The 121,896-nt window shown below is 36.6% G+C and overlaps 10 protein-coding genes across 13 annotated transcripts; 5 read left to right on the top strand and 5 right to left on the bottom strand.

The window, feature by feature from the left end:
- Positions 1-232: 232 nt before the first annotated feature.
- gipc2 (GIPC PDZ domain containing family, member 2) lies at positions 233-13,855 on the top strand. Its single transcript, XM_058755607.1, has 6 exons — positions 233-749; positions 9,183-9,368; positions 10,287-10,467; positions 11,228-11,352; positions 11,724-11,805; positions 13,519-13,855. The coding sequence occupies exons 1-6, from the start codon at positions 483-485 to the stop codon at positions 13,668-13,670; spliced, it is 993 nt and encodes a 330-aa protein (XP_058611590.1). The 5' UTR covers positions 233-482; the 3' UTR covers positions 13,671-13,855.
- A 1,700-nt stretch (positions 13,856-15,555) lies between these two features.
- Positions 15,556-20,451, bottom strand: txndc12 (thioredoxin domain containing 12 (endoplasmic reticulum)). The gene is made up of 7 exons (XM_058755618.1): positions 20,257-20,451; positions 19,682-19,742; positions 18,792-18,844; positions 18,420-18,493; positions 18,100-18,169; positions 17,626-17,709; positions 15,556-16,232 (listed from the first exon to the last, which is right to left on the bottom strand). The coding sequence occupies exons 1-7, from the start codon at positions 20,357-20,359 to the stop codon at positions 16,153-16,155; spliced, it is 525 nt and encodes a 174-aa protein (XP_058611601.1). The 5' UTR covers positions 20,360-20,451; the 3' UTR covers positions 15,556-16,152.
- Positions 20,452-23,493: 3,042 nt separating this feature from the next.
- zmp:0000001127 (uncharacterized) lies at positions 23,494-25,756 on the bottom strand. The gene is made up of 7 exons (XM_058746419.1): positions 25,735-25,756; positions 25,424-25,566; positions 25,236-25,322; positions 24,236-24,277; positions 24,003-24,119; positions 23,867-23,908; positions 23,494-23,759 (listed from the first exon to the last, which is right to left on the bottom strand). Exons 1-7 carry the CDS (start codon positions 25,754-25,756, stop codon positions 23,640-23,642), a joined length of 573 nt encoding a protein of 190 aa, XP_058602402.1. The 3' UTR covers positions 23,494-23,639.
- A 2,528-nt stretch (positions 25,757-28,284) lies between these two features.
- On the bottom strand, positions 28,285-36,833 carry zgc:153615 (uncharacterized protein LOC777747 homolog). Its single transcript, XM_058796665.1, has 7 exons — positions 36,701-36,833; positions 35,091-35,209; positions 32,482-32,599; positions 32,179-32,379; positions 31,907-32,030; positions 29,429-29,522; positions 28,285-29,336 (listed from the first exon to the last, which is right to left on the bottom strand). Exons 1-7 carry the CDS (start codon positions 36,728-36,730, stop codon positions 29,246-29,248), a joined length of 777 nt encoding a protein of 258 aa, XP_058652648.1. The 5' UTR covers positions 36,731-36,833; the 3' UTR covers positions 28,285-29,245.
- Positions 36,834-37,083: 250 nt separating this feature from the next.
- On the bottom strand, positions 37,084-39,442 carry wu:fi34b01 (uncharacterized). The gene is made up of 4 exons (XM_058763004.1): positions 39,184-39,442; positions 38,955-39,101; positions 38,687-38,802; positions 37,084-38,612 (listed from the first exon to the last, which is right to left on the bottom strand). The coding sequence occupies exons 1-4, from the start codon at positions 39,401-39,403 to the stop codon at positions 37,263-37,265; spliced, it is 1,833 nt and encodes a 610-aa protein (XP_058618987.1). The 5' UTR covers positions 39,404-39,442; the 3' UTR covers positions 37,084-37,262.
- A 131-nt stretch (positions 39,443-39,573) lies between these two features.
- LOC131521557 (glutamate-rich protein 6) lies at positions 39,574-59,205 on the top strand. Its single transcript, XM_058746404.1, has 14 exons — positions 39,574-39,679; positions 40,226-40,615; positions 40,897-40,955; positions 41,362-41,475; positions 43,057-43,149; positions 43,244-43,401; positions 43,916-43,989; positions 45,638-45,680; positions 45,967-46,040; positions 48,465-48,631; positions 48,709-48,791; positions 49,410-49,565; positions 54,154-54,376; positions 54,511-59,205. The coding sequence occupies exons 2-14, from the start codon at positions 40,585-40,587 to the stop codon at positions 54,769-54,771; spliced, it is 1,536 nt and encodes a 511-aa protein (XP_058602387.1). The 5' UTR covers positions 39,574-39,679; positions 40,226-40,584; the 3' UTR covers positions 54,772-59,205.
- Positions 59,206-60,247: 1,042 nt separating this feature from the next.
- selenot1a (selenoprotein T, 1a) lies at positions 60,248-64,419 on the bottom strand. The gene is made up of 6 exons (XM_058798533.1): positions 64,247-64,419; positions 63,625-63,735; positions 62,884-63,010; positions 62,367-62,454; positions 61,713-61,879; positions 60,248-60,905 (listed from the first exon to the last, which is right to left on the bottom strand). The coding sequence occupies exons 1-5, from the start codon at positions 64,375-64,377 to the stop codon at positions 61,755-61,757; spliced, it is 582 nt and encodes a 193-aa protein (XP_058654516.1). The 5' UTR covers positions 64,378-64,419; the 3' UTR covers positions 60,248-60,905; positions 61,713-61,754.
- Positions 64,420-65,960: 1,541 nt separating this feature from the next.
- zgc:92744 (uncharacterized protein LOC436846 homolog) lies at positions 65,961-68,393 on the top strand. Of its 2 annotated transcripts, none has more exons than XM_058798549.1 (4): positions 65,961-66,022; positions 66,338-66,453; positions 66,698-66,773; positions 67,678-68,393. In XM_058798549.1, the coding sequence occupies exons 2-4, from the start codon at positions 66,370-66,372 to the stop codon at positions 67,716-67,718; spliced, it is 201 nt and encodes a 66-aa protein (XP_058654532.1). In that variant the 5' UTR covers positions 65,961-66,022; positions 66,338-66,369; the 3' UTR covers positions 67,719-68,393. The 2 variants fall into 2 exon arrangements, with proteins under 2 accessions (XP_058654532.1, XP_058654527.1); XM_058798544.1 differs by lacking the exon at positions 65,961-66,022 and adding an exon at positions 66,148-66,260.
- Positions 68,394-68,638: 245 nt separating this feature from the next.
- gpt (glutamic--pyruvic transaminase) lies at positions 68,639-101,787 on the top strand. Its single transcript, XM_058798502.1, is given in 16 exon segments — positions 68,639-68,759; positions 69,346-69,469; positions 72,519-72,555; positions 82,670-82,846; positions 82,848-82,864; positions 83,341-83,530; positions 93,362-93,451; positions 93,675-93,783; positions 94,682-94,815; positions 96,596-96,839; positions 97,987-98,066; positions 98,207-98,343; positions 98,538-98,712; positions 100,090-100,245; positions 100,329-100,441; positions 101,151-101,787. Coding segments are annotated over 16 exon segments (1,965 nt in total). The 5' UTR covers positions 68,639-68,668; the 3' UTR covers positions 101,242-101,787.
- On the top strand, positions 69,357-73,553 carry fuz (fuzzy planar cell polarity protein). Of its 3 annotated transcripts, none has more exons than XM_058798511.1 (2): positions 69,357-69,469; positions 70,900-73,493. In XM_058798511.1, exon 2 carries the CDS (start codon positions 70,967-70,969, stop codon positions 72,245-72,247), a length of 1,281 nt encoding a protein of 426 aa, XP_058654494.1. In that variant the 5' UTR covers positions 69,357-69,469; positions 70,900-70,966; the 3' UTR covers positions 72,248-73,493. The 3 variants fall into 3 exon arrangements, with proteins under 3 accessions (XP_058654494.1, XP_058654498.1, XP_058654505.1); XM_058798515.1 differs by lacking the exon at positions 69,357-69,469 and adding an exon at positions 69,476-69,754 and having other exon boundaries at positions 70,900-73,553; XM_058798522.1 differs by lacking the exon at positions 69,357-69,469 and adding an exon at positions 69,511-69,618 and having other exon boundaries at positions 70,900-73,553.
- Positions 101,788-121,896: the final 20,109 nt, after the last annotated feature.

Raw genomic sequence — 121,896 nt, 5'->3', positions numbered from 1 at the left:
TGGGCGAAATAGACTTTTACAAATTCAAAATGAGTAGGCTATTATTGGTTATCTATAGTTTCTACACTCCCGTAACTGTTACGTAATATGACTTTTGAGATGAAAGTGTACCTATTTATGGTATAATAATCATTATTGGTAGGCGTATGTTTACCATCATCTGCTTTCACCGGTTGGCGTTAAAAAAAATAAATAATGTAATTGACACCTGAGCCAGGTAAATGAGTTTCTGGATGACGTCACGGCGTCCTGTAGCGCGCGTGCGTTCGGCCATAGAGTTCATTGTCCTGCGCCTCAACGACAAGAGAGTTTACAGTAGACCCGCATACCGTCTATTTCTCATCTGCTACCGATCTGCTATCTGTTTCGAAGAGTGGGAACAAAAAGGACACATTCAACAGGTTGATTTCCGTCCTTCAATGCTGTAGCTGTCCGGTTCCCGTGTATTTCATTCCCCCTACGGATTTACAGGAGGAGCGAACATGCCTTTGGGACTCAGGAAAAAGAAAAACAAGTCGAAGGAAAACTCGAACTTAGTGGAAAACGAGGAGGTCAGCGGACACGCAGGTGTCGGGAAGTCCGCGGTGAACGGTGGCGGACTGCCTGCTCCACCTGCCAACATGCGACCGAAACTGGTGTTTCACACGCAGCTCGCGCACGGGAGTCCCACGGGCCGGATCGAGGGCTTCACGAACGTCAAAGAGCTGTACGGAAAAATAGCAGAAGCGTTTAATTTAAATCAAGATGAGGTAAATGTCAACTATTTCAAAATCTCAGCGTGAACTCGAGTCAGTAAGGCAGGCAGTGAGTCAGAAATGAATTACACAAACGAAGTGCAAATCAATAACCTCCCCGTGAACTGCCTGGTGGTGTTTGCATAAGGTGCGTCTTTCTGGGTACAGGGAACTGAAAATCGCGGGACGTCGTTGACATTTTTGTCTGATGATAACAAGCTTTGCTTTTCAGAAATAAGTTCTGGTTGTACTCTGAAAGTGGAACTTTTTGTAAAATAAAAAAAAATTGGTCAATGGCAAATAGGGGTATTTGATATGATAAAATGGAAAATCTTTTAAAAATTTAGTTTAAAACACGTGCCAAGTGCTTAGATTTTTATTTATTTTTTTATCTGCATAAATCCCTTTTTTTGGGGGGGGGCGTGGTGGTGGCAATCACCAAGTAGAATATGGTAAAATATTTTACCCGAACCTTCATTTCACCCAAACGCCATACAATAAACAAAATTTTCATAAACAGTTTTTTAACAAGCGAAATATTTTTTGCAAACATCTTGAATACAAAAGTCATAAATATCAAGAAGTTTTCTTATTATTAATCCATTTGACCTTAACAAAACCTTATAACATAACATAAAAAGGTTAGTAGCCTACTTAATGACAGTCATCAGGGTCTAAAGGGGTCCTCTCTGTTTTATGATGTTCTTGTTATACCATAGATTTACTTTATGATGGTTACAACACACTGATGGCTCTTTTTTATCCTTAGAATAAAAGCAACAACATTGTTTTTTTATTTTTATTCAAGAATTTGTTTCTTCAAAAAAAAAAACGTTTCTAGCTTAATCATTGGCATAGTTCCTGTGTTTTGTCGTTTAGTGCAACATAGGTGTTTTAAAGTTAATATTTGTGTTATTTGCATTGCTTCTTAATATAATTTTATATAAAAAAATAAGTGGTATAACATTGACCCATATACATGATTTTAAAAGCACCACATAATTCACTTTTAGCTTATATTTGTAATAAAAATCTTTAAGGTGAAATGCCAACACTCGCATTGCAATTTATAAATGTTTTACATTTTGGTGAAGTGGTGGCTTAAAATTCACATCTTATTTGTATGTTTTTGTACAAATTTCGTACAAGTTCAAATGAAATAGTTATGTTTTCTCAGGATTGGGTTGGAAATGTTTGTAATTATTCTCACTGGATGAATTTTTTCTTTTTTTCTATTCCAAGGATGTATCCAAGTTCTTGAATTAGGTGTTTGGAGACGGTTCTAAAAATTGGAGTTTGGTTATTATTGGAGATTAAAAATAGTTGTTGATATTATAGGCTTTTGAGTTCAGTGTATTTGATTCTGGGTGCTTTAAAGCAGTGCACTTTCTAAATCGATAGAAAACTAAAAAGTATTGAGTAAGAAAAGACTCTCCTAAGGAATCAGGTGTTAAAAATCCTGTTGGTTGTAATTGAAACTTTTATTCTCCAGAGTGTCAGTGAATAGTGTTGTCTGGCCTCTCATGTATCAGTTGGTCCTCTTTTGAAAAAGTTTCCTAGAATAGTTGCTCTACTGAAAGCACTTAAGGGGGTTCATCCTAAAAACCGGTCAGACTAGTAACCGGGACTGTTTGGACAGACCTATCGGGTGTGTGGTGTTTAAAGGTCAGCTAACAGATGGATTTGATAGTAATCTGAATATAAATCACTCGGCAGCCGTGTGAATTTTAACCATTGCTGATACCTCAATCCAGTACAATTTCTTTAGAAATGTACTATTAATTATTTGCATGTTGAAATGGTGGGTTTATTGCAGGTCCTCAGAGGAAGTCCCTCACATCCTGTTACAGTGGGCACAACCCTAGCACACGATGATAAATCGCTCCGGCCTCCCCGGGGATGGAGGGAGCGGAGTAGTGCATACTGTGCAGCATTTCATTACTCTTTTGCATGTGTTATCTATTGATTCTTAGTGCTGTCTTTACCAGGATGTTTGGGTGATTTTTTTTTTTTTTTTTTTAGCCAATGAAGTGGGTACTGTTTGGAAAGCTGTGTCATATGTTATTGATTGTTTGGTATGCTTAAATTACTCCCAATATCATATCACCCAAGGCATTCAAACCTTCCCCTTGTCAGCTTCGTGAAAATAAGTATACCTGGTTATAAGCGCAGTGCCGATTAGGTTAGACTGCCCTCTGTTAACATGTTAACGCGTGTACAACATTCATTACCTTCCTATGCAAAATTAATGTGACAAAGAGACTCCTTTTGTCAAGTGACTGGCAGATTGAAGCCAGACTCACTGTTGGTGGTTTAATACGAGTAAAAAGACATTCATCTGTAATTTTACAGAACTTCACTGGTCAAAGTCTGTTTATTACTATGGCAGTTGAACTCTGTTGCACATGCTGGACTGCGTGACTACACAAGTGTTCAGCTAACATGTCATTTGTTTAGCATTTGCATGCAGGTGCTGCTGTCTGGACACTGCGTTGTCTGCTCAGCAGTCGGTTTTGCTTTCTATGTTTTGCAGGGTTAATCGGTTAGGAGTATTGGTTGATTGCTGTGTTGTCTTTGAATTATCAGGCCTCACTAGACTAGAATAAACATTTGCTTTAGGCCTTCAAACTGCTGCATGTTTTGACTAGTTAATTTTACTTTATCTACTCACCAGTTTGTGTTCTGAGCAAGTGTAGTCTGCATTGATCTTCTCTTTGAAGTTCTTATTAAAAACTAAAAATGAACTAGAAAGTTTCCTTCTATTTGAGTGAAAGGTATAACAGAGTTATAATAGGTGCCAGACAAGTTGCAATTTTCCATTGCTCACTGTTATCACTGTGTTATTGTAAATAGACCTGTGCTTTTGAAAAGCTGGACAGACATCAATGTTAATTAGCATCAATGTTATTTGGTGTGGCAGGTACACACAGTATATCTCTTTGTGACATCTGCATACTCTTTCATGTAAACTGTAGTTGTAACAATGGCCTCCAGTGAGGGTATGTACAATCTAGATTCCTATAATGCTTCATAGACAGTATCATCCGTTGTAGATACAAGACCAGGTCTCTTTAACCATTTGAAATCTATCTAGACACTTAATTCCAGTTATGACAGTATTGGATTATTCAGTGATATGGTAAGGTGAATTTTGTAAAGCCCAGCAGGAATATTAAAATTAGAAGTAAGCAAAGCATTTTATATTTTGCATACAAAAAAATTCAACCTATTTTAATGTCTGTTAAAGACTTACAGCTGGAGTTTGTGGCACTGAAAGTAGCTAATATAGAAAAAATGTCTATTTATTCTGGGAAAATCACCAAACATATTTCATTACTCATGACTAGACAAACATTTGTGTAGTGCAGAATATCTTAGAAATATCCCACCCACCAACACCAGCAGCTACTAGCATTATGGTTTATGACTAAGACATAACAAAAGCATATTGGCGATAGATAGATAGATAGATAGATACATACATGCATACATACATGCGTATATACATACATAGATAGATACATGCATAAATCGGTCACAATATTTCAGTGTCCGAATTCCTGTTTCCAATGCAAACTTCCTGTTTCAGTATGTCAACAATTGGAAAAATATACTATGGGGGTATTAAGAATTCGTATTACCATATTTCAAATAATTGATTTATTGTTTGAGCAGTATTTATGCATAAAGTTAGTATTTGCTGCACTGCCTTTATGCTGGTTTAATAAAATTGTGTCCTGACACGGTGATTCTCATTACTATATTACATTATTGTGTCATAATTGAAAATTACCAGTGGTGGACAGTAATTTTAATCAGTGAATATATTTAATTAAATACTACCACATTTTTTCCGCAGTGTTTTTATATTTTCAACCTAGCACACAAGTACACATTTTGTTTTTCTTCATTTTTAAATACAATATGGTACACTTTTTTGCACTCTTGAATGATCAGTAACTTAAATTGATACTTTAGTATATTTAAGTTTAATGTTTTGAGAATGAATCAAGTACTTTTGAAAACGATCACTTATATTTTCAGTGGAATAATATTTTGTTAGAGTATGACGAATACAAAGCTCAAAAGTAAAAGATGCATTACTGTAATGAGAATTTTAAAAAATGCCTTACGTAAACTCTTTAGGGATATATTGACTTATATTGTCCCTACAAAGCATTGATTCATAAATCATTTAACATGTTTTTCCTCGTGCATATCTTCTGCCATTTTCGTCTCATTTTCATTTAGAAGTCATTTACCAGCTTGTCATATGTTGCAGTACTTGTCACCCTGAAAGCAGAGTCTGATCCCGCTCAGGGTCATTATAAGGAATATGATTTATCAGTGTTGTAACATGTCCTTCAAGTATGTACTTGCTGTTGTCAGCTGAATGGAATGTATTCAAACACAACACAATTTCAGTCGCGCCTCTATTGAAACCCGTTTAGATGGTTATGTTGTAACTTCAGACGTCATTCTGTGTATTTTGAATAAATATGTTTTATCATATGGATGTTAGATGGGATTTTTACCTCTACTTTATGATAAAAATAGCAGAAACATGCCATTTATTTGGCTACCACAGTAGGATAGTTCTGCCAAAAATGTTGTTAATGACTTTCCAAACCTGAATGACTTCTGTGGAACACAAGAGTAGTTATTTAAAAAAAAAAATCTCACTTTTTTTTTTTTTTTGTATACAATGAAAGTAAACAGGGTCCACATTGACCATCATTGTATGGACAAAAACATCTGAAACTGAAAATTTTATAAATAAATAAATAAGGTCATACAGGTTTGAAATGAGAGTGAGTAAACAATGACAGAAATATGTTTTTAAGGAAACTTTCTCTTTAACAGGTGTCATGTTAAGTGTGTTAAAAACAAAGTTGACCCAATTGAGAATTTCACTAGCGCGATCGACACTCTTCATTCACTGGGCGTAAACAGTGAAGTTTTGAAAGCTTCCTTTACTTCAGCAGTGTTAATGGTTACCTATAGAAAAATGTTGATGAGTCTTATTTTGCTGTTGTGAATGGATTTATGCAGTAATCTTTAAACTAGCTGGTTAGTCAGTCGTTGTAATGAATGATTTGATGATTCTCATCACCTCGTCAACAAACATGTTCATGTGGTGTGAAACCTTGCTGCTTCAGCATTTTGACCTGTTAAACTGTGTTAATCTTTTAAAGCCCAAACCCACACGTTTGTTCTTTTTTTGGACTCATATTAATGCCTGCTTAATCTTTAGGCACCGCTCCTTCATTCATTCATTCATTGTAATTAAAGCAGATTGCCCTGCCAAGACCTCAAAATAGCACCTGGTTGCCAAAGAAACAGGCCTCTCCATCTCTTTATCCAACCAAAAATGGAGATTTGTCCCACAATCCACTTTGTTTCCTCAGAAGTGTTGTAGTAATTACTATAATCCTGTATATTGGCTGACAAGATTGTTTTGATCAGCTCAGTTGACTTCCTGCTTGTCTTGAGAATGCGATTCTGCAAAGGTCGGCCTGTCACAATCCTGTCTGTGGGTGTGCCTCATATCGAAGGTGAAACATTTGCCAGTTGAAGGAGGTTTTTTTTCTCATTCGATGTGGGAGGGTACGTCACGGCGTAGCTGCTGAGGACGTCCTGTGTCTCTAAAAACGTGCGATGTGTAAGAGGAAGCATGATGTCAGTCGCAGCCTTGGTAACGCAGTGTAGGTGTCTGTGAATCCGCCCACAGATATGGCAAAGATCCGCCTCCCAGGCTGCCAGGGCGAAGCAAAGCTGGCCGACTAGTAGCCAACAGCCCTCTCCTTCCACCCCCTCGTGTCCCTACGAAAGCTCCCTCTTAATCCCGGGCCTTTTGATAGGCTCCGGTAACCAGGGCAACAGTCTTGTATGCATGTCAGCTGATGTGTGTCCAAAGTGCCCGCAATGCACAAAAGGGGGAGAAAACAAGTCGTCTTTGTTGGAGTGGCTGCTCCACCAAAGGTCGTTATAAAGAGCTGATATGGACTGATCTTTTCTCTTCCGTCTCTCATCAAATTGTGTCCAAAGGTTGTACTTGCCTAGAAAATGTGCGTGTTTGTACATGTTTACAATCAAGTTATCATGAAACAAATTGAATATTTTAGTCTTTCTTGACTTGTTATATAATACTACTAGTTTTCACCAAGTGTTGACTGGCCCGACTCATCAGCTGTGAACCTTAAATCTGGGGTCTCAGGTTGCCAGGTCTCATGTTTCCTTGCTGCTGCCAGGAGGTCACAGTGAAAGACATGATGCCAGATTTCTAGATGACTGACACCAGGGTGACTCCATCTGTCTGTGTGGATCTCTGCATTTGGAGGTCAACAAAACACTGTTATTGGATTGGCAGCATCATGGAAAGGCCTGGGCGGCAGAGCAAATAGCCTAACAATAGCATAGCATAAGTTCTTCTTGCATTTTTGTATTAGTATTATATTGTGTATGTGCCAATATTTTTTTTTAAAGTATTTTTTAATGATACAAGACTGGACAGGAAACTTATTTTATTTTATTTTATTTTTGCATAACAGATGTTAAAAATATTATTTTAAATGCATATTTTCCTTTAATCTGCACTTCTTTCACATTTTCTGCATTGATTAAGGGGGAAATTCTGTGAAATGAGAATGTTGTGAAATGTGTTAAGTGAGAAACTTGTTGCTGAAAAATTAACACATTTTTTTAAATCAGATTTTTTGATAAACAAACTGTAATACCTAGTGAAATTTATATATATGAAGGTGTACAGGATTCAAATTTTATCGTAATTTGGAAACAATCCAAAGCAATCATTGTTGGATCATATTCGAATCGAATTAAAATAAAAAAAAGTATCCTACTGGATTAATTGAAACTCTTACAGGATTATTATTATTATTAAAATTCATGTTTAATTCTTTGTGTCCTTATATATTATCTTTAAGAGAAACACTACTTGTGTTGTACTGGAATAATGTTTTTCAACTGGACGGTTGTAGGACATCATTTTGGGAGCTGAAGAAGCTGTACAGTACTGATAGATTTTCTTTTGATTAAATGCAGGGAAACTTTATTTTGTAGTAATATTTTTCTTTTTGCACTCTGTGTTCTGAACGGTAATATTTATGTTGGGCACAGGCCTTAAAGGGACATGAGCAAAAAAAAAAAAGAGAGATGGGAGAAAAATACATTTTTGCGAATGATTTAATATGTCCCCATGAGAAACGTTGTCTTTTCTCGCAGAAGTTTTCTATTCTCTCTTAAAAATACTTTTGAAGTGGGAGGAAAAATTAATAGAAAAGTTGATGTATTTGAAAAGTTACTTATAGTCAGTAGAGTATGTGTTTGGGACCATCACAATAAAGTGTTAGCAGATATTAAGCAGACAGTCCAGTAATACTCTAAAGAGTGACAGTTGATGTAGTTGCTTATATTTAGTAAAATGTATGTCAAAATAAAGTGTTACCCCAAGGTTTTTCTGGGGTATGCAAAGTTGCAAGCAAAAATAATAATTAAAAAAATAAAATAATATTTCAATGCTGTCACATTCTCAAGCAAAATGTTTGCATTCCCTGAGCATTGTGTTCACTCATAAACATTTTATGATGGAAGTTATATGAGGTAGGAGGAAAGAAAACTATATTTCAGTGCCTTTGCAAGTGAACACAAAGCTTTAATACTTCAGTGCAGATTTCCATTTCTGATTTATCTTTTAAAAATGTTATAGTATATTCGGTGAAGTTACAGGGGTCATGAAATGCATTTTTGAAATTATTTTATAATGTTTCCTGAGGTGCGCTTACAATGGTTTGTTCTCATTAAAAACAAACAAAAAAATGTACATGAGCATACAATCACAGGTTATGATGTAATGGTCATGAAATGCGGTTTCAAATTTTTATATTATATAAATTAAAATTCTTTGCACCAAAAAAGGTCTTTCTTTACCTAACAGCAATATTGCTCTTGTGATTAATGGACAGATATGAGTTGTTCAAAACACACCTCTATGATTACATATGTCAATGACACCGTTTAATGGGCATGTTGAGAAAGATTGTGAGTTGTTTTCGCTGATCCGTGGGAACTAGGACCGTTTTGTCAATGTTGTCATCTGTACACAAAACTTTTTTTTTTTTCAACCGTTTTTACTACGTTGCTGTCGTGTAAGCATACCTTTAAACTGGGAAGTTACTTTTGAGTTTTGAAACTTACAGTATGCTTTTATTCTAGAGTAACATTTTATGTGTAAATATCAGGAACATTTTGATTCTTCCTTTCATGATCCCTTTAAACAACAAATGAACATTTTCTATTTCTGGCTGTGAGATCAGCTATTAAACTAAATTTAGTACATTTGCATAAATCCTCAATGTTCTCATTGTTCTCTGACTTTAAAACTTGCCATCTCATTATAGTTGAAACTCTCCTCTCGATGTATTACAACAGATCCTATTTTGCACACTCAACACCCACAAAATTGATATGGAAAAGCTGCTGGGAGGGCAGATAGGACTGGAGGACTTCATCTTCGCTCACATAAAAGGGCTCAAAAAGGAGGTGGAGGTGTACAAAGCTGAGGAGGCACTTGGGCTCACCATCACAGACAATGGAGCTGGATATGCCTTCATAAAGGTAGACTCACAATGACGCTTTCGTTAGATCAGGCTGTTATTTTGGGATGCCGCCCCTTTAGCAGTGTAATTAGTTTTCCAAGTGCAGTGCTTATAGCTTGTAGTACTAGCACTGCCCATGTACAGATAATGATTTGCATATTTTTGAAAGTAAACAAATTAAGTGCTTGAAGAGTATTTTTTGATTTTCTGTAAATTGTAAGTTATCTCTGTGCACAAGTAAAAATGATATTTAATCTCTTGTCTGCTTTTAGTTTAGCCAGGCTTTGATTGAGAAAAGTTAATCATTTAATTTAGAAGAATGCCACACTGTGTTTGTAAGATCTCATGCTGTAGTACTCTGAATGCTGGATTTGAATCTTCAAAGCAAAGTGCTAGTTGTGTTTTAGACCCATTTTTTAAATTCTTTATACGTATTATTTTAAGTAATGATTAGGTAATGGGGCAGTCGTGGCCTAATGGTTAGAGAGACGGACTTGTAACCCGAAGGTTGCGGGTTTGAGTCTCAGGTCCGGGAGGGATTGTCAGTGGGGGGGAGTGAATGTCCACCGCTCTCTCCACCCTCAATACCACGACTGAGGTGCCCTTGAGCAAGAACCCCCAACTGCTCCCTGGGCGCTGCAGCATTGGCTGCCCACTGCTCCTCATGATGTGTGTGTGTGTGTGTGTGTGTGTGTGTGTGTGTTTGTTCACTTCTCACTGCTGTGTGTGTGTGTGCACTTGGATGGGTTAAATGCAGAGCACAAATTCCAAGTATGGGACACCATACTTGGCCACAAGTCACATCCTTTCCTTTCCTTCCCTTCCTTTAAAAAAAAAAGTAAAAGTACACCAACAATTCATTTGCTCAATTGCTATTTTAACATGTTAACAAAAGTTATTATTAAATATGAAGCGTGTCTGTTTTTCCGTTTGGCAGCGTATCAAAGAGGGCAGTGTGATGGATGGGGTAAAGGTGATCTGTGTGGGAGATCATATTGAATGCATTAACGGAAAGAACATTGTTGGAATGCGGCATTTTGAGGTGGCACGAATGCTGAAGGAGCTGCCTAAGGATCAGTCCTTCACCATCAAACTCATGGAGCCCATGAAAGCCTTCGGTTTGTCATTCATTCTTGTTGAAGTACTCATTTTGTCTGGATATTGTATATTGTATGGGACTGGTGTATGCAAAAAAATAAAAATAAAATCTAGACAGTAGAGTGCAACAGTAGTTTCTGAACTAAAAATCCCACTTATATTCTCAATACAGAAGTGTATTCTTAACAATAAAGTATACATCTTATACGACAGACTGCTCTTAAGCTCTAAGGTTGATAAGTGATGGTATTTGCTGCTGAAGAAGCCAAAAGTCAATGATTTTAATTTCATTTTTAGAGAAAAATGTTTAATTGCTGAATTCCCAATGGAGAACTACACTACCCATAATCCTCAAGAGAGATCCACCAATCAAAGAAGTCATGGCAATGTGTACTGCAGCAAGAAAGCTTGGAAAAAACTTGCTATTGACATAATCGAGACTTAAACTACTTTTATGTATTTGACGTTTTATACTTAAATTTTCTTTACATAATTCGCCATACTTGATTAGAAGTTAACTGCCTAATGAATAAATACACTGTCTTTTTTGCCTCATATCCAAGTTTTTAATGTTGTGATTGATATCCAAGCTTCTTATTTGATTCAAGACTTAGAACTTTTTATTGAATAATTTTTTGAAGTCCAGATGGAAAAAAAAAATGTATTAATAAATTCTAGAACTGTTATTGTTATCCCTATTTCTGTGCATTATGTGATCTATTAAATGTTACTGTGTTGGTAAATGTAGATTTAATGTAAAAATGTTCTTTCACTTGGCAGAGATGCTTGAACCAAGGTCAAGAGGAGGCGGAGGCGGAGGCAAATCATCAGGAGATGGCAAGATAGGCACAGGCAGAGAAACCCTCAGATTACGCTCCAAAGGTCCCGCAACAGTCGAGGAGATGGTAACTGAGTTTTCTCAATGTTGCGATTCTGAGTTTATATTTTACAATTCTGGCTTTTGTCTTGCGATTCTGACAAATTTTTCACAATTGTAATAAGGAAAGTTAGAATTTCAAGATTGCAAGAAAAAGCATTGCAAGAAAAAAAGTTGAGAATTGTGAGATGGAAATTAAGAATTAAGAAAATTAAGTCAGAATTGTGCAACAAAAACTCAATTCAGAATTTTGAGATAAAATTGACCTTTAATTTCATATTTCATGGTGGAAACAGTCTTACATATGTAATAATAACATAACAATGTCACTGATAGTATTAAGAGTCATGATGACTTTCAATTGAGGAGTATATCTAAAGCTTTTCTCTTACTCTTCAGCCCTCAGAGTTTGAAGAGAAGGCAGTGAAGAAAGTGGATGACCTTCTTGAGAGCTACATGGGCATTCGAGACACTGAATTAGGTGAGATTTCTGTAGTTTCACATCATAGAGTATAGCCTACATCTTCATTTAAGGATTATATTTTAACATGAACATTTCACCTTGTGAACTTCTTAAAGTTGTTTTTAGTATTGTTTCTATTGATATTGTGTGAAATTGTATTGTCAATGTTTCTTTTCATGCCTGCATTATATGTTGTGAAGCACTTTGAGCTGCATTATCTTGTATGATAAGTGCTATACAAATCTATGTTTATTATTATTTTTGAAAGACAATACACTACCATTGAAAGATTTGGGGTCAGTAAGATTTGTAACGTTTTGAAAAAAGTCTCTTATGCTCACCAAGGCTGCATGTTATTGATCAACATGGTTTTGAATAGAGAATGTTCAAAAGAACAGCATTTAATTGAGATGGAAATCTTGTTAAACATTGTAAGTGTCTGTACTGAAACTTTTGATCAATTTAATGCTAGGGCTGTCGCGGTTAAGGAATTTCCCTTGCGGTAATTTTGAGTGGCTCAATAGCGCGGTATGCGGTATTACCGCATATATATATATATATATATATATATATATATATATATATATATATATATATATATATATATATAATCTGTGTGTGTATGTGTCACGATGTAAGGAGGTCATATTCAGAAACCAATAAAACCGAAACTAAATCGCGTTGAAACAGGAAGTGAAGTAAACAGAAGAGAGTGACAAAATAACGGTCCACATAAAACTTACCCGACAATAAGATCATTAGTATGTTGTTAGCCTAAAATATATATATATATATATATATATATATATATATATATAACAATTAGTTCTGATCCTCGAATCTGACTGACGATACTTTTTCTGTTGATATTTCACCTGCGTGTTCTAGACGGCTGTCAGTGCAGTTTCATTGTTTCGCCTCAAGGTGGCGGCAAGAGACTGTCTTTGAGTGAGTCTTCATTCAACTACACGTTCAAAAGCTCTGATTCATTCAGAGATTTGTAATGAAACACGCTGTTTAAATCATTTTAACTTTGAGCGCCACTTTTAAAGGCTCAGCTGACCAGCAGAGCGTCGATGTTAAGACAGATTTCGCTTTCCTTGGACATGACAACCTGTTTTCACAAATGTACATGACTCCGCCTGAAGGACAGACGCAGGTAATCGCACGCGATCAGTCGATCTCTCTCTCATTCACTGTCTGTTTAGGCTTGTTAAGTGCAAATTTACTGAGCCTCTGTGCAAATCAGCATGATACACATAGTTATCATTACTAATATTCAGTACACATGCACGAAGTGTAAAACAAGAAGGGCGTAACCTTACGAAAAAGAAAACACTGAAATATCGCGGTTGCTGCATTCCTCTGCGGTTATGCTCATCAATAGCGCGGTATTGCGATATTGCGGTTATCGCGACAGCCCTATTTAATGCATCCTTACTGAATAAACATAAATTTCTTTAAAAAAAAAATTTAAAAAAAAGGAAGAAAAACTTTTGAATGGTAGAGTGCATTTACACTTTTAACATCTTCATTGCTTATGTATGTAAAAAAAAAAAATTAATATATATAATAATTTTGGTACTGTGTTGGGTAACCACACAGTCCAAAATCTGGGTGCCGAAGTGACTTTTGCAATGGTTTGTTGCATTACCTAATATTATTAAAAAGTGTCAGGCTCTAAGTATTGCAAAACGAGATGACTGTATCCTCCTCCTCACTTCTGTACAGCCGCCACGATGGTCGAGGTGGGCAGAGATAAGAAGAACCCTGATGAGTTTGCCATGGCTCTGGACGAGGCTCTTGGTGACTTTGCCTTCCCAGATGAGTTTGTGTTCGACGTTTGGGGAGCCATCGGTGACGCTAAACAGGGACGGTTTTAAGTGCTGCTAAACACATACGCAATACGCACACCACACATTAAAAAAAACTGTGCTGAAATCAAGAGCATCCTGTTCAGAGTCATGCAGTTTATAGCTAGCATGCTGAACATTTGAATTTATGTGATTGACAAAAACATTTTTATAAATACAAATAAATAATAAACAAAAAATAATAGTAAATATCACCACTGTATTTTTCTTGACATAATACATTCTAAAGCCTTTCAAAGACCTTCAACAGCAGTTAGGCACCAGGATGATGACGAGAATCTAGAGAATTTATTTCTGTGTTTTAGAATTTGTAGGTGAAGCTGGGAGTTTGATATTTAAAAAAAAAAAAAAGCCAAGGGAAAGGGTGATGTTTGAAACACTCCTTGGCATAGAGAGAATTTTGTATAGAATTATGGATATACATCAGTTGTCTTTTTAGAGCTATTTTAGACTTTAATTTATTTAATAAAGTGATGAAACTCTTGAGAAATTGCAGCTTCAGTAGCTGATGGTCATATTTTAGTCAATTAAAAATATACACATTAAAACATGGTCGTATGCTGTCATGTACCCTTAAAAATAGTGCCAACCAGTTAATTTAAAAAATCTCACAAATGAATTGGTCACATTGTTGATTTTATTGTTATTAGTTTATTGTAAAATATAATACATAAAGGGATCACTTTGTATGATAGATGTATGTTTTTGTCTGCCTTCACTTTTGTGTTGTCAATGTAATTTTGTATGAACAATTCCTACTGTGCTCAAATCGCAGGTTTTGTCTTTTCACATTTATTAAAGGTGAAAAAAGATGCATTAAATTGCATTGTGAATTTGATCATTTTTTAGCTTATCAACGGCAGGTAAGATTGCTGCTTATAATTCAAACCACAGCATGTCATTTAATTCTTATTTACAGCATTGAATTATGCTCAGAATGTTGTTAATGTTTTTGCACTGGGGTTTGACTTGCTGCAAACACCACCAATAGCAAAGTAGTTTCCATTTTCCATTTCACAGTGGACTATCTGGATAATGACTGCCCCCTGCTGTAGCACCAATCATGAGGTTGTGGTTTGTGTAAGAACCCTATCAGGCAAAACAGCTCCATAATGTGGAAGTAGGATATGAATATAAAAATGTTGTTACAAGTTATCCTTTAATTAATACCAATGAAACAAAGATAGTTTGGACATGCATTTACACTACAAAAAAAAAATAATAATAATAAAAAAAGGGGGGGCCTGTGAGATATTTTAGTTTTTTTGTAAAAAACCTCACCAAGGCTGCATGTATTAAGAAATAGGTTCAAATGAACAGCATTTGTTTGAAATAGAAATCTTGCAACATTATACGTGTCTTTACTGTCACTTTTGGGAAACTTAATGCATCCTTGATGAATAAAAAATTGACCCAAGTCCTTTGAACAGTAGTTTAGGGATCCTTTTATATGAAACACTTTTTTCTTCTTTTGTTTGGTTTCCAAATGGGTTATCAACTTTTTATTGACAATTTTATTGTTCTATTGTGCTCAAATCCACCATGCAGCAAATAATTATTTAGTTTTGCACTAATTAGACCATTTCGATAGTTACATAAAGTACCTTTTGGAAACTTATTGCTAAAAAATAATAGATTTAAGTATTGGTCACTCTACTCTGTAAGTTAACACTGAAATAACTATATTCCAATATTTTATATCAACTTTATTTGTAGCCTCATTTTACATATTGGTAAAAAATAGACAATTCCCTCTCAATCCCAAAACAGAGAGAGAGAGAGAGAAAAAAAAAAGAAAGAAAAAAGTACCAGTTCACATTACAGGCATTAATTCACAGGTATTGTCAATAGTAAAAATCTTTCTTTAAAATGAAAGGTGACTCCATATATTGAGGACTAAAACTTGGCAAGTTTAAGAGACACTGTTCGCATTTCTAATAACTTTTAACATAATAGAACTGGTACGCTCATGAAAACACACATAATAGTTTTTAGTTGGGTACAGTTTGGGGATTATAAAGCTCTTCATAAAAGTGACTGGGTAACTGGATCAGTTTTACCACAGCGCGCAAGATATGGCTTGGAAGCACATGAGAACTGCATTACTGACATGTTTCTTAAAAAACAGAGTGCCTTAAGAATGCAGTCAAGAGGGGCGATTGTTTTCAACATGAATAATCAATATGGACACGCTAGCTTTGAATTTCTGAAATGCGACGAAAAAAAAAACATTTTAGCACCCTTTATGTGACATGGACAGTAAGTATGCTTTGGTTCACAAAGTAATAAGCCAATCTACCGCAAGCTGCGATACTTTTAAATGTAATCCATTATAAATTCCTTCGTTTTTGAAGCTTGTCTTGTGCTATAGCATTTCAAATGAAATGACGGGAGGAGGAGTTGAGGTTGGAGATGGATGGATGGATCTAATGTGGCCAGCAAGGTGATGCAGTATTCTGGCTGAGATCTTTCCTTGCAGCTTCTGCCCTTCTTAGAGTTCATCCCCGATGTGAGCGGTCCTGAAGGCATCTCCAGTCAGCTTGTCTTCAGCTTCCTTCATGCTAGCCACAACTGCACACAGAAGAGAAATGTGGTCAAGGAACATCTCGCTCGTTTTGTTCACATTGCACCTAAAATCTCATTTGTTTTTCAAATTCATCATTAGAATAGACTGCACACACAGTCAGTCCTGTTTTGCATTGCCATTGGAAAGTTTGCTATTTGAAGCAAAGCAAGCAAAAACTATTCATTTCAAACACAGATCAAGTTTATGATCATGTAAATAATGCACTATATTATGCACGATGACAACAACATTTTTCAAAATACTGTAAAATATATTTTAGCAAAATGTTGCGTCATAACTATTGCGTTCCTACAGAGTGCAACAGTCAGATTCCAGAAGTAAAAATGCCATTTGATTTCTCCATAGGGAAATTCATTTTTAAACATTAACTTGGAAACCTTTAAAGACAGGCCTACTGTAAGCTCAGAGGTTGTTAATCAAAGGTATATGCTTTTGTTGATGCCTTTTGTTTAACTTGATCATGTCTTTAGCTATGTTTTCATCCAAAGATTTTTCAATTAAACTGCACAAACCTGGAATATCGCATAAAACATTTGCGAATAAAGCACCGTTTCCATCCAATGAGTCAAAGAGAACAAAATCGTCACTTCCTGATAAACTGGCACTAAATATCACTAAGAAAGCTAGGAGGAGCCACTGAATATAATAATTCTCATATATGATAAATTAGGCTACTTGCGCCTCAGAGCGAGCAGACGAAACACAATAAATGCAGTCATTGCTTTCGGAGGCGGATGCTGCTGTTTGGTAAAGACAGTTATATAGACATACTTTGACGACAGACTTTGCTCAGGGATTTCAGAATGACTATAACAACATTTCAGAAGCTGTGCAACGAGATCGGTCCGCTGGTTAGTCAAGTTACATGTCACATGACTTTTTCGATGCTCATGGAGGAATTTATTCGTTATATGTGTTTCGATCATAGTTTATGCACATTTTTTCTTATCGGACAAAAAGTTTATCCTACTCAATTGTGCGCATTAGTTTTTTATGCGCATTTTTAGAATTTATGCGCTTCTTGGCGTTACCATCCACATTTCAAAATGCGCATAAAAATAGGTGGATGGATACATAGCTATTCACAATGGTTCATGGGATTGTAGTTCTTTCCTTCAATAAAGCGTTATGTACACAGTCTTGTACTTTTGTCTTTTTGTCAGATTTTGAAATACTTTAAATAAAAGTTAGTAAAGTTGTGTTTCACTTGCAGCTGGTTGGTTTAGTTAACGCTGTAACAAAGACTTTTTAAAATCCCTATGAGAAAAATGAAAGGTAAAAATATATCCAAAAACAGCACTGCTAAAAAAAAGTGGGCGATAATAAATGAATAAAATGTGTGTGTGTGTGTCTGTGTGTCTTTTTACATTTTCTTACCTTGATCTGCATTGCTGTAGAAGTACTTGTAGTTGGGGTTCCCATTCTTGTTCGTGATCTCAGAATGAACTTTACCAGTGGGATCTACCAAGGAAGAAAAAATATTTTTCCATCAATGTTGTGATAGATGTCACCTTGATCATTTACTGACACCTTGGGGTGTGGATGTAGTATCGCACGAGTAAAATGTTATGTTACTGACGGTATTGTAGAATCACACTATTTAAACGTAATGTGTTTCTGCAATTCTGCAACTGTCCTGTAACAGGATGGTCACCGGGATAAAAGGAGTCATATTCCGCTGGTTATGTGGTAAAAACTTTTCCACACCCAAAAGATGACTGACTCTTACCTCCACAAAAACTGATTTTTACTAGGCCACTAATATCTGAAGGAAGAGCCTGCCTTTAAACAATGGTTGACGTTCTAAACGAGTGCATTTGCTTAGCAGGTTTGTTTATGTATATGACCTACCAAGGAAAAGTATTCTTGGAATGTAACCACCATCTGGGCTGAAGGCCTCATCTTTTGGCTCCTCTTCATCCTATAGCCACATAGGACATGCATGTAATGAGAATGTGAAATATAATAACACACTTACTTGACAATATGTGTATTACTACATGTGTTTCAGCCAAAAATGAAAAATACAAGAGAATATTACAGGGAAAAAGTACACAGGAAAAAAAGAAAAAAAACATTATAACCATTTACCATCTAACCCTCTCTGACGGAATTAAAATATGCATTTTGTGAAAAGCATAAACTAAATAATGAGAAGAGGAGCTCCTTACCTCCAAGTTAACCATGACAAAGTTGTGAGCCAACTCAGAGATGTCCTTTGATTCAGCAAACTTGGGCTTTAATGCTAAAGTTATTTTTAAAACATGATTTATGATCTGTACACTTTGAGGTAACAGAGTAAGCCATTCATACATCACAAAATACAACCGTTCAAAAGTTTTTTTGATGAAAAAAAATGATATACAAGTTATTTTAAATTGTAGTAATTTAAATAACAGTATCACTGTTCGTATTTATTTAACAATACATAAAAAATTAAAATTACTAAACCCAAACTTTTGAATGGTAGTGTATTTCAGTTCTTATGACAGATATTCATATATATCTCATTAAGCTGTACACTGTCTCAACCAGCATCATACCTTTACAGGCTCCACACCAAGTCTTGTGAATAATGACCATCAGAGGCAGTCCACTGGAACAAGATCAGAATTACATTTGTTAAATCACGTTTAAAACAATTCATTCAAAAGCAAACGTTTCAAGATAACAACAAGATAGCTCACAGTGCCTCACTGAACAATGGCTAATGTAACATAATTCCATTCTGCTAGGGATCCTGGTAATTTTCTTGCAGTTGTATGAATAATCAAAAATAATAGATAATAACCCTGTAAACATGCCAAATATTCATCAAGTCATCATTTTTTTTAATTTGTTGAGTATCACATTTGATACACCGGGCTCTTATGGCTTGCACATTATAAAGGAGAATATAGAGTTCATATTCGAGGAAATAAAAAAAAATTGGTGCAAATATAGATATACACAAGGTAGAAAAAGTAAGATGAAATTCTAATAGACTGCAATGTGAATTAGTGAGATATATAGCTAACTGAATAAAATGCATAATACTCTATTGTCACCCTATGTCTACCAATAATATGTTAGTAACTCGGTAATGACTTCACAGCAAAACAATTTAAAAATATCACCTGTCAAATGCCTTTTAAAATGTAACATGCAGAATGCCTTTTATTTGTTTTAAAAAAGCAGCTATAAACTACCAATCACATGACAGAAAACATGTAGTAGATTGTGTACAACTGGGGTTTTTTTTGTTTTTTTTTGATCATGCTGATAAACCCTTTAAAATGTGTTTTTCAAATATGATACAGCAGGCTTTATAGGGTTAAGTGCCTGAACTTGACCAGATTATTTTTGGAAGTCTGGCATAAACCTACCTTTTATAAAAACATCTAAACTACAATGTTACAAAGTACATTGAAGGACAAGATTACACCATATGCACCTTGCTTCTGCCTCCTTCTTCCCATCTTCAAGGCTCCGCCAGTTAATATGGTCCCCAAATCCTTGAATACACACATACAAGTCACATACATTATAGAAATTTAACATGATACATCCGGTTAGGAACAAGTGTACCTGTTGGAACAAGCCACGACTACAACCACAGAACAAAGAGATCTGCAACAATGCACCTGAGATCAGAGATCTCATCATAGTCTTTCGTCCAATACACAATGCAATGACAGCTGCACTTAGTCACAAAGTGCATAATTTTACATCTAAATACATCTGATCATTTATGATCATTATTCTTAATTGCGGCTGCAAAATCCCATCAATTGAGGTTTATAATGAGCTCACCATTTAATAAAACATACTCTTTCACTTATATGGGAATAGATAGAATACCGTGTTTTAGCAGTAGACATTTAACCTTACTGAGACAGTTCAGAGATTTATTTCAGTCAATCGGGAGTTACGTTAGATCCGCGTTCCGGGTCAGAAGCCGGTGGACTAGCACGGCTAGCGTTGATAGGGATTATTTGCTCAGATGCCTAAATTTATAGACATTTTTACCTCGTCCTTGTCCATCGGCTAACACCTCTCCGAAATGTGACGCAATAAAAACCAGTATAAAAGAAACCAGGGCAATGTTGAATAAAGACGACGGCATTTTCATTCCGACGGTCGTTAGCCTCGAGCTGCCGGGATGTGACGGACAGAAACCACCGGGTCCTAAATTCTGCCGGTGTGGTGACAAATCGAGTCCCCCCTCGAAATCGGGTCCCATTAGGACCCCAAGCGATCCCATTGGCTCAAATTACTTTTAATAGGTATTCTCTTTAGTGCCTGATTACAATTCCTACAAAATTATGTTGTGATAAATGCTGTTTAAACTACTTTACAATGATAATTAATGTCTGTATTCGTTAGCTTATGTACTAGCATAGCATACAGATCAGAGCTGACAGGAAGCGAAGTGGGAGAGAGATAGGGGGGCAGGATTGATTGGGAAGGGTCCTCTCTAGTCAAGATTCGAACTCGGGACGCCAGTGGCGCAACAACGCTGTATAGGTCATGGTCCAGTTATGACATTTTGATTAGGGCTGCATGATAAATTGCATGCAACTGTCATGCGTATCTCATCAGCAAAGCCAGTTCTGTGATTAATAGTAAATCTCCATCACATGCTTTCAGATGGAGCAGCATTTAATACACAGAGCCATAGATTGCTGACAAGCTACGCAATATCGCGTTCATAATCGCAGATGAATCTTAGATGCTTAGCTTGTCAACGATCTATAGCTCTGCGTAGTTAATAGAGTGGGGGAACTATGATGTCACTTTGTAGGCGAAAAGCCGGAAGCGAGTTAGCATTTTAGCACTTCCGGTTCCAACGTCCCAGAGTCAATGGGTTTTTTGAATGGGATTTTGGTTAAATCCCTAAAATAAGGTGCGTGGTTCACACGGGCTCAAGATACTTTCACGTTTTATTCTACGACATAAAACACACCAGTTACACCCCACTCGTGATTTTTTTAAGCTGTTATGTTTCTTAAAAAAGACGGTTGCTAACAAGTTGCTAAATGGGACTACAGGCGCTGTCGGAGACATTAAACGTCATCACGCCAAACAGTTTGTCAATATACAGTATTTTCCAGTTGTAGTATAATTTGTAATTCAATTAATTTTAGGATAACCAATGAATAGTTTACAGCATTTTATATTGTTGTTCGATGTTGGTTTTTTTTGCTTTGCCCCGAAATGCGACACGTTTTCAGAGGGAAGATGCCGCTAAAGCGCGTGATGGAGATTTACTATTAATCACAGATTATAAATCGCAGATATATAAAAATATAAAAATAAATAAAAAATAAAAAAAATGAAACATTGTCTACACACAGATTAATTGTTTACAGTAACATCTACCCTATAACAGTAGAAAATAGGAAATTTAGAAAAAAAATTGTAATTCAGTGCTAGGCAATACAAGTATAGTGTTATAAATAATTATTTAATGAAAAAAAGATTTGGTAATTCTTGAGTCATTACTAGTGGGTTACCATGATCTTCATTTTAGAATTAATTATTCATTATGCATAATTCACATTAATTATGAGCCTGTATAAAGTAGTTCTTAGGAGTTCTCAGGATATATGAAAAAAAAAGTAGTTATTGGTTAGCTAATAGTAAACTACCAGTTTCAACTTAACGCTATTACTTAATAAATCGTTAATCAGAGTTTCTTGTTAGTTAATAGTAGTTACTACAATGTTAATAGTGCATTTGCCATTTGTTCCCGTGTAGTTATTCATTAACGACGGAACAGTATTCTAAAGTGTTACCCACTGAGTGATAATATTTCAAAGTGATTTCCATCATTTTGGCAAATAGCAAATATTGTATTTACCTTTTTAGTAACATTCCTAATTTTGCTTTTAATCACTCCTGATTAAAAGCAAAATTACATTTTAAAGCATCCTTGTGAAGATAAACCTGGAAAGGGCATGAGTATTTGAGAGAAAATTACTTCAATTATTTATTCATGGGATATACTGTAAATTAAATCAGGGGAGCAGACCACAAACGCACAGTATATGTTGTCTTTTTTCATATTGTTACAGTGCAAAAGAAAGGGGAAAACAATTAGGTAAAAGAAAGCTCTTTGTGGATATTCTTGTAATGCTCATTAAAATACCAGGCATTACGTTATTCTCCTGACATCTGAGTATGAATCATGAAGGAAAGTGTACATCTCGTTCCGTCAAATTGACAGATACAGATTATTTGTAATGCAGCCTTATTATTTGAAATGGTTGTTTTGGTCTTTTTGAGTGGAATTTCCCCAAACCAGAGGTGCCTCCCATAATTTAAGGCTCAGTACACATATTTTTGTATGTTGTTTAAAGTTTCAGACAGTCTCGCTGTATAAACCCTAACAATTTGTTTGTTTGTTTGTAGAATGAAGTTATGCGTTCTGGTTTGATGTTATTTCAGCTGAGGTGAACACTGAGACCTGTTAGTTTCAAACATTGCAACTTCTTTAACAAATTCAGAAATACAGTTGGGACATAAGAACCATTTATTTGGAAGAATGAGAGGGAGCAGTCCAAATTCCAATTGCAGATGATTTTGTTCATATTCATTTTCACTAAATCCCCTTTTTAGTACATTTTTTTTGGCACCTTAGTAAAAACTGTTTTTTGATCACTTTATTTCTCTCTCTCTCTCTCCCACTCTCTCTCTTATGGCTAGAATAAAATAAGAATATTCTAAAATTTGGTTATATTACTGAAAATGTTTCTTGGAATTACAACGTAGTAATCCAGTGGTTGGATACTTCTTCTTATGTGATGACAGCAATTGTTTTGTGGTCTTAAAGCATTGGCATATATGAAACCAAAAGAAAAATACAATTTCTCAATATTTGGTCACTGATGATGAAACTGCAAAAGGTATAGGGAAGTGGAGAGGATGTTAGTACTATGCTAGTTGTATTGGTAATAGTACACCTGTTAAGCAATTACCAGACTATAATATACACTGTAATGCTTTGGTAATATAACCATACATATGTTTGAATATGGCAGTGATATTCTAAAATAGAAAGAAAGGATAACCTGAATGATCACTTTCCTTATTGGTCATCTCGATTATTTAGGTAAACATTTCTATGCACAAAACTGATACACAAATTATATATTGTATTATTAACTAATTACATCTTATTAGGCTACTGTATAAAACAAAGCATGACTAGTACAACAAGGCTTTTCTGAAGTGCATGGTCACCTTTAATAAATCAACAAGAAACAAATCAAGTTCACAGAAAATAAATAGCATACATTATTGCATTAATAAATAATGTTTAAATACAATAAATAACTTACTAATAAATAATCATTGCTTTTTATAACAGTAAACGAAAAGGTGCTTGGCCCGTATCAACTGCTAGTTTTCTATTTTGACAAAATGTGGTTGAAAACACGATTTATTGTTATTGTTCGAATGTTGAAACCCTTTAGGACTTTGCACAGCTGCAGTCGTTCTTGAAAAGATTTTTGTTGACCCATGGACACCTGAAAGAAATACATAATCATACTTCAACATGATAGCATCACAGAGGCCAAAAGAATGCACTCGAAACGTTACATGCCTATTATCAATAAATGATAACCTGCTTTACCTTGGCCGGAGAGTTGTCCATGGCAGAGACAGAGAAGCAGTTCTGTTACGACATAAAAAAAGAAAGTGAAAAAGAGCCTTGAAATCAACAGTAATTAAAGAGAGCTGTTTGTGTTTGCTTGATCGGCTTATTTTACCTGCATGAGTTCATCAATGCTCCTAACTACAGATTTGGTGAGCTCTGAGTTGGAGAAGGCTCTAAATGTCTCCAGATAGTAATGGAGATCTTCTAGAATTCTCTGAAGGCACTCATTCTACAAAGATATATGTCAATGTAGGTTAAGTCAGCATAACAGACAAAAGACACGAATCGACAGAAGAATAAACAGCCAACAAACAGAAGAATTGGGAAAATGGATTATACTGTTACCTCATCAATATTTAGAACAGCACTGTGAGCGCAGTTGGAGTTCTGTTGGGTGGAAAACATAATACAATATGTGACGTGTTTTGATTATGTTGAAATTCAGCAATCAAGAATGTTCTATGATGAGGAAAGGAGAAATATACATAATGATTTTTTTTTTTTTTTAATACAATGGCTATTTCTATTCATCAGCAAACTTACTGATCTTTACTAATAAAGGAAATTGAGGTAACTGTTTTCACTGGCTTCTACTGACAATAATTAAGCACTATAATTTTAAACAAACCCATTTTATTTTCACAAACAAGAGTCTATCATTTCAACAAGCTGAACTTTTAAGTCATATTTTATAGTCATATTTTATAGTTATTTTAAACAGCAACAACAATTTCATTTTTTTATTATTATGATTGGTAGTATTTACAGTTACACTTTATTTTAAGGTGTTACAGTGTAATTATACATTTAAGTACTAATATTAACTACATGCCCTTAGGGTCAGGGTTTGGGTGAGGAGAATCACTTGCATGTAATTATGCATCATTTAAAATAAAGTGTTACCGCATTTACTTTTATTGTTATTTTGTTATTATTTTTAGTAGTAGTAGTAACAATAACAATAATAATATATATTTTTTGTTTTATGACTATTCAATATTTGTAATTTTTAATAACTATTTGTCACATCTCAGGACCATTTGACTAATGAAGGCAAAATATCCTTAAAATAAATAAAAAAAATTATAAAAAAAAGTGATGAATATTACACCTACTTATACATTGGCTTATATATAAATTGAACCTAAAATCTTGATGCTTCTTTTTTTTTGTAATGGACATGCCATTCTACTGTAACGCCTTGTTCACTTATATGCTATGACTATTTGCGCTATAAATATTTATGATAGTTGCAATATAATGTTAATAATAATTTCATTGTATGCTTAAACTCCATTAGGATAGCATCATCATATAATTTGTTAATGTGGCTCTCTTCTCTTACCTGTGGTGTGCAAGCAGACACCGTTTGCGTCCTGATGTGCACCTCTGCGTTCTGCTGTGTGCAGTCAAACCCGCTGAACAAGTGGTCCTGTAAGCGGATAATAAATAGGCTGTTAGACTTCAGACCACTTGTGTGTGTGTGTGTGTGCGTATTAGCTATTATGTGTTGGTTTACTGAATGACACTCACCATCTCCAGCACCGCTGACACGTTCAAGAGCAGAGCGCGCGCGAGTGCGTTGCACGTTCCGGTGAGGCGCAACGGTGATTGACGCGCTCCGAGCGGAACGGCGGTGCTACATTGCCACAGCAAAGCAAAGCTGACGGCCAAATCTGTAAAAAAAAAAAATATATATATATATATATATATATTAAAAAAAGTCACATTTCACTACTTATTATGTAAATAGGATGTACCTTTTATTTATTAGAAATATTAAAATGAATAGTATAGAGCACCGAAATAATTTGTAGATTAAAATCATAAATACAAATACTTACAAGTACAGACCCTGGGGAGCATTGTTATGTTCAATTTTTGCGTATTCTAATGCTCTGGATCAGGATTTGCGCTTTATATATGATTTGGAGATGAGGGAGTTTCCTTTTCAAAACTTGTTGCTGTTAACTAAAATGAAAATAACCGGCTACCCATGTGTTTTGTAATTTCCGTGGTATTACAGATGTTGGGCTCTGGAGTTTAGGACACACTGCACCTGGGAATTAACGCACGTTTCGATTTACTTCACAAGGACAGTGTGTGTATGTGTGTGTGTGTGTGTGTGTGTGTGTGTGTGTGCAGGATAAGAATCTAGAACCTTTCTATTTAGTAAGACCCCTTTCATCACTATCAGTTTCATGCATTTTTTTTTTTTTTTTTATTAGTTGTATTCTCGTTTACAGTCATAAACATTTTGCAGAAACATGGGGTTTAAGAGATGTGGTCCTATAGGAATTTTGTGGAATGTTATCATAGCATAGTATAAAATGTAAAACGTCAAAAATATTCAAGGTTGAGCCCAGTCTGATAGAATTTGTGTTAGGCTATAATGTTGATTACAAACAAAATTAATCTCTGCTATTTATTATTCATTCATTCATTCCCTTGAAGAAAAGGACACTTAAAATGGAGGTGAATGGAGCCAATCTGTAAATGTTAAAATAGATGTGTTAAAACCATAAAATAACTGTGATAACAATGTTTCAAACAGATTTACTCAAATAAACATGTTTTAGCAGAATAACTTTCCTTACATCAAAACTTTGCCCCCTGATTTCTTCTTCTTCCTCTTCTTCTTCTACTTCTTCTTCTTCTTCTTCTTAAGAAAACAAGGAACAATAATTTTTATGTTAATTTTTAATCAACATTTTGTCCCATATACATTTTATTGCATTTAACTTGCATTAAACTGGAATATTCCTTTAATTTGACAATAAGAATGTCAAATTATTTTGTGAATTGTCACATTTCCTCTCTTTAGAAATGTGACCAATGATTTAAGCATGAAACAATAAGCATTCCCAGTGTCACGTTTTTCAAACATTTTCATCAAAAAAAAAAAAAAAGTGTTAACAGAGACTGACATCAAAAACTCACATGGCTTGCCCTTTGTTTTTGCACGTAACACATCGCTGTTCCTGGAAATACCTCATATACAGAGTTTACACTGCATATTGTACATTGCATTTGTAGAAACTAGAAAGGCTCTTACATTCATAGTTTATTTGTTACATTCATTTTATGTATTTTAAGTGTTACGTATTTATTTATTCTTTCATTTTATTACATTTCATATACATTCACTTATTACTGGTTTTGTAGGCCACAATGTTGAACAAGAGTGGAATATCCACTAAAAACAACTTAACTGTTTTATTTTCCCTATTATTTGTGATCATTTGATGGAGCGGACACATCATATCTCCTAAAAATGATGTAATACTGTGGCTATGGGCTCAAGGGGAGAGAGCAGGAGTGCTGTGTTTTGCGTAATCTGGCCACAAAAGGGAAGTAGACACAACTACTTGACTCTCAGTTCAGATACCATATGCTGATACTTCATGACAAAGTGCTATTTTCACTGCTTTTTTCCACTTCTGTGGAGATCTTGGGTACAAAAATTAGACAAGGGTACTCAATAAAGAAAGGTACTTTTTTTTTTTTACACAGTTATTTTTATTTATTGCATTTTTAATTGTAACAGGTTTCGTTTTTGGGACTGACCTAATACAAACCACAATAACACTTGGTGTTGAGTGCTTCATCCCTTGTGACAATGTTAAACAGTTAGAACTTAAAGGGATAGTTCACCAAAAAATGGTAATTACCCCATGATTTACTCACCCTCAAGCCATCCTATCTTCTTTAAAAAATGTCCTGACTCTTCCAAGCTTTATAATGGCAGTGAATGGGTGCTGAGATTTCAATAAAGTCCAATAAAGTGCATCCATCCATCATAAAAATGCTCCACGCAGTTCCAGGGGGTTAATAAAGGCATCCTGAAGCGAATCGGTGCATTTTTGTAAGAAACATAGCCATATTTGTAACTTTATAAACAACATTTTTCTTTACAAATCCTCATTTTGTACTTCAAATTCATGACCGGTCTTTTGTTTTATTTTTCAAAGCCGTGTTTGTCACTTCTCACCGGAGCAGACGCTACACCTAAAGCTAGTGGAAGCTAGAGATTAAGGTTTATAAAATTTTAAATATAAATTTTTTTTTTTTTTTTTTTTACAAATACGCTTCAATTTGCTTCAGCCTTTATTAACCCCCCAGAGCTGTGTAGAGTACTTTATTTGATGGATGGATGCACTTTATTGGACTATTGAATATACAACGGCCTTTAACTGCCATTGTATGTATATATATATATATATATATATATATATATTTTTTTTTTTTTTTTTTTTTTTTTTTTTTAAATATAACTCCGATTGTGTTCATCTGAAAGAAAGACATATATACATAGGATGGCTTGAGGGTGAGTAATTCATGGTGTAATTTTCATTTTTGGATGAACTATCCCTTTAAGAAGAACACAATAGTAATTCCATTTCATACTGGCCCACATTAAGTCATTTATTTGTTCATAATTTCCTTTTACATTTCTGTGCACGAAGATATACAGCATTTCAACCATGTTGTGTCACCTACATCTGTGAAACAGGAAATGCCACATTTGGATGAAAAAGTAAGTAAAATAGACATTCTTAAAAGACTGACATTAATAGTTCATTGTGAACACAAGAATTAATTACCACCACATCAGGCAGCCTCAAACAAATAACATCATCCCAATATTCACTTTTGATTATATTTTAGGTAGGAGAGCTCCATACACCGCACATCAGCCAGTGCAAACATTGCGTCAGAGTAAAACTAGAGAGTAGAGTAAACGTATTCATCCCTAAGGAGGGATACTGCAGAAGGTTAATAAGCGAATCCAGCAATAATCTGCACAGAGAAGCAGTTTACTAGCTGATAGATAGTTCACCTAAAAACGAATGCGTGGATGACTCTCTTTCCTCTGTGGAAAATGAAATATTTCGAAAATGAAAGTTGCTGTAATGTTGTTTTGGATCCCATTGAGTTTCACTGTATGGGCATACCACTGTATGGGATTGACGTGAGGGTGAGTAAATAATAACACAATCATCATTTTTGGGTGAACTAGCCTTCTGCTCTAGAGTTGTTTAGGTCCATTCCCATTCGGTCTCATGAAACCAGCAGATATTTTGTACAGGAAAAGATCCAGCCTGTCAGTGATTGATGATTCTTTCTGTATTTATACATTATGAAGGATCAACAAAGTGAGTGTGTAACCCTCAGCTAAGGTGCGGGCATGCATGAACACTTACAGCATGTATAATTAACATACATCCACACAAAGCTTGAAACATAGGCAAAAACACACACATCTAGTTAAAAAAAAAGAAAAAAGGATCTATAGTGAGTACACTGCTTCGTCATATAGTGAAACACAAGAGGTTGGACCCTGTGCTGTTCGCCTCAAAATGGAGAATCACAGCGACCGTGGCAAGCTGCTTTACCCTTGGTCACAGATTTCTCCATCATGTGCCTCTGCTGGCTGTGCGCATGCCTGTTCAAAAACATGAAAGAAAAGATGTGTGCTCATCCCAACCTTAATGTAAGCTCTAATTTAGCTGCGTTTTAAATGGGTCACGGCCTAACCTGGTTAGATCCTCCACATCTACCAGCATGGCATCCTGTTCCATGTGTAGTTCATCTCTCATGAGCAACAGCTGAACCAGCTCCTCATTCAGACCTGCAACGCAATGACAAGTCAAATCAACCACTTTATTGCCATTACTACAAAGAATGACTTGTCTTTCTAGGCTGTGTGTGTAAAACATATACAACACTTGTTCAGAAGTTATAGGATCAGTAAGATTTTTTTGCTCACCAAGACTGTATTTATTTTAATAAAAAAATACAGTTAATATTATGAACAATTTAAAATATCTGCTTCTATATAAATATAGCCTATTTGAAAAATGTTCCTATAATGGCAAAGCTGAATTTTCAGCATTCGTTTCTCCAGTCTTCAGTAACATGATTATTCAGAAATCGTTCTTTCAAGAAACATTTCTTATTATTATGTTGAAAATATTAATTGCTTAATGTTTTTGTGGAAACCAAGATATAATATTTTCTAGAATTACATTGTAAATGCAAATTGCATATATATATATATATATATATATATATATATATATATAAATTAAATAGTTATAATATTTAAAGTTTAATGATAATATTTACTTCACTATGCTCATGTGTTTGTGTTACATTTATTTTATTATTATTTATATTTATAGATTTATATTACATTTGTATTTTTAGAATTACATTATAGAAATATTTTGAAACATTATGACTGCCTGATCAATTTAACATGATCAATTTAATAATTTTATATACAGTGGGGCAAAAAGGTATTTAGTCAGCCACCAATTGTGCAAGTTCTCCCACTTAAAAAGATGAGAGAGGCCTGTAATTTTCATCATAGGTATACCTCAACTATGAGAGACAAAATGAGAAAAAAAAATCCAGAAAATCACATTGTAGGATTTTTTAAGAATTTATTTGCAAATTATGGTGGAAAATAAGTATTTGGTCAATAACAAAATTTAATCTCAATACTTTGTTATATACCCTTTGTTGGCAATGACAGAGGTCAAACGTTTTCTGTAAGTCTTCACAAGGTTTTCACACACTGTTGCTGGTATTTTGGCCCGTTCCTCCATGCAGATCTCCTCTAGAGCAGTAATGTTTTGGGGCTGTCGCTGGGCAACACGGACTTTCAACTCCCTCCAAAGATTTTCGATGGGGTTGAGATCTGGAGACTGGCTAGGCCACTCCAGGACCTTGAAATGCTTCTTACGAAGCCACTCCTTCATTGCCCGGGCGGTGTATTTGGGATCATTGTCATGCTGAAAGACCCAGCCACGTTTCATCTTCAATACCCTTGCTGATGGAAGGAGGTTTTCACTCAGAATCTCACGATACATGGCCCCATTCATTCTTTCGCTTACACGGATCAGTCGTCCTGGTCCCTTTGCAGAAAAACAGCCCCAAAGCATGATGTTTCCACCCCCATGCTTCACAGTAGGTATGGTGTTCTTTGGATGCAACTCAGCATTCTTTCTCCTCCAAACACGACAAGTTGAGTTTTTACCAAAAAGTTCTATTTTGGTTTCATCTGACCATATGATCATCCAAATGCTCTCTAGCAAACTTCAGACGGGCCCGGACATGTACTGGCTTAAGCAGGGGACACGCCTGGCACTGCAGGATTTGAGGCCTTTGTTACTTTGGTCCCAGCTCTCTGCAGGTCATTCACTAGGTCCCCCGTGTGGTTCTGGGATTTTTGCTCACAGTTCTTGTGATCATTTTGACCCCACGGGGTGAGATCTTGCGTGGAGCCCCAGATCGAGGGAGATTATCAGTGGTCTTGAATGTCTTCCATTTTCTAATAATTGCTCCCACAGTTGATTTTTTCACACCAAGCTGCTTACCTATTGCAGATTCAGTCTTCAAAGCCTGGTGCAGGTCTACAATTTTGTTTCTGGTGTCCTTTGACAGCTCTTTGGTCTTGGCCATGGTGGAGTTTGGAGTTGGACTGTTTGAGGTTGTGGACAGGTGTCTTTTATACTGATAACGAGTTCAAACAGATGCCATTAATACAGGTAACGAGTGGAGGACAGAGGAGCCTCTTAAAGAAGAAGTTACAGGTCTGTGAGAGCCAGAAATCTTGCTTGTTTGTAGGTGACCAAATACTTATTTTACCGAGGAATTCAAATCCTACAATGTGATTTTCTGGATTTTTTTTTCTCATTTTGTCTCTCATAGTTGAGGTATACCTATGATGAAAATTACAGGCCTCTCTCATCTTTTTAAGTGGGAGAACTTGCACAATTGGTGGCTGACTAAATACTTTTTTGCCCCACTGTATGCGCACACACACACACACACACACACACAAGATTTGTTTCTTTAACTATTTATATTTATTATTTATATATTATACATTAAGTACACACACAGACATAAAAACAATAAAGAAAAAAAAACAAGAATATCTCATGAAATAATAATGAAATTACAAACTAGGTGCTTATTTTGAATATTTCTGTCTGCTTTCTATACCTTGAATCTGAGAGTGCAGGTCATTGGTAATGACCTGTAACTGACCGAGACTCATGTCCCTCAGGTCCACAGGCCTCAGATTCCTCTTCATTAGACTCTCACTGATGTGTGGCAGATGTGGTAACTATAACACAAGAACAAATTTAAGTGAAGTTGTATGTATTGTGTTTTTTCTTATTAGCAAGCACTCTGAGGTGAAGCGAAGGCCCTTGTGAAAACTACGGCGAGGATAACCCAGCGCGGCACTATTCTTGGACACTTGTGTGACTGACCAGGTCTGCCACGGGGGACCTGCGGTGAAGCTGAATCTGTCTCTCCACCTCCACCTGCATGCGGGCCATGGGACGGGCCAACGCCAGAGCCACACGGGCCTCCTCCTGCAGCCGCCGCTGTAACCGCCAGAATTCGGAATCCTCTGAGTCCAGGTCTTCCTCTCCTGTATCCCGGTCAGACAGAGAGGAACTCTGTTTGCTCTGTAGTGAGACAGAAACAAAAACCTCACACCATTTTTTATCACAGTTCCAAAATGTAGAAGAACTTTGTTTAATGTATTATTAAGAGTCTAGGGGTTATACCATAGGTGACAATGGGGTGTCCAAGCTGGTCTCTGTTCTGCTGTCCTCTGCATCACTGTCCCGGTCACTGCTGCTGTCATTCACAAAGCACATCTGTAGATTCACCCCATTCTGAAGCCTATAGTGAGAATGCAGTGAAAAAATTATTATTATTTATTTATTTATTTTTTTAAATTGTCAATTTATTGTTGACCTTTTTTATTTCACTGCTTTTCATTAGAATGCGTTTTTGATTTAGAATACATTTTGATTGGTAATCTATCTGTTATTTCAGGTGGGGGAAAAAAAAGACTTCTTTCAGTCATATAGCAGGAACAATTTTGTAGTAAACTGTTAAGTATAACTCTAAAATTAGATAGTATTTACTGAAAAGAGAAAGAAAGAGTGAAAGGTCTATTTTTAGAGTTTGTGAACCACAGTGATGCACTTCCCACAGAAAGTGGTGCATTAGACTTTTCTCTACAGTTCCAGTAAAATTTTGTGGTTATAGTATACTACGAAAACACCCTAATAGTATTCTACGAAAACACTGGCTATAAGCTTCAAGTGAAGCCTGTACATAGAAATGTCTTCAGTGTCAAGAGTTCACTTCTGTAGACTGGTATAAACCTGGTTCTGTGGTATCTCATGTACAGATAAGGGTATATGCTGCGTAAAATTATTTTGTGAAATATACGCTGTGGAGCGGAGTGTGGGAAAATACTGTATGCACCTAAATTTTAATGCTCATTGGACTTTCCTTTAGCTTTAGGAACCTTGTTGAAACGTACTTGCAATACAAGAAAAGACACAGAAAAGCAGCAACTACAACATGGTCAGGCCATCGATTTGTAATGCAATAAAATGTCATAATATAAAATAAGTGATAAATGGTAAGAGGTTTCTGTCTTTATTAAGAGAAAGCACTAAAAATAATAACTATATACAGTAACTATGCTAATAAATGTTTAGGAAAGATTAAATATAAAGAAATAAAATTAGGCATATTTATTTGTCATGTAGGCCTATTTGCTTTTCATTCTCTGAGGCAGCATTTCAGACTCTGTTTAAATGTCATATTCTCTCATTTGTTCTTTACAGTGTCTTATACATTCAGTTTAAAGGTAGAACAAAGATGAATAAAAATAATTCTGAAATATATATATATAGCTATAGCATTCACCTTTTGCTTGGACCACACATAAGTACACTGTAAGTTAAGTAATATTTATTAAGAAGTACTTATTTAAACAGATTTTTTACCTGTATTTTGAATTTTGCACTTCATTGCATTGTGTTTTAGGATTAATGGAAATGTTTATAAAACTAAGGGATAATATAAATAACAATTGCATAAATGACAACTACAAACACTGATCTCTTAAGGAATAGATTCTTGCAGACACATTATTTTGCAGATTAATTGCTGATATTTTCACTCTCTACAACATCTTTGCCTCTCTACATCAGCACTGTCTAAATTTCCTCCTCATGTTATTCTTGAGTCGACAGACACTCTTTCTTCCTTCCCAAAGTGCTCCAAATATTAAAAAATAAACACAGCAGACTAAAATAGCCACAAAGTAAGATTTTTTTCTTTCTTTTTTTTTTCTTTCTGTCAAACATTTGTTTGATCAAACAGTGGAAACGAAGTAGAGTTAGATGTCAAGTGAGAAATGGGGTTGACTACTCAAGTTAACATGAATTATATGCTGAAAACAAATGATATATTTGGTATGCAATGATTAAAATGAGACGATTACGAGCCCTCAATATGCCTCGTGGCAAAAGGGACAACACACACAAAAATTATCAGCAGAACCCTAAAATAAAATAATATATTTCACATTTTTATTTGGCATAATTAAGACTTTTAGTGTTGTTGAAAAACAACTGCATTTCTTTAATCAAAAATACTGTAAAAATAGTGATATTGTGAAAAAATGTTAAAAATATTTTTTTTAATTAATATTTTCAAATTTAATTTATTTCCATGATGACAAAGCTGAATTTTCAGTTTTTGGTGCTTAATATTTTTGTGGAAACCGTTATGCACTTACAATTCAAAAACCATAAAAAAATTAATTGTTGAAAAGGCAATAAAGACAATTATAATGTTGCTATTTTAACAATTTTAACAAATGCTATGCTTTTGAATTTTCTATATTCATCATAAAGTCCTGGATTACATTTTATCATGACTTCCAAAAAACAATAATATAACAATGCCATTATTAATAACTGAGTATTAATAAGAATTGAGCACCAAATCAGCATATTAGAATGATTAGAAGGATCATATGACACTGAAAACTGGAGTAATGGCTGATGAGAATTCAGCTTTTCCTCCACAGGAATACATTAGGCTATATATAAAAATAAAATAGAAAACAATTCTAAATTACAATAATATTTCTCAATAGTCCAGCTTTTATTGTGTTTTTAATTTTTTAATTAAGTAAATGTAGCCTTGGTGAACATGATACTTTCAAAAAAATAAATAAATTTGCAGTTATTCTAAACCTTTGACCAGTAAATACAGTGACATTCCAGTCGATCACTAAAAAAACCAAACAATCAACATTACATAAGACACACCACCAACCCACTGAACACAAGCGCACACTGACCGTGAGGGCAGGCAGTTTTTGCTGCTCTTGCTGCAGCCAGTAAAGGTAACTGGTCCGTCGTCATAGAAACTGCCAAGGGCCAGCTTCTGCCTAATGGACTCCCTCTCATTCCTCTGGGCCTGACGAAAACACAGTCGACTTCAATAAATGAAGAGAACGCTCAGCATGTAGTAGGTCACAGAAGACCTTGCAACCAGGAACATTTGATGTGGCATTTTAAAATAGATGTCGTCCACTTTCATACAGCTACGGCTATGCTCATGACAGTTTAAATAACATGCTGGATTTCAAGGGCATGAAGGTATCGCTGTGGGAAAAGAGAGTGGATTGGAATTGGAATGTATGATATAAATTCTGATTTTGTGCTTGTGGCAAAATCACTGCTGCCTCAATAAAGGGCAAATTACAGAGACGAAGAGAAAAAATGCAGAGGGACCCGAGGCAGTACACGTGAAGGAAGAGCTCAGGCGCTCGACAAACATATCCACAAAAATACAAAAATAGAGTTTTGATAACATTCCAGTTAAGCTATAAAAACATAATTTCTAAATGTTCTCCAAACACTGAAAATGTCCATTTTTTTAAGCGTTTTAAATATATTTTTTTCTTAGTCATGCCATTTTAGCATTTTCCAAACATTATGGGAATGTTACTTTTGATATGTCTTCTGAACATTCTGAGACTAGAAAAAAATATTTTTAAATGTTACACAAACATTCAACTAAAACATTTCTGGAAAAAGTTCCATAATCTATGTATAAATGTTTTTGCGCTAACATTAAAGCCAGATAACTTTGAACAAACATTCTATTCATTTCCAGTTTGACCAGAACACTAGCCAAAGTTCAGAGAATGTTCTCTGTTAGATGAGTAAATACAGAACTGAGTGACTATTCCCGATGATGCTATCTTGGCAAAAATAACATGTTCTCTCAGATCTTCATATTACACTCAGTTCATTGCCATGGCAACACAGTTGCCTTCTGGTGCTCAGGATGACTAATATATACACACATATATATAAATTCCTTGCACCCAACACTGGAATAAGGCCTACTATTGTGAAAGTCAATAATAAAGTCGATCCCTTCCTATATCCATGCACTTATTTTTCTCAGGCTGCAGTTCCACTGAGATGAACATTTAGATAAAGGGATGCACAGGGTAGAAGAGAGGCTGATTCATGATACACTCAAAAATTACAGAAGCAAATGAAAATCAATAGCTCTGCTTGTGGTGTAATTCGCAATCTATAAACCAGGTTTCCGGTACAACCTGAAAAACAGTAACAGCTAGATTTGATTGCGTTCATTAGTGGGAGATGTTGCCACTTAAAGTAAACGCAGCCATCTATAAAAACAAAAAATATGACCTTGTGTGGTATAGGCTACATTAGTTCTAGTTCAAGCAGCACCTTTTTTTCAGTTATCACTGAACTAAATCTACAAGCATCACTCAAAGCACAATTTCTTCATATCAAAAACTGAAATACAAATCTGAAAGCCACCTAACACGCACACAACTACTTTGTAAATATACACAATATATTTTCACACGGCACACTGGTGCCACAACACTGATATTACAGAAGATATATTGACCCATCTTACCTGGTAAACACATTTCTCCTGGTGCACCATCTTTCAGCGCATTGTATAGTGCAGCAGCCAAGCCCTACCTTCTACTGCAGTGTCTGAGCTACACCCTTGAGACCAGCATCACACACATGAAAGGAGGGGGGAGGAGGGAGTGCATGAGCGAGCATGCTAAGGAGGAGCACAAGCATCTCGCAGTGAAACGTATGCACTTAAAAGAAAAGGAAGCAGTGAACTAGATCAGTGTTTTGGCAATGTCATACTAGATGTCCCAATCTCACGTCATACCATGTGTTTTCTACCCCCAGGCACCTTACAGTTTTAGATTTAAATACAAATGCCTAAATCACCTTAAAGGGGGAAAGAAATAAAAATGAAATACAGACAGGGGCATTGGATCATATTTGATTTATTGAATGGTTTGAGAAGACAAAAAGCAGTTCAGGAGCAGGAATCAGTTCAATCACTCCATACATTATAACTAGCATTAAGTCAGGAGGCAATCCTTTTCAAAACAACATGCAGCACATTACCAGCCTAATTCTACACATCTGGCCTCAGTCCTCATAACAAAACTTCATGGGAAAGAGTCAGGATTCAAAAAGTCCACAAATTGAAGCGCAACAGGGTCTTTTTCATAAGATACAGAACTGGGAGGTATGTGTCGCTGGGGTGGAACATTGGGAGGCTGGTTGGCAGAGGGTCTGCATTCAGCAGCTGCAGTTGTAGTACAGGGTTGAGGAGTGGTGGTTATAGGCGGTGCAGTAGGAGTTTTGGGAGGCTGAACTGGGTGTCGTGGATAAAACTCTTGCAGATAGAGAGGATAATCAGGGTAAGTGTTATACTGAGGGAATAGACTTCCAGGGTATACTGGGGGCTGCAGCATCTGGGTTGTTGCTGGCAAGCCTGGTGGGGGAGCAGTGGGGATGGCTGGAGCTGGCTTTGGCCTGAGAGGGTCATGAGGGTAGTAATCTGGCCAAAACATCTGGTGGTACTGTGGAGGTTGAGGCCTTTCAGTTGGTGCTTGGGCATCTGATTCAGTGTTCGAGCCAGAGGTTGGAAACGGTTTCTCAGCAGGCATTGGTTTGCCATGATGGAGGTAACCAGGGTGGTAATAGTTTGGCCAAAACATCTGGTGGTACTGTGGAGGTTGAGGCTTTTCAGTTGGTGCTTGGGCATCTGATTCAGTGTTCGAGCCAGAGGTTGGAAACGGTTTCTCAGCAGGCATTGGTTTGCCATGATGGAGGTAACCAGGGTGGTAATAGTTTGGCCAAAACATCTGGTGGTACTGTGGAGGTTGAGGCTTTTCAGTTGGTGCTTGGACATCTGATTCAGTGTTCGAGCCAGAGGTTGGAAACGGTTTCTCAGCAGGCATTGGTTTGCCATGATGGAGGTAACCAGGGTGGTAATAGTTTGGCCAAAACATCTGGTGGTACTGTGGAGGTTGAGGCTTTTTGGTTGGTGCTTGGGCATCTGATTCAGTGTTCGAGCCAGAGGTTGGAAAAGGTTCCTCAGCAGGCATTGGTTTGCCATGATGAAGGTAACCAGGGTGGTAATAGTTTGGCCAAAACATCTGGTGGTACTGTGGAGGTTGATGCTCTTCAATTGGTGCTTGGGCAGTTGTAACCGGTTTCTCGGTTTGCTTAGCTATGGGATAAACCCTTCCAGGATAAAGATAATGGGGGAAAGGCCAAAACCCTTGTGGGTACCCAGGAGGTGGTGGTTTCAGTGTAGTAGTATCAGATGCTTGTGGCATTGCAAGTGCTTCTGGACTTTGTGTACCAGGAGAAAAGGGAGGCAGCAGAATGTGCAGATACTCAGGAGGATGAGGTCCCTGGAAGGTTTCTTTTGCAGTGGTAGAGGTCATAGGACAAGAAATGACTGCGGAGTTTCCCTGCCACTGTATTTGCATCACATAACTCCCTCCCTGAAAGACAATGAACACCCAGGTTGGTCTACATTACTCTGTGCTCATGCTAAATGGAACAGAGAAAGCAATACCTGTTGCGCAACACCACATCCATCATAGGGAGTAGCATAGACAAGACCTCCATATGTGGGTGTGGTGTGTCCACAGTGAGGTGGCAACTGAGTGAGAGGAACAGGCACCCCATTACCTGTGATATAAATAAAAGGTATAAGGACTACAAGAAAACCATATGGAGTTCTATTTTGTATTGATGCATGTAAAGTCTAGGTGGGACAAGCAAGTAGTACAACGAAAACATGATTTTGATATCAAAAGCTTAGTAATGAGTTCACAGGTTACCTCGACAAAGCTCAACGTTTGCTACTTCTGGACCACTGAGTTGTAACTTCATGAGATCGTCGCCACACCGCAGCTTTGGAGACATGGCACCCCAGGCTGCTTCAGAAGAACTGAGTAATTGCCCTTTAATTGATCTCTTCTGCAGACCTGAAATTTATAATCCTCTTACACTCAAATAGACAAAACTTCCGTATTTATAAACTGAAATTAAGCCAAGCATTAATTATACCTGAAACTCTGGCGTCTTCACCGAGATAGTCAAAATCAGCTAAGGGCACAAAATATCCCTCGTAGTCTGACATAAATTGTTTTGAATTAATTTGGCCACCTTCATCGTTTGTTTTTTCCGTTCCAGAAAATTGTAGCAGACTTCTGCAGTGTATTACAGTAATGCAGGTGAAAGAACTTAGTATAATTAACAGCCTTCCCCGTATTTTCCAAAACGCCATTATAGCACATGCTTGTGAAATATGTGATGCGTTTATTAAATACCGTGCGGTGCTGCTTTAAGTAGCTACTCGCACGTTCCATAAATTAACGCGTAATTTAAAGGCAAATCACCTGTTCCGTTTAATGATTACGCGAGATTCTTTGGCCGTTTCTTAAACGAGCCTGGTTTATTTCAGTTAACTGAGCATTCGCGAGTCAGACAATTTATGCTTAACTAAGAATAATGCTTGGCCTGCGTCCCAATGTACATCCTAAATTCTATGTGATAATTTTATGTGAGTAATTTTCAATACTATTTATTTAGGGTAGATACTATTTCACAGCATCTCAAATTATGTGTTGAACCTGTTAAAATCTTGTGGTGGACATTTAATTTAGGCATTTTAGCAATACCCTGCTAAAAAAAATAAAAAAATAAAACAATAGAAGCCCAATAAAAACCATCACAGAAATTCCAGTGGTTTCCATTAAAATACCATTATGAACCATTAGCTTTTTCCAGTAAAACATTAAAAAATTCCTTTTGGTAGTGTGTTTTGGGCATTTTTCCAATAGGATTTAACATCCCACCAATAGAATCCATCACATACCAGTAGACACCATTATAGTTTCCATTAAAACCAATACAATTCCCATTATAACCATTAAATCCATTACATTTTCTATTGTGTTTTGGGCAGGGTATACATACAACCCAATCAAATACAGTACAAACATATAGTGAGAGAAAACAAAATATATGATGAATTATTCACAAGCATACTAAAGATTTATACTAAGACAGAAGTGCAACAGTGTGCTTCTGGTGTTTTGACACTCAGGTCTGCCTGAACGCTATACAGTCTCCCACAGCGTTTGATATTACAGGCTGGACAACTCCCCTAAGAGCTCTCAAATATCCATGGATACCATCAACACTGCACTGGGTGCATACCTTCAATGCACCGCTGTGGAACAATCCAGCTGAGTCTAAACATTCCTGACCTCAGGTTCGATCATTATTCAGAAGATAAAGTGTGACAGAGGAATAAAAATATCTCATATTTCATATACAAATATATTTTCTCTATTCAAGGAGAAAAAAAAAAAGTCTGATATATAAGAAACTGCAGGTAAAATATAATCCGGACCATTGGAATAATGAACATGGTATACCTATACCCAGGAATACCTATGTGATATGGAAAATCAAAAGAGAACTTTTCAGCAAGGTGAGCATATCAATTCATCATCTTTTGCAGAATTTGTTTAGAATTTAGAGTGTAAGTTGTTTGGCAGAAACATTAAGATTTTGTGGATTTTTTAAGTTCTTAAACCTTTTTAGTAACTCATCAATGTGATAAGATTGATATATTTAATGATATTCTGATTTTAGGGGCATCTAACTAAAATGAAAATAATACTACCTGATGTATATCACAGAAAATACTAAAGCAGTTATTAGAATTACCTCTATAAATGTGAATAATAAAGTTGTTTTTGACTTTGTCAGATGCTGATTCGGCATTGATGGATTCAGAGATGGGAACACTCCTAAATTATATTGATTGTGTAAGAAGCATTTCTTATGATATTTCCAGACATTGAAAGCTTTTTACATTGTGGAAACTTGTACTTTTTTAGCCTTTTCACACAGAGATCACTTAAAATGAATAAATAAATAAATAAATAATGGTGCAGAGTGTGAAACAGTTTTCACAAAGAAATTGCTAGTAAATTTTATAATTACAAAAAAACATCATACAACATTGAATTAAACCTGAAATTTTGAAGTATAAACATTGAAATAGTACTTTTTTTTTTTTTATACAGTGTGCATAACTCTCTTAAAAATATGTGCCAAATATAAGTACAACAAGAAAATAGGTTCTGCTTTTAGTGTTTAAAAAAATGAATGCTTTTTCTCTTAAGCTGTTCACCCTTATGGTCTGGCCACACTGTTTTCTGTACTGTCCAGCAGATGGAGCAGGAGTATTTCCAGACATTGGAATCCTCACCAGATCTCTGTCGTGGGCTTCCAGGACTTTTAAGATACAAAAGAGAGTCCCAGGAAAGGATGTACAGTCCTCAGGTAGCCATTCATTTGATCACTGCCATGGTAAAAGTGTAACATTTTATAACATTTTAAATTTGAATAAAATTAATACTAAAATACTTTCAAATCACATGAGCCAATATTTTATTCACAATAGAACATAGATAACATAACAAATGTTTAAACTGAGAAATGTGTACAATTTTATGTACAAAATGAGCTAATTTCAAATTTGATGCCTGCTACAGGCCTCAAAATAGTTGGGACGGGGGCATGTTTACCATGGTGTAGCATCTCCTCTTCTTTTCAAAAAGGTTTGAAGACGTCTGGGCATCGAGGTTATGAGTTTCTGGAGTTTTGGTTTTGGAATTTGGTCCCATTCTTGCTTGATATAGGTTTCCAGCTGCTGAAGAGTTCATGGTCATCTTTGACATATTTTTCGTTTAATGATGTGCCAAATGTTCTCTATAGGTGAAAGATCTGGACTGCAGGCAGGCCAATTCAGCACCCGGACTCTTCTACTACAAAGCCATGCTGTTGTAATAGCTGCAGTATGTGGTTTTGCATTATCCTGCTGAAATACACGTCATCTGGAGGGAGCATATGTTGCTCTAAAACCTTATATACCTTTCAGCATTCATAGTGCCTTCCAAAACATGCAAGCTGTCCATACCGTATGCACTTATGCACCCCCATACCATCAGAGATGCTGGATTTTGAACTGAACGCTGAAAACACGCAGGAAGGTCTCCCTCCTCTTTAGCCCGGAGGACACAGCGTCCGTGATTTCCAACAAGAATGTCAAATTTGGACAAAAATAGAACACTTTTGCACTTTGAAACAGTCCATTTTAAATGAGCCTTGGCCCACAGGACACGACGGGGCTTCTGGACCATGTTCACATATGGCTTGCTTTTTGCATGATAGAGCTTTAGTTGGCATCTGCAGATGGCACGGTGGATTGCGTTTACCGACAGTGGTTTCTGGAAGTATTCCTGGGCCCATTTAGTAATATCAATGACAGAATCATGCCGATGAGTGATGCAGTGTCGTCTGAGGGACCCTAATACCACGGGCATCCAACAAAGGTCTTCGGCCTTGTCCCTTATGCACAGAGATTCCTGCAGTTTCTCTGATGTTATGCACTGTAGATGATGAGATTTGCAAAGCCTTTGCAATTTGATGTTGAGGAACATTGTTTTTAAAGTATTCCACAATCTTTTTACGCACTCTTTCTAAGACATCCCTTTTATAGCTAATCATGTTACAGACCTGATGTCAGTTAACTTAAATAGTTGCTAGATGTTCTCCCAGCTGAATCTTTTCGAAATTTCTTGCTTTTTCAGCCCTTTGTTGCCCCGTGCCAACTTTTTTGAGACCTGTAGCAGGCATCAAATTTGAAATGAGCTCATTTAGTGGATAAAAGTGTAAAATTTCTCTGTTTAAACATTTGTTATGTTCTCTATGTTCTATTGTGAATACAATATTGGCTCATGTGATTTGAAAGTCTTTTAGTTTTCATTTTATTCAAATTTAAAAAATGTCCCAACATTTCTGGAATTCGGTTTGTATAAAATTGTTGATTTTTATTTTTTATAAATAACTTATTTTACCCAGCCTCAACAGCAACTGGACTCTCCAATATGCTGTCAGTTCTGTGGTTTGAGAGCTTGGCCGCCTCTGGATCCGGTTTATGCAGAGACACGAGAGGTTTGTCTCTTGAGAAAGGATGCAGCTGACACTGACACTTACTGCTTCAGAACTTTTTTCCCCTTAAGTTTATGATCTTCTAATTGTACTTCAGGACTTCTGCTGTGAGAACTACAGAGAGTTGTTTGAGATTGTGGTCCATGAAAAGCATCTAGCTATGAAACGTTCTGATGCAAGGCCTAGTGGACCTGCTCAACTAGATGACCCCTTCATCACTGAGGACGAAGAACTACAAGAAAGAGGAAAACACAGGTTTGTCTTGTACAATACACTTGTGTTCAGACATCAGTTTTTTTTTTTTTTTAATAAACTAATAATTTTATTCAACAAGGATGCAGTGAATTGACAGTGACAGTAAAGATGGTAAACTGACAGGAAATACATTTATAAACTTACAAAAGATTTCTATTTTAAATAAATTCTGTTCTTCGTTTCCTTAAAAACTTGTCTCAAGGCCACTGAAAATCCAGCTTTGCCATCACAGGTATATATATATATATATATATATATATATATATATATATATATATATATATAGAAAGCTGTTATTTTAAAATTTGAATAATATTTTATCATATTACTATTTTTATATGTTTTATAATTGGTGAACATAATAGACCTCTTTGAAAAACATTAAAAAAAAATCTTACATACCGACATGGCATATAGGCTACTATGTTGTAACTTAATCATAGTATGAAAATGTAAAATATGCTTTCACAGAATTAAATGATTTGTTTACTTGTTATTCCCACCTTTGGCTTAGTTTCAGACAGCAGCAGAGAGAGATGCAGAGATATGACAGAGATGCTCACTCCAGTTTATTGGCATCAAACAACAGTGAGTATCCACATAATGTGTTGGACAGGATGCCCATGGATGAACCATTAACAAAAAATGATAAATTCTGTCATTATTTACTACCCGTTATCCAATAAAACATCACAATAAAAGCATCACAAAAGTGGATCAAATGACTATATTCTATAAATCTTATGAAGTCGTACAGTAAATTTGTGTGGTAAATAATACGAAATATATTTTATTTCATGATGATTTTATTTCATTATTTCTGGATGTTAACCTCTCACCCCCTCATTTGTTTCTCCACTAGACGTATGTATTATATGCAAAATACCATCCAGATAATTTGTCATTTAGGTTGTGCTCAATGAATGTATCTTTTTATCAACAGGTACTTCAAGAGCTAATTGGTGATATTAGCAACGTTTTGTTCACTGATAAAATTTTGACTGTTTCTGATATCAAAGATGAGGGGCAGTCAGGGCCTAATGGTTAGAGGGTCGGACTTGAAGGTCATGGGTTCGAGTCTTGGTACCGGCAGGGATTGTTGGTGGGAGGAGTGAATGACCAGCACTCTCTTCCACCTGTAGTAACCACGACTGAGGTGCCCTTGAGCAAGGCTATCAAAGCACTATTCTGGGGTGTGTTTCCCAAAAACAACTATGGTTGCAAGTTCCGTCGTTACCAATAGAGTTCAATGGAACTAACGACCATAGTTAGCTAACGATGCTTTTGGGAAACGCACCCCTGTACTGCTGTATGTGTGCACTTGGATGGCTTAAATGCAGAACAGAAATTCTGAGTACGGATTACGTGTCACGATAATGGCAGAACACTCATAACTTCTTCGTTACTCTTCCTAAATGAAGATTCTGGTACCTGGGCAAACAATGCAAGAAAGAGGTGTTGCCAAAGAGCTGTATCTAAGAGTACAGCAGACTCCTCTCAAATCTGAAGAAAATGCAGTTAATTATGCAGATTGTCAGAGAGCAACAGAATCTGTTTCCAGTTTCTGCAGCTGAAGCATGTGTCAGATTATCAACACGATCTAGATCAGATCGCAGTTTTTCAAAGATCGGTTCTCATCAGCAGCGTTGTAATTTAACTTTGTAATTAATTAAGATTTTATTTTTGCCGTTTTATGCCTTTACTTTGATAGGACAGTAAGTGGACAGAAAGCGAAGGGGACGAGATTGGGAAAGGTCCGTTAGCCGGGACTCGAACTCGGGACATCTGAAGCCCAACGGCACCCACAAGACTATCGGCACAAATTTAACATTTTAAGACTAGCAACACTGTTCTGTGTTCTCGATTTTAACCTAATTCACAGTTCACTAATGGTTTTGTAGGCTATAATTAATAATTACATGCTTTTATGATCATTAAGACTTTTAAGATCATTCAACTTTGTTGAGCGAAATTTGTTTTGTTTTAATTTGGAGAGTTGACCGGGTGGGTGAGAGCAGAGGATTTTCCAAGAAGTCCAAAAATAAGGGCCACCCTAGTGTACATGTATTCAATGTGTAAGGAAAATGTTTTTTTTTTTTAATAAACTAATAATTTTATTCAACAAGGATGCAGTGAATTGACAGTGACAGTAAAGATGGTAAACTGACAGGAAATACATTTATAAACTTACAAAAGATTTCTATTTTAAATAAATTCTGTTCTTCGTTTCCTTAAAAACTTGTCTCAAGGCCACTGAAAATCCAGCTTTGCCATCACAGGTATATATATATATATATATATATATATATATATATATATATATATATATTAAAATAGAAAGCTGTTATTTTAAAATTTGAATAATATTTTATCATATTACTATTTTTATATGTTTTATAATTGGTGAACATAATAGACCTCTTTGAAAAACATTTTAAAAAAATCTTACATACCGACATGGCATATAGGCTACTATGTTGTAACTTAATCATAGTATGAAAATGTAAAATATGCTTTCACAGAATTAAATGATTTGTTTACTTGTTATTCCCACCTTTGGCTTAGTTTCAGACAGCAGCAGAGAGAGATGCAGAGATATGACAGAGATGCTCACTCCAGTTTATTGGCATCAAACAACAGTGAGTATCCACATAATGTGTTGGACAGGATGCCCATGGATGAACCATTAACAAAAAATGATAAATTCTGTCATTATTTACTACCCGTTATCCAATAAAACATCACAATAAAAGCATCACAAAAGTGGATCAAATGACTATATTCTATAAATCTTATGAAGTCGTACAGTAAATTTGTGTGGTAAATAATACGAAATATATTTTATTTCATGATGATTTTATTTCATTATTTCTGGATGTTAACCTCTCACCCCCTCATTTGTTTCTCCACTAGACGTATGTAATGTATGCAAAATACCATCCAGATAATTTGTCATTTAGGTTGTGCTCAATGAATGTATCTTTTTATCAACAGGTACTTCAAGAGCTAATTGGTGATATTAGCAACGTTTTGTTCACTGATAAAATTTTGACTGTTTCTGATATCAAAGATGAGGGGCAGTCAGGGCCTAATGGTTAGAGGGTCGGACTTGAAGGTCATGGGTTCGAGTCTTGGTACCGGCAGGGATTGTTGGTGGGAGGAGTGAATGACCAGCACTCTCTTCCACCTGTAGTAACCACGACTGAGGTGCCCTTGAGCAAGGCTATCAAAGCACTATTCTGGGGTGTGTTTCCCAAAAACAACTATGGTTGCAAGTTCCGTCGTTACCAATAGAGTTCAATGGAACTAACGACCATAGTTAGCTAACGATGCTTTTGGGAAACGCACCCCTGTACTGCTGTATGTGTGCACTTGGATGGCTTAAATGCAGAACAGAAATTCTGAGTACGGATTACGTGTCACGATAATGGCAGAACACTCATAACTTCTTCGTTACTCTTCCTAAATGAAGATTCTGGTACCTGGGCAAACAATGCAAGAAAGAGGTGTTGCCAAAGAGCTGTATCTAAGAGTACAGCAGACTCCTCTCAAATCTGAAGAAAATGCAGTTAATTATGCAGATTGTCAGAGAGCAACAGAATCTGTTTCCAGTTTCTGCAGCTGAAGCATGTGTCAGATTATCAACACGATCTAGATCAGATCGCAGTTTTTCAAAGATCGGTTCTCATCAGCAGCGTTGTAATTTAACTTTGTAATTAATTAAGATTTTATTTTTGCCGTTTTATGCCTTTACTTTGATAGGACAGTAAGTGGACAGAAAGCGAAGGGGACGAGATTGGGAAAGGTCCGTTAGCCGGGACTCGAACTCGGGACATCTGAAGCCCAACGGCACCCACAAGACTATCGGCACAAATTTAACATTTTAAGACTAGCAACACTGTTCTGTGTTCTCGATTTTAACCTAATTCACAGTTCACTAATGGTTTTGTAGGCTATAATTAATAATTACATGCTTTTATGATCATTAAGACTTTTTAAGATCATTCAACTTTGTTGAGCGAAATTTGTTTTGTTTTAATTTGGAGAGTTGACCGGGTGGGTGAGAGCAGAGGATTTTCAAGAGTCCAAAAATAAGGGCCACCCTAGTGTACATGTATTCAATGTGTAAGGAAAATGTTTTTTTTTTTTACTTGATGGTTACACCACATAACATTTTTATGTGTCGTTAAGTTTGAACTTTTTTTTTTTTTTTTTGGAAATGGTATAAATGTTGATGCCAACAATGCAAAGACAACATTTCTAAGAATTTGGCACAGGCATTTTAAACTTTTCAAATATTTTCTTTATCATGGACAATATTATATGCACTGACCCCTATATTCCATTACATCATATCATGTGTAAATGATATTACATGATAAAAATCATTATTCCGTAACATACCTGGAAAGTCTGTTGCCAGAGTGTATGCAAGTCACTGTAGTTAGATAGGAATAAAGGGAAAGTAAAAGTGCTTTCATATTTCACAAGCCGGCATTTAAAACTGCTTAGACATTTTTATTTGTTTATTTGTTTAATATGTAGGATAAAATTTAATGACTTCAAACACCTGTTTCTCATAGTGTGAAATTATTAGTTTGTGTGTGATGTGATGTGATATAGTTGTTACGGGGCGAACGAGACGTGAGACGTGCAGATCCATTTGCAAACTTTATTCCAAGACGTGGTCACAAAAAGGCAAGAGTCAAACAATGGCAAACAGGTATAACAGGCAGTGGTTTTCAATCCTGGTCCTTGGCACCCACTGCTCTGCACATTTTGTATGTCTCCCTTATTTAACACACCTGATTCAGATCATCAGCTCGTTAGGAGAGAGATCCATGAACTTAACTGCATGTGTCAGATAAGGGAGACATACAAAATGTGCAGAGCAGTGGGTCCCCAGGACCAGGATTGAAAACCACTGGTGTAACAGTCTGTGTAGTGTGAGAGTCCATGTGGTGAGCGGGTGACCTCTGGTGGTGAGTGAACGGAAGTTCATAGACTGGATTCGTGACAATAGTAAAACAGAGATGTTGTAAATTAATGGTTTCTTTCCCCAGATGTGCCTCATGATAAAACAGTCATCAGTTTCCGGCTCTCCAATTGTCCACCCAGTGAGGATGCTTGGAAAGTTAAAGAGTACATGCATGTGGACGAGACCTCTGGACGATGGACACATGAGTCTTCTAATCCGGGGTCAATTCAGTTTGGTTTATCTCATCACCAGGTGACTGATCATAATCTACTGTGTTAAAGTTGTATCATCATGCGCATGAACTAAACACGCTGGTCTCTTTTTTTCAGTACAATTCAAGTTTCTTGGAGAAGTACTACTCTAATGGAGATAAATTTCTCACCGTGTTTCCAGATGCTTCTGCGCAAGTTTTGTATCCTTTTGATAATGTGAAATACTAAATGAGTCCTTTTAAGCAGCATATATACTCATCCATTATTACTTAACCTTATAAATCTTACTGTACCATATTTGATACACAAATTTCCAAGGCCTCTAAATGATCAACATGATCAAAACTTTGTTGAAAAACCTGTTGTACACAATCTACTGCATGCCTTCTGTCATCTGATTGATAGTTAATATTTTTTAGTAAGTAAAAGGCCTTTAAGTATCATTTATATTGTCCCACTTCAGGTTGTGTTACACGTCTCTTTTATGTAAATCATCTTGTAAGTATATGTAAGAATAACCTTTATATTGTTAGTAATGTTTCAAGATGAATACTTACCGGACTGAAGCTATTTAGGTTTACTTGATTATCTATCATATGCAAACTTAAAAAAAAAAAAAGTAATTATTAATTTCTAGGATTGTCTGTGACTTTTTCATTAAGAGACAAAACACAAACTAAAACTATTTTTAAAGTGTACAAGTATAAGGGCAAGAGAGTGGTGCAATGAATCATCAAAAACTATGATTTTAAAGTAATCTGAAAATGGATTTAGTCTATTACGTGTGCTGTTGTTTGTCCTTATTGTCATGGCTACAGCTATCCCTCAGGAAACTTGGCTCTCATCATTCTCAGCAGTAAGAAGGAAAGGATCTGTATCATACATGATGACATGCCGACTCCTCTCTGTCCAGTCAGAGCCCTCTTTCAGTCTAATGGCAGAGCCACTTGTTACCATAGCAACGGCAGCATTTGGTAGGGTTGATTGCTATTACACTGACACAGATCTCAGTGTCTCAAGCGGAATGATTTTTTTTTTTAAACATTTTTATTGAACTTTTTCTGTTGCAAAGTTTAAACCAGTATGTATAACAAACAAATTGTCCTCTCCCCTCCAAAAGGAAAAAAAAAATCTAATAAAATAAATAAAAAAGAGAGAAATATATTACAAATAACACATATTGGCAAGAACAATAACAAAGTATAAAATTAGGACAATTCCTTAGCCCAGGCAAGGTCCAGCAGGCCCGCTCTCAGTCTATCGGATTTGGGAGTCTCCAGATAGTCAAAGAAAGGGTTCCGTATCCAGCCATTGATTTAATGTGGGAGGGTCCGCTTCAATCCACCTGCTCAGAATGCATTTCCGAGCCAAATATAGTCAAATGTGGAGGAGGTCTCTATTCTGTGGATCTAAGGAAATCCCATCACTGAGGACAAGGATACACATCTTTGCTCCAAACTGCAATGACCGTTTGAAAATTGAGTGTATCTATAAGATCCCAAAAACGCTGTATATGTGGGCAGCTCCATAGGCAATGGTACAATGTCCCAACCTCGGATTTACATTTGCCACACAAATCAGAAAGCCTTGGGTTCATTTTATGTCTGACCTCCGGTGAGATATACAATCTGTGCAAAATCTTAAATTGTCTTTCCCAAGCAGAGTTGGAGGCTAGACCCAGAATGGATTTGCCACAGATCTCCTTCCATGACTCCACATCAATTGCGCTGCCCAAATCAGTTTCCCACTTTTCTTTAAGAGTATTCAACAAATCAGACTTAGGCTGACAGAGTAAATTGTATACACATCTCGCAACAAATTTGGTCTGTTTGTCAATTGCTAATAAGGATTCAATAGGTGAGGTTCCAAAGCCACCTGGGTATTCTCTTAATTTAGCCAAAATAAAATTCCGGGCCTGCAAGTACTTAAAGTCCAAATCAGATAACTCATATTTACTCTTCACCTGTTGGAACGAGAGAATAGCGTCGTTCTGTATAATATCTCCCACTACTAAAATACCCTAATTCTTCCAGCCAGCAAGGCCGGAATGAAGGCCGGGGGGGGGAGTCAAGGTTAGAGAGGGGTTAACAATGAAAATCTGTTTCCATTCCTCACGCTTTCTAATCGGTCTCATTACATTCACCATGTTCCTTAGAATAATGTTGCCTCTAATTTTAGCAGGTGACATATATAGCAAGTTAGATAGCGGAATCCCATTCAATGTCGCTGCCTCGCACCCAATCCAAATAGAATCTGGATCGTTTATGAATCATTCCAAAAGAAATCTAGTCCGAGCAGCCAGCAGATAAGTTGAAAAGCATGGAGCTGCTAGGCCGCCTGCTTTGACAGGGTAACACAACACACTTTTCTTTGCCCATATGAATGAAATTATTGATCTATTTAAATCGGCTAGGGCTTTTTCCCCCAACTCTAATAGGAAGCATCTGAAATACATAGCGAAGGTGCGGAAGAATATTCACTTTAATTAAATGAATACGACCTACCAACGATAAAGATAGGCCGCACCATGTCTGCAGGTTATGTTTCACTGATTGTAAAAGAGGGACAAAGTTTAATCTACATAGCTCTAATAATCGAGGAGAGTTCATTAAGCCTAAATAGGAGAACCCTGCCGGGGACCAATGGAACGGTTGCGATATGTTGGGGTCTGCTCTATACGCACTATTAAGGGGCATAGCTTCACTTTTTGAAAAGTTTATCTTATATCCGGAGAACAAACTATACTCATTAATCAGGTTTATCAGCTTGGGAATGGATTGCTTAGGGGATTCCAGATACAACAAGACATCATCAGCATATAATTTTATTTTTAGCATAACCTCTTTAATATTTACATCTTGCTTTATATCAATCGCAAGAGGCTCCATTGCAAGAGCAAATAATAGCGGGCTCAGGGGACAGCCTTGCCTGGTCCCTCTGCCTATATTAAAATTATCTGACCTAACACCATTAGTGATCACTGCCGATAGGGGAAAGGTATATAATATCTGAATCCATTTAATGAAATCCTCGCTTATTCCAAATTTCATAAGTGTGAGAAATAGGTAGGGCCACTCCAAGCAATCAAACGCTTTTTCAGCATCTAGAGAAACTATCAGAGCTTTAGAGTTATTCACAGACAAGAAATGTATGATGTTAAGAAACCTTCTTACATTGTGCGAGGAGAACCTCCCCCGAATAAAACCCATTTGGTCATTGCTAATAATAGAGGGGAGAAGGGCCTCCAATCGTTAGGCAAGGACTTTGGCGAGGAGCTTAACATATGCATTTAGGACCGATATAGGCTATAATTATAGGATATGAGGAGCAATCCTCCGGAGGCTTCCCCTTTTTAAGAACTAATGTGATATTAGCCTCCCTCATTGAGGGGGGTAAGACCTCTGCCTCAAATGAATGTAAGATCATTTCATACAATGGGACAGATAGAACATGCTCAAACTTTTAAAACATATTGTGCACTGAGGCCATCAGGACCGGAGCCTTATTATTGGGAAGAGAATGAATGCTGTTCTTAATCTCACTAAGTGTTATTGGATTGCCTAAGGCTGCTCTCTGCGATAATCTCGCAAAGAACACATTCAGGTTCCAAATCTGTACAAAATTGTGAAGAATATAACAACTTATAAAAGGATTTTAATCTGTTAATTACTTTATCAAAATGTAAAGAACCATCTGAATCTCTTATACATGATATATTCTGCGACAGACTCCTTCCTCGAATCAGATTGTCCAGATAACGGTTAGGCTTATTCACGATTTCATACATTCTTAAGCGGAATGTTTATTGTTCTAACTGAGGAGGGGACAGTCTGAAACGCTTAAAGCGGTAGTTCAATCAAAAATGGAAATTCTGTCAAGATTTACCCTCATGTCATTCCAAACCTATAGGATTTTCTTTCGCCTGTGGAATATAGAAGAACATATTCTGAGAAACGTTTTGCTTACTGTTTGGTTACCAACATTTTTCAAAATATCTTTTAAGTCATACAGGTTTAAAGTCACATGAGGGTGAGTAATTGATGATAGAATGTTTATTTTTTGGGGTAAACTATCGTGACTTCCACGTTTCCATTTAGAAACACAATCAAAGATTTTTTTTAATTAATTTTGTCGTCTATATATTTTCTTATATTATTACAGCCAATGATGCAGGGAATGCTATTAATTTAAGATTTTTGTTTTAATTTTTTTTTTTGTTAAAACCTGTCTACACACAAACAGATTTGCATTTAAAAGATTAAAAAAGCACAGCAACATTAAGCCATTTCATTTTAACATATATCATATAGCATTTATTAATCTAGTGTTAATGTTCATTTCTTCATACCCCAGTACATTTTTAACTTCAGATTCATTTAATGACCTCATGTCATTCCAAACCTATGAGACTTAAGGTGATTTTCGAAACACAAATGAAAATAGGCAGTGTTTCAGTGGATGAAACTTTTGACTGAAAGTCCAAACAACCAGAATATTGACGATTCACATTTTTCAAAAATACTTTTTTAAATGTAATCCTTATGTATCAAGTGGTTGAGTACAAGTTTTCTAAATAGACATTATCACTTTATAAGACATATTGGTAACACTTTACAATAAGGTGTCATTTGTTAACATTAACTAATGTATTAACTAACATGAACAAACAATGAACAATGCATTTATTACACTATTTATTAATATTTGTTCATGTTAGTTAATGAAAATACAGTTGCTCATTGTTCATTCATGTTGCATTAACTAATGTTAACAAACACAACTTGTGATTTTAATAATGCATTAGTAAATGCTGAAATTAACATTAACTAAGATTATTAAATGCTGTAGAAGTATTGTTCATTCTTAGTTCATGTTAACTAATGTTGTTAACTAATGTTAACCAATGAACCTTATTGTAAAGTGTTACCAATACATTTAATTAAGACATTTATTCAGTATTGATCAATGCACATCCATAGAGCACATAAAATATAGCAAACAGAAGCTCAAACATGGTCAAATGTTATTGTACGTTTTAAAGTGTAAAAGTTTTGGATTCATTGGGTGTCAATGGATAGACAAAGTACACTGTATATAAAAAAAAAAAAAAAAAAAAGAAAGTTGAGAAAACTTAAATTGAAGGCAACCAGCTTCAGCAGATTTTTGAGTTTTCTCAACTTGTTTTAAAGTTTATACAACAAAAAGTTGAGAAAACTCAAAAATCTCCTAAAAAATAAGTTGAGAGAACTCAAAAATCTGCTGAAGCTGGTTGCCCTAAATTTTTAAGTTTGCTCAACTTTTTTTTTTTTTTTTAACAGTGTAGATCAGGGAATATCAAAAGTAATTTTAATAAATCAATACAAAATATTGTGTTCCGAAGAACAGAAGACTTATTGGTTTGAAACAACATGAGGGTAAACAAATGATGTCAGAATTGTCTTTTTTATTTTTATTTTTTACAGTGTAGTAACTAATAATCCCTCAGGTTAAAAGTATCTCAGTTAATTGAACGGCAAAAACACAAATGACATAACTGCATGGCTCTTGTTTCCTGCGGAGCAGGTTGAGTATGGATGCTTGGGGTGGACGGAGTCTAGATGAAGGCGGGAGAAGGATCAGATCATGGAGCTGGACAGACCAGGCTCAAACCCCAACACCCCTGAGACCACTCTTTCTGTCACTCAACAGAAATATAGGGGTACGAGTTCTTGGGCAACCGTTGGTGTTTGTGTCATTTCTTGCTTCTGGACAGCAAGCCAGATTCAGAGTAGGCAGCTGTGAGCTGGTAAGGAAGTACACAAGTCTTGTCTTTTTAATTTGATCTCCAATTTTAAAGACAGTTTCTTGATCCGTCACACTTGCTACTCAACTCAATTTCGGTCCAGCTAAATATTGTGTCTGCCATGTCTTTGCTTATAGTCTAAAGAACACAACATACCTCCTCAAGTCTTCATGTGTAAAGAGGAACTGGTACTTCTGGCATGCAGGGTTGGCCTTCACATGGCTCTGATACGGTTACAGCAGTGCCAAGCCTTCCCATCCAGCCCAACACACCTGCGGGTCAGACCTCCACCTTTCCTCCACTCGCTGGTCCGAAGGTTGAGGAGTTTAAGCCACAGAGTACAAATGGAAGAGCCAGACAAGACCTTTATCCAGCGCTGTCTGCAGGCCTGTCCATGAACTGACATGCTTGAAAAAGCATACAAAACATGCTGGAGTAATTTGACTTGACTATAGGTTTGAGGAAAAAAGTTGTCGATGTCCCTTGTCAATATTTTAATGATGTATGAAATACTACTCAGACAGAAGTGACTTTCAAACACAGCTGCTTTCTGTTGCGGTCAATGTGGCAAATTCATGCAACCAACTACAAGCGGTTTCAGAATCTGCATAGGGAATTCTTTTCGCACTCATACTAACTTCCAAAACAATCTCATGGCAAATCATAACTACTTTATGTTGTGGCTCATTCATAGGTTTTCATATGGTCTGCCCCAGTGTTATATTGTGAAACATTCACATTGTACAAATTCATACAAAATTGTCACCTCCAATGGAATTCACACTTCGCCTAGAGTTTGATTAACAGGTGATCTGACCAATCATAACGCTGAATCTACCAGTTTGTCTGACAAACAAACCAGACTGGACGGTAGTTAACATCAGTGGACTTGAACTTGAAAAATGGTGTGAATTGACGTCTTTCCGTGGTTGAAACAAGATACCTTCTGATATTCATTCATGTTTATTTTGTGCTATAACTAGAGGAAGAGATGATCAGTTCACATGCCGCTTGAACTGAGAGCTACAGCAATCTGTCACGACACATTAAAGAGCAACAAAATGGTATTTGTTTGAATTTCTTAAAAAAAATGAAAGTTGAGACTTCGTTTTATTTCAAAAGTAACCGGCTCTTTCTTGTCTGTCGTTGTGTTGTCAGTGTTCTCTTTGCTCCGCGATGTATTTTTTTTTACTGCGTAAAAACATGATGCAACAGTAATTAAGGGTGGATGGGTGGGCTTGTGAATATGCATACAAAAGCTGGCCATAAGCGATTATTTATAGTTAGTCTTTTATACACCTATGATTTCGCTTCAGAAGACATTGCTTTATTATTGGAGTTGTATGGATTATTGTCATGATAGCTGTGTGTGTCAACATTTGGGCAATCAATAACTTACATTATATTATAATATTTACTTATATTGAAAAAATTAAAAAACTGTTCATGTTCATGTGAAGAATGATAAAAATATTATTCATCTGCAATGGCATGAGGGTAAGGAAACAATGAATTTTAATTTTTGGATGGACTATCCCTTTATCCCGTTATCAGATAAAGGCTGATTCACACCTGTAACAGTAACTATAATGGCATCCACATAAGGAATGATAAGATTCTTTTTATTATAAGCGTATGCTGTAGTTTTGTTGCCTGCCTGTTTTTACCATTCATTAACTGGAAAAAATTGCTCCGAAAATGAATTTAACTATATTGTTCCTCTGTGGCACTATCGTTATAGCTGTGGTGTGGACTTTGCTATTCTCATAGAATTAAACATACATTTAACTTTATAGCTATCATCCTTGATATGAGCAAGCCTTAAGCCTAGGTCTCGACTAGTCCTTTTTAAGAGAAAATTTACAACATTATTTTAACCTAATCAACATTACACAAACTGACCTAAATGTTTTACTAGTACCCACCATATTGTGTGTTTCAAGTTTTTCTTTCTCTTTGGAGTGTTACAAGCCGTTTGTGCATAGATAAGATCCCTGAAGTTGCAAAGACTAAAGTCTCAAAACCAAAGAGATATTCTTTATAAAAGTTAAAGAGTCGACCACGCCCCCCTAAAACGGCTCATTCAAACACACCCCCACATGTCTATGTCATGGTGTGGGGAGATTTGCAGAACACCGCCCAAACGAAGAAAGGCGGCGGGACTTTTATTCTTGCTGTAGTACTGTTGCTGCCGCCGGCGCCATGTCCTGGAGACGCTGTGTTTCGTTGTGAAAGCAAAACTATTTTAGTACTTTGGCTTCCAAAAGAGGACACAACTAGAAATCAGTGGTTAAGTTGTATTTACAACACTGTTCCAGAACAGTTCAACCCAAATATTAGAGTGTGTGCAGCACATTTTACGGAGGACTATTTCCTGAACCTAGGAGTAGCCTGCCAGATTCTCAAAGACTGTTTCTATAAAGTGGGGCAATTCCAACTTTGCAAGGACAGTCTGGTGCTTCTGACTCACAGCCTGTAAGTATGTTTTCATATTTAAAGAATTTGCCACAGACTATTCAAACGCAAGTTTTGAGCTGTGTAGAGTAGTGCTTGTTGTTTGTCGTTTCTCCATTCACAAATGCAGACATGGTAATGTTTACGTGGCGCAATGCAACACGACGCTTAAAAAGATAGTATAAGTCATTATAATCAGTAATTATGTCCCCACTGGATGCAACAAATGCTTCGTTTATGAGTTTTACTGTTTTCGTGTTGTCGCGCCGGGACACGGCCGGGGAGTCGACTCCAAAAGAGACGATTCCTCGACTTTGAATAGCTCTAGAGTCAGAGTCGTCTCCAGCACTGGAATCGACTCTCGTTGTGAGTCGACTCAGAAATCGCAGATGTCTTCACTGGTTCTCACATCTAAGTGAGAATCTAAGAAGCATGAAGGATTTTTAGAAATCTTGGCCAACTGAAAAGTATGAAAATGAAAAGTATGAGCATGTACAGCACTCAATAATTAGTTGGGGCTCCTTTTGCCTGAATTACTGCAGCAATGCGGCGTGGCGTGGAGTCGATCAGTCTGTGGCACTGCTCAGGTGTAATAAGAGCCCAGGTTGCTCTGATAGTGGCCTTCAGCTCATCTGCATTGTTGGGTCTGGCATATCGCATCTTCCTCTTCACAATACCCCATAGATTTTCTATGGGGTTAAGGTCAGGCGAGTTTGCTGGCCAATTAAGAACAGGGATACCATGGTCCTTAAACCAGATACTGGTTGCTTTGGCACTGTGTGCAGGTGCTAAGTCCTGTTGGAAAATTAAATCTGCATCTCCATAAAGTTGGTCAGCAGCAGGAAGCATGAAGTGCTCTAAAACTTCCTGGTATACGGCTGCGTTGACCTTAGACCTCAGAAAACACAGTGGACCAACACCAGCAGATGACATGGCACCCCAAACCATCACTGACTGTGGAAACTTTACACTGGACCTCAAGCAACGTGGATCGTGTGCCTCTCCTCTCTTCCTCCAGACTCTGGGACCCTGATTTCCAAAGGAAATGCAAAATTTACTTTCATCAGAGAACATAACTTTGGACCACTCAGCAGTAGTCCAGTCCTTTTTGTCTTTAGCCCAGGCGAGACGCTTCTGATGCTGTCTGTTGTTCAAGAGTGGCTTGACACAAGGAATGCGACAGCTGAAACCCATGTCTTGCATACGTCTGTGCATAGTAGTTCTTGAAGCACTGACTCCAGCTGCAGTCCACTCTTTGTGAATCTCCCCCACATTTTTTAATGGGTTTTGCTGTGAGTGAACGAAATTAAGTGAGGATCCGTTTGCAGTGCAGTCCGTGAGCGGTGCAGAAGCAGCAGCACGGGCTCATTGTGCTTTCACATAAGACACGTTTGAGTGCGCTGTGATTCGCTGCTGTTTAAACGGGCTGTGCACACGTGCGTCGGATAGCTGGAGTTGTCGCAGAAATGACTTTCCCCCCATACTTTTATCCTACGTGAAGGTTACTTTAGAAATAAACAACAGTCATAGTAAATTAAGTTTGTAATTATACATGGTTCTGTGACAGCTTTGTAGTTTAATCGATGCTTTGTTATGCGATGTTATGTTTAATGCAATACAATTTGGTTTTCCATGGTTAACCTAGGCTATTTGTGTTCAATCATTAACCTTAAATCATTAAAAACTCACATAATAAACAAGAATAAAAATCAATAAGTTCGCATTCGTATGCATTTACTCGTTTACTAACTGCTTGTTTTCTTAAAAAAAAAAACAACACTAGCTTTTCTAATCTTTTTGTATTCCATCTATGGTTTCTTTTTAGTTATTATACAATTAACAAAAGCAAAAAAGGCCTCTAACACTAGCTTGCTCTATTCCTTTTCTATTCTATCGGTTTTCCTTTTATTAGGCTATATAATAATAAAAAAAAAAAAATGTCTGCACTAACTGAGACTTGTTATAGCACTTGCATATATTGCTCTTTTGTTGATTTTGATTGCTTCCATTATCCAAAGTGACTTACAAATGAGGACAAAGTGTCTGCTAAATGACAAAATTTATGTATTTTTAATATCAATGCAATGCAAGACAATAGCGCCAACCCCTGACCATTATAATGTGAAAAATTCCTAGCTAATTTAAAGGTTATGTCACCGCTAAATTGAGTGATTTGGACAGTCACGCTAAATTGAGTCGTGGAGTCGACTCCGAAAAACCTGGAACCGAACACCCCTACAATACAGTAAGGGGCGTAACATTTCCTCTCACGCTTGAGGTATTCGGCCAATCTTACGCACTGGATAACTGGCCAATCAGAGCACGCCTAGCAATGTAATCTTTAAAAGGAACACTCCACTTTTTTTGGAAATAGGCTCATTCTCCAACTCCCCCAGAGTTAATAAGTTGAGTTTTACCCTTTTGGAATCTATTCAGCTGATCTCTGGGTCTGGCGATAGCACTTTTAGCATAGCTTAGCATAGATCATTGAATCCGATTAGACCAGTAGCATCGTGTTTAAAAATGACCAAAGAGTTTAGATATTTTTCCTATTTAAAACTTGACTCTTCTGCAGTTCTATCGTGTACTAAGACCTGCGGAAAATGAAAAGCTGTGGTTTTCTAGGCCGATATAATTAGGAACCATACTCCCATTCTGGCGTAATAATCAAGGAAGTTTGCTGCCGTAACATGGCCGCAGCAGGTGCAGTGATATCACGCACAACTTTTCATTTTCCGCCAGAAGAGTCAAGTTTTAAATAGGAAAAATATCTAAACTCTTTGGTCATTTTTAAACGCGATGCTACTGGTCTAATCGGATTCAATGATCTATGCTAAAAGTGCTATTGCCAGACCCGGAGATCGGCTGAATAGATTCCAAAACGGTAAAACTCAACTTATTAACTCTGGGAGAGTTGGAGAATGAGCCCATTTCCAAAAAAAGTGGAGTGTTCCTTTAATCAAAATCTGAAAATTTGCTTCCTCTGGAATGGCATTCCTTCTCTGATGACGTCGATTTGACTGCTTTGGCAGAATATCCTTAACCACGCCCCTCCGACTGTTAGGTTGCTATGAGTGAGAGACAGAGAGAGGAGGAGCACAAAAATAACACCACGCCCTCTATTCGATATTCCGTTTCGGCTGGAAATACGTCACTACACTGAAATAAAGTCAGTAGTAACTTCCGGTTCATAAGGACTTTAAGCTGAATCTTTTTGTACAGTGAAAATTGTGCATTTCAATAACCAAAATACGATAAAGCTTACATTAGACAAAATACATTAACTGTAAATCTCAGTTCACAGTTGGATTCTAGATGGTGATAAGCACATAAAACTTCACCAGAAGTGATCTGGGTAAGACCAGAATAAACCCAATTCTGCACTAGGTTAATGGCATTACAGGACAAATGGGTGAACAATGATATTTCACTGCATGTTTAATAAAAAGGAAGTCATTTCTAACACTAAAGTATTATTTCAAACATTAATTACAACAATACTCTTGTAATTTTCTTTCAAATGTTTTAAGACTGTAAAAAGCATTTGCAAGTCTGTTCTTCTAATAAAGAACAACATTTAGTTTTATAACATTTTATTTTTCTTTTAGTAAACATTTTAAGCTATAGAAAGCAATATAAAATCCAGGGCTCAGAAATATAATTAATGTTACTTAGTTGTTAAATCAACATGATGGGGGTTGGGTATATAAGTTAGGAGCTTCTCATATCTACTTATTGAATAAAACAGACCAAGAGTTAGCCGTACAGTAGGAAAGAAAAACATGCCATCATAAATTCTGTTGACTGAGCTAACTGGACTAAAATGAAAATGGGAGTCATTGTGAACATACATCCTGACCTGAACCAAATGGTTATTGCACAAGAGATGGGATGCAATCATAATTATATGGCCACTGTTGTTGCTGTAGATCCCACACCAGCATCTGTAGGTGGTGCGTCTCCGAGGGGCATGGTGAGGAGAACGCAGAACATCGGGCGTGCGCTAGTAGAGTATCTACTTTCAGCGCAAACCTTCATAAACGTCACCTCACAACCGTAGGAGAGCTTCACCTCAGAACTAAAAGACAATGTGGAAAAAGTAAATTAATTCATTTAAAAGGGGAAAAAGCAATATCATTAGTCATCCGCTTTAACTCACTATTTCATGAAAATGTATACTCATATAATCCACTGTACAAAAAAAAAAAAAAAAAAAGTCACTACACATTTTTGGCTCAACTACACTTAGATTAAGAGAGCAGTCGAAACATTAAAATTCAATTAAAAATCTTTTTGTCAGTTTTATTGTTATGTAGTTGCTGCTTACCTATTAAACTACTGTTCAATATTTTTTATTTACTGTAGCAACTAAAAGAGTGCATCAAATTGATCAAATATTACAGTAATGACATTTACAACATTACAAAATTTGTATTTTAAATAAATGCCGTTCTTTTAGAACTTTCTACTCGCCAAATCAGAAAAATTTTATATTTGAATGATTTCAAAAGTATCATGTGACACTGCAGACTGGAGTAACAACTACTGAAAATTCAGCTTTGCCATCACAGGAATAAATTGCATGTATAATGCATTTAATTCAAAATCATTTTAAATTGTTATAATATTATTATAATTTTTTTTTTTTTGTATTTTCAATCAGTGCAGTCTTGATGAGCATAAGACACATTAAGAAAATATTATACTGACCCCAAACTTTATAGTGTATACATTATAGATAGTAGTTTTTTATTTTTATATCAGCATCTAAGACTATCTTTGTGTCAAAAACTAGTACATTATAGAAATCTTTAAAACAAAAGACAATATTTTAAATAATAGAATTTCGTTTAATACTTGGTAGGGTTATGATGGTTAAACATACGTGGAAGGGTCATCGGCTCCATTCAGTGAATCAGAGGCAAGGTTACGAGCGATGGTGTGGAAGTGTGTCCATGTGCACGTTCATCTTCATCTCATTCTCCAGAATTTGGACTAGCTGCTGCATGGAAGGCAGGTGGCCTGACTCTAGCTTGGACCAAACTGGAACATCTAACCAAAAAAATACCCCAAAATAGCGTTACCATAGTGATAGTGCAACCATGCCATTTTGCTAACTTCCACCAGACTAAACCACTGAATTAGGCTACCGCCACACTGCTTCCCTTTAAAAACGTCAACAAACTTGTATGCTTAGCATGTCTAATGGACAGAGAGCGACTCTAGTTCTTCTGCTTTAATAATTTCTTACATAATACATTTTCTATGTGCTGCTATTCCATAAAAAAAATTCCCTGAGTTAAGACAGATTATGTTGTTCTGAAAGGGGTCATAACAAGGAATCTCTAAATTATAAAAACATTCAGTCATCCCATTTTACAAAAAGGAAAAAAAAAAAAAGGTGAAATACTATAATATGCATACCACAAATAAAATAAATGACTATTATTGTTATAAACAAATATTACATGAACATAAAAATGTTACACACATTTACATAATAATATAAATACTCAAATTTTGAATCAAATACACTTACCATTGAGTGTGATTTCAAAAGCACCAGTAGACATACACTGATTTTCGATCATATTGCTGAAGAAGAACACCATCATACAAGCATATATCTAAAAAAAAAAATTAATAAATTGTATGTGTGTGTAATATATATAAGCATTTCTGCAGCTAGTTTGTTTGTACGTGACTATTTTGTGGATAGTTTATACATGGCTTGTGCTAATTTTTCAAACTGAAACACAAAAATCAAAGAAAGCTGAAGGTTAACATTTTTCTTCTGTACTTTGATGCCTACATTTCAGAAATAGTGCAGAAACAGTCAGGTGAACATTAACATGAGAGCTTGCTCTTTGGTCCCTAGTGCATTACATTTTCTCCTATAACCACAAACGTCACTGAGGTAACAAAGTTACAGACTAATGAGCTCCATGGGGAAAATGTTTGTATTTGGAACATACTACTCAAACAGGTTTTAGTTAAGAACTAAAATCTAAACCACCAAATGAAAATATCTCAACAAGAAAAGTCTGAGGTCTTGCCTTATTCTCCTGACTCCAAACCCAGAGACCTGGAGCCTGCATGCCAAATAGAACAAATGGATCCTTGCCCACAATGATCACACCGATTAACAACAGCTTAAACATAGACAGAAAGGAAGCAAGGTGCCTGGAGGAAAGTAAAAAATAAATAAATAAAAAAAGGGGAGAGACACTATATAAATAAATAATTCATACACAAATACACACACACATAAAATAGTTGAATTAGTAGTATTATTGTTGTAGTATAATTACTGTTTTTTTTTTTTTTTTTACAGAAACACTAAATGACCAGCAATGTCTCAAGCACTTTTTTTTTAATTTATTTTTTTAATAAGACAAATTATTTTCATTCATATATGGTTGGCACATTTAAGCTCTAATTACTGAAGTTTTATCATTAAATTATTATTGGTGCTCTGTTATTAATAATGCTTCTTATTATCAATGTTAAAAACAATAAATTACATTTTAAACTGAAAACAGCCATTTCAAATTCTAATACCATTTCACAATATTACTGTATTAATTTGATCTGTGAGCACATACATGCAGATTTTGTGAGCAGGATGGAAAAAAGCTGTCATTCCAGTAAACACTGTTCAAGCCAATGATGATTCTTTTGCAAAGGTGTGTGATTGTGTGTGTATTTGTGTTGTATACACGCGTGTTTATACACACACTTACTTTTTAAACTCTTGGCCATGAGGACAGACATGTAAGTGGTTTGTAAGCGATTACCTGTAGATAGGCAGAGGAAGGTAGTTCTCTCCTTCTATGCGGATGTCTGGGTACCGCTGGTACAAAACCTGCGTGTACTCCTCAAACACCCGCTTGTATCCTCAGGAGACACTGCAGAAAACAAACAAGACGATGAAGACACACCTCAGAGCATTTGGTTCACAACTACATTGTGCAGTAACTACATAAACAATGATTTCCATTTCAGATTATGATAAATTAACTACCATTGGACACTAGATGTTACAGCAGCCTCAAATTGGCTTCATAAATCCATAAAAGCTGCATTATTAAACGCGCAGCGTCTCAAATGACTAAGTGCAAGCACACAGACATAGACACTAATGGGCTAATCCTCAAATGACAGCCCTCCACTTAACACCGGATTACTGGCCGATTATAACATCCTGCTGAGGTTATCTGCGAGACTACTTGTGCCATATGAGACAAATTAACGCTTCTGTCTCAGTATTACTTTATTCCAGTAAGCGTGGTTCATATCTCTGCAGGGTTAATCACGTGTCAAGCCGCGCTGTGCTACTGTCAACACACTCAATGTCAAACACTGGACGGCCTGTTCCGGGGACCGACCGACATAAAAAATGCCCAAACCCTCACTCACCAAATCTGGAATTTGAGAAGTGGACCAGTGGCAAATTGAACCTTCATTTTCTTGACGCCACTGTTATCCGCAGAGGCACTGTAAAGAAAACAGGCCCATAATATTACCACCGAGAGAGGTAACCAACGCATCTTCCCCAAGACGATTGATTACTGAACTGAAAAGCAGGAAGTGGTGTACTGAATTTCATACGGGTAATCCAGGAAGTCACGCTGGGATTGGTTGGCGACTGCTTGACGTGGGGTCACACATTTTGACTAAGAACATCTTGGCGTTTCAACCACTGTAACCTGTTCACAAAAATAAATAAATAAATAAAAATAAATAAATAAATAAAAACCTTGTCCCGCATCATCTTTTTAAATGCACGTTAAATGCAATTTGGTCTGGTCTCTTCCCCACAAATATCTATTAACAAACATGATAAAACGAGCCAAAATCGAAAATAAAGCTTTTTTGAACGATTTCTGTAGGCCTACCTATCTCAGAAAAAAAGTCAGAATCTAAATAAATACTATTATTAAAAAAAATAATAATAATCTTTATAACAAGTCAAATTATTTTTCATTATATTTTTATACACAAATAACATCGATTTTTTTTATGATACTTATTTTTTATACACAAATGCAAATGTTTGGATAAGAACTGTCCATTTAAATAGACAATTCCTATGTTTTGTCTTTGATGAGCATAAAAAAGCAAAAACAAAAAATCTTTGAAAAGTAAAAAATACTTTGTTTATCCGTGTATAGTGTATAAATGTATTATTGTTGTTATTATTATTACATGATATTGTTCCTGTTGTTCTGCACTTTGTGCAATGTTATGCAAGTCGTTTTGCATAAATAGAAAAAATAAAATAAATAAATTAAATTAAATAAATCTAAAACAATTCAGCTGTTCAGTATGTAATCACCATGCATTCAAATGTCCCAGTTCAGCTAATGAATGGATAGTAATTCAAAATTGTGTCAATACATCAAGTCTCAGCAAAAAAAAATGTTTATATATGTTAATTTAGATTTGTTTGGAAAATAATATAACTTAATATTAAAATATAACTATTTTTAAATAAAACATTGAATTATTAAAAACTTACACATTTTTGAACAATTACAATGTAAGTTTTTTTTTTCAGTTAGCTAGTAAACTACACATTCTGAACAATTATAGTTTTAAGCAGTGTATTAGTAGTTAGTTAGTGTGCTACACTCTAAGAAATGTCTGTAAAAATAAGGCACAATCTACTATGTTAATACGAAGGAATTTTTCCGTATTGATTTTTCACAGGTTTTTTACCTGGATTTTAAATTACGCATTGTATTTTGTGTTTTTGGGTTACAGGGTTACAATGAATAATGAATAATGGATAATGTCCTGGAAAATTACTAGTACCTTTTCCATTTTTCTAGATATTTTTCTTACAGTGTACTAACTGATCAACAATCGCAGGAACAAGCTACTAAGGTGTTAATTCACGTAATGTGTGTACTGCTAGGCATCTATGGTTTCCTCATTTTGTGTAATTTATATGGAAAATGTGTGCCTTTTTATCGTTTGAATCACTCATCAAAAATTGCTAAAAGTTGCCAAATAATTTTTTTAAATAGCTAAATTTGTTGCTAGGTGCTTTTGGAAGAAAAAGTTGCTAGGGTAGTCTGAAAAGTTGCTAAATTTAGCAACAAAATTGCTAAGTTGGCAACACTGCACTAGACCGGAAATCCAAGATGGCGGAGATATGCAACTAGACATGCAACTTATTGCAAAGAAAAAGTAAGAACAGCACAGACACGGTGCAATATTTATATCCCAATCGAAGGTCTTATCAATATGAACGTTTTAACAAGCTTTATAACACACTACGCAAGGCTGACACAAAACTTTAAAAACTACATTTAGCAAATATCGTGTTAACGTTAAAAAAAAGCTGGGCGGTCCGGGTGTCAGTCCATTTGCGTTCTTCCGGTGTGGGCGGAGCTTAGATTCTGAGTACGTAGCACTGATCGGTGTGGTACGTAGACAAAAATCGACGTAGTTTTCTCTTCATCCTCACTAGTTTGTGTTCGTCATATTTGTGACTCTCTCCAGCTCACTTTTACAACCCACCAGCATTTGTAACGATGGTCGCCAAACAGAGGATTCGTATGGCCAACGAGAAACACAGCAAAAACATCACCCAGAGAGGCAACGTCAAATCATCATCGGTAAGACAACTCTTCGTGATGTTCAGTTGTGTAACAACAGAAGTGAAATTAACTTCATTTAATGGACTAACTTAACTGATTTTTGATTAAACTATTAATATAGGGAATTACTAGATTTGCAGAAAAATAGTGGTTCTCAAATCTGTAATGTATATACACTTTCATTACTAAATCCCGCTGTACTACTACAATTAAATGACAACTAAAATGCATTTGCAACTGTTTTTAATGTAAATTCACGCAGAGAAATGTCAGTGATGATAAGGTTTCGGTGGGACCGTGGCTCTTGGCGCTCTTCATCTTTGTTGTCTGCGGTTCAGGTGAGTAACCAATACAAACAAGTGACCTGTCATATCTCACATCAAATAATAAACACATTCAATTAAATGGTGTTTTATTTTTATACTAGCATATGTTGTACTTTTTGCTTAGCCCAAGGTAGGTAGACAAAGCTGACCTCCACTCATTTTTTTTGGCACACACTGTGAAACCTTGCACTTTAGAGAGGGCTGAGATAATAATGCACACTATTTACATGGACAAGGCTGGACTGATAGCATGACTTTATCTGCTTATTTTCACTGGGTACAACACGTGGATCTGCAGGTGTTGCTACTCTGGAAACAGCATTGAAGAACATTGCCAACAACCGCTTAAGTGCTCCCAGGAAGTGCAACGTATCTCATTGCCAGCTGGCTTTGAGACATAGCTTAAAAGATGTAGCCTTTTTGACAACGTCATAAACAGCTCCGTCCAGATCTGATGTGGCACATGCTTTGGCCAGGGCTTCTGGGTCGCTGCCAGCTCTTGCAGAGTTTTTACCCATTGCCTTCGAGAATCTGTTTGCTTTGAACAAATGACATTTTCTTTGCATGTTTTCTTGGTCATCTTGCTCTCTGTTTGCTTGCCCTTGCTTTTCTGCCTTGGATGATTTTGCAATCTTTTTATTCGATTCGATCCACAAAAGCATAAGATTTACTTTTTAATTTTTTTAGAGATAACACTCTTTTTGGAAATACAGATAGTTTACTTTTATGAGACAAAAGAGTGAAGAAACATGAATATCCACTAGTGCAATGGCCCATTACATACCCGAAGCTGGCATTTATGTTAAGATTGACTTCAACAAGTTCAGCTTTTCGTTATTCTTCCTCCTCAACTTTTCCAAAGGCTGGAATGTCAGCCATCTGTAATGTCACTCTGTTTTTTTTTTTTTCTCCTCAGCAATATTCCAGATCATTCAGAGCATTCGAATGGGCATGTAAAGAGGACCAGTGATGTCTCAAGTATCCACTCCTTGCCAGTTCGAGGCTTTTTGCTGATTTTCTTGATTTATCTTCTGAGGTGCAACAATCCTGTCATTCCTCTCTGGTGCCTTCTTAATGAAGAAAAATCAAAAAGCCATAAAATTGCATTCCGATCAATTGTAATGTTATTTTCTGTCAATCTACCTTGATGTAATGTAAAAATCTTGATATGTCACAGCAGCGATGTGATTTTTGTAATTCCTGATTTCTCGTTCATTCCTGAAATAGTTGTGCAGAAATGATTTAATGTCTTTTTGTTTGCTTTTTTGGACCCCCAAAACAGCCATTTTGTAGTTTGCACAGGATAAAGTATTATGAATGAAAAGCCAGTCAGCAAATCTAAATCACAAATGGAAAAAATGTTTCTTGTCACACATTGTATAACTTTTCTTTTAATTGTTTTCTTTGTAATTTAATAGCTGCCTCCTTCCTTCTTGAATATGGAACTTAACCTGAATAATTTAGTTCTCTGGCACATATTCTTGTCGTTGTGGTACTGTTTACCATAATAGAATGAGGCTTAGCAACTCAGCTTTTTCACAACTGATGATGTTATATACTGTATGCTATGATGGAGTGAAGAGGAAGAGGAAGAGGAAAAGAGCTGGACTAAAATAAAATGTTTATAAATGACATGCGTTGTGTGTGAATCTAAAATGTTTGTCATTTAACCAACAGTAAGGGGCATAAGAGTCTAGTAGGTTAAATGAAACAAACCATCTTTGAGCTGTTTATACTGGCTTAAAAGGACTTAAAACGAGGAACCATGTTCTCAACAGAAATTTGCTGACTAAAGTCTGTGCGGTAGTCCCATCCATGACTGTGATTGATTACATTCTGTCATGATTTCTACACTGTTTAAATGATTAATTACTTTCTTTTGCTTGGTTAGATGGATAGCCTAAGCAATGCCAAAGACAGCAGTATCATCAAAGATATTCAGTGGTTTACATGTGACTTGCACAATGGGAGTCAATACAGAGTTGATTGCATTTCAAGGTGTGAATTTCGTTCATTTTGGTATGAACTAAGCATTTCATTCTGTCTATGAATAAATAAGATAAGTGGCATTAAAAATACCGTTTTACAGTTCCTTTTGAAAGGGACTGTTTTGATTTGATCTCAGTTTTTATTTTATTTATTTATTAATTAGTTGTGGCATGATTAAAACACAATGCTGTGTTTTAAATGTAATTCTGTTCAATGCTAAGAACACTGTAGCAAGTAACATTTAATTGTCAAGTTGTAAATGTAAAAAAGGACTGATGTATTTGCTTAAGATTTTTCACATTTTTAAACATGCCAGTGAATAAATGTGGCAATTGTTGGTTGCTAATGCCTGTTAAAATAATAATAAAAATAATCCTTCGGATTTGACTTAATACTAGTAGTGTTGAAAATAAGAGGGTGTTGATTATTTTATATTAAAAGTTCTGTACTTAAAGTGAGACCGTTTAGGATTGATAAAATAATGTTAAATATACGTAAGACACGTATATTTGTAGTTCAGTGCTGAATAATCAGTGCTAAACAGAACCAACAACATGAACTGTTTTTTATACACTCTACTTGCATTCACATATAGACTCCGGAAGGTGGCGGTATGCAGCCATCAGTTCTCTTACTTTCATTGGCTGCGAAGAAGAGCGGAACCGCTCTGGTCAGAGATGTTGCTGTGGATACGTGAAGTTTACAACTCTCGAAGTCAGGCAAGAGAATTATTGAATTGTTTTTCTTATTAGCAGTTACCCACTCAAGTCATTAGCGGCTTAATTCTGTGAGGGAAAACCTTGGGTCACAATTATGCGAACTAACGCTTATTACAGCGGTCTGTGAATGTTTCGGCGTGGATTAGCAGGTTTGTTCAACGTTTGCATAATTAGACAGACGAAAAACACGGGCAAAAACGCAGATTGTAATTTTGACGCAGATGTGTCACGTTAGCATACACTTTGCATGAAGACCAGCTTTTCCTGTTAGTAGAGTAGGAAAAGGTAAGATGCCCCCGGAGAAAACACCAGGTGTTTTTCCCCTTGGGATTTATGAATCAAATTTTGTGACTTGTATTATTATTATTTAATATTTTTGTGGATTTCATAGGTTATTATTTATTAATTACATGAGTCAAATATATATTTCAGATGGGTATATCTTTGAAATGCATTAAAACTCATAGTGCAATCAGTTCGAAAGCATAGTGTCTCAATTATGACATGTCTTCAATTAAAATATGGGCATTTATTTATATATATATATATATATATATATATATATATATATATATGTATATATATATATATATATATATATATATATATATATATATATATATATATATAAGTGCTGTTGAATGATTAATCGCGATTAATCATATCCAAAATAAAAGGTTTTTTGCATAATATATGTGTTCTGTGTATATTTATGTATATATATATAAATACACACACATACAGAATATATTTTGAAAATATTTACATGTATATACATGTCTATATTTATAGTAATATAATTTATGTTATAAATAAATATATTTAATAACATTTTTCTGAAATACATGTATGCATATGTGTGTATTTACATATCCATAATAAATATACACAGCACACATACATATGTAAACAAAAACCTTTATTTTGGATGCGATTAATCACGATTAATCGTTTGACAGCACTAATATATTTATTTATATATATATATATATATATATATAATCCTTAAAGACTCATTCTCTTCCATCTACACTCGACCCTCTAACACTAGCACTATTGCTGTTCTATCTAATTGTTTTCTTTTTATGTATTAGAAAACAAATCTGTGATTCTGTTGTCCGCATTTATAAGTTTCTTTGAATAAACGTGTCTGCTAAATGATTAAGTGATTAAATTAATGTTACATTTTGTGCTATGCCAACTAAAATAACACATTTTTCTATCAGTTTCCCTTAATGTCACATTGGCTGATGCATCATCATGCTGCATGTGCTAAACTTGTATCTAAACATGTTAGAATTTAAAAGTAAAAGCACATTAGGAGGACATCTTACCCCATCTTACGAGTTCACAGGTGTCATGTCAGTGTAATGTCTTTTGCAGTATGTACAATGTTGAAGTTTATTTCTTTTGTCTTTGTTCACCTAAAGGCTTTTTAAGATGTCTCCGTCACTGATTGGTGTTTAGAGCCACTTTCCATCCCAGTCTACATTCACTATGCTGCAAGCAGAGACCCTCCAACTGCTGTGCCTCACAGCCACCAGTGGGGTCCCTCTGTTCTCACGAGGCTCCGCAAAGCAGCTTCCCTTTTCCATCATCGGCTCCCTAAATGGTGTCCATATGTTTGGCGCTGGCCACGGGGCTCAATTAGCAAGCTGTGAGACGGATCGAGGGAGCCGTGTGGTTTGGGGCGTGTTTCAGGAGAGCCTGATGCTGATTGCGGTGAGCGGCGGCGGAGGCTCCGCCATCAGTGAGCTGCAGCTGCGCCGCCTGCTGGAGAACGTGTGGAACTGCATGGTCCTGGTCCTGGGACAGGATGAGCTAGCAAACATACGCAACGTGGAGCGGCTAAAACGAGAGTTGCGCTCTTGCTACCGCCTGATCGACATGCTCTTGGAACGCGTTAATGACGAGCAGGGATTTATGGGAGATCTGACGCAGTGTGCCGACTGTTTGCTTCTCTCCCACTCCGGCTTGCTTCAGGAAGCCCTAGACTCCTTCGCCCAAGCAGCGGAGAGTGAATTTGGCTGCCTGCTGGTGCACGGCCGTGTGGCACTGGCCACGGAGAAGTGGTGGTCTCGACTGACATCCCAGGAAGTTGTTGTGCTCTCAGTCTTGGTGCACTTGCTTTCCGGTTCATCTTCATGTGACTATCCCGTCTTCCTTCCCCAAGGAAGTCCTACCGTCGCCATTCGCTTGCTCAGTTTCCAACTACTTCCTGGGATTCACGTGTGCGTCCTCTGCGGCCCCAAACCCTCTTTGTATAAGGCGGAGAATGAGCTCATCGGTCGTTTTTGGTCCACTTTTGTGGAGAACCTGCGTAGCTGTTTGGAGCAGGCCAAACGTTCTACTCTTCCCCCCTCTGTTAGCCTTCGCTGGGACGTCCAGGCGCTTCTCCTCATCAACCGTGAATCTCGACGTGCCGTCACCGTCTGCCCTCATGTTCGCAGTGGCGCTCCCTCAGATGCTACGCCTCTCCTCTCCTCTGGCAGGCGCTTGGAGCTCCTCCGCCTTTTTTATACGTTTGCCGCGACTCGATATTTTACCTCTCAGGAGACATCAGTTTCGTCAGCCTCAACTACCTCGGAGGATTTCTCTCAGGGTTTTACCCATGTCCCTGTGCAGTGTTATCTTGTCACAGATGAGTGTAAGTGTTATGGCCTGCAGAGTTCCCAACACCAGCTCTTTCTCCTCATGGATCTCTCTGTGCCCACGTTTGCCTTGCGTACTGTGGCTACACGGACTCTGTCAGCGATTACTGCTGCAACTGGTTTTTAGGGCATTGGTTTGGACATGTATGGTTTATTTAACCAGGTACCAGACTTACTGGATTTTTAAAAATGAACAGTGCAAGCATTAATAGTAGAGGATAGTTCACATAAAATTACAATTCTGTCATCATTTTCTTACCCTCATATCCTTGTATGACCTGTTGTGAATCTTCTAAAAATGGTCCATACAATGACAGTCATTGTTCAAAACAACAGTGAATCACATTGAGAAAAAATGGCAAGACATTTTTCCAAATATCTTCTTTTGTGTTCCACAGAAGAAAGAAAGGCGTGCAGATCTGGAATGACATGAGGGTGAGTAAATGATGACAGAACTTTCATTTCGGGTGAACTATCCCTTTAACTAGTCACTGGCAATTTCTAGTTGTAATCTTCAAATTAAGGCTCGTGCCTTGTTGTATATTAATCAGAAGAAGACTTTTTGTTAAAACTTTACAATAAGATTCAATTTGAACTAATAATGAACTATGGACACCATTTATTAATATTAGTTACTGTAATGCTAGAATGTAATTTCTGCATCTACTAATACAGTTTTATTTTTTAAAGACATTTAGAGTATAAATTAAACATTGAACAATACCTATAATAACACATGCTGTATGCATAAGTATTATTCATTATTAGTTTGTGATACCTAATGCATTAACTATGTTGACAAATTGAACCTTATTGTAAAGTGTTACTAATATTTCTTTACTGCCACTGCTAAAGTACTTTCTTAGGAGCACAGGATATAAACAAATGTGATTCTAGAAAGTGAATCAAAATATAGACTCAAAAGCACTTAATGACTACTGTATAACTGTATATGTGTAGCATTCACACTGTGATACCACATACTACCTTTGGTGTGTTGTTGTTACTAAACATGAATGGAAAATGTGTTTGGCATTGAGGATCAACATAACATTATTTTCAAAAGCTGTGTATGTTAATATTCACTTAATGACACTGGTGAACAAATTAGTTTTATAATGTTTGAATTTGTTGTGTTAATAAATACATATGCATTTCCTTATGTTTCAGTTCTATTTTCATGTTTTAGCACTAACAGTGAAATAAAATCATTCGGCATTCTAGCAGTAAATCTGCTGTTATTATTTCTGAACCACATTCATGTTTTCACCGTGTGATTTTAAAAAAATTGTATTTTTATTTATTTTTTTTATTATTTGTAAAAATCAGCAGAAATCTGTGTAACCCCGCCCCCTGCTGCCTAATCATGTTATGTTCCAAGAACAGAGTCCTATATTTTTGTAACAAGAGTGGGTGATGTAAAAGAAGTACACTTCTTTTTAACACTTGCAGGTTAAATAAAGACAGGATATTGGGTGTGAGTATTGCTGCAATGAACATTTTAATTGCATGTTTACACCTCATTTTAAATATAAATAGCATTGTACTGCCAGCACAACAGTTAACCTCCGATTGCACGCAACAATTTAGAAACTAAAAAAAATAAATAAAGATAGTGAAAAAATAAATTGAATGCGCATGATGTGTAAAAAGGAAAGGAAACATGGCTGTTTTTATTGAATGTACTTAGGAAAGAAATCCAATCATGGGTTTCTGTAAAACATTTTCTTATGAGGACTTCTTTATCAGTATATGAATGTCTGAAGAGGTGTGTGTTGTTTTCACAGGATATGAAATTTGCAGGCAACTAAAGTGCTATAGTCCTTGTTGTTTTGTTCATATATAATTATCCATTAACAAATTCAACTTATCAGGTCTTCAATTGGTCGAACACAGTTTCCCTGAGTCACTCCTTCAAGTCAAAGGTCAATGCAGTATGATCGACACAAAGCTGAAGTATTTACAGCCAATAAGCTGTATAAAAGGCTAAAAAGAATAAAAATAAATAAGGCATGTTTTATATCAAGCTGTTCATCCACACCCAGTCTCATTATCTCTGCTTTAAAGGGATAATCCGGGTTAAATACCAGTTGAGATCTGTGACATGCCTCAGTTTGCAGAGACAATGTGTTGATAGAAAGGCGCTCACAATGGAAGTCTATGGGGCCCCTGACTGTTGGAACGTAACCATCAACAGCCTATCCCTCGTCTCACTGAAAAACTAGTTTGAGTATTAGATCAGACATTATATCACAGAATAGGAGCAGCAGGCATTGGCTTGTGTCTCTAACTTAAAATATGTACTATTTATTAACCAGCTTCATCTGTCGTTATTAATCTTTATTAGCACTCTGAGCGCCTGTTAATGCTTCTAATCACATAATCAGGGCAGTTACAGGTTATCTATTCAGTTAAATGAATGGTTAAATCTTACCTCTAAGCTAGAATAAAAGCAATAATGTCATCTAGTCTGTACAAGTATATATGCATATACAATCATTAACACATTTATTGGAGGGCTATTGTTTACTGTGCTACTGTTTACCTTTTTGTCCTGTTTGAAATGTCATTAATACTATTACAACACATTTATTTTCTAAAGAACAACTTTTAAATGTTTTCCTTTGTTGTGACTTAAAGTAATACATGGATTGTGGGGCTATATTTCATCACTGAATCCACATGAATTAATCTTTGGCAGCTGTGCATAATGGATGTCCCTAATATCTCGTAGGCTGTTGACGAGTGGTTGATGAGGAAATGACAAACATCAGGACTGGTTTATTCTTCTCTGCTTTATGCCGAATATGGTTTGTCACATGTTTCCGCCTCTAAGCTTGCGGTACAACTTCACGACATAATTTGCTTGTCACCATCAAGCTTTTATGGCTGCAATATCTTGTGCTTGAGCTGTGTGCAATTAAATGTGTCACTAGATAAAATTCTTTTGACTAATCATTGAACTCTGGGAAAACTCCAGAAAACAATTTGCATGCTATTCAGTCAGCAATGATTCAGACATCTGTTCCTTGAATAAATGTACTGATTCAGCATACTAGACAATGTACAAACTTGAATCTTTCCATCAAATTATGGATGATAGTTGTTACAGTTTTTATTTGAGTGAATATATAAACTTATTAGACATATTACATCATAGCTGTGGTTCAATGTGATATTTTGTCCACTAAAGTCCTATATATGAAAATAATATTTGATAGATATTTTGAAAGATGATATACTGTTGTAAGGCTCACGCAATTGGCCCAACAAGGTATCCAATGGTGGCTGAAGGTTTCTTGCATGTTCGGTCTTTTCAGTACGCAAAGTTATTTAATTTAAGTTAAATTCTAATCTTACTCCATTTTATATCTAATCTGACTCCACTTTATTATGACCTCGAATTTAGGTTGAAATGCAAATTGGTTGTTTGTCCATTTTTAATTGTTATTGTTCTGAAATTTGATTATTCTATTTAACTCTTTACTTTATATTTACTTGTTAATTAGGAATCTATGTTGCTCAGGGTGTATCACGTCAGCTGTTTTATGTGGACCCAACGATAATAAACTCGCCAATCTGATGATTAGTCAGAGGTCATGACTAACTCTAATAGGTCGCTCATGCTTACCATTTTTAAATCGTGGTTCTGTTTTAGCCCCCTATACAGTCATGTAACAAAGCTCAAACAATAATCAGAGGTTATGCTAGTACTGTTTATCTAGCCCCCGGTAGTTAGAAATAACTACGTACCGCTTCAATAAAGCTCAAACAATAATCAGGTTATGCTACACTGTAAAAAAAAAAAAAAAAGTTGAGCCAATTTATAATTTTAAGGCAACCAGCTTCAGCAGATTTTTGAGTTTTCTCAACTTGATGTTTTAAGTTTATACAACAAAAAGTATAAAAGTAAAAAAAATAAGTTGAGAAAACTCAAAAATCTGCTGAAGCTTGTTGCCTTAAAATTTGAAGTTGGCTCAACTTTTTATTTTTTTACAGTGTAGTTTATCTACCTCCCAATAATTAATATAACTACGTACAACTTGAATAATGCTGAGACAGTAACCAGAGGTTATGGCTATATGAAGAATGCCCGAACCATGCTTGGAAACTCAGAAGCGAAGACCAGGAGACTCCTGGGTATCTTCAGCAGAGTTCTTTATTGAGAACGCGCTGTGTGGCGCTACAGTTATCAAAAGCCCAACTAAGGCAGTGATACATTGTAGTTTATACATTTGGGGGGCAGTGCTTAGGAATGGAGACAATGAAGTATTCTGGTATAGCAACCACTAGCGTAGCCAGAAATGTTTATGTCACGAATCCGGTCTGTGAACTTCCATTCACCCTCCACCAGAGGTCACTCGCTCACCACATTGACTCTCACACCATCCTTCACACTGGACACCATTTCCCATCATTCATTGCACTGATTGCACACATGGCTGATTGCACTAATCACAGGTACACCTGATCCTATGCACACACTGATTACATGCCCTATTTAAACCCTGGACTTTCTTTCCCGCTCTGCCGAGTATTGTATGCACTTATCCCTCTCTTAGCGATAGCTACTCTACGGAGCCCACTTAGTTGTATTAGTCTTGCCTTTCCTGTTTTCCTATGTTTGATTCTAGCCCGTGTTTCCTGGATTAACCCTTGCCTTGCCGTTCGGACTCTGTTTGCACCCCTCTTGGATTATAGCTCGTATACCTGGATTATCTCTCTGCCTTGCCCCATTGGATATTGTTCACCGATCGTAGACCCACGCTTGCCCTAGGATTACTCTTTGTCTTGTCCCCGCCATACCTGTTTGCCATTGTTTCGACCCTGCCTGTATTTATGACCATGCCTTTTAAATAAAAGCTTGCACATGGATCCGCACGTCTCACGTCTGGTCAGCCCCGTTACAGAATACTCGGCCACTCAAGGATCCAGCGGCTTTTCAAATGGACATTTGTCAGGTATGGACACAACTAGATTTTTGTTTGCCCTTAAACAAGGCCCACGATTGTTGGAGAATCATATTGGAGAGTTTTTAGCCATCGCCAACAATTTGGATTTACCAGACATTATTTTGATTGAGATTTTTTGTGATGGCATTAATCAGCCTCTGCGGTCTCAGTTTAGACGCGAGGGTCCGCGTTCCTCACGGAGTTGTTTTTTGGACTTTGCTTTGTTGACTGTCGGCTCACTATTCACTGTGGGTGTCGCAGAAGGGGAACACGACGCCGCTTCTGTGACTGAAATGGCAGACGTACCAGTGTGCGCTCACGAAATGGCAGCCACAACAACACCCCGTCATGTCATTGCTGTCATTCATGAGCCAAGTCAAGTCACAGTCAATCTACATGAATCAAGTCAATTCACAGTTGATGTTAAAGAGTCAAGCCAAGTCACAGCTTGCCAAGTCACTGTTGATCTTCACGAGTCAAGCCAAGTCGCAGCTGATCGTCACAAGTCAAGTCAGGTCACCGTTGATCTTCGCGAGTCAAGCCAAGTCGCAGCTGTTCGCCCAGAGTCACAGCAGCACGTCACAGCAGCACGTCACAGCTGTTCGCCCAGAGTCACAGCAGCACGTCACAGCTGTTCGCCCAGAGTCACGTCGCGTCCGGACTGACACACCCAGATCATCAAGGTCGGTCTTCCATTATCCCGGTCTGGTGTCCAGTGTGGGGGATTCGCAGCTGGTGTCCCCAAACCCACTCACTCTAGTCCTCCTGTTCCTGAACTGATTCCCCTGTCTGAAGTGCTTCCCATGATGGGGATCGCATTTTGGTGTGTTTGGGCTGCATACACCACCACAGAACTCCCAGAGGTGGCGGCGTACACTGTGATGTCTCTATAGGTGGCGGCTGACGCTGCGGAACCTCCTGAGGTGGTGGCGCTCGCTTTGGCTCCTCGTATGGTGGTGGCGCCCAGCAATGTACTCTCAGCCTGTTGTACTGCGGTCGAAGAGACCATTACTGAACTCTCCCTGTGTCCTGAGTTTGCCACTGTGGAGCCTCCAGGGGTGGTGGCGACCGCTGCAGAGCCTCAGGAGGTGTCAGCGGTATACATCAATGAACTCTCGTCCCGTCCGGTCACTGCTATGGAGGTCATCTGCATATCCTTGTCCTGTCCTGTCGCAGCCAGAAGGGCTGTCCCTGAACTCTCGTCCTGTCCTGTCACGGCCACGGAGGCTGCTTTTGAACATTTGCCCTGCTCCGAACCGGCCGAGAAGGCCATCTCTGAACTCTCGCCCGTTCTGAGCCAGCCATGGTGGCTGATTATGAACTGTCTGTCACTGCCAAAGAAATCATTGATGAACAGTTTGTCTGTCCCCTTCCCATCAATGTTTTTAGTTATGGACTGCTTGCCCGCTCAGTTGCCACCAGGGAAGATATTCATGGACTTCACATGTTCCCCACCTCTGTCCTTGTGTCTGTGCATGTTCTTTTTCTCCTCCTTGTGTCTCAGTTTTCTCTAGGTCCCAGTCTTTGTTGTGGGTTCCTGATCCGTCCAGCTCTGTCTGCGCCTCCGTGGAGGTCTTCTGCCCAGTCTGCTCCGCACTGGTGGGCTCCAGTCTCGTCGGCTCCGCCCTGGCTTCCTGCTCGGCTGGCTCTGCCTCGGTTTCCCATCATTCATTGCACTGATTGCACACATGGCTGATTGCAGTAATCACACACACCTGATCCTACGCACACACTGATTACATGCCCTATTTAAACCCTGCACTTTCTTTCCCTCTCTGCCGAGTATTGTATGCACTTATCCCTCTCTTAGCGATATCTACTCTACGGAGCCCACTTAGTTGTATTAGTCTTGCCTTTCCTGTGTCTGATTCTAGCCCGTGTTTCCTGGATTAACCCTTGCCTTGCCGTTCGGACTCTGTATGCACCCCTCTTGGATTCTAGCTCGTATACCTGGATTATCTCTCTGCCTTGCCCCATTGGATATTGTTCACCGATCGTAGACCCACGCTTGCCCTAGGATTACTCTTTGTCTTGTCCCCGCCATACCTGTTTGCCATTGTTTCGACCCTGCCTGTATTTATGACCATGCCTTTTAAATAAAAGCTTGCACATGGATCTGCACGTCTCGCATCTCGTCAGCCCCGTTACAGTTTAAGTGGGTGGGCCTACATAAAACTGAGTGGCCCAGGTGTTTATGAAAACTGCATGTCAAATTGCCAAAAAAAAATAGAGCACCAAGGTTCATTACACAGTACTTCTAAAGCATGCATTAACATTAGTAATTTGTTATATTAATGTTCATTTCAAAATTTACTAATAGGACATTATTAAAAGTTACCTGTTAACATTTGACTGAGCTGGTTAACAAAGATGAATAAACATGGTAACAAACGTATTGCTAATGTTAGTTAATGCATTAACTAACGTTAACTGAAGGAAGTTTATTAAAAAGCATTACCTCTGTGCGAAACAACGGGGCTTTGCTGATGATTTCATAATCAAGCGTCTCTGTCAGTTCACGCACATCGAGGACTGCAGAAATGTGCGCAGCTGCAAATTATGCAGTTTGTTGTGGCGACCAGGGGCCTGTACCATGATGGCAGATGAACAAATTCAGTTATAGGATAAGTTTTGACTTGACAAATGCAAACCACTCCAATCTGGCTTTGTTGGTACCATGAAGCTGATCATCAACTTTCTCTGTCAACTCAGGCTTGATCCTGAGTTAATGGAGCACGTGCACATGAATGTGTGACATCAGCGGCGAACAGCCAATCACAACACAGATCAAGCGTGATTCAGTTCTCGCGAGAGAGTCAGCGAGATACAAAACTCTTTTGTTAAAGGTTAAGAGATTAAAGAATATGAGGAATTTAAACGCATTTCCACTGAATTACTTGTCCATGAAAAAGGACAAATAAAGGAAATTATCTTGCTCTATCAGTGCAGTCACAAGTGAAACTTGTAAAGTTAGTTTATATAGTTGATAATATATAACGATATAGACTCAAACATGTAAGGTCACATGTAGCCATTTTAAAAGTGTTATCTATTGATTCTACCACTTATTTATATTACATATGATCTGTATATATTAATATTCATTTAAAATAAACGCTTTATAATAATTGTTAAACTAAAAGTGCTTGTGTAATGGAGTAATAATAATATAAATCATATTGAAGTTATATAAATCATATGTAAATTGTAATTATCATATAAAGCCAGACAATTTTTTTTTTTTTTTTAAGGTACTTCATAGTGACCTTTAATTTGTAGGAAAATAAACTGGGGGAGTGACTTTTGTTTGTGTCAGACGTGTGTCACTTTGCTCACATCCGATTGGTCCAATTTCAGTTTGCGATCTCTAACTCAGAACATAACCTGCCCCGGAGCAGGTTAGCTGTGCAGTGTAAGTTACTATGGTAATGAACGCAGCTAAAAGCCAAGCCACTTTCATGGTACCTAAAACCCAGGATTGGTGCAAACTAAACTGCAATTTACCTAGCTAGCCAGCTAATCCGGCTTCATGGTACAGGCCCCAGGATCTAGCACAATGTTTGTGTTTCTTTCCACAAAGGACGCATCTGTTTAGTGAATCAAACACTGTACCTATGCTAATATGATGTTTCAAACTTGGTTCAGTGTGAACGCTTGGTTCAGAAGTTTCCGATCGATAAATCCAGCACCCTCAGGTGGTCTTGTCGGGTTTCATTTGTAGACGGTCCGGATTTATTGTTATGACTTTTACTTTTTACAAGAATTGATCTGATTTATGTTTGGTTCACTAGGATAATTTCAAATTTAACTTCACAAACACGCACATTTTACTATTATATCCGTACGTCGTAAACACAGGTCGTAAACACAACATTGTGGGTGGGACTAACAGAAACGGACGAATCATCATTTTGACAAGCATATGATGCACCTATAGGAAGAGGGAAAACGATCCTGTAATTGACCATGAAAACAAGCATTTAAAATCGTTAATAAATAAAGTTACAGTGAAATAAGACGTTTATTAGTATCGTTTAATAAACTACATCCATTTGGAAAATTACAAACTTCTTATTGGGTGGGCCACAGATGAAAGTGGGTGGGCCCGGGCCCACCCAGGCCCACCCGTAGCTACAAGACTGATAGCAACCTGTCCCATTTGACCAAACTGGGGAAGGGGCACCAAGAGCCATTACAAACAAAAGGTGAGAGTCTCAGTCATCTGGCTCATTTGTCTTACAATAAGAGAACTGAAACTGGCAGGAACATCTTGCTACAAACTTTGTTTAACAGAATCGTTCATCTGATGTCATCATCTTTACCATAAATGCTAAATGCAATGTATTTCACTTCAGGTGATTTTATGTCAGGATATATAGGATCAGTAGATCTAAGACAGATTCTTAAATGTGTAATCCCGCATACTCCAGTAGTATTTTGTGTAGCCGCCCCCCCCCCTCCCATAGTTAATGCAACTGCATAACGACTTAACTAAAGTCAAGAAGTTAGTTAGAAAGCTAGAGTCTCACCTGATGTGCCCCATGCTCCATCTAACCTGAGATCTAGTATGCACTTAACCCTGGATGCAGTTGGTAACATACACCTTCACTTAATCTACTTGAGAAAATAAGTCAGAATAAAATCAAATGTAACAATTTATTAGCAGTCAGGTGAAAATGTATTATGCCAATTACACAGCCAATTCAGAGATATCAAATAAATCAAAGATGAATCTAAGAGTAAGATGCATAACTGACTTTAGAAAAATACATATGAAGTGTGTGGACAGGAGATAACAATTGAATTTGCATTCAAGTCATACACGTGTTCATTTACACCTTTTTGGGGAACAGATGGTAATTTGCATGAAACACATTAGGAAATGGCACACCCAGGATCTGTTACCTTTTAGTTTACTTGTAAAATTGAGACCATTGTACCAGTCGCCCTGAAACAATTCAAATGATACCAAACATGTCTGTAAATATCACTTGCATTCATGTAGAACATTATATTATTCTATTGACCATTCTGAGTGAGCTGAGAGAAGGGAGATGGGTGAGAGGAAGTGGGTGGAGAGGATAGGGGAGAAGGGACTTTTCCCGCATCTTCTCTCTGTGAGATGTGGAAACAGATGTCTGTATGTTAATGCACAGGTGTGTATGTCTGTCTCAGAAGATCAAAGTGTCTGAGGTTCTGTAAACCTTACACTGTATAAAGTGTTTTCACTGCAGTGGCTTAGAATAACTATTCTGGGTTCCCTAAAGAAACTTTCTGTGAAAGAATCGTTTTCTCTTAATGTGAAGAGCATTTTAATAATATATCCTGTAATATCTCCTCTTTAACAACCAACCAGTCCCCTTGCATATTCTAATAAGACCAAAGTGGTTGAATAACAAAGAGCATACTGTTTGGAACATCATGGTCCCTGATCACATGACAACTAATTAGATTTAGCATCAATACTTGTCATTTTGCCATTTTCTCCAGCTGGTCTACTATTTCCTGAAGTTTGCCAGTACATTTGCGGAACAACTCTTTCAAAGAACACATAATCCTGTAATATGACCGCACTGTTTGTTAATCTCTTCTGCAAGACACACAGAGCCTTAGTCAACATGGGAGGAGCTGGCGTGCTTTATTCTCAGTTATTGGATCAATGGGAGGAGGTTCACTGTGAAGGGAAGTTTTACACCGGTCAAAGTTTGGAGCCGCTTCAGACGCTTCACACAGGTCGATCGTTGCTGTCTGTCGTCTCGGTAACCGAGGAGGCTTCCCTTTCTACACTTCTGGTGCGTAATGTAGCCCACTGTCGGGAGGAGGTACTGGCTATTAAACTCCCCATTTAAATAGAGGCAGTCATGGAAAAGTAACTAGAGAAACACTGAATGTACTGTTTTTGAGCCCGATAGAGAAAAAGAGGCGTGGGGATTTAGTGGGGGTCAGCAGCTGCTTGTGCTTCTTATGAAATCTTGATCTGATGCACAGTCCAAAGGTCTTCTCGAGTAGATCTTTGTAGGGTTTACTAAGCGCATAACAGCAAACGTGCGCTGATAACCAAAGTTTAAGAACCCAAATTTAAGCTACCTCTTAAACCGTTAAGTAAACCTGTTGCGCTTTTAACTGTTTATAAATAAAAAATGTTATCTAACAGAACCGTGAGTGTTTTGAAATGGGGAAGATGTGAGGCTTACGCGGCGGTGTACCCCAAGGTTCCAGATTGGGTCCTGAACTTTTCTCCACTGCCTCCCCTTTCTTCTCCCCATAGGAATTTTTCTGCATTCTCGGCGGCCCAAAGCGAACATCTACACCAGAAGATGTCCGAAAACGGAGCGTTACCCCTTCGGGGGAAAGTACTGACCGTTGACACCATGAACGCCAACGTGAAGAAGGTTGACTACGCGGTTCGCGGACCAATCGTTCAGCGTGCGGTTCAGATCGAGAAGGAGCTAAAAGAGGTACGAGCAGTATTCATTACATCATCGCAAAAAAGTAATGCATTGCGCGAAAGTTTATGTTATGGCAGGTTGTAAATTCAGCAAACATCCCGTAATTCCCATGCGCACAGTTTGGAAGCAAGACATACACGTAGCATATCAGGATAATAATTATGCAGTGTGTTTATGTGACTATCACCCCGTTCTAAAGTCAAAACAACTAGATGAACTGATGAGCTACTGTGACATTTAAAAGCTATTTTTTGGTCACTCTCTATCCTGTTTTTTGGAAAATTGACTAGGTCAGAGTTTGTGAGGCAGACCGTCATCACTCATAAAGTCCATTCTTTGTTACTTATTTAGTTATGGCTACAGACATCTAGCAATCCTCATTTCTGATGGCCATGAGTGGTGCTGGGAGTAGTAAACTATGAGATCATGTCCTTGATAAGATCACAGGCTAGAGTCAGCACTGATTGTCATAGGAACAGAGAACATTTCTGTTTGTCAAGTCTTTACCTCACTCTTTAAATTGGTGGCTGTATCTAAGTAAACTACAGCACCTTTCAAGAACTAACACACATGGAAATTATATTAGATTTCAAACATCTGTTGCCACACAGTTGCAAAACAACAGCTGAAGCTGAATTATTTTCTTCCAGATCTAACATTTAACACACATTCTCACCAGAAAATCTTGTTAGATATTTTGTTTTTAAACCACATTCATCACTTATTTAAAGCTTACAAAAGTTATTTTGGTTATTAGATTTTTTTAAAATGCCTTTTATTTTTTCAAATGCTTTTATGCTCCTTGCCTCAGAGCCAGAACTTCAGTCATAAACTATGCAAAATGCATTATAAAAATAATAATTACATTTTAAAACCCGTGATAATCTAAACAAACCATGAAATAAACCATTTCAATATTGTGTGACAATTATTTAATCCGGTTTTATACAAATTATAACTGTCACACAATTTCAAATCATTTAAATTTGCCCCTAAGCTACATACAAAAGGTCTTTGCTCAGATGCAAGGTACAGACGGTCACAGTGACAACATCCACACACACATACACACATGGTTAGAGACTGCAGGAACAAGTACTGCAAGAACAACGAGTCTACAGACTCTATTAAAGGTGTCTATAATTAAATTGTGAAAGAGCTCAATCACAACATCTTTCTCTCATTGCTCTCATCAAAACTGTACAACTGTCTTCCAGGAATCTCATGTTATAATAATGCAGACTAGATGTTTTTCAGCATTGTCTGTTGGGGGATTTCTTGATCTAGGAAAGAATATGCACTCTGTTTTAGTCTTGGCACCTGTTGTCAGGCCTGGTTTTAGGTTTCTGGGAAAGACATGCATGACAAAGGTGGCCTTCACCTAATACTGTACAAATCTTTCTTTGGCTTCCTACTGCTTGCTTTTTCTCATTCACTTACTCATCTTAATCCTCTAGTTTTCTTTGATGCTGTCTCTTTCACTCTGCTATTCTTTGTCTTTTTGTTTGTCTTTGTCTTTCTCTCAGTTTTATCGTTATGTAAAAGATTACAATACTGCAAAAGCAAGTATACTTAGTATCCATGTAGTTAAAAAGTACACAAACTTACGTCAGAGGTGAGCAACTCTGGCCTTTAAAGTCCACTATCCTGCAGAGTTTAGCTCCAACCTTAATCAAATGCACCTGCAAAACGTAACCAAAGTCTTCGGGATTACTTGAAAATTGCAGGCTGCTCTGTTTGATTCTGTTGAAGCTAAACTCTGCAGGACAGTGGACTACGATGCCCTGAGCTACAGAAAGTCCAAACATAAGGTTTCATGAATGTTTCAGGGGCACAGGAGCAGGAGGATGAGTGTATGATTATACCATATTGAGATGCACAGTACACAGTATGCATATGCTTATTAACATTCAGTGAACATCTTACTGTAAATAATTTGCATTTATTCTTAAAATAGCTATTTGTTCCAGACATTGATAGACAAAAACAGAATGATCTTTTGTATAGCTCATACAGAACATATGGTCTAAAGATTTGATTAAATCAGAATTAGGTTTTGATGCTTTTAGTCTAGGGATTTTAGCTTTGAGTCCATACATGCTAGCATACTCCTAAAAGTTAACTAAATTAATTTATTTCTTAAAAATACACACATGTAAACTCTCTGTCTCTTCTGGGATTATGGACCAAAAACATTGATGAATCATCTTGCGCTGAACAGGATTTTGTTCAATCAAATGTTTGCTAGAGTGGGAATGTCCCGCCCATAAGATTTAACTAATTAACTCACTGATAAAAATGATTTTTTGGTGAAGTAAATACTACAGAAAAACAAATGTAATTTCTACATTAAATAATTTAGTTCAGGCAAGAATTTGAATAAAAGAGTAAATTCAATATTAGTACTCAATTTAAGCTTGTAGAATTTAAAGTTTGAATATTTGTATATTTTACTTGGAATTGTTTGTTATTTTTACAAATATTGTTTAAGTAAATATCAACGTCATGATCCCGTTGTTCCCATCATGCACTTGGGCATGAATAATAAGGACTTTTTTTTTTTTTTTGCTGTTTTCGAGATGTATTTACACTGTTTTGTGGTTGCTTTTGTTGTTAGGTGAAGTAACTTGCTGTTTTGTGACATCTGAAGTTCATTATTTACTCAAAATGACCCATTCATACTCAAACACTATTCACTGATTGTCACCGTCATTGTGTATCATGTGCCAGGTATTCAGGTCTCTGTGTTCATTCAATTAATAACTATATTGAGTCAACATATTACCTTAAAATGAATAACGAGCAGTCTACTTGCTTACATACGTGCTTGTAACTTAACCACATGCTTTATAGGCATTTTTTTTTTTCAGTGCCATGTTAAAGTGAGTAAAGTTTACAAACCGTGACTGAGTGAAATGTACTTGAGTATTGCAGGGTAAACTTAAAATAATTAAGTAGAAATTACTCATCAAACTCTACCTGGACACGTTAAATTGACTTATTTCCTTTACTAATTTCAGATAACTTAGTTAAGTAGATTTGACTTAATTCCGTATTTAAATTTTACTTAAAAAATATTCGTGCAAAAGCTTGCAAAAGAAAAATTAAGTAAATTTAACTTCTTATTTTTTTCAGTGAGGTAACCCTTCATTATGTCCTGCTGTTTCAATAGGAACTACACAAATAAAGGGGAAAAAAAGAACTGCTTTCAACAGGACATTATGAATAACCTTTCTAAAATAATATCCTCTGCTGGTTTTTGCTGGAGCTGGAACTGAAACTGGTGACTTGCACAAAAACACAACAGTACAAAGTTACACCCCAAATTTATTACAGAATTATTATTAACAGAAAAATAGAGAAACATGTCTCTGATTATCAATCATAATGTTCCACATACACCAGAAATGTGTATTATATTATTAATATTTAGAATATGATGTGTTATGAACATTTGCTCAAACTTTCCTAAAGTGTTTTTTTTTTCTTCTTCTTCTTCTGAAGCAGCAGATATCATTGCTTACCTCTATCCTCTATGGAGTGGGGTGGTGTACACAAAAAATAACAAAAACAGGTGCATTACCAAAAAAAAACAAGTGAAAGGTCAGCACACTGTTGCAATCTTTCTTTTTTTTTTAAATACATTTCATTTAAAGCAGCCTTTTAACCTTGAAATTTGTTTATCATGCACTGCATCTTTATATCTATATCTATAACATGCTGCTATAAATCTGGAATGTAGATCATCAGTCGTATGTTGACTAAACGAATGGCAGTTAATGTAGGGTGAGGCCAGCTGTAATAACTGCAGAAATGCTTAGTGAAATGTGACCCACTGTCCCTCGTGCTTCATACGGTGAAAGTCTGCGTGACTCAGTTTTACAGGTCTGAAGCCTCTTTCCAACACAAAACATCCACCCTCTGCTCAAACAGGATTAAAGGTTGTCATTCCCTTATAGGGGCGGTAGACACACAGCTACCTCTGATTGGCTGCCATCATCTCCCCTTTGTGACCAAGGGTTGGGAAATAATGCTTTTGGTCTTTTCTTTTGGGGAGGTGGGAGTTTCTGGTAGATGCATCTGGTTCTATTGGACAGAGACTCAGTCTCTCTCTATAGTGAGAAACAGATGTGCTGCTTGCAATCTAGTCCCGTCCGTACCAACTACTGGGAGCGCTGCTGTTGTTTGTTGAATTCCAGACAGCTGGAGCCTGAGGGACAGGATGACATGTGGGAGAATGAAAGAGCCATAATCAAGTGCAAGTACAATTTCAGCACTAAGCCTATGTTTTATATCACACATATAGCATGCTGAACTCTTTTGCAAGAATGTCTTTTACGAAACAACAAAAATATTGGCGTGTGCTACTCATCTTTTGTTAAGAAGATGCCTGTTGGGCATGAGACAAGTTAAACACGCAGTGACAAGCACACTCTTTTTATTCAGTCTGACTGAATCCGTTTAGTTTAAATGAACTATCATTTAGATGTAAATGTGATCCCCCTCCTTATGTAAGTTAGATTTCACAACAATCAAGTTTGTAATAATTCCAGTGGCCTGACAACCGTTGTACAGTATAATTTAAGCAAATTTGAAAAATTATGAAAATACATTTCTCACAGTAATAGAAACAGTCATACACTATTTGTGTGTACGGTGTGTCGTAGAAATTCCCAATACTAATCTGACTTCACCACAGACAATTCAAACAACTACCAGTTGTTAATATAATATCTACAGTATCTCAAGCTCATTCCCTGAATTCCCCCAAATACCCTGAAGTATAGTGATGGCGTCCCGTCAAGAAGCTACTATCACTGCCTCAATCACACATGAGCACACAGGTCTTTAGCATCTGTACACTCTCACGTCTTTCTCATCTGTATGCTGGTCCGACACAGGATCTTCAATACTAACTCCGAGTATTGAATCTTTAGTACCTCTATTCCTCAGCTGCACAGCATATACCAGACACCACTCCCAAGTTGCTCGTTGCAGGAATGAAAGTTTTATTCACGGCCGGGAACCCACTGGTCACAACAACCAAGAGAGACTCCCTGAACAGAAGGATACATGAACATTCACACCTTGTAGTTGAGTAAAAATCAATGTCACTCAAGTCTTGGTTGATTGGTTATACTGATCTGGTCATTGGTTTGTCATTCTGTTTTAAGCATTTTTTGGATAAGTATAGATTATTTTATCGTAGAGAGACACAGTCTTTGATCTGAGCTTCCTTAGTCTGAACTTTTCTTAATATTCTATGTTGATCATACCCTTTTGACTAATTCTGAGGCATTACATAAAATATTTCCATCACAAGTGTAAAACTGTCTAATGCACCATTCTTAATTTTTTTGATTAGTTTCGAATAGCTAATGAAAAACACCTGTGCTCTCAAGTGAAATTCAACTGTTATAGCTCTCATTAATGTTCTACTTTAATTAAACAGCTTATGTTCGAAATTAGTCACATAAGATGTGTATAATTTAGGCATTCATTACAAAAATACTTAATTATAGCTGAATATAATAATGATTCACTTGAGACAAAACCTTAGCTGCCATATAAAGGTTGATAAGAGTTCATTTCAGAGCCACCTTGCAGAAATTAGGACATTAAGTGTAGAACAATTAGAAGAATAAACTCAACTGTCACAGCAACATTGGTATTTTGACAGAAACCATTTTTTATGTATTGAGCAATATTAGACATATACTAAAAGATTTCCTGCAGCCAAAACTCAAATTCAAAGGATAAATTTACAAACCATATATGTTTTAGCTAGCAGAGAAAAACATGTTGTAAAGGGTTAATTTAGGGGGTTTTAGAGGGCTAGTTTACCATGAAAATTCTGCCATCATTTACTGACACTCATATTGTTCCAAACCTGTATGACTTTTTTCTATTGTGGAACACAAAAGAAAATATTTTTAAGAAAGTTGGTAACCAGTTTTGGTAACCATTTATCTTTCTTTTTGAATTTTAAGTGAACTATTCCTTTAACTATTCCTTATACAACCCATGCTTGCCTATTCATAGATGACAGGATTATCAGCTGCTGTCTAGGATTTGAAGAGTATACTTTTTATACAATCTGCGGTCCCACTTTATATTAGGTGGCCTTAACTACTGTGTACTTACATTTAAATTAATCATTTGGTACAATGCACTTATTTTGTACATGTTTTTACATTGTACTTATATTTTTAAAAACACCTATATGTAATTACATCTGTAATTAATTTCTGTAAATACATTTATAATTACACTGTTGACCATCCCTTACAGCTTAACCCACCCTTAAACCTACCCAAACCACCAAACCTGTCCCTAACCTTACCCATATCCCACCTCAATAGCTGCAAAAGTGTTTTGCAATACAATATGAACACAATAAGTACATTGTACTTATTTTTTTATGTAAGTACATAGTAGTTAAGGCCACCTAATATAAAGTGTGACCCAATCTGCTTACACCCCAGTTTAGTTCTATTTTCCTTATTTGTGGTTTCCTTGTTTCTTGTACTTTTTTATTATTATAATTATTAAAATACTGCATTTGCATGCAACTCTTTGATCGTTTCTGAGTTTTCGTTGTGACATCTAGAAGTCTGACTGTCCTTGTATAACGTGTTATGAGATTGGATTCAGGAAGCACATTCCTGCTGATCATGTAAGGACCTGCTCTGGCTGCAAGATTTCACATTCATAAAACATTTTTATGAGAAGGTTTTTGACCACTTCACATTGAAAAGTTACAATGCTGACATAATGACTATAATGTATAATGATTTTTATAAAACAAACATTATTTCCATCATTTGTAGAACAGCGTATTATCATCATCTCTAAGTTGTGTGATATTCTCTCTCTTATAGGCAGTGAGAAATTCATGCATTCACACATTTGTTACTTCTAGACTTCACAACTGCAATAGCTGAGTAATTGGCTGATTTACCAAAGAACTATCAAACACTCATAGAGAGTACAAAATGCAACTGCAGGAATGCTGACTCATAGCAGACTAGGGAATCACGCCATTCCTGTCAACTCATCACTCCCTTTGCTGGCTACACAATTCAGAGAATGATGACAAATCTTCATGATGAAAACTGTGAATTTTATTACAGACACTGGTTCCTTAGCAAATATGAGCGCTCTACAGGAGACACATATGGGGTTAAGCCCTGTCTCCATTTAATCTCATCATTGTAGGAGCGATGTCTTTATCCCACACATTCACATTCAGTGTTTGAATAAGCTTTCACTCCATCTGTCTGATCATTGAAATATTTGATCATTTCCTTAAGCAGGTAATACATCACTGAAAAAATCCTCAGATGACAGTTAAACAACAGTCTTATTGTCTTGCTCTGTCAGAACCGTGTGTACCACATGGGAGAGAACAACATATTTGGAAAAAACAAGGTGTTTGTGTGTTCCAATCAGCATGCAGCGAGAGTGACAGAGGGGTTGTTTGTGAGGCTTCAGCTGCACAGTCTGTTGAAGTGCTTTTGAAATGAGTAAACAGAAAGAATGGGACACAGAAGGGGACTGGGTGAACCCCTGCCATCAGCAGTACTACTGACCCTTGCTGCTTGTTTGTTCACCAGATAACCAAACAGCATTTTAACCCTCTGCTGATCAGATATAATAAAATAGAATAAAAATCACAAAAATCATCTTGCACAATTGAGGAGAGATCTGCTATTACTTTTCTAAGCAATCAGATTTAAGAATTTTTCTGGTTTACGATAAAACCTGTGAAAAAAATTTCCTCAAACGTAGGGCCAGATTTACTAAACAGGACAAATTAGCGCAACGAGAGCACAATTCCAAAACAGCACTGTTGGTCGTGTAAATTTCTGCGGGTGATGCAACATCTCATTTACATATCGACCAACGCAACATAGCCTACCAAGCGCAGTGCAAATTAGCGTAGTCGTAAATAAGCAGAGCCGATACTCATCAAGTGCGGGTGATCTACTTACAACACAGGCACTAAATAGTTTAAGACATGCTTTTTTGGGGCGTTAATACCAGTAATTTGACAAGCGCAAATGTTAGTAAATCGCGTTGCGTGATTCATTTGAATACTCTCCTCCCATTAATTTTGCATCTGAAAGGGAAACTCCTACAAATGCATATTCAGTAAGGTCAAATATAACTGTGTCCATGCCTTTTCAGTGCTAATTGTGCGTCTTGAGTAAATCCTGACAGTACTGTTTTAACGGCAAAAGACGGTTTGCGCTGGTGCAGTTAGTAAATCTGGCCCTTAAAGTGAAAAAGAGCCTTGATGTGCAAATGTCTGAAATGTAGGATGGTGGAGAAAGTCTGCTAGCTTGTTAGTCCCTATGCCTAAAGCCCACTCTGTATTAAGGCTGCTGATTAACCAGTTGTTTTACTAACCAATCAGGTAGAGTCTTCATCATGAATATTAATGTTCTTACATTTCAGTTCACACCCAGGCCATTTCATAAGGTGTGTTCAAGGTGAAAACACGCACTTGTGAGCATTAGTGGAACTGAAGGTGTCAGAATAATTATGAAACAAGTCATTGTTGCCATAAAACAGCCGTTGTACTTGCATGAAAAAAAAATGTACTTGCCATGTAACCAAGTTATAAAACAGCCTGTAATTACAGTTTGTAATTATGTACATGTAATAGGCAGATACTGTTACACATAACAGGCCGAGTCTGTTACACAGCAACTTATGTAACCAAAAGTTTGTTACATATGTGTTGCAGACTTTATACAACGTAATTATAAATGTAAGTACACAGACATAAGCTACTTAAAATAAAGTGTATCAAGATTGTAATTAAGTGTTCTCCATGTGTATTTATACTGTACACCTTATCCAGCTGCACCTTAGTTTGATTTAACCCACCAGTACACAGCTAAAATACATGTAATACATTTCTAATTACATTACAATTACAGAATATTACACAGGCATAAGCTACTTAAAATAAAGTGTATCAAGATTGTATTTAAGTGTACAAGTACCTGTGTAACAGACTCGGCCTGTTATGTGTAACAGTAGCTGCCTATTACATCTACATAATTACAAACTGTAATTACACGCTGTTCCATAACTTAGTTACATGGTAAGTACATTTTATTTCATGTAAGTACAACTGCTACTACTAAGTACTTAATTAGGTAATTACTCTGTATTATGACACCTTAAAATAAAGTGTTACCAAATATGTCCATTGATAATAGACAGTTGAAATATTACAAATAATTTTTTTTTTTTTAACTGAATTTGCATAGCATATGTGTAAATGTGACCAATTATCAGAACACTGTTCAACTAAACAGCATATGAAGCAATAGGACACCAATCCGGGTACAGTTGATACACTGTGTCTCAACCGTACCCCACTGACATGCTTGCACATTTCTTTAGATTATGAAAAGACCTTGCATGGCACAATGTCATAAAATATGTCTATTTTTAGAGCACAGAGTAACGTTTGCAATGATATATGATAAGTTTAACACTTTACCAACCACTACAAACACCTTAGCAACTGCCTAGCAGTGGCTTGCCAATCCCTAAACCTTGCATTATGGCAAAAATCATGGGCAGTCTGCAGATTTTGGGCAGTTGGAGTTGACAGATTTAACAGAAAATCGTTTAGTGTATGATGGGCACAGACTTTGATTTTATTTTTATTTTTTTGGGCTTTAAACTATGATTCTGTCCAGTTGGAGGATTACAAACATTTTGATTTTTGAGCCAATTTTAGAATGCATTGTTTTCATTTGTCTTCTGTCTTTTAAGTTTTTTTTGTGCTTGGAATGACTTTTTTTCACTCTGTTACAGGGGGTCAAGAAGCCTTTTGAAGAGGTCATTAAAGCAAACATCGGAGATGCTCACGCTATGGGGCAACGGCCAATCACCTTTTTTCGACAGGTACGTGATTCTTCTCCTTTTGCTGACTAAGAGTCTCAATGAATGATCTACTCTAGACGTTTCCAGTCATTTTCAGGTCTACTGCGCTTTCAGCTGTTCCATGCATTATCCAAAGTCAACAGTTTCTGATGAACCCATTTGTACATAGCCATTTTTTATTTTGACTAGTTTTCCTTTTTTCCTTGATTTTTATGTAGCCTCATAAGCTATTTGTTTTCTCTAGGTGATGGCGTTGTGTACTTATCCACAACTACTTGATGACAACAAGTTTCCAGAAGATGCCAAAAATCGAGCGAGGCGTATTTTGCAATCATGTGGAGGAAACAGCATCGGTATGTGATGTGTGTATAATGAGAGTTGGCATGAAATATCAAATGACAACAGTCTCCAAATGTTTATAATTATTACACATGCAGATGATCTCATATAATGTGAAAGACTGTGAAATATGAACCTTTAGATAATCATTTTGTTTAAATGTACACATATAAAGTCAAGATGAAATGACAACCTATTTTATTTCTGTAATGTGATACATTTATGAGAGAAACTGGATATTTATTGAGGAAAAAAATGTTGAGAGGTTCTTGCTTTTATCCAGTGGTCTCTTTTGGAAAGGAAAAATAAGAGGCCTTGGTGATGTCATCTGAAAAGTAGTGCTATGAAATATGTATTAATAAAGTAAATAATGGACAGTTTTCATTTAATGTTGATTTTAATGAACTAAAAATGGTGAAAAACTTAAAATGATGATAGTTCATTCAAAAATGAAAATTGTCATCAAGTTAAAAAAAAAAAAAGAAGAAGAAAAACAATCTCACAGTGTCATTATTGTTCATACAATAAGAACCAGCAGGATCCAGTTTTGTTTTGGACCCCATTGACTTTCAACTGGTTTTATATGGATAAAACCAGTTGACACAAAACTGTTATCTTTTGTCTTGCACAGAAGAAGAAAAAAAAAGTGGTGATAGTTACAGGAGTTATATACACGTTTATATGTACATTTTAACCAAAAGTCTTAATTATAAACTAAACTCTAACTCTACTAATTGTTAACTGAAACCACTGATGTTACCCAGTGTTCTCCGGTCAATATGTTACTGATTAAAGTGATGATATTAGTCACTGTCCAAAAGGCCTCTGAGGTTTTAAGGCTCTATTATACTGTAGGTTGTGAGGAAACTATTTTCATATTCACACCTCCCTTTGCTCTTTTCCTTCTCTCAGGTGCGTACACAACCAGTCAGGGCATTGATTGTGTGAGGCACGATGTTGCAAACTACATACAGCGTCGTGACGGCGGTATTCCGTCTGATCCTGATAACATCTACCTCACAACGGGAGCCAGTGACGGCATTGTGGTACGTCAGACAAACGCAAACACAGGTCTCTGTACACTGAACTTGTGTACTCAGAGTCAACCTGCTCCAGTATGCCAATTAAAGAAACAGTCTACCAGTTTTCTGCTCTGATATATCCAGTGTACTTATTAGTACAGCAAATATATATATATATATATATATACACAGTGGTGTGAAAAAGTGTTGGCCCCCTTCTTGATTTTTAATTTTTTTACATGTTTGTCACATTTTAATGTTTCAGATCATCAAACAAATTTAAATATTAATCAAAGATAACACAAGTAAACACAACATGCAGTTTTTAAATGTTTTTTATTATGAAGGGAAAACAAAATCCAAAACCACATGATCCTGTGTGAAAAAGTGTTTGCCCCCTAAACCTAATAACTGGTTGTGCCACCCTTAGCATCAACAACTGCAATCAAGCGTTTGCGATAACTAACTGGCAATGAGTCTGTTACAGCTCTGTGGAGGAATTTTGGCCCACTCATCTTTGCAGAATTGTTGTAATTCAGCCACATCGGAGGGTTTTCGAGCATTAATGGACTGTTTAAGGTCAAGCCACAGCATTTCAATTGGATTTAAGTCCAGACTTTGATTTGGCACTCCAAAACCTTAATTTAGTTTTTCCTGAGACATTCAGAGGTGGACTTGCTGCTGTGTTTGGAATCATTGTCCTGCTGTAGAACCCAAGTGCACTTGAACTTGAGGTCACAAACTGATGGCTGGACATTCTCCTTCAGGATTTTCTGATAGAGTGCAGAATTCATGGTTCCATCAATTATGGCAAGTCTTTCTTATTGTTGAATCATGAACACTGACCTTAATTGAGGCAAGTGAGGCCTGCAGTTCTTTAGATGTTGTTCTGGGTTCTTTTATGACCTTCTGAGTCGTCGTTGCGCTCTTGGAGTTATTTTGGTAGGCTGGCTACTCCTGGGAAGGTTCACCACTGTTCCAAGTTTTCTCCATTTGTGGATAATGGGTCTGACCATGGTTTGCTGGAGTCCCAAAGCCTTAGAAATGGCTTTATAACCCTTTCCAGACTGATACGTGTAAACTATTTTGTTTCTCATTTGTTTATGAATTTCTTAAGATCGCGGAATGATGTGTTGCTCTTTAAACATGCTTCACTTTGTCAGACAGGTTCTATTTAAGTGATTTCTTGATTCAACAGGTCTGGCAGTAATCAGGTCTGGGTTTGGCTAGTGAAATTTAACTCAGCTTTCTAAAATAATGTGGTTAATCACAGTTCTTTCATGATTTAATTGGAGGGGGCAATTAATTTTTCACGTAGGGTCAGGTAGGTTTGGACAGCTTTTTTCCCTTAATAAATGAAATCATCATTTAAAAACAGCATTTTGTATTTACTTGCATTATCTTTGTGTAATATTAACATTTGTTTGATGATCTGAATCTTTTAAGTGTGACAAATATGCAAAAAATTTAAAAATCAGAAAGGGGGCCAACACATATTCACACCACTGTATTTGTACATATATCACATATATATATATATATATATATATATATATCATTGTTTATTTGCTTAATTTAATTTATAATTCAGTATATTACACTAAAGATTGTTACCTTTTTTTAAAAATCCCATATTCTTATGCCTTCTAGGTGTAAAGAACCATTTAGAAACTGTATGACAAGACCCCATTAAGCAAATAAACTATATATATATGTAATTGTGTATTTGCTTCATTTCATTTCATTTGATTTCAGTGTAATTTTATTTCTTATGGTCGTCTTAGTCTCTCTTGTTGTCTTTTAGACCATACTAAAGCTGTTGACCGCTGGGGAGGGTCGTACACGGACAGGGGTCATGATCTCTATTCCTCAGTACCCTCTTTACTCTGCATCTATAGCAGAGCTGGGTGCTGTTCAGATCAGTTACTACTTGAATGAAGAGAAGTGCTGGAGTCTAGACATTAGTGAGCTACAGCGCGCTCTACAGGCAGCCAGGGAGCATTGCAGCCCCCGTGTACTGTGCATCATCAACCCCGGCAACCCCACTGGTGAGCCCCTAAGATCCTTTCCTTACAAAAACAATTCCAATTGATTATCTATAATTCAGTGTATTTAGTACTGATTATTATGTATTCAGTAATAACAACTGCCTATCAAAAACAGATTTGTATTTGGTATAATACAAATATAATAATAATGAAGGAATTATAATAAATGCATACAGTTTTATAAAATAAAATATTATATGTAAATATTAAAAATATTAATATATTTTTGGTTTGGTTTGGTTAAGTCCTAATTTCAATGGCTTATATTGGGTTTAATATATACATACTACATTTAAAAAGTTTCGGGTCAATAAGATTCTTTTTTTTTTTTGAAAGAACACACACACACATGTTTGTTTTTGTGAAAAGTGGGGACATCCCATAAGCGTAATGATTTTTATACTGTACAAACTGTATGTGCTATTGCCCTACACCAACCCTACACCTAACCCTACCCCTTACAGGAAACTTTGTGCATTTTTAGATTTTCAATACACTCCATTCTGTGTGATTTATAAGCGTTTTGAAAAGTGGGGACATGGGGTAATGTCCTGAAAAGTCACCTTCTCCCTGTAATACCTGAGTCATACCCTTGTCATTATACAAATTTATGTCCTCATTTGTGCAACACACACACAATTCTCTTTCCAATACACTGTGTTCTTTCAAATTTTCTGTTCATTAAAGAAAAAAATGTATCATCATTTCCACAAATATATCAGCACAACCATTTTCTGCTGTGATAATAATAATAATAAAAAAAGAACACCAAATCAGCATATTAGAACGGTTTATGAATGATCATGTGACACTGAAGACTGGAGTAATGGATGTTGGAAATTCATCTTTCAGGAATAAATTATATTAAAATACATTCAAATAGAAAACAGATGTTTTAAATTGTAATATTATTTCACAATATTACTGTTTTCACCATATTTTGAAGCCTTGTTGAGCAAAAGAGGCTTAAAAAGAAACATCAAAAACATTTTAGATGGTATAACAATCCAAAACATAGTTTAAAAACATTTAATCTTTTCTGACTTATTTAATTAAACCCGCCAGATTTTCTTCTCATCGTTTATAAATGATTTCTTTCTTTTCTTTCCATTTTATACATTATTCTTTTCATTCTTTCTTTTAATAGGTCAGGTACAAAGTAGACAATGTATTGAAGATGTAATCCGATTCGCAGCCAAAGAAAACCTCTTCCTAATGGCAGATGAGGTAAGTTAATACTGGGGTTTATATTGTGTATATATTTCTATGAAATCTGCATTTACACATAAGTGCAACCATAGTAATAGCATCTACGGGCAATCTTTCCTTTAAAAGCACTAAACATCTCTCTTACTCTGTGTTCTTAGGTGTATCAGGATAACGTGTATGCAGAGGGCTGTGAGTTTCACTCCTTCAAGAAAGTGCTGTTTGAGATGGGTCCAGAGTATTCAAGCAAAGTAGAGCTGGCATCATTCCACTCCACCTCTAAGTGCTACATGGGAGAGTGAGTACACATCTGTCACGCTTATCATTTCAGATAAATCACACAAACTTGGTGACATCTGGCCCTGCTGTATACAAGTACTTACACAAGAATCAATGAATTAAACAATACAAGGCATGCTGGTGTTTTGAGTTCATCCAGTCCATACAATGTACTATAGTTTCTTACATCCATAAACAAACACACAATTTCAGATGTGGTTTTCGAGGGGGATACATGGAGGTCATCAACATGGACCCAGGGGTGAAGGCTCAGCTCACCAAGCTGGTCTCAGTGCGTTTGTGCCCGCCTGTGCCCGGACAAGCCCTCATGGATCTGGTGGTCAACTCCCCTCAGCCTGGAGAACCCTCCTACCAAACCTTCATGAAGGTGCCTTCCTGTGTCAATGTTGCAGAATTCTTACAACAGCAAGCAGACAAACTATCATGCTGGCGTTCTACTCTGATTATGGGAAAAGTTATTTTCAAGACACTGGAATTGCATAGATTACTGTTACCAAACAGTTAATTCACCACACACACATGATTTCTTTCTTAACCTTGACTTAATGTTAATGAATTTGGGGTTACGTATTTGCATAAACAAAAAAATAAAAAATAATAATAATATATATATATGTATATATACTACTGGTCAAAATCTTATGTACCCCAAACATTTGAATGGTAGTCTATCACAGTTTATGCAAAAATAATAAGCAGCACAATGATTTTCAACATTGATAATCATAAGAAATATTTCTTTAGCAACAAATAAGCATATATTTTTGCATATTCCCATGTATTTTTCATCATGGAATCATGTGAAACTGAAGACTGGAGTAGCTACTGGCTGCTCAGTTTTGCCATCACAGGAATAAATTACATTTTAAAATATAGTCAAATAGAAAACAGTTATTTTAAATTATAATAATATTTTGCATCATTACCATTTTTTACTGTTTTTTTTTTTATCAAATAAGTTCAGCCTTGATGGACATAAGAGACTTCTTTCAAAAATGTAAAAAAAAAAAAAAAAACTTTTATTCCAAACTTTTGGCCATAAGTATGTATGAATATATATATATATATATTATCTGTATATAAAATTTGATCATAACACATTCATAAGGCTACCAAGTGTATGTCATTTTTGTGGCCACCATTGTTCCTATATTTTTTTAAATAAATTTAGAATACATTTTAGTAAAAAAGTTATTGTCGGTTAAATCAGTATTTGTTCAATAAAATGTTCACATGCAGATTTCACACACAAATTTGTTCATACACACGATTAGTGAATGAGACCCATTGTCTTTCTTTCTTTTGGGGAACAAAATTATATGAAAATATTTTTCAGTTTCATATTTTTTATTTCAACTGTTTTCGTGAATATAATGACAGTCAATTGGGTCTAAATTCTCATTGATGTATTATATTGACAAAAACACTCAGACATTTTGTTCGAACATCTTTATTTTGTGTTCTGATGAAGAAATGACATAATTCAGGTTTGGATTGATAAAGAGTGTGAGTAGATGAGGACAGAATTTTCATTTTTAAGTGATCTATCACTGTAAATAGTTTCTTGTCTGTATTCAGTTAAGAACGTAGATATAGTTTTCAACTCCTGCACAGTGTTTCTTCTGTTTCTGCAAGAAAGGCTGGGTGTTTTGCTCTCAATTAGCTGTGTATAATCCAATTAACCGCATTGGCTAGTATCCCAGTCTTCTTCCTTTTTTCAGTCCTCTTCCTCTGTCTCGTCTAGGAACGAACAGCCGTTCTGAGTGCCTTGGCTGAAAAAGCCAAGCTGACTGAGGAGATTCTGAATACAGTGCCAGGCATCAGCTGTAACCCGGTGCAGGGAGCCATGTACTCTTTCCCCCGTATCACCCTACCTGAGCGCGCCATCAACGAAGCCAAGGTCGGTTTGTGTCACGTGTTCTGTATGTCTTCTGCTTGGTCTTGATTTATTTGCTTCATGGCTCGTTGTGTGTGTGAATACAGGCGAAGGATCAGGCTCCAGACATGTTCTACTGCATGAAACTTCTGGAGGAGACCGGGATCTGTCTCGTTCCTGGCAGTGGTTTTGGTCAACGAGAAGGCACTTATCACTTCAGGTGGGTGTGTCCTCAAGAGTTTTGAACTTGAACTCGTCTTATGGTTTGTAAAAAGAATTGTTGACACTCATTATATGGATAGTTGACATGAAACACAGCAGTGTCCTGCAGTGCTATATTTAATCTAGTTCTTGTGATGAAACTGTTGTCACAGTAGGTCTTTTCTCCTGTATTGTGACAGATCTGTATGAAATGGATTATCAAAAAAAAAAAAAAAAATGTATGGCAGGAATTTGGTTTTATCCTTTGGTTGTTGCCTGGATTGAGACTGAGAGGTTTCACTGGACGAGTTATGTCAAAAAAAAAAAAGGAAACATACACAAGGAATTATTCACAATTATGCCTTTAACATGCATTAAGAAAATAGATGAGTGGTGAATTTTAATTTCATGCCGACTTTATTATACATGCTTTTAAGCTCTTATTAATTGATAAATTGTAGTGCATGGAATATTTGGCTAAAAAATAATAATAATAATAATAAATGGTATATTTGTAGATTAATTAATAGCAAAATGAATGAAATTTATTTATATATGCATACATGCTGTTTTGCTGTTAGTCCAAACATCTCAATTAAAATATGGGAAATTATTAGAATTGTGAGGCTATATGCAGTACTTTCTAAAAAGGTAGGGGACATGGCGATAGAAAAAATATGAGATGAAAACAAACAAACAAAAAAAATCTGTTTCCTTTGTCTCACCAGGATGACCATCCTTCCTCCAACAGAGAAGCTCAAGATTATGCTCAACAAACTGAAGGAATTCCATCAGAAATTCACCCAGCAGTATTCTTGACCCAGTTCAGCTTGACCAATCACAGCCCTTCTACCACAACCGACTGACTAAAAGTGCTAAAATTCAATTTTCACTTCTTAATGTTTGGTCAGAATGTGGCCAAATAATCACTTGAGCCTTAAAGGAGACTAATCTGCACCTTTGCCACTGGATAATTTTATGCCTTGTAGCTGTGAATATACCATTAAACTATCATTATGGACTTGATAGGACTATTTTAACATGCAGTGGGTAGAAATAGCAAGACTTGATTTCTGATTTCACAAGATTTTAACAAAATGATGACATATTTTTTTTAAAACAGTCCTGAACAATTCCTGAATGTCCAGATCTTCTTGATGTGGTATGGTGTATGATGTATGTTAGTGTGGTGCGTGAATAGTAAAATGAAAATAACGGGCGTTGACCTGATTTTGCACTTTTCCCTTCAGTTCCTTGTGGCCATTGAAATTATAAATGACTTCATGAATCAATGTACGCTACAATATTGCTGTATGTGTAAATAACAAGATTGATATGGCAGATATAATACAATATGGATTAACATTTTTGTGTCGTGTGCTGTTTTAGGGGTAAACACACTTTTTCTTAAGCAAACCCTCACCACTAGAGGACACACCACCACAGAAATCACACTTGATCATGTTTTGAATTGAAGCCTTGTTTTGTAACACCTCTGTCTCTCTCCCACACACAAAGACACGCTACTGAGAAGCCCAACTGCTTCATTCTTTGATGGTATCATTTTGTTAACGAGTTAAGAGACATAATGGGATGAGATGAACTTTGAGAACTTCACATCTCAGAACTTTTAAAAGCTAATTGTCTCTCGTCAGCACTCTGTGAGAAATGCTGTGATTTTAACTGCTACATTGACAATCTACAGCCATTTTAATCCAATGTTTCCACACAAAGAATGTTTGGTATATCTATAGTGTATGTATATATCATATATATTGTGATATTATATGAATATACATACATTACAGTCAAAAGTGTGGAATAATTAAGATTTTTAAAAATATTTTGGCTCACCAAAGCTGAATTTATTAAAAAAAGTGAAATATTACAATTTTAAAAAAGCTGTTTTGATTTGAATATATTTAATGTAATTTTTTGCTGTGATGGCAGCAGGCATTACTTTCGTGTTCAGTATTACATGATCTTCCAGATATATTTCTAATAAGCTGATTTGTTGCTCAAGAAACATTTGTTCTTATTATATATACTACCAGGGCGTTGCTGGCCAAATGGGTGTCCTAAGCAGAATAGTATTGTTGTGCCCCCTCCCTAACAAAAACCCACCTACTTATAAGGGGTCAAAATAGAACTTTAATAAAATATAAAAGTAAATAAATAAACGTAATTAAATTGTATTATTTATAAATTACAATTGTAGCTCTAGACCGTAAACTATGGCTATGATTTTATTAATACAGTTGTCTGATTGATTTTATAGTCTCAAGCATTCAGAAATCACACAAAATAAAATTAAGCAGTTTTACTACGATAACCATGGTTCATTTTGGTAAGGGTTGTGATGTCCACATGTTTTTGTTGAAGAAATTAAAGAGGCTGTGGCATTTGTATCGCAAAAAGGTTGCCAAAAATTAAAAATTAAGTGGATATTTGAATTAAATGTTTGGTCAATATTAAACAAGGATTTGATCGTCCTGTAAGTGTAACAGCAGCAATTACCAGGCCTTTGGTGCCCTTTGCAGGCATTTGCACTAATGTAAATAGTTTATTTTGTATTACATTATATGTATTATACATAATATATGTATTAGACTACACCCAGCTCACTCTCTCTTTGAACTGTTGCTCTCTGGCCGGCGTTACAGACCACTGAGCACCAAAACAGCCAGACGCAAGAACAGTTTTTCCCCTCTGAACAACACATAACACACCCCAGTACAGTACATCTGTAAATAACTCATCAAACCTTCATCTGCACATAGGACACATGCACATTCACAGTTCTGTCTATGTACATTTTTTATTTTCTTAATAATTGTATTTTTTATTTTTATTACTGTTGTTATTTATAATTTATTGTCTGTTCTCTTCATTATTAGTGTTTTTATTACCTTAATTATATGTTGTCTGCACTATGTTTGTACTTCTGTACTGGAAGCTCCTAACATCAAGACAAATTCCTTTTGTGTAAACACTTGCCAATACAGCTCTTTCTGATTCTGATTCATGTATTTAACAGTATTATTCAATGAAACCATATGATTATTATTAATTAATCGCCTCGTTGTTTTTATATAATACATTTTAAGTCATGGAAACTAGAATATTAAGTCAAATGCGTTTTTGGTGGTGGTGGTGAAATTATTACCGACATTAAAACACGTTACTAATGTCAACAGTCAAAAAAGTTTCACAGGATTATGAACATAGTTACCTGAAAGTGATGCATGGGCTTCATCTCGGGCTTTTTCTTTTCTCTGCGCCAGACTGTGCTGATGTCTTTTCCCTGATATAGCCTACACTCTCAGAAATAAAGGTACAAAAGCTGTCACTGGGGCGGTACCTTTTCAAAAGGCATTGTACCTATTAGGTTCAAATATGTACACTTTAAGTACTAATATGTACCTTTAAGGTACCAAAATGGACCCTTTAGGTAGAAACATGTACCTTTTGAAAAGGTATCGCCCCAGTGACAGCTTTTGTACCTTTATTTCTGAGAGTGTAGTTTTCCATTAATTATGATGATCATTTGTGGGACATTCTACCAGAAACGTACATTTCCACTTGTAAAAAAAATATCTTATTATTAAATCTCAACGTTGAGTTATATGGAGGACATGTTAAACTATGAGAAACGCATATCATGCCATCTCAGCATGTTTTTATGATTGAATAAAATACATTTTTATACACATTTCACCCCTAAAATGTCAGGCCCTGTCACAGACAAATGTGTATATGTTAGAATGGTTTCCTAATGATTTTCTTTGATACAAATAGCGTTTTCTTATTGGTCACATGTCCCTGATTGTATTTAACATATTTCTATAAGAAATATAAGCAACTTTTTCGGTCAACTGTAGTACACCAAAATCACAGAATACCCACCAGGCACTCATATAGTTGTAAAAAAAAACTACCTTTACATAGGAGATTTTCACAAAAACATAGCAGTGTATATTTACCCCGACCTTCATCTACACAGTTAAAGAGAATAATTCATCAATATTTCCTCAAATAGTACATTTTTATATCATAATTTCCTGTGTGACGGGACTGACATTATGGACTTCTTTGATGCAGAAAAAGTTATGTTTTGTGTTCTTTAAGTTTTGATAAGCATTCCTATTTTAAATTATTATTATAATTTTAATGTTAATGTAATATTAGACTGGTAAAGTTACTGTCACACAACCGTTTAACAGTCATTAAAAGGTTACACTACTCCATTCAGTTACTGTGTAGTTCTATGGAAATATAACTTCATAATATATAAAGTACATTTTACTATGATACAGCAAATGTAATCAATAGACATTTAACTGAAGAGCACAATGTAAAGTAACTGTGGTGCCACATCATATTACGGCTCAGTACACTGTAAAAAGTGATAAGTTGACTTAACTTAAAAAAATTGAGCAAACCCGTTGCCTTAAAATTTTTAAGTAAATGATCATTTAAAAAATAAGTTAATTGAATTGTCAAGTTTACTTAACTTTTTTTTTTTATTATTATGTACTTAATCATTTTAAGGCAACGGGTTTCCTCAATTTTCAAGTTAAGTCAACTTTCACTTTTTATAGTGTAACAACAGTACTATGGTAATATCTACATTACTACTTAGGAAATTACATGGTAATAGCGGAAATTGTAATTTCCTAGGTAATAATGTTGATATTACCATGGTATCACCCTGTTATTACCAATCTGTAATATAAAGTGCTGTGACGGTAGCCCTTTCTAACCTTGAAGGCCCAGATCTGGCCCTGAAACTGCGGCCTTTCTCTTAAGCCCAGATTTTTTTTCTGTTGCTCTCTCCATAATTTGAACCTATGTCTTTGGTCTCATGAATACTTTTCCTGCCTCCATCTCTCCCTTTCTTTCTGAAGAGGTTTCTCCTTTCTCTCAGGGTCTGCATTTAGTCGTTCACGACATTGCTCTCAGCTGCACTAACTGGAGCCATCTAACTGCAACCTGTATGAATTGGAATAATTACAGTGAGCATTACTCAAAGCTAATATAGATGACCGTTATATCTATATATGTATTGAAATATCATTAATATACAAAGTGCAACCTCAAAAGCAGTGCTACATAGGCCTAGGTAAAAGAGGGACAAAATTCAAACAATTTGTTGATGAGCATAAAAAGCTTTAAATTTACAGTGTAATGTCTGTTTATTCAAATAATGTTTTACAATGTCATGTGTTAAATACATATTATATGCAATAAATGTAATAAAAAATAACAATGCCATTCATTTGTAAGGCCGTGTCACAGAGGGATGTGACAGGGCCTAACGGTCGGCCATTTTAAACTGTTATTACTCAGCCTGCTAGCATGCTAGCATAAAAACCGTTGTTTTGGATTTAAAACATTTTCATTATTTTCTGGGATGTTTTACCGTGACAGGGCCTGACCCTTTACCTCGTCCTCCTCAAAAAAAAAAAAAACATACAAAAACAGGCTTAAAATCACAAAATTCAACAACAGAACTCATCCTTGATCAGTGTCAGCTTCACCTCAGTCAAATGATGTCATTACCCTTAAAGTCGTATTGCACACATTTTATGTTGAGTTTAATGTAAACGTGACAGGACTGACCGAAAACATGGGGACAGTTGTAAAATAGTATTTATTTGTAGAATTTATGTTTAATTTAATGTTTTTAATCAATTGATGTGAATGATAACAACTTAAACTTGTTATATTGTGTAATTTTACTATACATTATGTTATTTACTCAATATAGTATTATCTTACTTAAAATATTATGTATGGTTATAAAAGTAATCAATAGACTGATCAATATGCTGATTATTACAATACTGAATGTCTTAATACAGATTGTGAGTCTTAAAGGGCCATCCAGTGGACAGCACTGGTGCCTTCCATTAGATTGTACCACTGAACTTAAATATTGGGTGATTTCCAGGATATGACAGGTACAAGTAAACAACTTTGATATATGTCTCGTGTGACCACCTCCAACCAATAGGAGGCCATAGAATAAAAGTTTAAAAAAAAATGGTGGATCTGGCCAAATTCCACCATTAAGAATGGACCAGGTGGGCTGGTAATAAATTGTGGTAAACCAGACAGGCATAACCAATAAAAAACCGGAACTACCAAATATGGTTCGCTCAGACAGATATAAAAGTGGATGCCCCGACGGACAGAGATTAGATGCGGCGGCTGTCATCTCGGCTTTGTTGCTGCGGTCAATAAAGTCTTATTTTGACATCTGGAACTCTGCTTCTTGAGTTTTATTGACAAATTTGAGAAGACCATCGTTTGTTTCCATAACAAATTGGCATCACGAACAGGATTGGCTTGAAGCCTGACCTTGACAAGAGCCGTAGCAGTTGAATGCCTGGCGAACACGCAAACAATAAAAGACTAATGAGGTAAGGGTCATTTTTTGTTTTGTTTGTTTGTTTAAACTAAAAAGGAGAATTGTTTGCGTGGTTGCTGAGGTCAAACCTGTGGCGGTGATCAAGGAAAGGGCTTCACCAAAACAAATCTAGATAATTTGAGTTAAAATAACAGGCGTAAGAGGTTCCAGGTGTCAAAAGACGTGTATGCAAGTAGTAAAGAGTTTTTGTGTGGTTGATGCTTCCTATGTGGGGGGGCCAAGGGATACCAGGGAGCTGCTTGTGGGATGGTTAAGTGTGGCCCTGGTGGACCCCCACAGCGGAAGGGCTGCTCGGACGGGTATCTGCAGACGAGAAAGAGTTAAACTGTTAGTCTTTGTCTGTCCATTGAATGTTGAGAGAGAATTGTGTGTGTGCATTAAGCGCTGATTGCTTGGCTGAGATACTAACCACATTAACTGTACTGGGCTTTGCATGAAGCTAAATGTGCTGATTTTATATGTTTTATGTGACTGTTTATGATTGCAATAGGTATGAAAAACCAGTGTGAATAATGGTAAAATAATAAAGAAGGCAATGATGGTGATTGGAATGTAAAGAGTGTATAAAGAAAATTATAAGAGTTGAAAGAACAAAGAATATTCCAAAGAACTGGCTTTGTTGGGTGTTTGGACATCATCCAAGTTGCCGATGAAGTGATCCAAATTGTGAAACACAATTATTGATAAAGAAAAAGGTAAAAAGTAAAAAGTGATTGGTTTTTTCGTTCCTAGAGCAAAAGAGAGACCAAAGTTGGTTGGCGCTTCTTTCTCATCTGATCTGTGTGTGCATGACAGAGGGAGTGGAAACATTGAATGGGAGTGAAGGAGTAGCTGTGTGTGTGTGTGTGTGTGTGTGTGTGTGCAAGCAAGGAACCTCTGTGTGAGTGAGAGAGTGAAAGTGTTTATGTGAGTGTCAGCAAAGAGTGAAAGCAAAAGCAGAAGTGCAGGGAGGAGGAGAAAAGAGAGGTGTAAGTGTGTATTAGAGAGAAAGAGAGAGAGAGCATGCATATGTGTGCCTGAATGCATGTGTGCGCACACACGTGAAAGTGAGAACCTCTATGTTGGTTTGACTTTGTGCGTGTGTGTGACAGAGAACAAAGAGAAAGTGTTGTGTGCATGTGTGTGTATGGGTGTACGTACGAAAGAGATTGTGTGTGTGTATGCATGTGTTTTTTTGTATGGGTGAGAGATAGCGAGAAATAGAGTTTAGTATTAAGAAATTACAGATTAGATACCAAACAGTTGCAAAACACGTGAAAATCCTTTGCTCTCAATTATACTGTTATTGAGGTCAATATGACCACAAACATTATATGCATGTATGTCATAATGGACATCAGAAACATTAAGTAAAAACAAATTCCTAAAATTATCTTATGTCATTAGGAAATGCATTAAATATCAGGATAATAATAATAAAAGATAAAAACTAATGATACATATTTTCACCAGATAAAGTGGGTCTGGGGTCTATGTTATACACCAAGCATAACATAAGGGTTAGTGTAAATGAGACAGGGAGTGCACTGGCATTGCATAAAACCATCAAGATACTGAGACGACTGATGATGATGATGATGATTGTGTTGAGAAATAGACCATTACACATGTACATATGTTGGTAGAAATCCACCAGCATTAAGAAATAGAACAGCAGACATTGAGATCATTGCTTAATCGATTTAAATAAAAATAAATTTAAAAAAAGAAGGAAAAAAATGAGTGATGAAATTGTTGTAAATAAGAAAAAGAAAAGAAGGGGAAGAAGGGGCAGACAAATTATATCAATACAAGAAAAAAGATTATTTTGAAATATTTGAGACAATCTAACCAAGTCCTCCGCCCAGCAAAAGTCCAGGTGGAAATCAGTGGTCGGATACTTTTAGTGATCCTCGTCTGATGAGTCTGGTGAAGATTAGCTATTAATTAGGACGCTGGGATTAGAGAGGTAAATCACTGAGGGAAAAAGAAAAGAAATCATTAAAAAATGTAAACTCCAGTGGACTTACTGGCTTCTAAACATCCAGCCTGTGAAGAGATAATAAGGGAACTCTCGAAAAGATGGGCAGAGAGAACAAAGAAATTGGCTACTAAATGGCCAGTGGAGTGGTAAAGTGTAAAGAAATGGAGGTCTTGTTAAAAAATTACAAGACCAATGACAAATCTAAAAAGAGAAATAAAAAAAAAGAGAACAAGAATTAGGGGTATTGACCCTGTTCAAACAATAAGGAATAAAATTATTAAAATTGGAGAAACTAGAAAAAGAGAATAAAAATAATGACACAAAAGAAGAAAGGCCACCTCCATATGCTCCTTCCTGCGATCAAGATGTAAACCAAATGCCTTTAGTACAGGGAACAACAGATTTAAAGGGGCCAACAGAATTTGAGGGATATGTAGAAGATATAAGTACAGAAAATGAATGAGAAGAGCTGCAGAGGTGAATTGAGGAAGAATGGCAGACAACAGGGAAGAAAGAGACACACACAGCCATGAGGGAAGGGCTGGAGTCACAGGGAGAGAGACTGAGAACATCCACACCAATGCCTCAAACAAGACAGAGAGAGAGAGAGAGGGCAGCCCACGAGGTGGAGCCAAGGCTCAAAGGAGGAGGGGCCAAGGACCATAATGGGGAGGAGAAAATAGGTGAGCCATCCACATATCATTATCTGTCAGAAATGCTTAAAGACATGGAAGACTGTCACAGACATCTGACGTGAGCCTGTGGAGACTTAGAAAACTATCAGGCAGGAGAGCCTGAAGACACACCTGAAAGAACAGCAACACCTGCTGACTCTGTCCAGGAAGCACTGGATGAGATGGAAGAAAGACCCAACAAAATGAAAGAAAGGATCAAAGAGACATTGGACTCATTGAAACGAGAGCTGGATGAACTCGAAGGTGGATGTGAACTAATGCAACCGCACCCAAGCCCACATGATTGTGTCCAGCGGAAGCAGTACAAGCAAGTAGCTGGGACACTGGTCATGCAAGATTTAGAATATGCAGATGACCGGTTTCAAGTTCTCCAAACACAAAGACAAAGAGGAGAAGAGGAACACAGATCAACAAGGGCCTTGAGCAGGGCTGAAACTCCAAAATTTGAGTGCCCAATCCTCATCAAGCAAGGTCATGCCCAATACATACCCTAGACAGGTCAAGATTTGGACCCTTTGGTTTCATGAAGGTGCTGGAAAATGGATCAGAACATTTGAAGAAGAAACAACTGGAAAACTTCTGGCCCTGGTTGACATGGTTTGTCACATGTGGGCGTGGTCAAGACACCAGCATTCTGTAACTCTTTTTTTTTTTTTCTCAATGATTCAAATGCTATTAATGCATCAGTAGTCCACATCAAGAGTGCTCTAAGATTTTGATGGCCCACATGTTTCACTAGTGCTCTAAGTGGAGCTGTTTTGATCGCATAATCGTCAATTCAACCTGTACTAAAACCTGTTATCCCAAAAAAGTAATCATTTGTCCCACTGTTTGTGGTCGGGGCACTTTACTGATGCCCTCTAATTAACTGAGTGATATAGATTTAGTCCCATGTGAAATTGTGCATCCCAAGTATTCAGCTTGTGGTAAACAATATTGCAGTTTTTTCTTTAGAGGCCTTGTGTCCCCCCTCAGCTAATTTAGTATTTAGTCATTGAACAAAGCAATAAATCATCTAAGTATTGTATCAATGTGCTGCCCAGCCTGAAGTCACTTACGTTTTCTTTTAGAGCTTGATTGAACACCTATGGTGAATGTTTGAAGTCTTGAGGCATTCTTGTGTATGTTAGTTTTTTACCTTGGTAGGTGAATGCAAACAATGGTCTGCTTTCTTCTGCTAAGGGAATGCTGAAAAGGCTGAGCAGAGATAAATTACGGTATAGTAATTAACAATAGACAAAACTACAAACACAACTGATGTTGCATGAATGCGACATCAAGCTACACCATATGAAATTAGTGTATGGCAACAAAAGGGGAGCAACACAACGCAAATGGGCTTTGACAATTTCATGAGAGCCAAATGATTACTCCTACTACTTTGCTTGCAATCCTTATCTCTGATGCGCATGGTTTTGACTATTGTGTGAGGGGGGAAGTGAATAAAAATAAATAAATAAGTGTTTCCAGGCAAAAATAAATAAGTGTTTGCGGGCCATGGTGGAGGAGTATTTATCTGAATACAAAGTTTGCACCCAAAGCAATGTTAGGAAAGGAACATCTACACCTATAGGCCATAATCCAGTCCCAGAAGGGCCATTCAAACATGTAATGGATGACATGATAAAATCAATCAGAAGCAATAGAATACTGAGCAACTGAGTAACTGAGTAACTGAGGATTACTACAAGGGGTGACAATATACAGGAGGGGACCTAAATGAATCTGTACAGTCCCTGCAAAAAAGACAATGAGTGACAAAGAGCAAATAAGGCAGATCCAAGTGTATATATACATTTGAATGGTCAATCAAGGGAATACTAGAGCAATGTAAGGCCAAGAATGAGATAAAATATGGATTTGAGTCAAAATTCATAATATAGATAACTCCTATCAAGAATATAGTGGATAAACTATATTTATTGCAATCATCAGAGATGTATTAACTATACTGATGATGCATAGAAAAACATTGAACTGTTTGTTGGTCGAAAAAGGCATATGTGTAATGTATGGACCTGACTGTTGTACTTATATTCCAAATAATACAGCCCCAGATGGATCATTCACCAAAGCAATGGAGAGACTGAGAACGCTGGAATACTGAGAATACTGGAACAGACATGCATACTTGGGATTGGTTTGATTCACTTTTTGGGGCTTGGGGACAATGGTTAACTAAAGTGGGCATCATAATAGGAATTAATGCTGGCCAGTACTGCAGCCAAACAGATGATTAACGTGTCAGTAAGGCCAACTGGAATTGACATTGGGTGTACCAACGTGCATACAGTGAGACCTGGACTGGATGAATTGCATGAAATTATGTAAAGCCTTCCTGAAAAACACAACAGAGTGGTAGGGAAGGGGTGCCTTTTATTTTCTATTCTTTATTTAATTTTTCTTGTATTGTACCTTTGATAGAGAGGGAGTTGATATCTTCATTGTATTTTCTTTTTCATATTATGTAGTAGTATTAGAATATTTGGATAGAGTAAGAAGGAAGTTAGAGGGTCTTATGTACTTTATTTTGGCATATGCCCCTCCCTGAAGTCATTTAGTTTTGAACCATTTATTCTGAAATCATTTATTTTAAAGAGCATTTATTCTCCTAAATAAATCAAATGTATAATGTGATTATTGTTGGAAAGAAAGGGGACGCTGAAGGTCTTAAGCAGGTCATTGTCTGTGTTACGAGGCAATGCGACCAGAAAAGGGGACGATAAAGAAAGATTGCATGTTTACTTATTATTTGAAAGTATTCATCATTTGACCTTCATTATCAGTATATAGCCTGTTTCTTTTAACACTGGAAAGTCATCACTGGAAAATATGAAAAGAAGAAAGGATCGACGAGCACCTCAGTGCTTAGCAGCATGAGTAGATTCAACTGGAGGTTTAAAAGCCCACTATCTACTCCAACACCAGATAGTGCTGCATGGAGGGCAATGAGAATTGCCTACAGCTCCTCTGGCAATGAAGGACAGCATCACCAGATAGCGCTCCAGGCTACCGGAAATGCTTGGAGTTCCTCTGGCAGCGTGGGATAAACCAGTGCATCATATATTGCATTACATTACTTTGTTTTTACTAATTTTGATATTTGATAAGTTTAATCATTTGACTAATCATTCATATACTTTACATAACCATAACAACCATAGGCAAGGCTAAATGATTCCATGCATATGTTCATTGACCCCCAAGAATGTACAGGTAGGGAAGCGGATTCTTTTACTCTTATCTAGTCAATCGTGAGGAGAGATGTTTGGATCCGACTTCCTCTGGAGTGCAGCATCATAAAAAAGCCATTTGTTAAGAGGTAATGGAGGACCATTATTGGTTCATAGATGGATAGAAGGAAAGGTGGACTTGTGGTGTTGCACTCTAGGCAAAGGGTTTAGTGGTGAGACTTGGTAAAGTCTCAGAGGGGGGAATATATTGTGTAATTTTACTAAACATTATGTTATTTACTCAATATAGTATTATCTTACTTAAAATATTATGTATGGTTATAAAAGTAATCAATAGACTGGTCAATATGCTGATTATTACAATACTGGATGTCTTAATACAGATTGTGAGTCTTAAAGGGCCATCCAGTGGACAGCACTGGTGCCTTCCATTAGATTGTACCACTGAACTTAAATAACCCGATGAACTTTGGGTGATTTCCAGGATATGACAGGTACAAGTAAACAACTTTGATATATGTCTAGTGTGACCACCTCCAACCAATAGGAGGCCATAGAATAAAAGTTTTTAAAAAATGGCGGATCTGGGCAAATTCCACCATTAAAAATGGACCAGGTGGGCTGGTAATAAATTGTGGTAAACCAGACAGGCATAACCAATAAAAAACCGGAACAGAGATTAGATGCGGCGGCTGTCATCTCGGCTTTGTTGCTGTGGTCAATAAAGTCTTATTTAGACATCTGGAACTCTGCTTCTTGAGCTTTATTTACAAATTTGACAAGACCATTGTTTGTTTCCACAACAGTTATTGATGGGAGTTTTTTTTTCTAAATAACAGTTTTTAGCATAACAAAACTATGAAAGCTGTAGGTCTAATTTGGCTGAGGACAAGGGCAAGAACAGGATTTGTAATTTTCAAAAGTGTTTTTAATAAAGAAAAAAATATCTGAGAACCTAATGAATGACATATTCCTTTACAGAACAACTCACAGAAATAAACCATCAGTCAAATTAGAAATCATCAGAAATGTTTTGGATCAAATACTTTTTATTCAGTGTAACAATTCAAGGACAGATAATGTATGTACTGTACAATGATAAAAAATGAATAGTTTTATTTAGGAAGGGCACATTAAATTGATCAAAAGTGTCAGTAAAGAGCAACAGTCTCATCCCAACTCGTCACATATTGACGCGTGGTCAGGACCGTTTTGGCGTCGCTTTTTGACGCTCAAGGTACCCCTTTAGCGTCACTTTTCTACGTGAAGGGTCCTCCATTGTTTTCAGTTGTTTTCTTAATTTAATGGTTTGCATGCATTTGTAAAAAATATAAATAATTTTATATAAATTTTTACTTTCATTGGAGCACCTAACCCCACCCGTACCCTAAACCTACCCACCTCTGAACAATATAAAACACACAGGCAAATATAAGTGCAGTCACAGGTATTTATTGCAAAAAACAACCATAAATAAGCATTGTAAATGCATTACAAACATGTCGTGTTGCATTCCAAGTCTTCTGAAGCCATACGATATCTTTATGCGAAGAAGAGAGCAAAACATAAGGTTTTAATCGCTGAAAATGATCCCGCTCCACTAACGTGCTCACATCTCATTCAAAAACATACTCCCGTAGCATGACGCAATCGGTCACGGTCACGAGATACTCAAGAGCCAATGGCATTTCACAACAGCATGACGCAATTGGTCACGAGACACACAAGAGCCAATTGCTAACTCAAGGCTACTTCTGGCGGCATTTTTTGAATTCGCACACAGAGACAGCACACATTAAGAGCTTTAGGGCGGACGGAGACGGCGATCTCGTCTATTCCTTTCACAAATAAATCGTTTTGCCTCGAAAGACTTGGAATATTATTTAAAAAAAAACAAAATTATGACGGTAGTTGGGGTTGGGTTACGTGCTCATAAATGTGTAAATAGTGTAAATAAAACCCCAACATATATGCAATATTAGCAATATTATTGCCCAATATATAATTTAATCATGACGATAAACCTTTTGCATCGGCATATTGACGCTAAGGGTTTCTTATTTAAAGCAATGGAGGACCCTGCACGTCGAAAAATGACGCTAAAGGGGTACCCTGTGCGTCAAAAAACGACGCCAAAGGGTCCTGACCAAGCGTCAATATGTGAAGAGTTGGGATGAGACTGTGTTGTAAAGAGAGTAAAACATTTACAATGTTATAAAAATTTCCATTTCAAATAAACACTGTTCCTTCCTCCCTATTCATTAAAGAATCCTGAAAGAATGTAGATCATGTGGCACTGAAGACTGGAGTAATATTAGCTTTGCCAGGAATAAATTACATTTTTAAATAAATTGAAATAGAGAAAAGCTATTTAGAATTGCAATAAAATGTATCAATATTACGGTTTTAACAGTATTTTTATCTTGATGAGCATAAGAGACTTCTTTCAAAAACTTTATAAAACTGCAAATATTACAAACTATTGACTAAACAGAGGAATCATTCCAGAAACAATGGGAGTAGAAGACGACGTGAATTAGAGATGTCACGATGCTCAACAGAGCACAACATTAGGTTCTGGAGGGATTTTTTTTTTCTCATCAGAGACATTGGTGGAACATTGCCAGTGAACATGATGCTGCACAGACACATTGCCAAGCTAGAAGACCTATAATTGGCAATGGCATGTGATATCATTTTATCTAGTTTTCTCTGTTTCCTCAGAAGAATAAAATTTCAAGATGACAAAAGAGGTGATCCACTAGTAAGTCTATCCAAACTTTATACAGTCTCTCATAATGTCCCTGACCTCTGTCAGCCCATATTAGCAGTGGTGAGGCAGAGTTGGCTTTCTAATTAAACAGCATCTTGTTCGTACCGCCCGCTGCCTTTGTCTCTGCACCTGACGACCGCCTCTAAATGCTGCCTCTGTTTGCCGCTTGCTGATTGCTCTTGATGTGCTTGTCTTAACAGGGGGTGACAGCAACAGCAGAGGCAGAGATCTAATCTGCCAGCCACTCAAAGACGAATGTGGCATGAGACAATCATGCTTCCAGAAGTTTTGCACATGACAATTCTTTAATTAACATGTTTATGTTTGTGTCCTCGATATACATTTCTTACCAAAGCAAAAGTCTGAAACCACATTGAACTTGATTTGATTTTTTTTCAGACAAGTCTTTGACTAAATAAATACTTTAAAAATACTATATATAATGTAAACAATATATTATAACAGTTTAGCTTTCTTTTTTAGCCACTGTTCTTTTGAACTTTCTGTTGATCAAAGAATCAATAATATTTCACAGTATTACTGTTTTTGCTGTATTCTGGATCAAATAGATTCAGCCTTGGTGAACAGAAGAGCTTCTTTTAAAAACATTAAAAAATCGTACTAATTTAAAACACTTGAACGGTAGAGTGTATATATATCTAATCTATTTGTGTGTCCAGAAAGGCTGTGAGTCTTTGTTCTGTAATGCATTACAGTGAGATTTTTAGTGACTTCTGCAGGTTAAATTGTTGCGCCAGTAGGTGGCGATAAATGACACAATCACAGTTATTCACAAACATCATCGCTACATCTAAAATCACATTGGCTGCACCCGAATAGGCAATGGCATGTCAGAATTCACAATATTCATAAAAACATTTCCAGGTGAGATTCTGAAGTGTGCATCTAATGGACACTTTACACAGGAGAGAATGAATGGCTGTGAAGTGACTGACACTGGTAGGTCACAGTATAGAATGTAATTTTTTTACAGTTGCGAAGTAGAAGTGAAGTAGAAAAAAATACTCACAGAGTATTTATATTTCGGACACAGCCAGACTGTCAGTCAGCGTACTGTAGTGCATTCCTAGAAATAATGCAATCGTAGTTACAATTGAATCAACTGAGCCATTGAATCATTCACCCAAACTTTGTTAAAAAAAGTCTTGGGTTACTAGATTGTAATCCTGTCCTCTGAAAAAGCGGGAAAGAGATGCTGTGTTTCAATAACGCATATGAGAACATTCTTTGTTTGGCTGGTTGTGAAGCATGCGTGTCAAACACACCAAGAACTGGTCTAAATAACCTTGGTCTGTGACGTTATTGGATTACATGCACCTGAGGGGTTACAAATAGACGTGAAACGGACACAACTTCAGGTTATACCTTTGTCTGAAGAGATGTCCAGGCATGCCTACAGTGTGGCATTGAGGTACAGCCTTTTTCAGGGAACAGGTTATAGTCAAGAAACCTGAGACGTTCTTTATCAAAAGCTACTCTCAATGCTGCGTTTCAATAACGCATGTGGGAATGAGAATACCAATGCTGCCACACTGCTACAGCCTTAGAGAACCCTGCAGAAAAAAACAACATAACCCTGCCCAAAACACAATAGAAAATGTAATGGTTTTAATGGTTATAATGGGAATTGTATTGGTTATAATGGAAACTATAATGGTGTCTACTGGTATGTGATGGATTCTATTGGTGGAATGTTAAATCCTATTGGAAAAATTCCCAAAACACACTATAAAAAGGAATTTTGTAATGATTTTACTGGAAAATGCTAATGGTTTATTATGGTATTTTAATGGAAACCATTGTCATTTTTGTGATGGTTTCTGTTGGGCTTCTATTGTTTTTTTTTTTTAGCAGGGAACGCAACCCCACGGTTGAATAGGCCCTAACTCCTATAGGAGAAACTTGACTGCACGCCTCGTAGGCTAGGGCAATATAGCATCCCTCATCCAATGTGACATTATTTGTCTAGTGGCAGCCGCCCCCCGGTTGTGGCCCCCATAACATATGAATAGCTGCTCTGACTTAAATCTGGATGTAAATCTGAAGAGCATGTACTGGACACAGTAAGTGAAGTCTTTCTTGCTCTGGTGTTGTGAACGGTGGAGGGCAGAAGGGTTCAAGAATGACCAGATGTATGGTTGAGAATGGAACTTTCGGAAGATAATTAGGGTGAGGATGCAAAATAGCTTTGACCAGCCCAGGGGCAAAGTCTAAGCAGGACGGTAAGATTGACAGGGCCTGCAAATCCTCAATTCTCTTCAGAGATTATCTTCAGTTTATTTAACAGGGACAATGCAGTATAACATTGCTACAATTTCAAGCAGCCGATGCTCCACATATAGGCTTCTAGCCGAAGGCTAATTTGCAGCCCCAGTCCCTGGTTAGGCTTTTTTAACAACAACAAAACAATAATCACACAAAAAAACCAAGCAAAACACACAAAAAAACCCCCCCCAAAAAAAACCTGCGATTGTGTATGCAGTGTTCACAAACCTGCTTTTGTTTGAACCACTTTTTCAAATTTCTTTGAAAAATGTTCAACTCTGTTTGCATTTTTAGTTCAGCTGGCAGGCTGTTCCAAAGCAGTATACCTTGAACTGAAAATGTGGATTGGGCAAATTTAGTATTTCTCTTTGGCACTATACAATTCTGATTAGTTGCACCTCTTGTAGTGATCAAACTATATTTTTGTAAAATATTACAATGATGCCATCTATTTGGTTTCTTATCCATAATTTTTAGTGTTTGTTTATATAGAGATCTAACAGGTTTGATAGTCAGTTGAGAAACCGGACTCCAAACAGTCACACAATAAGATAAATGCGAAAAGACCATTGCATGCATGTATAACTTTGCTGCTTTTAGAGATATATAGGGTCGAATCATGTAAAAACAATTCAAATTTGTTCTGATTGTACTACACAGCCTCTTTACATGCATATCAAATTTCAAATGAGAATCTAAAATAACACCTAAATATTTAAAATAGTTAACTGTCTCTATTGCCTTTTGATTGATCTTAATTATAAAACCACTCATTTCCTTCCTTCTAATTGAAAAACACATTGAGACAGTTTTTGAACAGTTCAAGGACAAACAGTTGTTTTGCAGCCAATGTGACACACCAGTCATTTCATTTGTTAATATTTCTGCAGCCAAGCGTGGAGTCTGTGCCGATACATAAATGACTGTGTCATCTGCATATAGCTGACATTTAGTTTGCTTGCAACAATTTGGTAAATCACTGACATATAAGGAAAACAACAATGGACCCAAAATTGACCCTTGAGGGAGACCCATCTCATTATTTCGTAAAGCTGATCTTTAATTATTTATTTTAACACACTGATCTCGAAATTCTAAATATGATCTAAACCAATTTATTGCCTGCTGAGAGAAGCTAAACAAATTTAATTTATGTAGGAGAATTTCATGATTCACAGTATCAAATGCCTGTTTGAGATCTAAAAACACTGTGCCTACTACATTGCCATTATCTAAAGCTCCCTTAATAAATTCTGTGAGAAAGCAGTTTGCCATTTCTGTCAAATACTTAGGCCTAAAACCAAACTGTTTAGAGTGAAGTAGATCATGTTTTTCTAAATAGTTGATAAGTTGTTCAGCTACCAACTTTTCCAAAATTTTAGAGATTGCAGGAAGTATAGAAATTGGTCTATAATTCTGAACCTCATCAACTGATCCTGCCTTAAAAACTGGGGTTATAATAGAGGTTTTCCAATTCGAGGGGAATTTACTTTCTCTAATAGATAAATTTATCAAATTTACCAAGGGCTTTAGCAAACAAGCATTATATTTTTTAACGTATGCGGTATCCATTCCAAATATATCCTTAGCCCTTGAATTATTCAATTGATTAATAATTTGAAATATCTTATCATCATCAACCTCAGAGATATAAAAGGATGAGGGTGTGTCATTTATTGCATTTTGAGGTAATTGCATAGGTTCAAAACATATAGCAAGCTCTTCCATAGACTGGGTAAAATATCTATTAAATTCATTGGCAATTTCAGTGCTATCGGTACTTAGTCTTCCATTTATGTGCAGCTCCAACAATGGTCTTCTTTGTATGCCCTCTCGTTTAGAAAGTTTGTTAATGCACTTCCAGAGAGATGAGCTATTTCCTCCTGATTCTGCAATCAATTGCTCAAAATATGCAGTTTTCGCCTTCCTCATTTCACTAACTACTTTATTTCTTAACGATTTAAACCTTAAGATATCTGTCTGTGTTTTTGTAAGCAAAGACGTTTTCAAAGCAATATCTCTCTTTTTCATTAGTTGATGAACATCTGAATTTAACCATGTTAGGGATGCACTATTTTGTCTACATTTTAACGGTTGTGTATACTTATGAATAATTTTTTCAATGGTTCTCATCACAATTTCACAGTTTTTGTCCAAGTCGCCAATTTGTAATGCATCATCCCAATTAATATTTTTTACATCATTATCAAATCTTGTAATTGTACTCTTAGGGATGCCTACTACTCCTGGTTTAAAAGTTTGACGAAAATTACTCTGCAAACGTTTCTTTGTTAATTTTCTAACAACCAGGATCATGTTATGGTCGGACAAACCTGTCAGAAGATTATATGTTTTTATTATCCTTTCAGGTTTATTTGTAAATGCCAGATCAATAAGAGTTTTACTTGTTTTTGCTATCCTTGTTGGACCTTTTATTAACTGGTTAAATTTATGTTTTGCTGTAATTGATTTCAATTTTTGCTTACTACGTTTGTCTAACCAATTTATGTTAAAATCTCCAAATAAAACAGTTTCAGTATGACAATTTAAAAACTTCAACATTTCCTCTAAATTATAATAAAAAGAAGTATCATGTGAGGGTGGATTATATAGAATCACAACATTAAAATTCATTTTTGGGGACATTATAACATTTAACGCCAAACATTCTAATCCAGCAATATCTAGTTTTACCTCAGCACATTTAAAAGTATCCTTAATATAAACCATGACTCCCCCTCCTCTTCGTGATGGTCTATCCTTTCTATAACAACTATAACCAGGAACATCAATTATGCATGTTGGTGTATTGGTAGACAACCAAGTTTCACTCAATGCTAAAAAGTCCAGGTTTGAGTTCATAAGCAGATGCTCTTGATCTTGATCCCTCTTTGATATAATACTTTGGATATTCAGGTGGCCCCCTAAAATACCCTTTGGTTTGAGTTTTGAATCCCAAATCACTCTGGCATGGTTCACAGTCTGAAATAATTTAAACTGTTTCTGTGCAGCATGGTTGATGGCTCCTTTTGTCTTTGAGTTTTCAAAAAGTACCTGTAGTTTGTTTGTTTGCTTTACTCCAGACGACACTAGATAAGGGATGGTTTAAACTCACCAAAATTCTCTGAATTTTGACAGAACTATTACAGAGCTCTGATGTTTCAAGTATGGGCACATCCTGTAAGATATCCAAGGGCAGTTTAGCCAAACACCCAACATCTCCCAGCTTGCACCCTGAAGGTCCACTGATCTCTGCACCACGGTTCACACTCCAGCTTGGATTACACTCAGTCGATCCACTTACTGGTTCAGTTATATGTTGGTTTGTTGATGGTCCTGGGTTCATCTGTATATCGCTGCTAAGCAGGAGAAGAATCAGTAGAACCTTTGGACCATACCATTTGCTTCTCTTGACATGCTGATGACTTTCTTTTCCTTGATGATGATTATTTTGCCAGCAGATAGAATAAATAATGTGGTATCCTTGGCTGAAGAAGTTCAGTTTTCGTCTATCGACCATGGGCATTTAGAGTCAGAAACCTGACAGGCGCTGACTCTAGTGGTTCAAAAGGGGTCCCAACCAGACCTAGCGCACAATAGCTATATAGCTAAGTCCCACAAAGTGACTGTTGCTATGGTGGACAGCTTCAACTGCTTAGCTCCACAAATGGAGCGAGCGACTAGAGGGTGCTTTCCCACAGAGACCCTGTCAGTCAGAGCGTGGCAAGCCAAAATGGCGTCCACAAGACCCTGGGAGTACCAGGACATGTACCTGAGGACAGTTTTTCTTGCAGGACCTCCAGTGTTGAAACAACGTGGCAGTGAACTTGTTCTGCATGGTGTGTCATACAGCAACTTTCGAAAATGTGCCATCTGAGTAGGGGTGTAAGAAATTATCAATACACGTGAGTATCACAATATTTTGTTTGGCAATATTTTATCGATTCTCAAAAGCATAATATTGATATATACATATATATATATATATATATAAATCAACCTGGTCTCATAAAAATACGTACCTCTGCGCACTTCTTGTGCGACACCGTTTTACGTACCTTGCTGCACGTTTCGCCGCAGTTTCAAATAGAAATGTCCACTGAGTGGCGCTAAAACACAGGTTCAATGGC

Source organism: Onychostoma macrolepis, chromosome 02 (assembly GCF_012432095.1).
Source record: "Onychostoma macrolepis isolate SWU-2019 chromosome 02, ASM1243209v1, whole genome shotgun sequence".
NCBI classification, from domain to species: domain Eukaryota; kingdom Metazoa; phylum Chordata; class Actinopteri; order Cypriniformes; family Cyprinidae; genus Onychostoma; species Onychostoma macrolepis.
Note: the sequence above shows the minus strand (reverse complement) of the source record. Positions and strands in the feature narration are given on the sequence as shown.

Excerpts from the sequence above, each read along its gene's own strand:
- gipc2 (XM_058755607.1), top strand. The coding sequence starts at position 483 with ATGCCTTTGGGACTCAGGAAAAAGAAAAACAAGTCGAAGGAAAACTCG. Across the intron at positions 9,369-10,286 it reads CTGGATATGCCTTCATAAAG|CGTATCAAAGAGGGCAGTGT; the intron begins GTAGACTCACAA and ends TCCGTTTGGCAG. Across the intron at positions 10,468-11,227 it reads GGAGCCCATGAAAGCCTTCG|AGATGCTTGAACCAAGGTCA; the intron begins GTTTGTCATTCA and ends TTCACTTGGCAG.
- txndc12 (XM_058755618.1), bottom strand. The coding sequence starts at position 20,359 with ATGAAAATGCCGTCGTCTTTATTCAACATTGCCCTGGTTTCTTTTATA. Across the intron at positions 18,494-18,791 it reads TTGGTGTGGAGCCTGTAAAG|CATTAAAGCCCAAGTTTGCT; the intron begins GTATGATGCTGG and ends AAATAACTTTAG. Across the intron at positions 18,170-18,419 it reads TTGTCATGGTTAACTTGGAG|GATGAAGAGGAGCCAAAAGA; the intron begins GTAAGGAGCTCC and ends ATGTGGCTATAG.
- zmp:0000001127 (XM_058746419.1), bottom strand. The coding sequence starts at position 25,756 with ATGCTCCCCAGGGTCTGTACTT. Across the intron at positions 23,909-24,002 it reads GCATTGATGAACTCATGCAG|AACTGCTTCTCTGTCTCTGC; the intron begins GTAAAATAAGCC and ends ATGTCGTAACAG. Across the intron at positions 23,760-23,866 it reads TGGACAACTCTCCGGCCAAG|GTGTCCATGGGTCAACAAAA; the intron begins GTAAAGCAGGTT and ends TATTTCTTTCAG.
- zgc:153615 (XM_058796665.1), bottom strand. The coding sequence starts at position 36,730 with ATGGTGCACCAGGAGAAATGTGTTTACCAG. Across the intron at positions 32,380-32,481 it reads ACACCCCATTGTCACCTATG|AGCAAACAGAGTTCCTCTCT; the intron begins GTATAACCCCTA and ends GTCTCACTACAG. Across the intron at positions 32,031-32,178 it reads GGTCCCCCGTGGCAGACCTG|TTACCACATCTGCCACACAT; the intron begins GTCAGTCACACA and ends CTTGTGTTATAG.
- wu:fi34b01 (XM_058763004.1), bottom strand. The coding sequence starts at position 39,403 with ATGGCGTTTTGGAAAATACGGGGAAGGCTGTTAATTATACTAAGTTCT. Across the intron at positions 38,803-38,954 it reads AAACGTTGAGCTTTGTCGAG|GTAATGGGGTGCCTGTTCCT; the intron begins GTAACCTGTGAA and ends TTTATATCACAG. Across the intron at positions 38,613-38,686 it reads GATGTGGTGTTGCGCAACAG|GGAGGGAGTTATGTGATGCA; the intron begins GTATTGCTTTCT and ends ATTGTCTTTCAG.
- LOC131521557 (XM_058746404.1), top strand. The coding sequence starts at position 40,585 with ATGGAAAATCAAAAGAGAACTTTTCAGCAAG. Across the intron at positions 43,150-43,243 it reads TTTATGCAGAGACACGAGAG|GACTTCTGCTGTGAGAACTA; the intron begins GTTTGTCTCTTG and ends ATTGTACTTCAG. Across the intron at positions 49,566-54,153 it reads CATAGCAACGGCAGCATTTG|GTTGAGTATGGATGCTTGGG; the intron begins GTAGGGTTGATT and ends CCTGCGGAGCAG.
- zgc:92744 (XM_058798549.1), top strand. The coding sequence starts at position 66,370 with ATGGTCGCCAAACAGAGGATTCGTATGGCCAACGAGAAACACAGCAAA. Across the intron at positions 66,454-66,697 it reads GCAACGTCAAATCATCATCG|AGAAATGTCAGTGATGATAA; the intron begins GTAAGACAACTC and ends AAATTCACGCAG. Across the intron at positions 66,774-67,677 it reads CTTTGTTGTCTGCGGTTCAG|CAATATTCCAGATCATTCAG; the intron begins GTGAGTAACCAA and ends TTTTCTCCTCAG.
- fuz (XM_058798515.1), top strand. The coding sequence starts at position 70,967 with ATGCTGCAAGCAGAGACCCTCCAACTGCTGTGCCTCACAGCCACCAGT.